Source organism: Diospyros lotus, chromosome 4, assembly GCF_014633365.1.
Source record: "Diospyros lotus cultivar Yz01 chromosome 4, ASM1463336v1, whole genome shotgun sequence".
In the NCBI taxonomy this organism is placed as follows: domain Eukaryota; kingdom Viridiplantae; phylum Streptophyta; class Magnoliopsida; order Ericales; family Ebenaceae; genus Diospyros; species Diospyros lotus.
Window position 1 is genome coordinate 16,087,138 of NC_068341.1, and position 144,179 is coordinate 16,231,316.

The window sequence follows — 144,179 nt, forward strand, 5'->3', positions numbered from 1 at the left end:
ATTTTTAGGATAGTCTTTTCGTCATATATATATTATTAAATTTAAAATAGAAATCTTGTCATATCGTAAGTGGATTGATAATAGGTGTAACCCAAGAAAATGTGGGATTACTAGATAATTTTATGAGGGTGTCGATGAGTTTATTCAATTTGCGTCTATCCAATAAAGTTTCATAAACTTAGAAGAAAAGTTAAAGTGCCCTGGTATGAAATACGAGTGTCTAAGGTTCAAATCAATCAATGAACTAAAAAGAGATATTTGCAAATATGGATTCATGAAGGGTTATTATTACTGGATGCATCATGATGAAGAAGTGCCTGTAGTGCCTCTTTCGATTGTTGAAAATGAATATTATAGAGAAGACAATTTTAGGGATCAGTTTAATTCCTATGAACAAATGGTAATGGATGTGGCTGGGCCATTGAATGCGTCATATATAATGCAAGGTACTGGTAGTGGAAGTGGTTATCAAACTTACAATGTAGATAAAGCACCAAATGAAAATGCATAAATATTTTATGCATGTTGCCTGCTACACAAGTCTATTGTATTCGAACTATGAAGTAAAAAGTGAACTTTCTGCTACAGTTAGAATGCTGAGTATTAAGTCTGATTACAACATTCTGAAAGATGGGTATAATGAAATCATGCAATTTATGCATCAAATAATGCCAACTAGTAATCGTGTGCCCACTGACTTTTATCATACCAAGAAGTTAATTTCCCAGGTTGGTCTTAATTATCAGAAGATTGATTGTTGTTCAAATGGGTGTTTGTTGTATTATAAGGATGAAGAATTCGAGATGAATTGTAAGTTTTGCGGTCATTCTCGTTTCAAATCTGTAAGAAATGGAAAATAAAAATTTAAACAAATTTCTTATAAAAAAAATATGGTATTTGCCTCTCATACCAAGACTACAGAGAATATATGCTTCTATGATTACAGTTGCGAGCATGAGATGACATCATGAAAGTCGGAGGGAGCTCGGTGTATTGTCTCACCCGTTTGACAGGGAAGCATGAAAACATTTTAATCAAAAATATCCTAACTTCTCCTAATTTACCAAAGATTCTTCATATCCATAAATTTTCGTCTTCACTTACCTAGGCCGTGCTACAGGAGCAATGAAAATTAGGTGGATGGATGAGAAAGAGTTTGAAGCAGCCAAATTATGTCTTGTTGAATACTCCGGAGGTTGAACCTTATATCGAGTAAAAATTAAAATTTATATGAATATATTTATAAGTTCATACTTAGTTCATATTATTTGGTTGATACATCATTTTAATTTTTTAGCATGTACACTAATATATTGTGTCAGCTATCTTCAAATATCACAGACACAAAAATGGACAAACAAATCGAGGAACATTTTTCTAAGTAGTTCCATCATCAAGTATGTTACTTCATATTAGATTATTTTTAAATTGAATTTTAGTTATACATTAAGTGATTCAGACGTTTTCTCAGGTTAATTCGAGTACTCAAGTTGTTACAGATCCATTAATTCAAAACATAGGATGGGGACTGACTCCAAACGTACGGTATTGGCCAATGTATTTCGTGAACGGATATTAATTTCATACCGTCGAATGGAGTAATAGTAAATCTACCAAAAATTTTGGTGTTTACGTGCCTGGGACAAGGGTTAGATCCTCAGAGACATATTATTATGAAAAAATTATAGATATTATTGAATTAGAATATGCAGGCCTACCAATCAAAATGGTAGTTCTGTTCAAATGTGAATGAAACGATCCAAGTCCTCGGGTAAAAAAAATCCATGATAAGTATGGTATTATAGAGGTTCGATCGTCAAGAAAATATAGGAAATATGATTCTTTCATATTTACCCAACAAGCTAAACAAGTGTATTACGTGTCGTACCCCGACCTTTGTTATTAAAACAAAGGCACAGACTATAATAACTACTCTTGAAGCTAATATGGAAAAACCTTTCCATGAGGATGAGATACCAGAACTGTCGCAAATTGATCAAAATGATGACCTTAGAGGTATTTTTCAAGATTTAGATGGGATAGTCGAGGAAATAGATGTTTCAAATGTTGTTCAACAAGAACAAAATGATGCAGAAGAAAAATCAATATCAGAAGACGACGAGGAAGAGTTATTATCTGATGACATAGATAGTGATGAATATGTACAAGAAGATTGATTTATTTTTGAATATGTGAATTCACTTATATATATATATGTTATGATATAATATTTTTTATATTTTTTATATTTTTGAATGTCTATGACCTTGTACGTTTTAGCATGTTTTTATGTTTCATGTAATTCTCAAAAACAGATATCAGGACATTCATCCCCGAACCAAGCAGGGGTAGTAGGGGTAGAGGAAGACATCGATCCTATAGGGACACATCTTCCCCCAATCCTAGTAGTACTGGTTCACAGTCTTCTCCTTCTGTCTCCACACATGTTGTCCCGTCTACTCTTTTATATCCTCAGTTTCAACAGCCATTTGCTAAGATGCCATATCCTATGGGTTATACTACAGCCCTACCCACATCCCACCCACCTGAGACTACACCACAATCTGTCCCCTCTTATCGGTCGACCTTTCATCCCCTAGGAGGTCTTTACCCATACTCATTTATACCGACACCATATGCACATCCTTCGTCCTCTTTTCCTACGTAGAATGTTGAGCCGACTCCATCTGAGCCAGTTGATACTGACCGAGTTGATCACTGAGTAGAGTTATCCTATAATCAAAATTGTAATTAGTGAGTATCTTATATATTATTTTTAATTGATTGTTTGTAATTGTTATACACAGAAATGCATGTTCTTATTTTATAAATATTGATTTTACAATTTTTTCTCTAAGGTTGGTCCACCAAGTGTACAATCAAAGATTTGGAAGAAATGATACATTAAAGTTTGGCTTCATTGGGATGACATATCAGAATTAACACAACGGATGTGGCTGGAAGAATTTAGTGTTAGTATAATTGCAATTTTTAATTATTGAAAGTTTCAACTTAAAATTTTATACATATTTATTCATTTTTAACTCATTGTAGAAGGATTTCAAATCTGGTCGTATATGGATCACTTGGAATAAATCTGGTCGGAGAAGTTTCAGAAATAATTTGAACAAAATTAAAGGAGATGTTAATAAGGGTGAGTAGATAGATTCGATGGTGCAACGGGTATTGCAGACAAAGTAGGATGAAGACAAATACAAGAAGAAATCAGAACAAAACAAAAAGAATTGTGCCTCCAAGACTGGTGGGTTAGTCCATACAAGCGGATCCATTCCTTTCATCGAGAGTCGAAGAATGATGGTAATTAGTTTTTCTACTTAAATGTAAATTTTATAAACTTATATAGTGGTTTATATTTTATTTTATTTACTTCTTACATTTGTCATGTAGGCAAAGGAATTAAGCAACGAGCCCAATGAATTTGAGATTTTCAGGAGAACCCACACTTGGAAGGATGATCAATGACAAGAAGTGTGGGTTGATAATAGATCAAATGCCATCGCAATAATTGTATTTATGTACAATTTAATAATTTTTTTTTATTAATTAACAACGTCAATGTTTTAATTTATATAAGAGGCGTTCGAGAGATTAAGTGCAGAGACATCTTCAGCATCAGCCGGCAGTAGCGAGTCGTCCTCTCCACCTATAGTCGACGAGCTACAGTCGACGAGCATCAAACTAGGCAGTCCTACCCAATTGAATCCGATAGCAGCTCTCAAACTAGGCAGTCCTACCCAATTGAATCCGATAGCAGCTCTAGTGGTTCATATGGGTTGTCGTCGAAATTAGAACAAATGAGAGTGAGGGTTACCTAGATGAATGAGGAGTTACATTTTGCTCGGACCTAGGTGACCGAGGTGCAAAATGAGTTGCATTCCACGTGGACCTAAATGAACGAGGAGCTGCATTCCGCTCAGACCTAGGTGATAGAGATGCAAAATGAGAATATGCAGCTGCGTCAGTGGCAGTAACAGATAATGGTATGACAGGAGCAGATGAATAGATAGATGATGGCATTACAACAATCTTGCCTGTCGACTCACCCGTATCAGCAACCTGGATCATCCACTCAACAATATGGCTTGGGGCCTGCCTACTTGAGGCCCAGTGGGTGCCCGACGTAGCCTGCATAAGGCTTGCATGTGGCCTGGAAGTGGTTATGGGCGTCTTCACGAGCCAAGGAGGCGGCCGGGCCGCCCATAGCCCACACGACCAGCCCACGAATGGGCTAGTTGCGGCCTTAAACATAATGGGACTTAGTTCCAAACCCTAATTAAACTAGGGTTTGGCCTCTTCCCCTATAAATAGGCTATTAATGCCTTTGCCTCTTAACGAAAAATGACTTTTGAAAAAAGTTAGAGAAAGAAACTCGATCTTTTTGAAAGATTGGGTTAGATCTTGAGTTCTTGGTGTAAAAAGTCTCAAGAGACGTGCTCGTTCACATTCATAAGCTTTTCTTTGATGTGGATCACTTGTAGAGGGCGGTTGACACCTCACAACACCAAGATTTGATCTTCTCACGTCGTAAAATCAAAAGGTTGGTTTTTATTTTTTATTTTTTATTCTTGAAAAGATTATATATTTGCAAACTAGATCTAGTCTTTTGGGTTTCATGATCGGCCAAAGAGTTTAGTTGATTGAAAAAATTTTAAATTTTCACTGCATTCCGTTCTTTGAAACCCAACATATGGGTGTATGGTCATGTCGTATATGCCACTACTTAATGTTCAACTTTATATATATATATATATATATATAACATTGTTGTCAGTTATAAGATAATTGTAGTGTTCTCTAATATTACTCCAGCAGATACCATTCATTTTTGACATTTCTCCCTTGATTCCCTCAGCCGGGGTCTCCATGGGTGGGGTCGTCATAGTATGCCCTTGCATTTGGTTTGTTGACTCTTGCATTTTTTTTGTTAATATATCTTACTTACAGAATATATATATATATATATAATTCCAGTGAAAAAAAAATCTTGAATTTCAACTTTCATAAATTAGTAAGAATAATTTCAAAAAAAAAAACTATGTTTATAACATTCAACATGAGAGTATATAAGTATACCTTATATATTAGAAGGATAAAACATTTCAATGTATTCAAGATATAAAAGGGATATTTTTGGTTAAATATCAAGAAGAAATATATCTTAATGTACTACAAAATCATTTTATAACTTGAAAAAATTCAAATAATATTTTATAGACATGAAAAAATTACAAAAATGTAACAAAAAATAGTTTTAGGCAAGTGAAGGAAAAACAAAAAAAACAAACAAATGCTACAACTTTGCAACAACAAAACTCACTAGAATGAAAACAAATTATTGGATTTTAAATTTACTATTAATTGGCTCTTATACCATTTGATGAATGTAATGTGTTATACAATACTAAAAATAGAATACAAAGGGCCAGACCTTCCATGAGGCCCATGAGGTGGCTGTCTCAGGGCCCATGGAAATTTCACAACTTAGGGGCCCATAAATTAAAAGTGGCCCATGCAGATTTCACAATTTAGGGGTTCATGGAAATTTCACAACTTAGGGCCCCATGCATTTTCCATCGGTCCCACCCTCTTCTTGCGACCCTTCTCCCTCCCTCTCTTTTGCTCGCTGCCCTAGCCCTACCTTTCTGGCTTCGTCGCGCCTCGCCCTCGTCCTCGCTCTCGCTCTCGCCTCTCGCTGCTGCTCCGTCGCCAGTAACTCGCTGCCTCTCTCTCCTCTTGCTGCTCCTCGCCCTCACTTTCTCGCCTCTCGCTGCTGCTCCGTCGCCAGTAACTCGCTACCTCTCTCTCGTCTTGCTGCTCCTCGCCCTCGCTTTCTCGCCTCTCGTTACTCGATCAGCAATCGCTCGTCCTCATCGACTTGCCTCGCCCTCGTGGCCGATGGCTCGCTGCTCGGGCGATCGTCCAGCAAGCATCGCCTCTCGCTACTCTGCTCGGTCGCTGGCTCACCATTGCCCTTCGTCGCTCGCCCTTATGGGTTGTGGCCGGTGGCTCGCTGCCTCTCGATTGTAGATTGGGTCATCAGATTCAGTCTTTCAGATCTGCTTCTCAGATGCTCTAACTTCAGATCTGCTTCAACTTTCAGCAGTTAGTTGCTCATTCATTTCGTTTCGTTTATGATAGTTTTTAATTGATAATTTTAAAAAAATTAATTTTATTTTTACGGTATAAATATTTATTTATTTTTTATATTTTATTATAAAAAAATAAAATTTGAATGTACTATACAATTCGGGGCCATTTTCACATCTTGCGGCCCCAAAAACTCAGGTCCGATATTGAGAATACACAATCGAGACTGGGTTAAAGAAATACCAAAATCCATAACTATCTAAATCTTCTATGATGCAAGCTATTGGTATAACACATTACCAATGCACAATAATAAGACTTAAAATAATTAGACTTACCAATGCACAATATGTAAGATATAATAAATATATATTATCTAAAAAATAAATGTATTTACCCTTTAACAAGTGACTTACTAATGCACAATAATTGGACTTAAAATACTAACTAGGATTATGTAACTTTGATTTAGTCTTATTGATTTACAATTTTATTCTTAATTTATTTTTATTTTTTAAATGTGATGGAGAGGCCATACAAGGCCACGTGTTGCGCAGGCGGAACGAATTCAGAGAATGTGTGGTCCGTCCCTGAATTGATTAGTAGAGCGCGGCCATGGCCAATAGATCTTCAAATGCCACGAAAACGGAAAATGACAACCGAACGGATGCACCGGCCACGTGGCATTTCCATAATTGCAAGAGAGAAAACGTCGCGATCGCGGTGCCTTTATCTCAGCGTCTGGCAGCAAATAAATAAAGAAGGTGATCCAGCTGTCTGTGTCTGTCTCTTTCCATAGTAGGGATTATATCATTGTTATTCTCTCGCCTTCGAGTTTTTCCCTTTCTCGCACCGGATCAGTCAAGTCGTCAGTTCACTCTTTATATCTATCGAGAGAGAGGGAGAGAAGCAAAACTAATTGCAGATAGAGAACGAAAGAAAATGTCCACTCTCACCGTTCCGGCGCAAGTCCCCTCCGCCACCGAAGACATCGAGCAACTCCACAAAGCCTTCGCAGGTCCCCATTCTACTCTCTCTCTCTCTCTCTCTCGGTGTCTTCTATATATGATTGATTTCATCTGCAGATAATTCACTGATCGCTAATCAGATTGATTTCTGTGCGCTCATTTTCTGCCGATCATCTCCGTTGCGCGTGTGCGCTTGCTTGCTCGCTTGCACGTTTATGTGCGTGTATTGTAGTTTGTTAGATTGGCAAGAGTTCGTGTTTTGGGTAGCCTGTGACTTGACCTAACGCGATTGAGCTTGATATGTGGCACGATCGTGTTCTTTTGCGATGGATCTCGTGATCTGTGAATGATTTTGGCTTTCCTGATGATTTTTGTTGATGTTTTGAATGTTGATCTCTGTGGGAGATCCGCTATCTCTTTTGAGTGACTGTCGCACTGTCGTCGCATAGATCCTTTGATCCGATCTTATGATCTTCGTGTTCTTGACGTTTACAGAAGCGTTATGTAATGTTTGTATTTGTTGATGGATATGCTGCCCCTTTTTGACTACCAATTTTGCTCTGTTTTCCTCTCCTGTTTCTCAAAATGGATTTTGATTATACTAGGATCATCTGGAAGCGGAACTTGGCAAAAGGGCATGGAATCTATTGATAAAGTTTCTGGTTAAATTTTAGCAGAAGGCTGGCCTTCAAAAGTATTTTGTTTGGTGTTGAAAAGAGTCGCGGTTTTGAAATATGCATGTAGCAAAGAAATCTTTGGAGATCAAGTGGGCTTAGATATTCCAAATAAACTTTTTGTATTATCTCTGTCCTTTCAGGATCACATCATCGTACTTCAATTGCGTAAATATTTAGACAATGCCGACCCAGAGGTTAAGGGTAAAAAAAAAAAAAAAGGCATAATCGATAAAATCATGAAACGGGGCATGGTTGACAATATGTCCATATGTACCAAAAGTTTATTTACTCTGTCCAGTGGCTGAATAAGGTGTTCTCAGATCTTAATGTCTTGAACATTATACTCATTCCTGAGATGATATTAATCCCTATCACCACATAGTAGCTCTTTGAATATTCATATGCATGGTCTGTGACATCTTTTTATGCTTCATGATACTGGTTGCAGGATGGGGAACTAATGAAGAATTAATCATATCCATATTGGCACATAGAAATGCTGCTCAGCGCAAGTTGATACGACAAACTTATGCTGAAACTTACAAAGAAGATCTCCTTAAAGCACTTGACAAAGAACTTACAGATGACTTTGAGGTAGGTTCTTGCCCACTCACGCCCATATTTATTGTGCATTAAGAAAGATTACTCCTCAACCAAATTCCAGCATAGTGAGTGATCTTTTTACTAGTCGCTCTCTTTCTTTATCAGAGAAAGTAAACAGATTATCATATTTCTTTCTTTCAGAGGCTGGTAGTGATCTGGACCCTTGATCCTGCTGAACGCGATGCATATTTGGCCAATGAAGCAACAAAGAAGTGGACTGCAAGCAACCAGGTTCTGGTGGAAATAGCTTGTGCAAGGTCTCCACAGGAACTACTTCATGCAAGGCAAGCTTATCATGCTCGCTATAAGAAATCTCTTGAAGAAGATGTTGCACAGCACACAACTGGGGACTTCCGCAAGGTACTTTCTTTGGTCTAACTGCGTATCAATGGTCATGTCATAACTGTACACTCCCCGTGTGAGGAATTTACATACTCTTTGGTACTTGTATACTTTGATTGGTAAGGCTTTTAGCTCATTCTAAAATTAAATGTATTTTATAGTTAATTTTGATAAATTATTCCCAGGCATAGAAAGGAGGTTTGTTTCCCTAGTGACGAACATGCAAGTTGGTTAATAACTTAAATTTGGCTAATAGACAGCCATATGATTGGGAGTGTGAAAACCAGTCTACTGCAGAATTAATGGTTCATGACATGCTTCTCAAAAATAAAGGACCAAGATTGTTATTTAATTGATTGATTTGGATCACATCTTTTGAACAGGAAAAACTATTAGCCCAAACTGAAGGTTATACTTTAAAAGTAAGAGAGATGATGACTGACAATGTTAAGGCCGAAATTAGCTTTGCTTGGGACTTGCCACCACATGGAATTAGGCTTTTTTTCTTTTTAGCATGCTACTCTTTTTATCTTTCGCTTATTTTCTGTGGGGTTGAGATGGCATTTTTCATGGATCTGTATCTTCATAATGAATATTTAGATTCTCCAAACTCAAGACTGGAGATTTTGGTTAACTCATTTGTTTGTTCCACTTCCTATTCTTCTAGCTTTTGTTACCTCTTGTGTGCTCATATCGCTATGGTGGGGAAGAGGTGAACATGACCCTTGCAAAAAATGAGGCCAAGATACTCCATGAGAGCATCTCTAAGAAGGCTTACGGTGATGAGGATCTCATCAGAATTTTGGCTACAAGGAGCAAAGCACAGATCAACGCAACTCTCAACCGCTACAGAGACGCATTTGGGCATGACATAATCAAGGTACGCACGTGAACTGTAAAACCATCATTTTTCAGGCTGGCATTAATTTTCCATTATATCGTATCACATCACTTTCTTTAGTTTTTAACTCTATTCTCTTATTCGGAAGCAAGGTTCTGGTCCAAAATAATTTGTTAGTGTTGTCCACCAACCCAATTGATATATACAACCAGGGGCGGAGCTAGGATTTTTTAATTGGGGGGGCTTCAAAAAATTTTCCCAAGCCCTAGTGGCTTGCTATTATCACATGGGCTTGGTTTTTCTTGGTTCTTCTTAAAAATAAAGCCAAAATGTCAGGTTGTTTAAAAGAAAATGGTCTGCAGCAGAGGGGGCAATAGATTTGAGGTTGGGGTTGGGCTGGTGGGGTGGGGGGGCTTGAAAAAAATTCATCATTTTTTTAGACTAAAAAATCTATTTTTTAAAAAAACTGGGGGGGCTTCAGCCCCCCCTGCCCATGGGCTAGATCCTCCCCCCCTGTATACAATCCTAGTCACTGACTCACTGGTGGCTTCGCGTTCACGTATTGGCCATTCAAATTAATCAAATGTGCCTCTTCATCAACAGTATAAGTCATAAAACGGAGTGTAAGTATTCAGGTTACGATTCTGATGTTCACTTGGAAAAAATGCACGGCACAGGACTTGGAAGGTGATCCCAAAGATGAGTTCCTCTCGATTCTGAGAGCAACAGTGGAGTGCTTGACCTATCCTGAGAAGTACTTTGAGAGGATTCTTCGCCTGGCAATAAACAAGCAAGGAACTGACGAATGGGCTGTCACTAGAGTAGTTGCAACAAGAGCCGAGGTCGACTTGAAGATCATAAAAGACGAGTACTGCAGGAGGAACAGTGTCCCTTTGGATCGTGCCATCGCCAAGGACACCGGTGGAGACTATGAGAAAATGCTCCTTGCCCTGGTAGGACATGGGGATGCTTAAGAAGCAGTTGTGCTGCTTCGTTCAGTTTCCTTGTGATTATTGTGGCTGTCTATTGCTTGAGTGTTATCCTTTTGGTTGTGTGAGTTCTGAGTTGTTCGCCTTTGTTTTTGTTATCCACCTCCTGAATTAAGAACAGTAAGAAGCCATAAATATCATAAATAATGTCAATTTTATATGCTAGAATTCTCTCTTTCCGTATCTCTTTTATTGGACTTCGTAAAAGTTGTTATGAATTAGTTGACCCCATTGGTTCAACCACCTAAATTTAAGTAGAGAATGCTTTCTTTCGTATATGAGAAACCTGTTTCATATTAGCATAGCAGAGCAGTACTACTTACCTTTTATTGGAGAGTATTATCATGCTAATCTTCAACTGTATAGATTTTGTTATATGATGTAATGTCATATAAAATGAGCATTGCACGGTCACATATGTAACTCCTCTAATCACATGTAACTAATTCAAGGGATTGTTTGGAATCAAGCCCAGATCGAGTAATCATGAGCAACATGCATTATCTCTTGAGGTAAAATACTCTTAATTTTTTTAGTGCACGAGTGGGATTTGACAGAATTCTAGGTAATGCTGCAGCCTGTTGGAAAGGCTCTATCAGATACGTCTTACTATGTCATATCAGCTCAGCTATCTGTCTCGCTAAATGGCGAGAAAATATTTGATGCCAACACCAATGGCATGATATCACAATTGCATCGATTATTTTCTCATCGCACCTATGCTCCTCCATAGATGCACATTGCACAGTACAACACCAATGGCATGATATCACAATTGCATTGATTATTTTCTCTTCGCACCTATGCTCCTCCATAGATGTACGGTACCAGTAAGTAAACTTGCAAAAGAGTCGGCCATCAGTAGCATCTCAACTTCAGAAGAAACAACAAAATAGTATATGATAAACAAAGCATCCAGATTTAAAACCAGGTGAAGCAAAAAGCAGCAACACTCGGATCCTCTAGAATCTTCAACATTTGAAGTTTTAGAAAAGCAAAAGCAGAATATTACAACTCATATCCACACTTCAAGCAGGTGGTACCAAAATTTTCTTCTTTACATCATGCGAGAAGGTTCTGAATATCTCGGCGGGTAGATCTGCATCTATTCCTGACAGTACGATAATCTACAACTCGGAGCTCCAAAAAACATAAGCGTGGTTGTTATTTGGGCAGATGGCAGCAGACTTAGGAGAACAACAACACTTCTCTCACAACAGCGAATGAGAAATCACTTCTTCAAGAGGTGGTGCGAGAAAATCTTCTTGCAATATGGACTAGTCCGTAGGATGCCGTGAGGTCGAATTACTTTCACTAGTGAATCACACAGAGTCCCCTGCTTCAACAAAAATTAGAGAAGCAAAATAAAAGTCTTCAACCTTCCAGATTATCCTTCCAAACTCAAGTAAAAATTAGAGAAGCATCAAAATAACAACGCAAAGTGTGTGGGTTGGGTACCTTGCAAAATTTAAGGGCAGATCTGATGACATAGTTTGCATAAGGGTCTCGCAGCAACTGCTCAAAGTGAGGTGCTGAAAGCAATTCATGAATGATTCTTGAATGGCTGTCTTCAAGACATTCAAGGCATTTTTCCACCACATGACTGCTGAATTTTTGCATTGAGAGCTTCACATAATGTCCTTCAAACTGAGATATCAAGCTGGCAGCAGCTGAGGGGATCTTAAGCTCTATAATATATTGCACCACATAGTTACTGGGACACGAAAGGCAAATTCCAAGTCAAAATGCAAATTAGATGGGGTAGAAAGTCCCTAATAACAAGGCAAACATCGCTTGACAGTACTACTTCTCGGGTAGAGATTTTAGATTTAGAGAGATTAATACAATGCAAGAAAATGATAGAATAATAACTAAGCAACATATCCACAACTCATAGCTTCCATAATTTTAAGAATAATATGGATATTGGAGTCATAATGTGAATGGTGAAATAGATTGTGGGTGTACTAGGCAATATGGAGACAATAAAAAGCACATCCCCAGCAGCCAAAGAATAAAGACAGGTGGCAAAGTAACAAATCGATTGATCAATCAGGGTATGGCAAATATCGCAAGGCTCCACCTCAGTTGGCTTATCGTCATCAAAGGGATTTTCCGTTAAAAAAAAAAATCTAATATGGATGATCATTATGAAGATATGAAAAAAACAACAACAATGTAAAGAAAAAAAAGAAAGTGGGGGGGGGGGGGGAAGAGGATGCAAAACAAACATGAGTTTAGCTAGAGCAAAATGTAGAGGCAAAAAAGGGTAAAAATTGCCAGATAAATTAGCTGGGATTAAAGTTGATCGATAATTCTATTCTTTGAGAGACTAAATATTAGGGAAAAAAGGAAAAAGAAACAAAGTGGCTATTCTTCCATCACACACTAATCACATAATTTCCACTTCCAAGTAGTAAAATATGAACTAACAGTAGAAGAAAAGAACCTTCTTCCTTGATGTATTTGATATTGCAATCACTCCAGAAACAAATGAAAGTAGAGGATCAGCAAAATTGGATATACTCATGTGTTACAAGTGAAGGCACAGAAATACACGAAGGCTGAATGCTTTAGCCCAAGCCTCAACCCATATACATAAACCTAATGGGAAATTCCTATTTCAAAGGCTCAAGGTGCTTTAAGACCATATATTATGGTGAAAACTCAATTAACAAATTGCACTGTCAATGAAATTGAAAAATCAAATCAAAGGAGCAAGTAAGATACACCGGCCATGCTGCTGTACCCAGACTCACATACAACATTGTGAATTAAATTGCTTGATATCCAACTTGATCAGTTTTCTGCCAGACACTTTTTGTGGTCCACTTCTCCATTCAGTAAAAAGGGGCTATGGTGGGGCAGGTTTAGCTTGGACTAGCACCAATCACAACATGCATACTCTCAACCTAGATATTTGAGCTGTTTAAGAAATGGATCAGAAGGTCAAAACCGAAACACAACCCTTCTATTCTATTAATAAGCAAACGCCAGATTTGGTGTCACAAAGCCCTGTCTGGTTTTTTGCATCACAAAATGTTCTTTATATATTTTGCATAATATGAAAAACACAACCACCAAATGAGCTGTTTGCTGACTTGAACCTATGATCTCCACATCATAACAGACCAAGAGCAGCCTCACCATTGCACCAAGGTTTATCTTCATTCAAAATCTGCCTAAAAACTAAATTCCAACTGCCAAGTATCACCCTAGAAGGGTACGATTGCAATGCCCTGCCAAGTACCAGATTATGGTTCAAGTTATGAACCCAACCTCTTTGCAAAGGGTGTAGAGAAATGACCCTCCCCTAGCTCTCGCAATCCAAGGAGCCTCATGCATTTGGGACGCCCATTTTTCAAAAGAAAAATAATTGTTGAGTAACATTATCAACATAATTGTAAATCAACATCCTACTCATAAATAAGTTGTAATGTGCTTAACAAGGAAAAGAAAAAAGAATTTATTTGTCAGACCAATCAATGAACAGTTTAATCCCCCTAAACATCATTCCTGATGTACATCAAGAGGGGTCCAAGGATAACAAAAACACTCTTACCACAGATCTATCTCTCTGCATATTACCCTATCTATTTAAGGTGTCTGACCCAACTTAACTCACATGTGTGATTCTATAAGTGTCCATAATGCATAATCACATACCAAATATGGTGCAAAAATCTCTAAAAATAATTACCCATAAGCATCTTGAGCAAGGAAAAACCCCTGGGCAGCAATTTCTGCCACCAACTTTTCTCGATGCTTCCCAGCAGACTGAGCAATGCATCGATTCAGAACACAACATCCATGTTGATGAGTTGCAATATCAACACAGGACTTTGCCGCAGCATCAAATATAAACTGCAAAGCAACAGAAAAGACAACAAAGGTATAAAATCAAGGTAGCAGGAACAAAATAATCAACTGAAAACGTATTCTAGTATTAATAGCTAGCAATCACACTCTAGTATTATTCTTAAAAACATTCAGAAAGACAATCAGATTGCAGGCTTAATGGAACCATATCTGATGGAAGGTTTTCCATAGATTTAGTAGTTCATGGGTTAACGATATAGAGCATTTGACTGAACTGTGTATTAATGCTCATTACCTTGTATGAAATATTCTACTATCAGATGTTATGTTAGGAGAATGTCAAATTTAACATGACCCAAGCATTTGGATCATAATCAGGTAGCAATCATTTTATCCTCATTAGGTACAAAACATAACTTATTTCATTGAGTATCATGTCCACGACGCCAGATTGGAGCCACACTAGCATAACATGGAATGCATCGCTATGGTCAGAACTGACTGGATCAGCAGTTTCTTATTTTCCTCTGTGTGTGTGTGGGTTGCCCCCCAGCGGCAAGGGGGGGGGGGGGGGGGGGGGGGTGTTGAAGATGGTGTTGGCATGGGCTTTAAGTGTATCTGTGTTTGATGCCTGCCAACATGAGACATCCTACAAAACCACCCTTAGAAGCTTTGGAAGCATCATGAATATGCTAGTTCAAGTTAATGCATGTAAAGCTCATACAAGACCCTGCATCATGCAAAATCCAGGAAAGTTTTCTCATATCTCTTAGCGTACTTACTCCAGTAGAATTCCACAAGGGAGAACATCAGGAAAAAATCCAACCAGAGATTTCCTTAAGAAGAAACGAATAATGGATAGCAATAACAAGTAATTCTTACATAACATGTTGACAAGTAGCATGTTGAGGTGATGAACTCAATTTTCTAGGTAAGATGACCACAGAAATAAAATCTGATAGTAGCAATATAGTGAAATGTTATGCAAATTGCTAATCCAGATGTTTGAAGTTCCCTGCAAATAGAAATGAATTAATATGGTACCATAACGAGCCGTAGCAAGCTAGAAGACATGGCCCTTGTTAGCTATGGCTTTTGAAGAAGGAGGTAGCAAAGTAGAATTCTACTCAGTGGCCCTAAACAATTGAAAAATAATGCAAAACAGAATGGTCTATATGAATATTGATTGACCTGCTACTATCACAAGAAATAAAATTGATTACATAATATGTTATATAGCCTTTACCAATTACAGTTCAGAGAAAAATGGTTTACAAGGTTTCATATAGTTAACCACTATAAATTGGGAGTAATCTCCATTCAGTTGAATTGTGTTGATAATATATGTAACACACTGTTGGTGAAGATGCAACACAAAATCAAGTATAGTAATATGAACTAAGGTGGAGCCTCATTATCATCATTACAAACCTTAATCCCACTTGGTGGAGTTGGTTATATATTTTCTACCTCTCCAATTATCCCTATCTGTGCTATATCTTCTGTAAGCCCGTTGTATCTATAGTATACCATTTCATACTCCTCACAAGTGAGTCTATTGGTCTTCTCACATGTAAAAACCATCTTAATTGCATCTTGCATAACATATTTTCAGTAGATGCAGCTCCAACCTTATTATAAATAACTCCTTTCTAAATTAGTTTTTTTTTTCATGGCCTAACATCCACCATAACCTCGTAATCCAGAAATAAAAAGAAATGCAATGAAGAGAATAAAATAATTCATATATTTGTGGTACACTCTATGGTGACTGAACAGTTAAATAGAATGAAAACAAATTTCAGAAAGCATACTTGAGAAGAAATTTACCATCTGGTCACAGACCAAACAGAAAGAAAACCTTTTTACCTCATTATCTTCCTTGCTGAGGTATTCCAGGCAACGCTGTATGACATGATTTCCATTCAAGTCCCTAATAAGATCAAGAAAACCTGGTTGGACAGCTGATACAACCAATAAAATCTGCTGCCTGGTTTTGAGAGTCTCAATCAACTTCTGCACCACGCGAGTGCTGATGCAACCATAATAGTTTAATTCAGAAACAATAGGGACTATGAAAGCATCATAAGTTCACTAAGGAAGAAGAAGAAAAGAATTACCCATGTGTATTTAGAGAAATTCTAACAAGGTTCTCTGGTTCTTCAGTGACCATGAGTATAATCTGAGTTCTCTGTTCTTCATTACATACATCCAATAATTTCTGCATAAGATAATTTCCAAATGGATTCATCATAAGTTCAATAACGTGATTGATAATTCCATGAAATATCATCTGAACATCTTGTTGGTTTCCCTTATCAAACATCTTTTGTAAAAGCCGGCAACCATGCTGATCCTTTGCCATATAGTATACATAGCCCGGTTCCTGAGCCAGTAAACTAAATGCTGGCTGCAAAAGAAATGGAGTATAATTCCTCAGACTTAGATTCTTCATATGAATCCCTTCCAATTGTGATTGACCATGTAGCCATCGTTGTTTCTCTTGCCGGCTTTGCATTAAAATATCATGGTGTAACTTCTTTTGACCTCTGGAATGATCAAATCCTTTGTCAACAAGATATCTCAAACCCTTCCCCTGTATAATGAAACTGTCCTCGCAGCTGAACGCTTCAACATCCCCTTTCTTTGTCATCGACAAAATAGATTGGGGGACTATTCCTCCATTTGAGACTGCTCTAAACTTTTCTTTTAACATTGAACTGTTACACAATGGAGTTCCCTCATTCAAAACCATATTAGGATACACCAACTGGGATGAATTCACAGGATTCAACAGACTCATATCCTCATTAAATTCCATCCCTACTTGATCATTTGGGTAACACATTTCACCATTCAGATAAGGCCAATTGGTAGATGGATTATATAATCGAAAGTCTCTATTGTAAGAGTCATTGTTCTGATGGCTTCTTTGGTCCATAACACAATCTATCCTATTTTTGAAGCAAAAGGGTTCGGAATACAAAGCGTTGGACTGATTAATAGTATGATTTTCCCCCATTAACTTACCTGCATTATAAGGACTCATAGAATTTCCCGGGATTGAACGCCGGAACCCCTCGTAGCCATGAAAATCACTACTAAGAACACGCCTAGCGTCCGAATAATCTTTATTTGCATTTCTGATACTCATTCCACGAAGATTTTCACACAAACCAAGTTCATCACACACATACCCATTCGAGTTCTTCACAGAAGGCGAAAACCCGTCGTCTGAAGAACAAAAGGCGCCAGACGAAGAGCTTGAACTGAAAAGTGGAGAATTCAGGAAAAGATTATGATGATTTTGATCGAAAGATGCCACACGAGGGATCTCACTCAACAACATTTCCAGCTCTGGATCGCCATTCATGTTTCCAACAAAGAAAAATACAGACACAACACAGAGACGCAGTTATATTTATACAAACAGAGAGTTGCAGAGGATTTATGGAGGGAAAAAAAAAAGGTAAGGATCAAAAACCCAAATCAGATATCAATCTGGAGATGCCGGAAGAAGCATTTTATCATCCAGAGATCCCGTCCGGCACGGATGATACGAGATTGCTTCGAAGAAATCCGGGGTTGCATTTGCCTATGCTATATGGTTTGATTCGGTTTTGGGGTTAAACGAGGAAGATGAAAAGCAGAAAGAGAAAGAGGAGATAAATGGGTTTCTGATATTGACGGTTTATTGAGACGGGTTTGTGACTGTTGACGCTCACGCCATTGAAATGAAGAGCAAGTCGCAGCAGTAGGCGAAAGGCACACACACAGGAGAGAGAGCGAGACTGTTAAAAAGAATCATCTTCTTATTTAGAGAATTTATTATTATTTTAATCAATTGTTTTCTATTTAACAATAATAATGGTGAAATAATATTTATAGTTTGAAAAGAAATGCTCTTAAGACCCTTAATGTTTAGAGTAAATGCAAGTAATATCGTTAACTTTTACAAATTATAATAAATACCTTTTATACTTTGATATTATGTTGGGATTTTCTCTTTAACATCTACTAACCATAGTTAAATATTTTCAAGTAACCAAAAATTTCATAGTAATTTTAAAAAAAAATTTCTCTCACATTGCTTTTTCTTTCTTCTTAAATTATATTTTCTCTAACATCTCTTCTTCATATTTTAAATAAATTAATCATACACTTCTTAAACTTTAACATTTTAATTAAGATACCTCTTGAAATTTAAAATTTGTCTTATAACTCTCTAACTTTTTATAATTAGCCACAACACCTTCTATTACTAACAACATTACGCGAGTTGACATAGTAGCTCCTAAACTTTGGGTCTTGTCCTAGATACTCTTGAAATTTTATTTTCTCCAAATTACTTTAAAAAATTTCCTAAAAAGACTACTACACCTTTTATTTAAGCAACAAAGTTCATTAAACATATATATGAGATAATTTTAACTTAATTTAATTTAGTTAATATAATTTTTATTTTTATTTAAACACAACAATAAATTTATTCATATCGAGAAAGTCTATGGATGACTTGCAAGAAAGAAATTGGTTAAGGGAAATGAGTAACCTCCCCTGTGAGCCATCTGATACTTGATTAAGTCGGTCTTTGAATAAAAGTGTAGAATGCAGAGGAAATAGAGCTCTAATTAATGTAAAGTTATGAATGTACCTCAAACGAATGAGTTTTCTTATTTATAAAGAGGATGTACCAAGAAAATCACATTCTTTGACAAATATATCGAACACTCTTTCGAATTTGTAGGCAAACATATCAACAGTAAGTTTGATTCATTCTTTACGGTCTCATGTAAATAATATCTAGAGATTTGGTCTTTCAGAGTCTATAGTCTCTTAAAATGGTCTCTCATATGGTTTAGAAAGAGTCTTCTAACTCTGAATGGCTCATGAAAGTCTCATTGCATATAAATCTTATTATGAGTGAGTGGCCTATGAAACTCTTCCTAGAATGATCCCTCAATGACGTTGAGAGAAGTTTCCAAGATGGATCACTCAAGTCTCTCAATATGAGGTCAATTAGTTTATCAACCATACTGGTTTCTCGATCTTAGTTGACTAACTTCTCAGTCAATCACTCGATTAATCCCTGATCAGTCTTTCAATAGTTTCTTAGTCTTACTTGACTATTTTCTCATATCACTCAACTAACCTTTCGAGTCACTTAAATAACTTCATGGTAAATCACTCACCCAAGTTACTCGATAGGTTGTGGGTTGAAGTCTCAAGATGGGTCGTGGGCTTCTTTTCTTGGGCACAAGCATTATTACTCTTTTTTCGAGTATCTCGAAATAAAGAATTCTTTCCCTTTTTATCATGTTGTCTCCGAGAGACTATAATTTTTATTTTAACTAATTTTCAAGTTGTTAGGTCACATAGTTTAGATTTTTTGACTTTTGACCTCTTGCGATGTTGTATGACACATATTCATCAATCTTTAGGCTTTTGGGGGTCCCACTATAAAAAAAAAAAATTAAGAGCATTTAACCAATAATTTGACATTTGCATGAGTTCTCAAGTAATCACTCACAATATAATCTCTCGATGTCTCTCTCTCAGTTCTTGCTATCACCTAGTAACCTCTCAACTTTGCTACTAACCTTTACCACAATTTCACTTGATGTCATTGGGTATTATCCAACTTGATCATTCTAATCTATTCACCCTAAATCACACCCATTTACCTAATTTCTCCTTGCCACCATGATGGGCTTGGATAATGCCTCAAATCACATTAATTTGTTTGACTTCTCCTTGCACATTTTCAGGCTCTATCTCTTTCTCTCTTCTTTTATTTTTTCTCTAATGTTAACCTTAACTGAACCCAAGATTTTGAGGGTTCCATTGCTAAACCCTAGCAATTTGATTGTCATTATTGAACACTAGTAATTGTTAGGTTCAATCAAACCACAATAATCCTTGATGGTTCAATGGCATCAAGGATGTTTATTTATTTATTTTATTTTTTTGGGTTTGAAATTAAGATGAAATCAACAAAAAAGGAGAGACTAGAGTGAAAAGAGAGAAATAAGGTATATTAGTTATTTTGCATCCTTTTTAGCAACAATTGAGGTCACTTCTATTTTTTTAAAAATGAGTGGCGTCTTTGCAATTAAAGTAAACTTGAAGACATGTGTTGTTATTGCAATATTCTCTTATGGTAAATTTGATAAATTCTTACCGAAATTTAAGTTATCAAACAAACTTGCAACTTTGACGCCAATTAGGTAAGACACTAATTGGACTAGATCAATTGCCTATATTCACCTTAATTTGTTTCAAAAACATTTTCATATGAAAGGCGTTAAAAGTATATTTGATCATTCCCTCATACAAAGTTACATTATAAAGGTCACCCAGCTTAAAATTTTACCATGTGATTCTTTTGCATTAATTTAAGTTGTGAATTTAATTTTTAAAATTCAAGTGACATCATAAATACCATGACAATCAATGAACATAACTTGATAAAATAACGTACATAAACAATTTGATGATAATAATAATGAGACTACCATGTGATCAAGAATGTGCAAACCAATTTGCTATAGAAAGCTAAGATTGTTATTAAATTGAATGATTTAGATCACACCTTTGGCTTTGAAAAGGAAAAACTGTTAGCTCCAACTGAGTGAAGGGGTGATTGAAGCCAATTAATTAGGAGTAAATTAATTAGTTAACTTTAATCAGGATTTCCCACTTCATGGAATTATGTTAGCTTCATGCTGAAGCTAACATACTCCGTCACCCTGTGAACATCTCTAATTGATGTTGGTTGCTTCGTTTCTACATACATGTAAATGTTTTTATGGAAAAAAAAAAGAAAGAAGTAATTTATTAATTTTGGTGCAAATAGAAAAATGATATTCGGATTTAAAATAGATAAGTTATTTTGTATTAATTATTTGGTGTAGAAAAGAAAAGAGTATTTTACATGAATTCAAGGTGGAACCACTCCACAGAAGAGATGCAAATATATATTAATCAAGGTATGTATGCATGCATGTACTCAACGGTTAAAAATTAATCAGTTTTCAGGCTTTGGCTTTAATCACGTCACCCCATCAGTTTCTTAAGTTCTCTAATTACTCCCGGTACAACGTGTACGTGCCCTTATTAGAATAAAACGCATTCTTTCGAATTCCATGTGCCTAATTCAAGGGATTGTTTGGAATGAAGCCGCCATATCGAGTCTCACATTAACAACGTACATGCTTTTAACTCCTGAGCCGAGCCCGAGGTAGAAGAACGCCGCTCAAAATACTATCTAATTCTAGAGTGCTCAAGGAGTGGAACTTAATTGGGGGGCAGAATTCAAGATTATGTGCTATTGTGCTGCTGCAGCCTGTAGGAAAGAAAAAGATCGGATGGCAAGACAGCCAAACAGGCCCCAGTCTCAAGGCCTCCTATCAGATACTGATGTCTCAATCAGATGCGAGAAAATATAAATATTGAATACAACCTATATCGACATAAAAATAGAGTTCATCCTCGTTGCCATGTCTTTCAAATTTATATACATGACTAGCTTAATTATGATTACTACTACATCACCACTAAAATGACATGATATTATAGCTGTATTGAATATTTTCTCATCTCATCTATACTGCTTCATAGATGTACAGTTTCAGTAAGCATACATGGCAAAAGAGTTGGCCACATCAGTAGCATCTCAACTTGAGAAGGAAGAAACAGCAAAGTTGTCTAATAAACAAAGCATCCAGATTTAATCCAAGTGAAGCAAAAGCAGCAACATTTGGATCCTCTACAATCTCCCAACATTTTGAAGTATTAGAACAACAAAAGCAGAATATTACAACTCATATCCACAATTCAAGCAGGTCCAAAACTTTCTTCTTTACATCATGCAAGCAGGTTCTGAACTTCTTGGTAGTAGATCAGCACCAAATCCTGACTACCATAATCTACAAATGGAAGCTCCAAGATACATAAGACTGGTTGTTATTCGTGAAGATGGCAGTAGCCTTGGGATGACAACAACACTTCTCACGACAGCAAATCAGAAATCACTTCTTCAAGAGGTTGCGTGAGAAAATCTTCTTGCAATATGGACTAGTCCGCAGGATGCTGTGAGGCCGAATTACTTTCACTAGTGAATCATACAGAATCCCCTGCTTCAACAAAAACACAAGGAAAAGTGTAAAGGAGAATTATGATGAAATATGCAAGCCAGAAATCCTAAACTAAGGCCAAGTTGGATGAATTACGGGGAGCAGGATTCCTATGTAAATGCGGATTTTAAGACCAAAAAGTCAAATAAGAATTCAGATGATGCTTCCAAATGAAATTAAAAATTATAAAAGTATCATGATAAAATTTAAGTATGAGGGTTTGGCACCTTGCAAAATTTAAGGGCAGATCGGACGACATAGTTTGCAAAAGGGTCTTGCAGCAACTGCTCAAAGCGAGGTACTGAAAGCAATTCATGGATGATTCTTGAATGGCTGTCTTCAAGACATTCAAGGCATTTTTCCACCACATGGCTGCTGAATTTTTGCATTGAGAGCTGCACATAGTGGCCTTCAAACTGAGATATCAAGCTGGCAACAGCTGAGGGGATCTTAAGCTCTATAACATATTGCACCACATAATTACTGGGACACAAGAGGCAAATTTCAAGTCAAAATGCAAATTAGATGTGGTAGAAAGCCCCTGATAAATAAACAGTTGCATGACAGAAATACTTCTTGCGTAGAGATTCTAGATTTAGAGGGATTAATACAATGCAAGAAAATGATGGAATAATAACTAAGTGACGTAACCAACTGATAGCTTCCCCAATTTTAAGAATAATATGGTTATTAGTGTCATAATGTGAATGGTGAAATAGATTGTGCGAGTACTAGGCAATATGGAGATCATAGAAAGCACCAACCCCTGCAGCCTAAGAATAATGAGAGGTGGCAAAGTAAGAAATTGATTGATCAATCCAGGTATGGGACATATTGTAAAGACTCCACCTGCTGAATGGTTGGGTTATCATTGAAGATGAAAGGATTAAGGAACATGGATTTCCCACTTAAAAAAATCAAATATAAATGATGATCATTATGATACTACAAAAACAACAATATGAAAAGAAAGAAGAGGGAAAGAGGATGTGAAACAAACATAGTTTAGCTAGAGCAAATATGTGATGGCATTAAGAGAAGATAAGGCTTAGCTTACAAGAAATGACAAAAATTGCTAGACAAATTAGCTGGGGTTCAAGTTAGTCAGTATCTAAACAATTCTATACTTCGAGACCAAATATTTGGGGAAAAAATGAAAAAGATACACAGTGGCTAGTCTTCCATCACACACTAATTACAGAACTTTCCACCTCTAAACAGCAAAATATGAACAAACAAAAAAAGAAAAGAACCTTCTTCCAGGATATATCAGTCTAGCAACAAATGAAAATAGAGGACTACCAAAATTAGATGCACTCATATGTTTTACAAGTGAAGCACAGAAATATACAAAGGCTACATGCTTTAGCCTGAGCCTCAACTCATCTGCACAAACCTAATGGGAAATTTCCTATTTCAAAGGCACAAGGTCTTTTAAGACCATAATAATATTGTGAAAAATCAATTGGTGAGTTGCACTGCCAGTTGAATTGAAAAATCAAGTCAAAGGTTGTAAGATACACCAGCCATGCTGCTCTACCCAGAATGGCAGAATCACTCACAACACCCTTGCTTAAACTGCTTGATATCCAACTTGCTCGGCTTACTGCTAGATCCTTTTTTGTGGCCCATTTCTCCATTCAGTAACAGGGGTTATGATGGGGTAGGTTTAGGTTGGACTAGCACCAACAACGTGCGTACCCTCAACCAAGATATTTGAGCTGCTTAAGAAATGGATCAGAACCCAGAAGGTCAAAACCAAAACACAACCAATCTATTCCATTATATTAACAAAGACTGATTTGGTGTTACAAAGCCTTGTCAGGTTTTTTATTTCATAAAATGCCTTTAGTATATTTTGTTTAACAGAAAAAACACAAACACCAAAAAAATTGTTTGCTGACATGAACCTATGACCTCTAGATCACAATAGAGCAAGAGCAACCTTATTATTTTGCCAAGGTTCATCTTCATTTAAAATCTGCCTAAAAATGAACAAAACTAAATTGCAACCGCCAAGCACCACCCCTTGAAGGTAAACCTTCATTTGAAATCTTCTATTTTTATACTTGAAGGCACATAGATGGGTTATCCCTCAAGCTTAAAATAAGAATACATGCAACCATGTCCTCCTATTATGGATCATACTACCATCCTTTAAAAAACCAAACACACTGTAAGTTTGCACCATTCTACCTTAATATTCCAAAAGTTACATTGATAACCAATCAAGTTATTATTATGTAATAAAAACATCTTAAATTAATTTACAAATGATAACTGATTGTTGTGTGTGTGTGTGTGTGTGAGAGAGAGAGAGAGAGAGCCTTGGTAGTAACAGTAAAGTGGCTCCTTTGTAATTGGAAGATTATGGGTTCGACATTAGAGTTATGAGCCCAACCTCTTTGCAAAGTTGGGGAAAGATTGCATAGAGAAACAACCTCATGAATTTGGGATGCCCTTCTTTTTTTAGAAAAACAAATAATCGTTGAGAGTAACATTATCAACATAGTTGTTACACAATCAACTTCCCGCTCACAAATAAGTTGTAATGTGCTTAACTAGGAAAAGAAAAAAGAGCTGATTTGCCAGATTAGTCATTGAACAGTTTAATCCACCCCAAACATCATTCCAATGTAAATCTTGAGGGGGCTAAGGATAACAAAAATAATCTTTCCACATATCTATCTCTCTGCATATTATCCTATCAATTTAAGGTGTCTGACCCAAATTAACTCACAGATGCCAGTGCAAGAGTGTCCATAATTCATAATCACATAGCAAATATGGTGCAAAAAATCTCTAAAAATAATTACCCAAAAGCATCTTGAGCAAGGAAAAGCCCATGGGCAGTAATTTCTGCCACCAACTTTTCTCTATGCTTCCCAGCGGACTGAGTAATGCATCGATTTAGAACACAACATCCATGTTGATGAGTTGCAATATCAACACAGAACTTTGCCGCAGCATCAAATATAAACTGCAAAGGTTAAGCAACAGAAAAGATGAAACAGGTATAAAATTATGGTAGCAGGAAAAAAATAATCAACTGAAACCAAATTAATAGCTAGAAATAACACATTATGTATTATTCTTAACAACATTTGGGAAGAGAATCAGATTACAGGCTTAACGGAACAATATTTGATGGAAGGTTTTTCCATAGATTTATATATGTTAATCCACGTACAGTATTTGAATGAACCATGTGTTAATGCTCATTACCTTTGCATGAGATATTCTGTAATCAGATGTTATGTTCTGCAGCAGCAGAATGATGTCAAATTTATAATGATCCAAGCCTTTGGATCATAATCAGGTAATGATCATTTTATCCTCATTAGGTACAAAACAAAACCTATTTTGTTAATTATCATGTCCATTACTCCAGATTGGTGCCAAACTAGTATGGCATGGAATCACTATAATCAGAACTTTCTAATTGAATTGGCAGCGAAACAGTTTTTTTTCTTTTTCCTGTGCCCACAGGTGTGTTGTTGGTTGGGGGGGGATGAGCTTTTAAGGTGTATCTGATGCCTGCCAACATGAGGATATCCTACAGAACTACCCTTCAACATCTTACAAGATTTGAAAGCATTATGGATATGCTAGTTCAAGTTAATGCATGTAGAGCTCATACAAGATCCTGCAAGAAGCAAACTCCAGGAAAGCTTTCTCATATCTGTTAAAAGTCCAACTCCAGTAACGTATTCCACAAGGGAGACAAACTTCAAGAAAGTTGCCAACCAGAGATGTGGTAAAGAATAGATGAGTAATGGATCACAATAATACGCAATTTTTATGTAACATGTTGAGGTGATGAACTGAATGCTATAGGAAAGATGACCATAGATATAAGATCTGATAGTAACAATATAGTGAAATGCAATGCAGTACTAATTGAAACATTCGAAGATCCATGAAAGTAGAGATGAACTCCTATGGTACTATAAGGAGCTGTTGCAAGGTCGAATATATAGCCCTTGGCTATGGCTTTTGATGAATTGGGTAGCAAAGTAGAATTCTACTCAGTGCCCCTAAACAATTGAAAAATAATGCATAACAGAATGTTCTGTGTGAGTATTGATTGAGATTGACCTGTAACTATTACAAGAAAAAAATTTGACAACATAATATGTTGACTGCATACAACCTCAACCTTTTCGGTTCAAAGAAAAATGGCTTACAAGGATTCATGTTAGCTGACTACTATAAATTAGGAGTAATCTCCAATCAATTGAATGTTTGATAATATATGCGTAACACACTGTTGTTTGAGATGGTACACATAATTAAGTTCGTGACCTACGGTGAAGCTGCATTATTGACATCACAACACTTAATCCCACTTGCTGGAGTTGGTTATAGAGATTCAGTCTCTCCAATTGTCACTATCCATGCTAAATCTTCTGTAAGCTGGTTGTATCTTATACCATTCCATACTCTCCTCACAGGTGAGTCTATTGGTCTTGTCACATTTTCAAACTGTTTTAATTGCATCTTGAATGTCTTATTTTCAATAGGTGTGACTCCAACCTTATTATAAATAATCTCATTTCCAATTTAGTATTTTTGTTTCTCATGGCCTCACATCCACCATAACCTCATCTTCCAGAAATAAAAAGAAACATAATGAAGTGGGGAAAAGAACTCCTATTGTGTGGTACAATGTATGGTCATTGATCAATTAAATAGGAAGAAAATAAATTTTAGAAAACATACTAAAGAAACCTGAGAAGAAAAGTACCATATGGTCACAGATCAAACAGAAAGAAAACCTTTACCTCATTATCTTCCTTGCTGAGGTATTCCAAGCAACGCTGTATGACATGATTTCCGTTCAGGTCCCTAATAAGATCAAGAAAACCTGGTTGGACAGCTGATACGACCAATAAAATCTGCTGCCTGGTTTTGAGAGTCTCAATCAACTTCTGCACCACGCGAGTGCTGATGCAACCATAATAGTTTAATTCAGAAACAATAGACTATGAAAGCATCATAAGTTCACTAAGGAAGAAGAAGAAAAAAGGAATTACCCATGTGTATTTAGAGAAATTCTAACAAGGTTTTCTGGTTCTTCGGTGACCATGAGTATAATCTGCGTTCTCTGTTCTTCATTACATACATCCAATAATTTCTGCATAAGATAATTTCCAAATGGATTCATCATAAGTTCAATAACGTGACTGATAATTCCATTAAATATCATCTGAACATCTTGTTGATTTCCCTTGTCAAACATCTTTTGTAAAAGCCGGCAACCATGCTGATCCTTTGCCATACAGCATACATAGCCCGGTTCATGAGCCAGTAAACTAAATGCTGGCTGCAAAAGAAATGGACCATAATTCCTCGGACTTGGATTCTTCACATGAATCCCTTGCAATTGTGATTGACCATGTAGGCCTCTTTGTTTCTCTTGCTGGTTTTGCATTACAATATCATCGTGTAACTTCTTCTTTTGACCTCTGGAATGGTCAACTCCCTTGTCAACAACATATCTCAAACCCTTCCCCTCTATAATGAAACTATCCTCGCAGCTGAAAGCTTCAACATCCCCTTTATTCGTCGTCGACAAAATAGATGGGGTAACTACTCCGCCATTTGAGACTGCTCTAAACCTTTCTTTTAACATTGAACTGTTACACAAAGGATTCCCCTCATTGAAAACTATATTGGGATACACAAATTGGGATGAATTCACAGGATTCAGTAGACTCATATCCCCGTTAATTTCCATCCCTAATCGATGCGAGTAACACATTTCATCATTCAGATAAGGCCTATTGGTGGATGGATTATATACTTGAAGCTCTCTATGGTTTCTTTGGTCCATAACACAATCTATCCTGTCTTTGTACCAAATGGGTTCAGAATACAAAGCGTTGGAGTTATTAATAGTAAGATTTCCCCCCATTAACTTACCTGCATTATAAGGACTCATAGAATTTCCAGGGATTGATCGCTGAAACCCCTCGTAGCCGTGAAAATCACTACTAAGAACCCGCCTAGCGTCCGAATAATCGTTATTTGCATTTCCGATACTCAGTCCACGAAGATTTTCGCACAAACCAAGTTCATCACACACATACCCATTCGAGTTCTTCACAAAAGGCAACCCGTCGTCTGAAGAGCACAACGCGCCAGAGGAAGAGCTTGAACTGAAAAGTGGAGAATTCAGGAAAAGGTGATGATGATTGTGATCAAAAGACGCCACACGAGGGATCTCACTCAACAACATTTCCAACTCTGGATCGCCATTCATGTTTCCAATTCCAACAAAGAAAATACAGACCCACACAACACAGTTATATCTATACAACAGAGAGTTGGAGAGATTTATCAGAAAAATACAAAAGATCCGAAACCCAAATCAGATATCAATCCGGAGATGCATTTTATCATCGAGAGATTCAGCGTGGCAAAGATGGTACGAGATTGTATAGAAGAAGAAATCCGGGGTTGCATTCGACTATGCTACATGGTTTGATTTGGTTTTGGGGTTAACGAGGAAGATGGAGAGCAGAAAGAGAAAAAGAGATAAATGGGGTTTTGATATTGACGGTTTATGGAGACTGGTTTGTGACTGTTGAGGCTCACGCCATTGAAATGAAGAGCAAGTCGCAGTAGGCAAAAGGCACACACAGAGGGGAGAGAGAGAGACAGAGAGACAGAGAGAGACTGTTAGGAGTCTTCTTTCTGTTTTGGAGAGTTCTTTATTATTATTTTAATAAAAAAATGTTGAAATAATATTCGGATACTGATAAAAAGAAAAATAAATAATATTTAAATAATCAATTTTTGATATTTTGTCGATGAATGAAGCAGATTGGTAATCTCTTTCACAGCAGACTCACCTCCATTTTCCTTGAAATCGATATGGTCTGAAAGGACTAAACTACCCCCCCCATAATTTTCCTTCCATACCCTCTTGCTGTCAGTGCAAGTTTTGTGCAGACATTTTTCTTTTTAGAATAGTGTCCTCCTTCATTTTTCTTCTCTTTTTTTCTTCTTTTGGTAAACTTAATTTGTTCCTCCAGCATTTGATATTTTTGGAGAATATAATATCTTCTTTTTTTTTTTTAACTGAAAAATTCACAATTATATCTTATTGTGATTCTAAAAATCTCATTTTCATGTAAATAAATTTCAACTCATCATTATAGGAGAGGTTAGTATTATTATAAACACTAAAAGGAATGATTCCTTCTAAGTGATCATCTTAATGGTAATGATAACAAATGTATTAATGCCAAGTTGTATTCTTATTATTATCCTAAAACCCTTTTTTCTTTCAAATAAGGCAAAATCAGAATTAGCAACCACATTTGTTAATTACCATTTCTTTGGATGGATTAATCTTACTTAAGTGTATGTGGAAGGGATTAATAAAAATTAATCAAGGTAATTGTAAATATGTTGAAACTTCCATGTTAACAAAATAATAATATGCACTACTTTGTTAACTCCACAAAAATTAGCACATAGTACTTACTATTCAAGGCATTAAGAAAAACTCCTAAAGCCCTTTCAACTAATTATTATTTTGTGGGTGGGAAATGTTTAATTGAATAATCACAAATTACAAAACTATTAGGCATTTTATTCAAATATATGTGCAAAATTATTTAAAAGTGCTAATTATGTCAATTGGTCAATGAGACCCCCCCTTAACAGTATTACCAAAGAATCGATTTTCATGTCATAAGAATTAAATAGGATTAGACATATGTGCAGTCTCTCATTTGTACGTACACCTTAATAAGTTATTTCCTGATTTCGAATTCTTCTAAGACCCGAATTGCAATTTTCGGTACTGACACCATGGCACCTTTGGCTTTATTAGTGCAATTAGCACTGCGCCTTGGGTTGCTACTGATGAGACACTTTACCAACTAGGCTACTATTCCCGGACATTTTTATAAATTCATTTATAAAAAATTGTTCTCATGAGCTTTTATAATTCTACGTTACTTTGAATAAATATTCTTAGTTATAATATATACGAGATCATTATCGCAGCAAATTAGATGGGTTACAGAAGAAGCAATTATTAGACTCACACACCGTCCCACTAAAACTGGACCTCCATCGTCTCCTTGCAAGAGCCACAGGCGCTCTTACGCCATGATCAATGTGTTCCTCTTTTGGCAGGCTTTCCCTCTGCAAGCACCATAATGACCCGTTTCTTGTGCCACACCCATGCTGAATTTTGGAATATAACACACATTTTTAGCAACAACTTCACATCTCTTGTAACAACCTAATTCTACATTTTGAAATATATATATCTTAAATATATTGTTTATTTCTTTGAATTCATAAATCACCATTTAACCAATATTCTGTGTAAAAAAAAAATTGGGTAGTTATATAATAATTGACATGAAAACAAAAAACAAGATACCTACAACTGCCCGAGGGTATTCCGGGCAAATGACAAGAAACATGCACTGACAAAGGAGAATCAGAGAAATTGAATTGGAAAGCTAATAGCAGGGAGCTGTTTTCTAAAGATTGTACTTTGGAAACATATGCCATCTCCATCATATTTGTCCGTACTGCAGTGGATGTGCAGGCAGGTTGGTTACGCTTCAGCTGCTGCTGCTTGGTGCCCAAGGAATTGGACCATGATGTCTTTTCATGTTTTTAATTTTCTTTTACATGCTTTTTTAATCTTTTGCCCAGTCGTTGTGGCAACTAATGGGGTGGGGGGGGGGGGGGGGGGGGGGGGGCACGTTCCTTCCCCCTTCGTCTCCTATCCGTGCCCATCTGGTAAGGTCTTCCTTTTCAATTGGCCGGGTCAGACTACATATACATATTTCTTTTACAAAACATAAAACAAAATAAAAAACAAATAATAAAGATGTAAATTGGATCCTTATTTATTGGATCTGGATCCAAAAAATTGAGAGCCCAATAAAATGCAGGCTCTAATATGACTTAACTACATAAGCAAACACATGTAGTAATGGGTTCAGAAAAGACAAGGAAGACATGGAAACATATTTTTCCAACCTCTAGTAGATTCAGTGCATCTTCGATCCAGAAAATCCCACCCTGAGCAAGAAGAGAAACATGCAAGTTCTTAAAACCGCTTTGCATAGTAGGATTATAAACCCAATCAAATAATTGACACGACCAAACCTCGAAAAGGAAGATAATTATCAATGTGTAGCTAGTCCGAATCTGCTACAAGAATGAATACACATGAGATTTCCAAAGCAACAAAACAGAACATGAAACACCCATGCAATTCCTTCAGACAAACACCAGAGGAGGACAAAAGATCATGGACATGAATGAAACCCAACCCAATTAGCCAGTCGTCCACGCTCTCTGGTTGACATGTTAAAACCTATGGCATACTAAAACCCACAACTCTCCTCGGAAATTAATTAAAAACAGACGCAATGTAACCATGTAAAATTATTGAGTCAGACCTAACGTGTTTTACACCAAGGCAATGCTGCTGCCGCCACCAGGAGGCTTACGGACCCCGCCAAAGTAATCTCGAGATTCTACCTTCCCGTCAGCGAAAATATCATTGCCGCTCATTTCTCTCAGCTTTGCAGAACTCAGGGATCTCTCAGCAGATGCTGATTCAGCATCGCCCCTGAAAATATTGTTTCCCGTCAGCTCTGCAAATTTCTGGCTATTGATCTTCTTTGCTGTCTTGACAACTGTTTCCTCACTAACAATATCGTTACTCTGACCTCCAGCAGGCTTTGTTTATTAACAGCATAGAATGGTGTCAGTAAAGCATAGGAAAATACATGCAATTAAACAAGCAAGAAGAACCACGTGAGGCAAAGGCAGACCTTGAGCCATGAACAAACAAATTAATATAACAGTATGCCTGGTAAAATTTCTCCAAGTGAAATTGTAAACTACGGTTATTCAAGCTTCGCACTTCTTCCTAGATAGTACATTTATAAATTTTAGGAATTCCAGTTTGGACGATCAGGTGAATCTATGCTTCAGCATGAATTGTTTCGTTTGTTCAGTGTATCTTTCAAACACAAGCATGCTAGTCTTACAAATTCTCTCAAGGCAAACCTTGTCATAAACATGGCACATACACTAGAAGTTATGAAGCATGTACTTACATTACGAGCTGCAGGTTCTCCAATTTCTATACTCTCTCTCAATGCTAATGCTCGAGTAGCCAAGGGGCGGGGTTGAATTTCGGGAGGCGGGGCAAAAATGTCATGTCCACTAAGTTCCTTGCACTTAGCATCAGAAATTGGCTTCTTCAACTTTGCCTCAGACTCACTTTCCAGCGTCCCACTCAATTCACGCTGTTTCGCCACCTCAGGCAATGTGGCAGGCTTCTTGGGAGAAACGGCTTCTTCTTCACCAAATGAAATGTGGCTGATTCCAGCGACAGCTTGCTGATTACAAAACCAACCATTACAGAGGTATACAAACTGAATGATGACAAATAACACAGCATACATGCTAAAATAACAGAAAACAGAATTTAAGATCCTATATTGATCCATCTAGAAAATAGCAATGATTTGCAACATACCTGGTACATACGCAATCCGGTTTTGCTATTTGGAGAGGCGTTGGCATCAGATTCTAATGTACCGTTTTCTGACTCAGCTTCAAAAATGCCACTACCAGTAATTTCCTTTAATTTATTTGCCGAACAAGGTTTCCTGGAGTATGGATAGCCAATCATTTTCAGCAGTACCATATAAACAAAAAGAACTCAAAATGACGCGTCAACCATATGAGTGAACTACAAAAATGCACTAGCTGTCTACCACTAGCGAGATAGGGAAACTCAATATTTTGTTTTGAGTTAATTGATCTCTCTCACTAGAAATATTTGTTTGCTGCGACTTTTTTCTTTTTCTCCACATGTAAATATGAAAGCAATTGAATGATCCCCAGAAAGTTCAAGATGCCTGGTAAAACATCATTCTATTTCAAAGTTGATGAACAAATCCAATTTTCTGACTTCTTTTTTTCTTTTAAAAAGAAATCCAATTCAGCTAGCCAGTTATAATCTTGAAGTAAATGAATATTGATACTTAGAAACAAAAAATCAAAAGGGAATATTAGAAATACAAACAACAATGATTTGTATTTGAACATCTGACAAACCAATCCTCTAGTTGCAGTATCTTTTCTCATCACTAAACACTCCCTAACTGGTTGAAGAAGGGTTTGGGAGAACAGTAAAAAGATTTGCATAAAAAAAAGCCAAAACTGCAATAATGAAATCACACCTTCCCAGAACATACATTAGACATGATTCACATGAAACCTGAACTACCTGCTAACCATGTCCTAACATAAAATTTAGTGGAAATATATGAACAAAACATAACTGATTTTGAGTACTTGTTGGATCGAGAACTATGTGGTTTAGCATTCTCAAAGAACTAGCGTTCTTACTTAAACCACCCCCCCCCCCCCCCCCCCCCCCAAAAAAAAAAAAAAAAAAAACTAGCTTTCTTCTTCAGATGCTTGAAAGTGAGCCGAAAACATAAGCCATGCCCTTGTTCCTTAACATGGTAGCCCTAATCTTGAACATGCCAGTGAAATTCTGTTATTGTTACATTTTTTTTAATCAGTAAACAACAGGGTCAGTGATGATACTTGATCCATTAAATTTTAGTACCCGTCTGATTCAAACAAACTTTGTCAAAAAATGGAGATTTTTTGGTTTCCTTGCTGTTCAGAAACTAATTTAGCTCTAGTATAATAAACTAGGAGTGTGTGTTTTCAAATCCCCTTTAACAGATCCTCTTGGCTATTTGCAAATTATATATGCGGCACAAGAAACTTTCAGTTACCATAAGCTAATCGGCGAAGCAAAAACAAACAATAGTATTTTTCCTGGAAAACAAGTACAAATTAATCTCATATCAAACACATTGGAGAACAAATATAAGATCTGACAGTCCAAACCAAAAGGATCAAGGTTAGCAGTTAACTGCATCGGGGAGAGTGAGATCAATTGACTAAGGAAAAATTCCAAGGTCAGCAGACGAATATCGTCGAGAGAAAAAAAAAAAGGAAAACAAAAACAAAGGATACAAATGAGAGAAAGAAGCATGAATAGTGTGAAGAACGTCAAGTAAGCAGACAAAAAACAATAAAAGCTCAACGGACAAATTCTCGATGCAGTCTCCACTAGAAACGGACGGCGTTTCTTCAGTGACTCATAAAATTAAGGAAGTCAATAGCAGAAAGAAAAACAATTGCAAAAAGAATTGCGCATATTCATCCACAAGTATATGCAGATATGCTAAGCTTTACTTATTCATCAATTGTTTTAAAGCGTGAGCCAGATCTATTACCTTTTGTTCAAACTCTCAACTTCTTCATCTGTGACCTGACCTCCAAACACCACCTTACTGATCCCATCCGATGGCTGACATTATTCCGCACCGTAACAGGAATAAAATAATTTAAAAAGCACTACATCGCCGAATCCTGAAGTAGAAAATCAAACACAAAATTGAACCAAGGCAGAGAGGAGAGAAGAAACTACCTGATGAGAACGGGGGGCGGAGCGAGGGCCGGAGGCGGTGGAGGAGGCGGCGGCGGGCGGATTTTCCGACCAGGTGAGCAGATCTGCGGTAGACGTGTGAGGCTTCCTCACGGGAGTAGCTCTCTCCATCGTCGATTCCTTGCTTGAGGACACCAAAATGCTCGAATCTGAAGATGAAAAAGGAAAGGGTACCGAGAGTCCAGAAGAGGGTTCTCTTCTTCAGCACTCTGCTGCTAAAAGGTCACTGTGCCGTGCGTGCAGATGCAGTGAGATCCGTCCACCGAAACGACGACGTTTCCCCCCCGGCCCCTTCACAGTCTTTCTCTATATATCTGGAGCTACTGCGGCTACGAGTAGGAGTGATGAACCTCTGGGTGTTTTTTGCCCGTTTAAAAACCGTTGGCGAGGGGTAGTAGAGATTAGATTTATATATCATGGTGATCATGATTAGGATTTAGGACGAATTTTTGAATTTTAATTCCGCCCCCCCTCTCTCTCTCTCTCTCTCGCTAGCAACCACATGCGCCCCTGACAGGGAGGCTCCACCTGCCCTTCTTCTTCCCATTTCCCCAATTGCCCTCCACTCGTCGTATTTCCCAAATTGCCCCTGTGAAGCTTCTCCATATCTTATTTTTTTTAAAAATTCTATAACCACCATTCTTTTTGTCCTCAATACTCACATTAAAAAATATTTAAAAAAATCATTTTTATTCTTACTTACAATCACCCATCATCGCCAATGTCCGCCCATCGTCTCTAACCAACACGAACTTGACCACTATCAACTTTTACTTTTCACTTATCGTTATATCTAATTTTTTCTCTTTTTTTTTTTTTCATTGATAATCGTAATGTGTTTTATATAATTACTAGTGTTGATGGACGATATAGTTGTCGATGGAAACTTTATGATAATAGGTGATGCAATTGCTGATAGAAACTTTACAATAATGGATAATCGGGTTTCTCGTAATTGCTAGTATTAATAAACGATGTAGTTGTCGATGCAAACTTTGTGATAATGGATGATGCGGCTGCTAATAGAAACTTTACAATAATGGGTAATCGGATTCTTGCGATGATGGGCTGCTGTATTCCTCGTAGCAGCCAGCAGGTGGATTGTGGATTGTGAAAATTGTGGTTGGAGGGAAGGAGAGCTTAAAAGCTGAAGCAATATTGAGATTTAGGAATATGTTAATTAATTAATAGAATAGAATGTAATTAAGTGTCTTTATTATTGCGGACAAAGAGAGTACATAATTGCAAGGGCAATTTGGCGACGGGGAAGAGCAGAAGTGGTTATGGGGTTGAGTGTGGAGTGCGGATTGTGGATTGTGGATTGTACGTTACCTGACGTAACGATAAAGCTATCCGTTACGCTGCTTCTCCGCCACTACTGTTACGAAAAATTGACTTCCACATTTTAGAGCTCAATTTCATACATACATACGTACGTATACATTTCCATGGGAATAGAAACAAACAATCAGCTTATAACGTCGTGGGTAGTTCAACAGTTCAGAGTTATTTTTGTGTCTTCTAGGTTTGATTTCCAGCTATGAACTCATTTTATTTATAAGATAATTTAAATTTAAGATATTAAAAAGAGAGGTGATCAATTTTTGTGTACTACAATATTAGAATTGAATTAAAGTAACTAATTTGCCTTCTTAAAAGTAGTTATAGCCCAAATGAGACATTACTTAGCAAGAAAGAAGAACTCTAATGGCTACACCCGGACAAAATTGCTACACTAGTTACTCATCGTCCTCTTTATCTAGCAAAGAAAAAACAATATATATGTATATATATTTATTTTTTTTCTCTAAAACACAAGTTAAGTGATTGGATCATGATAAATTAGGATTTATACCAATAGGTTATGGATTCAACTCATTATTCTGCCCAATGAAATAAAATCTTCACCTTCAATTTATCTTCTTTGTCGAAATTTAGGACATGAGCAGTAGAAAACTGCGTAAGAACGATAATCCCAAGAAATAACATTTTTAGAACATAATTTTTTGTTTTTTCAATTAATTTTTTATTGAATGATTGAATTTTTTTATTACAAAATAAAAAAACTCATTTTTTTATTTTTAACTTTATGCTATGAATTAGAAAATATCTTTCCGATTTTTTTAAAAATAAATGTTATATCTTTTTAAAACATAAAATATTATGATATGTTAAATTATAAAATATTAAAGTTAAAAAAAAAAGTAAAAATACTTTCTAAAACTGTATGGGGTTTCATGTTTTTCCTCTGTTTTGGAGGAAAAGAGAAAGGGTAGGATTTCTAAGATAATAAATTAATTTTAGCTATTTAGGTTTTTGTTTAATTTAAAAATTTATTCAAAAACTCTCTAAACATTTCAAAATTAATTAAGATGTTATAGGTAATTTTGAAAAGTTCATAAATGAATGAATTTTAAAGTTAATAACATATATGAAGACAAAATTAAAATCAAAGTTTGTAGATATGTATTTAATCAAACTCCATCGAAATAGACATGCTACTAGTAGTAATAAGAATAAACATGCTCTGTTTTACAAATTATAAAATTAAATAGAGATTAGAGCGAGAAGAAATTATATATATATTCCTACTAGTACCATGTACATGTCTTTTCTAACTTTAGAGTGAAGACACAAATTATTTCACTTGTAGTTGTACCTAAATTAATTAGTGTGTAAAAAATTATAAAAAGTAAGTTTTGTATAATAATAAAACGATTTGAAATTTGAATGATAAATCTTGATTTGAAGCATTAATAACACGAAAATTGAAACATTACATGTGCAATATTGATTTTGTCAATTAATGCTTAATTTAGATGATGCCTTAGTTGTTACATTTATTTATTTTCTTATCTGACTTGAGAATTCAAGTACGTGCATGTCTTTCCCTGGAAATTCTCCAATTGTGGAAACACGTACAGATAAATATTCCTTGTAAAGGTCCATATATTTATTGTGTGATGTTGATACGTGATTTTGCAAAGAAAATAAAAAAAAAAAAGAGAAAATTATGCCATTTATGTTTTATTATATGTTTTGAAATTTGAGAGCATTTGATTTTTGCTGGAAGAAGTCAAACAAAGTAAAGAAAGTGGAGGGATTGGAACTCGCTTTTAAAAGAATTCACAAAATATATATATATATATCAATTTAAATACATATATTTTTTTATTTAATACATAGGCATACACACAAGCAAGGAGCGGTGCGCCCCGTACTTTACGTTAAAAATAATTAATTATATTTTGACCGTGTTGTTACGTGAAGATGCAAAACAGACTTCAATCCACTTCATTTATATCCAACTCAAAAAGATAATTTATAAATAAAGGGTCAGTGAATTTCTTCAAGGATAAATTACCCAATCAAGATGCTAAAAACAAACAATATCATCTTATACAAGACAATCATATTTTGCTCTGTCAACTTTATTAAGAATTGTAAGTTATAATATGATTGATGTTAATTAATATTTTTTTATTTTATATTTGCATTGCATCCCGAGGGGTTCACTCGTACCAGTCTCAATCATCCCTCAAATCTACTCTACAAATCTGACCTATTTGAGAGAGAAGACTGAAACGACCTATGAATCTAGGAACTAGTCCTCCGCCAGATTTGCTCCTGAATCCGCCTCTAATTACATCATAATAATTGAATTCACTGTTACAATTACAACAATCACATTTAATTTTGTAAATGCTCGAGAAAAATTCCTCTCATTCATGCATATATATATATATATACACATACCTTGTATTTTTTTCTTTTTTCTATGAATATATTCATCTTTTTTTTCAAGACGACGCTTGTTAAAATGAGTAACATAAGACTCTATCAAGATAAATTATTTGTAAAATTCATGATAAGTTATTTGAATGGAAAAAAATAAATTTATTTTAAAAGTTCAAGATAAAAATTATGTGATTTCTTTTTAAAAAAAATTAGCAAAAGCTAGAAAACACTTTTATACGAGATGTTTTCTATATCTCATATTTTTCGATCTATATATTGGTTAAGAAATACTATCTAAGTAATTCAACATTTCCAATTAAGATAAATTTGACCTTTAAGGTTTATTGTGTTCTTTTTATTAAACATTCACTTGTTAAGTTAATAGTCTAAATAAGTTGTTATATTAATAAAAATATTAAACCAAACGGATTGGGCTTTTATTTGGGCTTTTGTCTTATCGAGGGACCTTAAATTCTAAAAAAATACTGTTTGATAGAATTAATTACAAGTCACTAATCAAATAATATTCTATGGTTTATCGTGTTTTGAATTATATAAATAAATATATTATAAAGCTCATATCCTAAAATCACCTCAAGTGACAAGTGGTAGTTATAGAAGTTGGGGTCAGTTCTCGACCATGTTTAGACTTAAAAACTTTTTAAGTTTGAACAGTGCTTATCTTTAACTATTTAGGCGAAGACCATGAAATTAAAGAAAGTAATAATAAGAATCTAATTATAAGCCTACTTTTGAGAGAGAGTGAGAGAGAGAGTGAGTGTGTGTGTTTTTAAATTGTAACTTTACTTAATTTTTTTAATGACAAAAGGCAAGGCAACTTTATCATTTTAAAAATATGAAAGCGAGGATGATGATTTTACTAAACCTCAAAAGCATCAAACACAATTTTCTCAAATAAAAAATCCAATACCTTTCTATTCTTATAATATTCTCTTCATACCCTATCTATTGATACATTTAATTAAGCTGTCACCTAATTATCATTGACCACCTCTAAACATAGGACCCCACCGAGCAGGAGTGCTCCTAGAAAAAGTTATCGACTTTTTAGGTTACAAATATAATCATTTTAATTAAATAGTCATTTATTCTATCCGTTAAATATATTTTATTTTGTTTTTAACTTATAAACATTCAAACATTTTGAAATATTTTATTAACAGTTGAAAATGTCTAAAAACTAAAATAAAATATATTTATTATAATTTATCAAATACTAAGTGGTCAAGATTATGTTTAAAACAATAGGGGAGAGACTGAGAGAGAGGCAAGGCAGAAGGGACATTGAGGAAGCAAGGAAACGTAAGGCAGTGAGGGACGGGAAGGGAAGGGAAATGATGGTCGCTGGGTGAGTAACGTCAACGTGTCGGTGTGGGTGGGTGGGTCGCATAATGGACAAGTCAGTCACCTGCACGCAAATTCACAACAAACTAAACAAGATTCCTTTTACTCATTAGAACCACGGCCACCACCGTCTCCTGCTGCCGCTGCCGGCCCCCTCCGAGGTTTAAGATTTCTCGCCTCCGCGCCCACAGTATCTTTTACTATTATTATTATTACTATTATCGTCGTTGAAAGGGAACGGGATATTATAATTATTTATAAGGGGCATATCATCCCAGGTTACATGTCTCACTAATTACAGCTTCTTATGAAGCCTATTCTCCTTTCTATCATTTGATAGAGAAGTAATTCACATATGAGATATCATGCTTCACAATTTGAAAAATTTGAGAATGATGTTGTCGAAAATCTTGTTTGACAATATTTGAGAATCATCATATTGAGAATCTCGTCCAATTATTATGGGATTCAATTTACATAACGAGTATAGTTTTAATAGTTAATTATTTTTTAATTTTTTTTTTTATTAACACAAACACTTTAATATTCATCTCAACTTATTTTCAAGTACTAACTTGATCGTTAGAAACTATTTTAAGAGACAGAAGCCCTACCCTTACAAAGGTCTAACGCTTGATATATGTGATTATCCTTTTCAGTAATATCAATTGGCTCCCACCATAGGGTCCAATTACTTCATAGTATGCTTATTCATATTGTCAATAATTCTTCCATGATGCCTCATCATGACAAATCCTTAGCTTAGAGCCAACAAAGTCAACAACACCAAGCTCCCTTTAATTTTAATGGAGTTCCTATTCCTTTTTCTCTTCTCGAACAAGTTACTATTAAATGAATTGACAATCTCCAATTGTTGACGCAAATGCTCGGAGACTTTATACAAGATCAACAAAAGTAACAAAAGCACCACATATTCTTGACTCACCACTCTCAACATCAAGAGCAAGAATAGGAATATGAGTAAAAGTAGTAGCACAAGTAAAGAGTGAGTAAAAGTAGTAGCACAAGTAAAGAGCGCTCTGCTCATCGAGAATCTAAGAGAGATTTCAAGGGAAAAGGCTTTCCAAGAATGAAAAGCAAAAAAAGCCTAAGGTGTAACGCCCCGTAAATGCCAATTTAATTTAATTTTGGGGTAATTTAAATTAAAGGAAATATTAAAATAATTTGTTGTGATTTAATAAAATTTACTTATGTGATTTTAAGGAAATAAGAAATTAAAATAATTAATTAATTTGTTTTAGGAATTTCTGGAATTACAGGAAAATTAAAAGAAATTCAATAATGGGATTTTCAGAAATTTCGGGAGTTAATGTAATTAATTAAGTGGGCGTTAGTGCAATTAATGAAAAGTTTTGGGTGCTGGCGTGTATTGCAGAAAAGAGCTCAAATCACCTTAAATATATCATAATGCATATATAGGTTGAAGATGCATGCGAGCGCGAGCGGTCGCGCGCGAGGCGGCCAGGCGGTGGACGCGGCTTCGAATCCGCGGGCAGGCGCGCGAGGGGGGGGATTTTTGGCTGATTTAATTCAGCCTCTAGACGTCGAAACGACGTCGTTTCGTCAATGGCGGTGGCTCCCAGTGGCTGGCCCGCGCGCTGCCACGTGGCCGCGCCTCAGCCGCTCGTTTTTGGCCGATTTAAGCCCGATTTCGGGCGTTCTTTTTGCATGCGAACAGTAAGGAAATTACAGAAAAGAGCAGCAGCGCGCACGGGAGAAATTGTGAGATTTTGGGGCTGAAAAATTCAGATTAAATTGCGTTTAATTCCAGATTTAATTATCCAGGTATGTAGAGCAGCTAGTAATTAATATTCTGTACGGTCAGAATTTCGTTTTGCGTCCAATTTTATTAATTTTGGCAAATAATTGGGATATTGCAGTTTGTATAATTTTTACTACTTTTGGACCCAACGAGCCTAAGGATATCTCTGATAAGGCAAGTTCTTCTTACCTATCTCGTCGTTTCTTTCGTTGGCGATTTATTGGGCCTCTCTTCATTTGTTTTGGCTATTAATTAATTATGAAGTTTTTAAACGATTAGTTTAAGATTTAATTTATTAAATGGATCTCGTGGGTTTTATTCGTTGGTTGCCTATGGGGGTTTGTGCCACCCCCCTGCCTGTTGGGAATGATGCCGTACTCACCCGGGGCTAGGTTCTTAGCGGTTCGGGTATTAATTGGATTTTTGGTCATTTTCTGGCTGGAGCGGTTGTGCAGTGGGGGCTAGGATCGATGGTTCGGTGACGGAGTGACTGTCGTACGGTCTACCTTAGGCCGCCGGCGAGTCTCTCCTACCCACTGACCGTTGACCGGTGCCAGGCACTGCTAACTTGCTTAGCCGTTATGTGATTATAGCATGCCTGCTTATATTTTATTCTCGTTGCATGGCTTGATGTGCACATGGGTACGGGCTGCATGTTGGGATTAACATGATTTGGTTATGCTTGGTCACGGGCATTTTAGCTTGATTATGATGCATCCAGCACGGGCATATGCATCGTGTGTGGCTTACTATATGGGCGGAGCATGGCCTGATGCTTGGATGTATGGGCGCCTGGTATCACGTTGATGCTCACTACGCCATTGCATTTTATGTGCATTGCATGGCTACTGATAGTATTTAGTTCTCGGACGGGAGTACCGTTCCGAGGGAGCCTATGGCTCGGTTGTCGGGAGTACCGACGTGGATACGGGTGACGGGAGTACCGCCCCGGGACAGTGCGCACAGGTTTGTTGAGGATATTGTTGCCTTCCAGGGCAGCGGCAGGTTGGTATGGGACTTGGGTGCCAGGTGTCTTGTGTGGGCCCCAAGGACCGGTATGTGCTTTCACTATACTGCACTGTTGTGTTGTAGCGTCTCATGACTTGTGTGTACTTGTGGGGCTGTGTTTGGGATGGTCTCTTCTTTTATTTATAGCCTTTCATTTCTTATAAACTTGCTGAGTCTTGCGACTCACCTTGCTTTCCATCATTCCAGGTAAGGGTAAAGCAAAGGCCGAGGGCGAGGATCGTTCCATTTAGCAGCCGGCCGCGTTGGTAAGGTGTATAGTTAGCTGCCCCCGTCATCTCTGATGTTTTGCTAGAGTCGCTGTCTTTTATTTTTGACTGTGCCAGGTTATCATTTGTACCTCCTATTGTTGGCACAGGGTCTGTATGTATTTTTATATACTCCATGACCGCTGTATCAGCGGGGTGCTTGTGGGCATGCATGTTTACCGTTTTTCTTCCGCTGTTAAATTTCTTATTTATGCATGCCAGGGCATTTCTGTCTTTTGTCTATTCCTCTTCCCTTCTGTGAGCGCACTCGTTCGGATAGACCGGGTGGTTGGGATATCCGGGCGGGGGTGCTTACAATGTTGGTATCAGAGCGTCATTAAGTCTATTTGGGGGACAAGTAACTGTACACCAAGGCTGTTAGGTAGAGTTAGAGTGTTAGGACGTGTCTGTTATTTCGAAATGCGTTCTAATTAAATTTGGTTGTCTAGGTATCATGGACGCACGACGTGGGCGAGGTCGTGGTAGACCGTCGGCACGAGGTAGAGGACACCTTGTCCCTACTCCGGAGGTTCAGGCTACAGGTGCGGGAGAGCAGAGACAGCCAGGGCCACCAGATATGCAGGAGACATTAGCGGGTATTTTACGAGCTGTAGATGTACTGGCAGCATCTCAGTTGCGACAGGAGCGCAGACATGATGATAGGACCGCTACGGCCCAGGCGTCGCATTCAGGTACGTCGGGAACAGGGGACGGTTCAGGTGCTACAGTGCTTAGAGATTTTATGGCCTTGCGACCACCAGAGTTTAGTGGAGGCGCTGATGCGACGGTGGCTGAGGATTGGTTACTAGCGGTGGAGAAGCATTTGAGATCCATAGACTGTGCAGAGGCCCACAGAGTTCGGCTGGGGACTTTCTTGTTACGAGGTGACGCCGAGCGGTGGTGGGAGACCACCAGACAGAGATATGGCGATGGAGGTCCGTCATGGGCACAGTTCGTCGAGGCGTTCAATGAGACCTATGTACCAGCTTGGATCAGAGAGCAGAAGGTGTTTGAGTTCATTGAGTTACAACAGGGCAGTAAGACAGTTACACAGTACGAGACTGAGTTCGTGGCATTGTCTCGTTATGCTCCTGAGTTAGTGACCCCTGAGTCGCGTCGAGTTAGCAAGTTTCAGAGGGGGTTACGACCAGAGATCCGTCATGCCATGGCTGGTATTGAGGCCCCTGACTTCCCTACGGCTGTTCAGCGAGCCCACGCGGTGGAGAGGGATCAATTGGAGGCCCGAGCAGAGCAGTTAGTCTTGAAGGGTGCAGGGAGCAGCAGTAAGAAGAGGAAGTGGGATGCAGGCAGCCAGAGTTCGGGATTTCCACAGTGCCGGCAGTGCGGGCAGAGACACCAGGGGCAGTGTCGGGAGGTACGTCGAGATGTATGTTATCGCTGTGGTCAGCCGGGGCATTTGAAGAGAGACTGTCCACAGGCGCCTAGACCGACTACACCAGCCCCACCAGCTACACCGGCCACAGGGCAGGAGATTATTTGTTTTCGCTGTGGACAGAGGGGCCACCGAGCGAACAGGTGCACCCAACCAGCACAGAGTGGAGGGCCACGGACTGGAGGTGTGGGGCCCAGACTAGTTCAGAGACAGTCTGCACCTAGGACGCAGGGTGCAGGAGCACCATTACCTCTTCCAGCAGCACAGCGCCCAGGACCTACAGAGAGAGTTCAGATGCAGGGACAGGCATTTGCAGTGTCAGCGGCCGAGGCAGCTGAGAGCAGTGATATAGTGCAAGGTATACTTACTCTCTATGGCCATGACGCACGTGCCCTATTTGATACAGGTTCCACCCACTCTTTCATAGCACCCCATTTGTTGCATAAGATCCCAATCCCGTGTAACCCCTTACCATATGATTTATCTATTTCGACACCGGGAGGGACGGTGTTGTTGGGGAGTGAGATGGTCAGGGATTGCGAGATAGGGATTTACGACCAGGTATTTGTGGGGGATCTTGTTGTTTTGGCGATCCAGGATTTTGACTTACTGTTGGGTGTGGATTGGCTCTCTCGGCACTATGCTCGGGTTGATTGTCGTCGGAAGGTAATATCATTTGAGCATCCGGGGAGACCAGTTGTTACATACCGGGGTGTGAAGCCAGTGGTGACTACACCGATGATATCGGTTATGCACGCCGAGAGACTTATTCGACGTGGGTGTGAAGCCTACTTTGCGTTCGTGACCGTGATAGCGGGGGAGAAGAAGGAGTTGGCTGCCTATCCTGTGGTGCGAGACTTTCCAGATGTGTTCCCAGATGAGTTGCCGGGACTACCACCACACCGAGAGATTGATTTTGCGGTCGATCTGATGCCAGGTACGCAGCCTATTTCCAAGACTCCTTACCGTATGGCTGCCAATGAACTGAAAGAACTCAAGGTGCAATTGCAAGATCTTTTGGAGAAAGGTTTTATTCGGCCGAGCACATCGCCATGGGGGGCCCCAGTATTATTTGTGCGCAAGAAGGACGGGTCTATGCGACTTTGTATAGATTACCGACAGCTTAATCAGGTAACAATCAAGAATAAGTACCCCCTACCCCGTGTGGATGATTTACTGGATCAGTTGCGTGGTGCATCGATGTTTTCCAAGATAGATTTGCGGTCAGGTTATCATCAGGTGCGAGTCAGAGATGAGGATATTGCAAAGACCGCATTTCGCACGCGTTACGGCCATTATGAATTTGTGGTCATGCCGTTTGGGCTGACCAATGCACCTGCAGTATTTATGGATCTGATGAATAGGGTATTCAAGGAATATTTGGATTCTTTTGTCATAGTTTTCATTGACGACATCCTAATTTACTCACCGAGCCCTGAGACACACGAGGCGCATCTGAGCGTGGTTCTGCAGAAGCTCAGAGAGGAGCAGTTATATGCCAAGTTTTCGAAATGTGAGTTTTGGCAGACCCGAGTGGTATTCTTAGGACACGTGGTCTCAGGAGAGGGTATCTCAGTAGACCCAGAGAAGACTAGAGCCGTGATGGATTGGCCGAGACCGATGACAGTGACAGAGATTCGGAGTTTTCTTGGCCTTGCCGGATATTATCGACGGTTCATAGAGGGTTTTGCACGGCTTGCATCTCCCCTGACGAAGCTGACAAGGAAGGGCACCAGATTTATTTGGGATGAGTCTTGCGAGAGATCATTCCAGGAGTTGAAGCGGCGGTTGACTTCGGCGCCAGTACTGACGATACCCAGGAGTGGTGAGTTATTTACTGTATATAGTGATGCCTCGTATGCAGGGTTGGGATGTGTTTTGATGCAGGACGGCCGAGTGAATGCTTATGCATCCAGACAGTTGAAGAGGCACGAAGAGAATTATCCCACACATGATCTGGAGTTGGCGGCTGTCGTGTTTGCCTTGAAGATTTGGAGGCATTATCTTTATGGTGAGAGAGTCCAGATATATACAGATCACAAGAGTCTCAAGTATTTATTTTCTCAAAAGGAACTTAATATGAGACAACGACGTTGGTTGGAGCTGCTTAAGGACTATGATTGCGAGATCCTCTATCACCCAGGTAAAGCCAATGTGGTAGCAGATGCACTGAGTCGCCGTGGAGCATCAGTTGCAGCTATGATGGTGCAGGAGTGGTTCTTACTGGAGCAGATGAGCGATCTTACTATCTCTGTGGCACCAGACAATCCTACACTTTATTGTGCTGCCATGAGTATCCATTCGGATCTAGAGGGTCAGATTCGCGATCGACAGCGACAGGATGTGGAGCTTGGCGAGATTATGGCTGATATGGAGAGATTTGGGTCATTGGGGTACAGTCAGAGGGACAATGGTTTGCTATTGTTTCGTGGACGGATCTGTGTGCCGAGGGACAGTGATATCAGGCAGAGGATCCTAGAGGAAGCTCATCGTTCTCCCTATACTATCCATCCTGGAGCGACGAAGATGTACCAGGGCTTACGACGTCAGTATTGGTGGAGCGGCATGAAGAGGAGCGTAGCAGAATTTGTATCGCGATGTTTAGTGTGCCAGCAGGTTAAGGCTGAGCACCAGAGGCCTGCAGGATTGTTACGACCTTTATCTGTGCCGGAGTGGAAGTGGGAACGCATAGCTATGGATTTTGTCTCAGGATTGCCACGATCCAGCCGGGGGTATGATTCGATATGGGTGATTATCGATCGGTTGACTAAATCAGCGCACTTCTTACCTGTCAAGAAGACCTATCCGATTCATCGACTGGCCAAGCTTTACATTGATGAGGTGGTGAGACTGCACGGAGTCCCAGCTAGTATTGTGTCAGACAGGGATCCTCGGTTTACCTCACGATTTTGGGAGGCGTTGCAGAGTGCTATGGGGACCCAGCTGACTTTCAGTACAGCCTTCCATCCTCAGACTGACGGGCAGTCGGAGCGGACCATTCGGACTTTGGAGGATATGCTCCGCGCCTGTGTACTGGACTTTCATGGGAGCTGGGATGACCATTTGTCGTTGGTGGAGTTTGCTTACAATAATAGCTTCCAGGCCAGCATTGGGATGGCACCATTTGAGGCATTATATGGGCGGCCGTGTAGGTCACCGCTTTGCTGGACCGAGACTGGGGAGCGAGCGTTACTTGGACCGGAGTTGGTGGAGCAGACGACAGAAAAGATCCAGTTGATTCGGGCTAGGATGAAGGCAGCTCAGGATCGTCAGAAGAGTTATGCTGATAGACGACGCCGAGATTTAGAGTTTGATGTGGGTGATCATGTTTTCCTTCGAGTTATGCCGATGAGGGGTGTTCGACGCTTCGGAGTATCTGGCAAGTTGAGTCCTCGCTATGTGGGACCGTTCGAGATATTGGAGCGAGTCGGATCGTTGGCATACCGGTTAGCTTTACCCCCTCAGTTAGCCCATGTACATGATGTCTTTCATGTTTCTATGCTCCGCAAGTACGTGGCAGATCCCGGGCATGTCATTGATTATCATCCGCTCGTGGTGCAAGAGGATTCGTCGTACATCGAGTTGCCTACCAATATCGTGGATCGAAAAGAAAAAGTGCTTCGTAGCCGCACGATTCCCTATGTGAAAGTCCAGTGGCAGCGACATACCCCTGAGGAGGCTACTTGGGAGCTAGAGGAGGACATGAGGCAACTTCATCCTCAGTTGTTTGCCTAGCCAGGTACGAATTTCGGGGACGAAATTCTTTTAAGGGGGGGAGGATTTGTAACGCCCCGTAAATGCCAATTTAATTTAATTTTGGGGTAATTTAAATTAAAGGAAATATTAAAATAATTTGTTGTGATTTAATAAAATTTACTTATGTGATTTTAAGGAAATAAGAAATTAAAATAATTAATTAATTTGTTTTAGGAATTTCTGGAATTACAGGAAAATTAAAAGAAATTCAATAATGGGATTTTCAGAAATTTCGGGAGTTAATGTAATTAATTAAGTGGGCGTTAGTGCAATTAATGAAAAGTTTTGGGTGCTGGCGTGTATTGCAGAAAAGAGCTCAAATCACCTTAAATATATCATAATGCATATATAGGTTGAAGATGCATGCGAGCGCGAGCGGTCGCGCGCGAGGCGGCCAGGCGGTGGACGCGGCTTCGAATCCGCGGGCAGGCGCGCGAGGGGGGGGATTTTTGGCTGATTTAATTCAGCCTCTAGACGTCGAAACGACGTCGTTTCGTCAATGGCGGTGGCTCCCAGTGGCTGGCCCGCGCGCTGCCACGTGGCCGCGCCTCAGCCGCTCGTTTTTGGCCGATTTAAGCCCGATTTCGGGCGTTCTTTTTGCATGCGAACAGTAAGGAAATTACAGAAAAGAGCAGCAGCGCGCACGGGAGAAATTGTGAGATTTTGGGGCTGAAAAATTCAGATTAAATTGCGTTTAATTCCAGATTTAATTATCCAGGTATGTAGAGCAGCTAGTAATTAATATTCTGTACGGTCAGAATTTCGTTTTGCGTCCAATTTTATTAATTTTGGCAAATAATTGGGATATTGCAGTTTGTATAATTTTTACTACTTTTGGACCCAACGAGCCTAAGGATATCTCTGATAAGGCAAGTTCTTCTTACCTATCTCGTCGTTTCTTTCGTTGGCGATTTATTGGGCCTCTCTTCATTTGTTTTGGCTATTAATTAATTATGAAGTTTTTAAACGATTAGTTTAAGATTTAATTTATTAAATGGATCTCGTGGGTTTTATTCGTTGGTTGCCTATGGGGGTTTGTGCCACCCCCCTGCCTGTTGGGAATGATGCCGTACTCACCCGGGGCTAGGTTCTTAGCGGTTCGGGTATTAATTGGATTTTTGGTCATTTTCTGGCTGGAGCGGTTGTGCAGTGGGGGCTAGGATCGATGGTTCGGTGACGGAGTGACTGTCGTACGGTCTACCTTAGGCCGCCGGCGAGTCTCTCCTACCCACTGACCGTTGACCGGTGCCAGGCACTGCTAACTTGCTTAGCCGTTATGTGATTATAGCATGCCTGCTTATATTTTATTCTCGTTGCATGGCTTGATGTGCACATGGGTACGGGCTGCATGTTGGGATTAACATGATTTGGTTATGCTTGGTCACGGGCATTTTAGCTTGATTATGATGCATCCAGCACGGGCATATGCATCGTGTGTGGCTTACTATATGGGCGGAGCATGGCCTGATGCTTGGATGTATGGGCGCCTGGTATCACGTTGATGCTCACTACGCCATTGCATTTTATGTGCATTGCATGGCTACTGATAGTATTTAGTTCTCGGACGGGAGTACCGTTCCGAGGGAGCCTATGGCTCGGTTGTCGGGAGTACCGACGTGGATACGGGTGACGGGAGTACCGCCCCGGGACAGTGCGCACAGGTTTGTTGAGGATATTGTTGCCTTCCAGGGCAGCGGCAGGTTGGTATGGGACTTGGGTGCCAGGTGTCTTGTGTGGGCCCCAAGGACCGGTATGTGCTTTCACTATACTGCACTGTTGTGTTGTAGCGTCTCATGACTTGTGTGTACTTGTGGGGCTGTGTTTGGGATGGTCTCTTCTTTTATTTATAGCCTTTCATTTCTTATAAACTTGCTGAGTCTTGCGACTCACCTTGCTTTCCATCATTCCAGGTAAGGGTAAAGCAAAGGCCGAGGGCGAGGATCGTTCCATTTAGCAGCCGGCCGCGTTGGTAAGGTGTATAGTTAGCTGCCCCCGTCATCTCTGATGTTTTGCTAGAGTCGCTGTCTTTTATTTTTGACTGTGCCAGGTTATCATTTGTACCTCCTATTGTTGGCACAGGGTCTGTATGTATTTTTATATACTCCATGACCGCTGTATCAGCGGGGTGCTTGTGGGCATGCATGTTTACCGTTTTTCTTCCGCTGTTAAATTTCTTATTTATGCATGCCAGGGCATTTCTGTCTTTTGTCTATTCCTCTTCCCTTCTGTGAGCGCACTCGTTCGGATAGACCGGGTGGTTGGGATATCCGGGCGGGGGTGCTTACATAAGGTCTCTACCTCCTGAGTTGAATAGGTTGAGCAAAAGTAGAAGATTCAACTTTAGGAGAAAAAGATCCAATCCTTAAAGAAAGGAAATGAAGCCCCCAATACAAAGCTCCAACTTAAAAGAAATAGATATATGAGTTATGACATGGAGAAGATAAACTCAAATAATCGACATATTACATTATAAATAGAAAAATCATCTTGAGTTGGCAAATGATTGAAATGCCCCTAAATTACTAACATAATATAAAACCCTATCAAATAATCAAATTTAATATTACACATTCTCTTTTCCCTTACTACATTCAAGAGTATTTGATAATGTTGAACATGCCAAGTTAAATATTAAATCATTTAGTAAGGGTTCAAAAGAAAAGGTTGATGCATGAGAGATGCAACATGTATCTATATACATGATCATATAAAGATAGGTAACACCAAAAGTTAAATTATTTTTTTCAATCTTTAATATCTCGGTCGAACGAAATGAATAACACAAAATCCATCCAAATGAAATGAGAAACAACCTTATATGTCACTCACCATTAAATGCATGCAAAGGGGTCATGTCAACATGGATAACTGCTACATCACAATGTCATGTATGTAGATTTCATATCATGAGAATATCAACACATATGTTAGAAACATGGAAGAATTTAAGTATTTGAGGGAAAATCACTCACCTATTTTTGAGATATATTTTTATTTGTGCATAGGTTTAGATATTTTAGATCTGAGTATCACAAAAGTCCTTGTTTTATTATTGAGAAATAAGAATTGACCTATATTAATATTTTATGTATTATTATGGAAGAAATTTTTCTCTCTTTAAGGGTTTTTTAGACTTCTCTCACGTCTCCTACCTTCTATTGTTTGTCATTCGGTCACTAAAAAATCTCATTTTTTTCTTGTTTAGCTATTTTCCCTTTTTTTTCCTTGTCCTCTACTTCCTCTACCTTATCCTACCTTTAATGTGTTGTAAAAATATGGTCGAAGCTCTATAGATCGCCTTTTTAAATTCTTGATTAAGTCGAACTAGAACTTTTTCAATGATGTGATATCTCCCTAAATTTCACTCCAAATTCAATTTTTTCTGGTACCAAACAACTACCCAAAACTCCTAGAACGAAAGTCCTATCACAAATCTGTCCAAAACACTCAAAAATTTGTCCAATTTCACCTCAAGGTTTCACGACCCTTTGACCATGGCGGTTCCGATTGCCCAACCCCCCAAATTGGCAAATGGAAGGCTAGGGACCTAGTGGAGGTCATAAGGTACTTAAGTATTCTCGCCCTAACTTGCCATGAGAGGATGTGCCATCAAATGATCAGTGTGCAGAGAATCCACCATTTGAGATTTTTGAATTCTTACTTTGACCATTAGGTTTTCTCTTGAGAAATCTTCTACTTAAACCAACACACAATCAAGAATTATGACAGTATCAACGATCCAAGAAATCTAAACAAAACAAAAATTAAAGTAAATGCAACACACATAATACAATAGAAACTGAAACAATAAACACCACATGTATATGTTCGGATAAAAAAATCCTACTCACGGTAGATACTCCGTCTCTAGTCAATCCACTATAATGATAATCAAGGAATTTACAGCAATATACGCACAAGATCATCACAACCTTCACAAATCATAAACCAAACAAGAAAAATACAAAATAACTATACAGAGTACAACGCTTAAAATCCCTGAGCAATCCCAGCACTTTACCTTCAATCACTCCCACAAAGAAACACCCCAAGTGATACACACTTACTGTGAGACGAGATCAAAAAACGCCTTGCAGTCTTCGTTCTTTTTGATCGTCGAGCGCCTTCCTCAGATCTTGCTGCGACCTAGCTCTTCGCGTGCACTGTTTTTCTTGCCTGATTAGGGCTTCTGATCGAGTATGTGTGTGTCAAAGTGTTTCTCATCTGATTTCCTCAAATTCATCCATATATATATATATGTGGGTCAAGGACATGAATGGGATAAGTGGGTTTGACACAATAAGTTTGGACTTGGGCAACGACCGCAGATACCAATGGCCCTACCCATCTTATTTATATATAACCAAATTTAATTATTTGATTCAAATAAAACGTATATAAAATTAGCATAAACTTTGTTAATATATTTAATATCAAAATATAATACCATATGCCATATGCTACGTACATGAATTAATCAAATAACATATATCATATAAATCTATTTTGAATCACAATATTAACATTTTCTCTATAATTTTCACATAGACACTACATAGTTTTTTCTTTTCTGAACTTTGCTGGAGCCTATATCCTTCTTTCAATTATTCAATTAGTGCCCTTATGAATTTTGATCAAGCCCCTATCCTTCTTTCTTTTACTTTCCATATCTTCATCATTAGTCAAAAATACACATCAAAAATACCGTTTCACCGTCTTACTTGTCATTTGTAAGGTTCCTCAAACTATTTGGTCTACCTCTAAATCATTTTTTTGGGATTCAATTATAAAGTCACCTTCCTAAATTAATTCTCGTGTCACGTCATTCGTTTTTTGTAATTTTTTAGGCTTAATTATTTTGATCCAACTGTAAATATCAAAATTCAAAGTCACATTATGTTCTTGATTTTGTCTACTTTGATACTTGTCTTTCAATTTATCTTAACTAGGCCCAATCAGATTTTCTGCACGTCCAAAATAGGCTACTTGATCTATGTTTTGACCAACTTTAGATTCGAATAATTTTTAATATGCTTGACAATTTTTTACGAAATTGGGTCCATAGGCATATCATTAGCCCTTTAGAAAACCAAATACTAGATTTGGCCCAATTTAATTTGAATTAATTAAATTTGAGCTCTAAATTAACTTTTCAGGGTTAGCAAAATTGGCATATTTATGATCTTTAACAAATTATACTTTAAGACTTTATTTCTACTTAGCTTCTTACTAGGTCCTCTTAGTTTTCTCTTAAGGCCTAATAATTTATCAAATTATCGTTGAACCCCTGTTTTGATTTAATTTTAATGAATTCAAATTAAAAAAAATTAATATCTTAAAAACCTAATTTTTTAAATACTACATCTAATACTCATCAGAGAAATTTTATCTTCATTTTTTTTTAAGTTACGTTTCAAAACTGAATCTTTTGTGCAAAGTCTTTGCATTATTCTATAACTCTTTTTTCTTTAAGTTTATTGAATAATTTCTCATAAGTCTTTATATCTTTCCCTTTTATCTTTTTCTATCTTTTAGTTGAATATTATGGTGTGTTTGATAGCATTTAGGTAGAAAGGAAATCATTTTCCAACTTACATGGAAAACAAAAATCATCTCCCCTAAATGAAATTTTTCATAGAAAATAGGCAAAAACATGCTTTAATGATTGTATCATGAAATTTAATTTTATGAAAAATATAGTGTCAAACACTAAATATAGAATTTAATTTATTGGATGTGACATTTTTCATGTATTTTTCATACTATCAAACACACCCTTAGAATACAAAATTTATTCTCGTTTGATTTATGATCTTTTGCCATAGCATCACAAGGTACCAACAGAAAACCTTTTCAACCCTCTTTAAATACTCAAAGAAATTATCATTGGACTTCATTAAACCGTGTTCTTCTAAATCCTTTTCCTAATAGTTCATTAGATGGATTTTGAAGAGTGCAAATCTCCTTTCATTTTGGGCCATGGTCATATCATTAGCCAAAACAATATACATTAAAGCTACATTCTCATTACTTTTCAAATTTCAGTTTTGATTTTTGAATTCATTTTTAATTTTCTATTTTGATAATTTTTTTTTAGAAAATTGAAAACGCGTTTTCTTTATCATTTTGAAAAACTATTTCTTAAAACAGAAAATTGAAAAAAACACTCTCTTTGAAATTTTAAAAATAATTTTTAAATGATATTTTATTCAATAAATTAAATTATTCAATAAATTATAAATATTTAATATTAATATATTATTAAAAATATATATACATTTTAAAGTTAATGAATTTTGTAATATTTTGTTTCCATTACAATAGTAAAATATGAATAAATAAATAAATAAATATGTTTTAAGTTTAGAGTTTGTTTTTAATGAAAACGCTCAAAACAACTTTTTGTTGTTTTAAGTTTTTTTTTTATTTTCAAAAATACATTTTAAAAATAGTAAAGAGAACGAAATTTCATTATTTTAGAAAATCAAAAACTAAAAATGACTTGAAAATAATAGCAAGATCGCAAGCTAAAAGTTTCATAAAAAATTACAAAATCTCTAAAACAATTCCCTTTGAACTTTAATACCTTCAAGGTTATCTTACTTATTTAGCAAACTTTTATTAAAGTTTGATGTGATACCAATTATAATGCCTTATCATTTCGAGTATGTTATCATCTTGAAAATTTCGTAAACTAACATTTTTTTAATCTTTTTTCCTATTTACGCTAATTATTTCTTTGAATTCCATTCTCAACATGTTAACTAACATTAAGGTAGCAAATCAAAGTTTGGCATGGACTGCGATATAGCTAGAACCTATAAATCATGCATATAGAGAAAATGTTCTATTGAAGGAAAATTTTTACATGAAATTCATTACATTCCCCAAAAATAGGGTCCATTTAACTTTAAAGAAAGTTAGCTTGAAAAATTTCAAGATTATAGTTCATAGATTTAAAATAAATTTCCATACATCATTTTTTTATCCAACAATCTTCTTCTCTATTTTTTATGTGCTTGAATCAACTGTTGGTATGTGAGAATATATTGATTAAGTGATGACCCATCTAGTGACATCTCCAAAATATTTTTTTATATACATGAACAAGAAATATGATGTGTATTATTATATTATACCTATTATGATTAATGAGGTGATAATAGTCATTTATGATTTAGCAAGCGAACTTATGTCTTGGTTTAGAAGAAAATGTCAATCATCTCCTTTCTAACCAATCTATTACCTTATTATCCGTTAAGCCATAAGAGTAATGATATGACCATATATGCACACATGTAATGACATTTCGATTTTCAAGTAATAAATAATAGTTTATACATCATATGATAATATGCATGATTCTCATGTCACAAGTACAATTTATGCAATTTAAATAGGCATAATCACATAAAAAAAAAAAACTTGCAATGTACTCAAGAAAATTGAACAAAACAGAAAGAATATGAATAATTTTCAAAAATTATTGTGCCTAAGTGAAATAATCCAAGATTTTAGGGTAGAGGTGTCACTTGGCAAGAGTTTTAACTTTTCAGAAATGCCAGCTGTGTCTTTCCTTCTTCTCCAACACTGCACTACACCGCCAAGAGTGTTCCAGCCACGCCCTACCACTGCAAATACCACCAGTGACTGCGTTTGCCCACCCTGAAGTCACCGCCGACCACCACCGTTCTTCTTCCTTCACTGGAAGATGTTGAACCTGTCAGAAACCACCCCGAGCTGTCACTGCCTCGCTGTTGCGTCGCTGGAAATTAAACACCCCTTTGGCCAACAAATCTCCAACTTTCTCTCAGTCTCACCCTCCAGCTTGTTTGGTCTCATTTATGCCTTGAAACCGAAAAGAAGGCAGGCTTTTCATAGCCGAAAATTCCATTCTCGATTCAGTCGGTATATATCAATATACACGTATATACCATCTTCATTTCGTCAATTCCTTCTGAATTCCAGCCCCAATTTATTCATACTGTGATAAAATCTTGCGCTCTATTGATTCCAATTACTGATCCTGCCATTTTTTCGATTATTTGAAACTGGACAGGTTTCAGAGATTGTCGCAAGTGAGTTTCGCTTCAATCACTGATCCTGCCATTTTTTTTTCCCTTTCTTTTACTTTTCGTATACTGGTGTTTAAGAGTCCGAAATACACACAGAAAGTATTCTCTCCCTCCCGCGTGTTGTCTATAACTATAAGGTTTGTTAAATGGTTTGCTCCGGTTCGGCGTCCTTTGTCCAAAATTTGAGTCCAAATCCGTCTTAATTTCTAAATTGTTCCTCATGTGTGGTCATTTGATTTTTGCAATTTTTCGAGCTCAATTATTTTTTATCAGACCATCGGTATCAAAATCTGAAGTCATCACTATGTTTCGGATTCTGCCTATTTTGATACTTACCTTTCAGTTCATCTTTAACTTACCTGAGTTAGGCTTTATGTATATCTATTATAGGTTACTCGACGTACCTAGTCTATATTTTTATTAACTTTGAGATTGAATAACTTTTAATCCACAATTAGGTCTCGCAAGCTCATAATTAGGTTATTAACTTGGAGATTCAAACTCCAAGTTAACTTCCCTAATTTAGCAAAACTGGTTTATTTTACAATTTTTAAGAAATTATACTTTAGACCTACTTTTTTCTTAGTTTTTATTAGATCCTGTTAGGCCTAATAATTTACCAAATTATTGTTAAACCCCCATTTTAATTTTAATTCAACGTTTCACACCCATGTCAAGATGAATAACATCAAATCCATTCAAATGAGATGATAATCAACCCTATATGTCATTCACCATCGGATGCATGCAAAGGAATTACGTGAACATGGATAATTATTACATCAAAATGTCATGCATGCATATTTTCACACATCATGAGCATGTCAGCACATATTTAAGAAACATGAAGAAAATTATGTGTTTTAGAAAAAATGATATTAAGGAGATCGTCCTTTAGTTCTCTTTAGGCGATCCCTCTACTTACCATTTGGTGCTCAAGCTCTCGACACCTCAAGGAATGAGTGAAGTTTGGAGGGATTAGCAGGTTGCTAGATAAAAAAAATTCATGTACTCTTAATGAAGAACTATAGGAAACTTTTGTTCCAAGAATGCTATATGGCCTCTCTTAGGAGGTAGAATACCCAACGAGGCATTACAACCTCCATTAGTTACCACCTAGAGAGTCCAAAAAATTGCAAACTACTGAGTTCATGGATGATCATCAACATATCACTAAGGCAAGAATGCTCAAATGGGGTGATCAAGATTAGCCACTACAACAAAAATAGGCATTAACAACCAAAAATTAGTGACGACATTAATTTTGGTCGTTAATATAGTACTATTAACGACTAAATATAAATCCTATCGTTATAAGATAACTTTTAACGACAGACAAAATAAATCATTTTTAATATACTATTTTTTCATCGTTAATGACTAAAATTTTTAATTCCACTCGCAAAATAATAAAAAAAATTATTAAAATTTAACTAACACTTATATAAGCAATTCTTAATATAATTATATTTTTCTATAAATGCACAAATATAATTGTTAAACTATGATAATTGAGCATTAGTTATTTATTGATAATATAATATATTAAAAATATATGAAACTATTAAAAAGAATATAATTTATCAAACTAATTTATTAGATTTATTTATAATATAATTATATTTTCAAATAAATATTAATTTAATGTAATAATTTAAATTATTTTATCAATTATTATAATCTTAAACTATTTTATTTTTATCAATTCAATAATTATTAATATTAATTTCATAAATTATTTTATTTTTATTAATTAACAAATAAATATTTTAAAAAATAAAAAAAATAAAACTAAAAGCAAAAGTCCCCGCCTCTTTCCCCTCGATTCCCAAATCCCCTAATTCTCAAATCCTCTAATTTTCAAATCCCTCCCAAATCCCTTAATTCCCAAACTTTCTTGCTGAATCCCGACCATCTCTCATCCAACGCCTCAACGTCGCCACCAACTCCAACTCCATCACCACCTCCTCGTCGTCGTCTTTCATCCATCGCCTCCAGCTCTATCTAGTCTATGAGCGGTATGTTTGGAATTAGGATCTCTCAAAAATGAGAAAATGGACGAACTGTTACATATATTTTTGTGGTTAATCGAAGGAGAAATGATTTTCTTTTATGGATATCTATTTCTTCGCTTCTCATTTTGGTTGTGAGAGTGAACAGAGAAACAACCTTTAGCTAGGATGAGTTTTTTTTCTTTATGTTTATGTCCATAAATCCTAAAACTATGATTAGTGCAAATGTCTTGAAATGGTGGAGGCCTTCAGCCTCTCCAGAATTATGATCATCTCGCCTAGAACCCCTGGAAGTCTGTCCTTTAGACTAAAAATACGAGGTTTCGGAGGCCGCCATTTTTGGGCTTCGTTTGCGTCAGCAGCTGCTTTTCACTAGCTATTTTGACTGATTATTTCTTTTTTCCACACTTCTTTGAGAGTTTTGGTAAAAGGTGTCCCTAAGGCTTCTAGCTTCTTGCTTTACGAGAATTATGGTGGGTTATTTTGGTAGGCAATCTTACCCTTGCTTTACAAAAGAAGTTGTTTGAACAACTGGGACATGTCTATGTGAAAGCCAAATAATCTATTCTGTATTTTATTTCTTGTCCATACTATTGTTTTAATGAACCATCAAATGATGCCAAAAAGATGGGAGGTCACTTAGCAACCGTGGGCTTCCCTTTGGGCGCCCACTGGATAGCCACTTTGGCAACCTCTTTTTGGCCCAAGTCTAAGCCTTTTAATTTTGTCTCTTAGCCTGTTGCAGATAGTGTTGCACGATGACATCCAAGCCGTTGCTGTTGCCTTTATACTTTGCCATTGTAGCCATCCAGTTGTCTTATTTATCGCGTGGCCTCGAAATTAGTGAAGGCATCGGGAGACGAAGAAAGAGAAGGGGTGGTTGAGAATTGTTCATTTTGTTAGGGTTTATTCTCTCTTTCTCTGTAAATGCTCTGTATAGTCTTCATCCTCCTTACATACTCTTGTGTTCTCTGGTTCATTTAAGGTAAGCTCTTAACTTGTATTAAGTGGTTTTTGAGCGTTGTTTAGAGAACCAGGGTTGTCCAGATTTTTCTAGTTTGTATGGGTGTAATAGGATTTATTCATATAGTGTAGTAAGCTTTTCTCACTGGAGCTCAAGTGGACATAGCCCCTATTTGGGGTGAACCACTATGAATTTCTTGCCTCTTGTTGCATTTTTGTTTTTGATATATGTTGTGTTTGGTTTATATGTTTTTATACTCTCAATCGTCTTTGTTTATTCAGCAGTGTGTGATTTTGGCTTGAGCGAGTGTTTGCTATCCCTTGTTATTTGTAACAGTGGTATTAGAGCTCAGTGTTCGTGTCCTAGGGTTTTCTAAGTCAAAATCGTGTTTGATATTTTTCCTGAAATCTAGGGTTTCCTTTCATTTCTCTATGAAGGTGTTGTTTTAAATCCTATGGTTTTTCTGAGGGGCCTTTTGTCAACGGGTGTTTGTTGTGCAAGTCTTAGTCAGTAATCTAGGTTTTTCAGGACATTTCTGTGCAACACAAAAATGACATCAACCCGATTTGAAATCAATACATTCGATGGAAAGGGTGATTTCAGAAGTTGAAAAAAGAAGATGAAAGTTTTTCTCTCTCATCATAAAGTGCTTATAGCACTTGAGGCAGATGACCGTAAATGGTCACTTGAGCAGCTAGCTCGAACTGATGAAATCAGAGATGAGACTTTCAACTTGATATTCCTCCACCTCGGTGATTCTTTAATCCGTAAGGTTAACAGTATGACTAATCCCATTGATCTTTGGAATAGATTAGAATCATTGTATTCTGTAATGTCTGCTCTTAATTTGGTTTATTTAAAAGGCATGTTATTTAATTTTAAGATGAATACCTCTAAGTCTATGGATGAAAACATTGATGAATTTACTAGACTTACTTTGTTATTAAGAGGTACTGATTAGGCATTAGGTGATACTAGTGAAGCTATGATTCTATTAAACTCATTACCTGATGACTATGATGTTGTAAAGCATGCTTTGCGTTATACTGGTATAGTCCCTAGTATGGAACTTGTTATTTCTGGTATTAAGGCTAGGGAATTGGAACTTAGCACATCTAGGAAAACGGGCAATAACTTGTTTGTAAAAGGAAATGTTGATAAAAGAAATAATACAAGGAATACTAAACAATTTAATGGGTTATGGCAGAAGGGAAATAAGAAAGACAAAAAGGGAAAACAAAAATAAAAGAAATGGAAGTGTTACCACTATGGGAAAGAGGGACATATAAAGAAATATTGCTATGGTTATTTAAGAAAACAGGAACAAAGGGGGTAATGTAACTGTAGCAGCTAGTAGTTCTAACTGTTTAGCTGAAATGCTTAATGTATCTAATTGTTCTGTTAAAAATGAATGGATTATGGACTCTGGCTATTCTTTCCATATGTGCCCTAATATTAACTGGTTTCATAACTTTAATAACAGGGAAAGTGGAATAGTTTATATGGGTAACAACCATTCATGTAGTGTTCAAGGTATAGCTGATATTACTCTTAAGTTGCATGACAACAAAGTAAGAACACTCACCGATGTAAGATATGTACCTGGTCTTAAAAGAAATTTGATTTCTCTCGGTACACTTGATGAGTTAGGATTTTCTTACAAAGCTGAAAATGGTTCTATGAATGTTTTTAAAGGAAAAGATTTAATCCTAACTGGTGGTAAGAAAAATGGTTTATACGTATTGTTGTTTTCACTCATTTGTTAAATCAAACTCTGCATGCTATGTTAATACTGATAAGACAGAACTATGCCACTTGAGACTTGGTCACATGAGCCTGAAAGGTTTGCAGGCACTGTCAAATCAAGGATACATTGGTTCAGTGTCTGCTAAGTCCCTCGATTTTTGTGAACCATGTGTGCTAGGCAAGCAACACAGGATGAGTTTCCATAAGGGAACTCACCTGGTGAAGGCATGCCTTGAGTACTTACATGCAGACTTGTGGGGACCTTCCCAGCAGGTTCCCACCCATGGTGGTAACAGGTATTTTCTCTCTATTGTAGATGACTTTACTAGGAAGGTGTGGATATTTCTACTAAAAACAAAAGATCAAACGTTAAAGAAATTCAAAACGTGGAAGATCTTAGTAGAAAATCAAGCTGATAGTAGAAAATCAAGCTGATAGGAAAATCAAAACTCTTAGAACAGATAATGGGTTAGAATTCTGTAACAAAGAGTTTGATGAATTTTGCAATTCCCAGGGTATACTTAGGCACAAAACTATTAGAAACACACCCCAACAAAATGGGATAGCTGAAAGAATGAACCGAACCCTCATTGAAAAAGTGAGGTGCCTCTTGTTCACTTCTAGTATGCCTAAATCCTTCTGGGGAGAGGCATTGGCAACAGCTTCACACCTAGTAAACCGAAGTCCTTCTGCTGCCCTTAAGTTTAAATGCCCTGAAGAAAAATGGACCGGAAGAAAATTAAATTTAAAATACCTAAGAATTTTTTGTTGTGAAGCCTATGCTCACCAATCTGAAGGTAAGCTAGAACCAAGATCCATAAAGTGTGTATTTGTTAGGCTATGGGAAAGGCAATCTAAGGGTGTTAAAATTATTATTAGCCATAATTTTATATTTAATGAAGCTATTTTCCCTTGTAAATTATCTAAAACAGAAGAAACAAACCAACATAGTACCACAGATAATTTTATCAGCTTAAGAGGAACTCAAATTGAGGTAGAGCACTCGGCTATAAATGATAACCCACTTGGTGCTCCAGTTATACTAGAACCTCAACAAGAACGTGATCCCTCTCCTATATCAAACTTAGACCAGACCTTTGATCATGAGACTGATCATGATGAACAAAATGGTGAAACTGAGATTCAGGTGGAGCAGCATGACTCCCTTCAACATGATCTTGGTGATTACCAACTTGCTCGAGATAGAAGCAGGAGGATTGTAAGACCTCCTGCTAGGTATGCTTATTCAGACTTAATATATTGTGCCTTGATAGCAGGTGTTGAAATGAGAAGCAGTGAGTATTTCTCTTATGAAGAGGCTATCAGCTCTAAGGACAGTAAAAAATGACAGCAAGCCATGGACGAAGAAATGGCCTCCTTGATGGCTAACAGAACTTGGATTCTTGTCCCTCGTCTAGCAAATCAAAAGTTAATCCAGTGTAAGTGGCTGTTCAAACTAAAAGAGAAGGTATGTCTTCTAATGACCCTATTAGATATAAGGCAAGACTAGTAGCTAAAGGGATTACTCAAATAGAGGGAATAGACTATACTAAAATTTTTTCTCCTGTGGTTAAATTTAAGACAATCCGCATGATACTTGCAGTTGTAGTTCAATTTGATTTAGAACTTGAACAGTTAGATGTTAAAACTGCATTTTTGCATGGTGACCTTGATGAACACATTTTATGGTTCAACCTACTGGTTATGTTGTTTCATATAAATATGATCATGTCTGTTTGTTGAAAAAATCTTTGTATGGCTTAAAACAGGCCCCAAGACAATGGTATAAAAAATTTGACAATTCTGTTCTAGGGGTTAGTTTTGTTAGAAGTCAATATGACAATTGCTTTTACTTTATGCTCTCTGATATTCTTATTTATCTACTGTTGTATGTAGATGATATCCTGCTAATTAGGAAGTCTAAGTCAAAAATTAAGGAGTTAAAATCAATGCTAAACACAATCTTTGATATGAAAGACTTAGGCCCTGCTAAGAAAAATATTAGGAATGAAAATTGAGAGGAATAGAAGCAATAATAGCCTCAAAATACATCAGCATGATTATTTGGTAAAGGCTGTTTATAAATTTGGAATGCAAAATTGTAAAACTGTTACAGTTCCCTTTGTTGGACATTTTATTTTATCTAAATCTCAGTGTCCCACATCCAATTCTGAAATTGTAGAAATGGAAAATGTCCCTAATGCAAATGTAATTGGAACAATTATGTACTCAATGATAAGTATCAGGCCCGACCTTGCATATTCAATTTCCTTACTCAATCGATTCATGTCAAATCCTGGGAAACTTCATTGGGATGCTTTAAAACATTTGCTTAGGTACATAAATGGTTCTACAGGTATTGGTTTAAATTTTAAGAAAAGGTTTGATACTCTTAATATTGTTGGGTATGTTGACTCTAATTTTGCAGGGGATAGAGATTCCAGAAAATCCACCACTGCCTTTTGATTAGTGGTTAACTTTGTAAAAATTCTGTTATAATTTCACCCTTCTTTTGATCTTAAAATTGGTTTAAATTAGATATTAATACATATTTTATGGTTATATGTAAGTTTAAATTGAAAAATGAATGAAATGAAGATCTAAAGTAAAATTTAATAATAATAATACATATATAAATATATATAATACATATACATCAATACATGCGTGCATGTAATATATATATAATATAATCTAATATATATGTGCCATGCGTAATACATATATATATCATATATAATCTATTAATAACACTCAATTTCTTGCTTGCAGGCATGAAGAAGGTGGGCATGGAGATTTAAATTGGATTGAAGAATGAAGAATTCAAACTCAGTCCATGAAGAATTAAATCCCAGCGCATGCCCATTAAATTGAAAGCCCAAGGGTCAACGCATGTTTAAGGCCCAACTTAAGCAACCCATGGAAGACATCATTTGGAGAATGCCCAAGTATTTTTTTTTCCTAATAAAGGCCCAAGCATTTTTAATCCTAATAAAGATCAAAAACCCAATTGTAGAAATTTATTTTTTTTATTTTTAAATATTTATTTTATGAGTGCTTTATTAGGTGTATTTTTTAGCTAAAATTCATTTAACTTTAGGTGTCTATTATAGCTAAAATACATTTAACTTTAAGTGTGTGAGTGCCCATTAGATATAATTATGTCTAGTTGAATAATTGAAATTGTGTGGTTTGTATTGCATCTTGTGGGCTATAAATAGCTCACTTGATTACACTTGTAAGGGGATTATTATTCTTGAATTAAAATTTAGTTATTTTCTTAGAATTCTCTATTTGAGAATTGTTTTTGTTCTCTCTTATTTTTTCTATTGTTTTCTCTTATGATCTTACTTTCTTTCTTTCTTCTCTTGAATTCTTATGTCATTTATTGTTACTTTATTATCCACCGCCTAAATGGCCAGTTAATTTCTGCCTTTAAATTTATACAATTTTAATTCCTATCATTTAAATTATCCACCACCTAAATGACCGATTAATTTTTTCTATTTTAATTCATGTCATTTAAATTCTATTATTTAAATTACGCTATTTAAATTCTTGTTAATTAACTTTCAAAAGGAGATGAGTAGCTAAATCCAATCTTGGGTTAAGGTAAGGACAGTGTCCAACGCCAATGATTCCCAAATAAAACTGTGCTTTAAATGAGTGACATTAATTTAAATTTCAGTATGAGTATGTATTAATTATTGAGAAATCACTAAGTTTGGATTAGAGCTTAAGCCAAACTTAGAGCTTTCATACCATGCATGGGAGTTACTAGAACTGGAAACGCTATCATACTAAAACCCGGATGATTAATTTAGTTGTTTTGTGTATTAATTACAATTGAATTTATGATAGTTGCTTAAATTAGAATCTCGCATATCATGTATGCAGATTGCTTAAACTAGAACTATCATCATCTCTAATTACATTTAATAACAAACCCTCATATCTGAAATTAAATTAATGTTGTTAATCTTATATGCTAAAAATTGGGAATCAACGGGTTGGTGATGAAATTGTCTTAACTTAAGTGTTATCCAATTTCATATCCTCACATTTAGCGTTTATTTCAACTTCTGCCTTACTCTATTTTCTAGTATCTATTATCTAAAAATCCATAAAAAAATCTTGTTACCAATTCATCTAAATGCATGTGCATGTGTGTGACATTCTTTTTTTCTTTTGCCATAAATAAATTTCTCAGTGGACGACCTGGACTCATCCAGAAAATATAAATTTAAATTTGGACTACAACTGCACTCATACACTGATGAGTATAAACCTTTCACCAAAGTAAAAAATATATATATAAAAGTTTTACTGTGTTTTTTTTTATTGCGTTTTAATTGCAGGGTGAGAGTGCAGCTAAATTTTGGCACCGTTGCTGGGGAGATTGAGGAAAAAATAAAAAGAAAAAATTTTGTAATTAAAACACAAAATTTATGGTTATATGCAATTAAATTCCCTGGTAACGGCGCCAAAATTTGGCTGCACTCTCACCCTACAATTAAAACTCAATAAAAAAATACAGTAAAATGTTTATATATATTTTTTTTATTTTGGTGAGAGGTTTATACTCTTCAGTGTATGAGTGCAGTTGTAGTCCAAATTTAAATTTATATTTTCTGGATGAGTCCAGGTCGTCCACTGAGAGATTTATTTATGGCAAAAGAAAAAGAATAAGAATGTCACATACTCGCACACGCATTTGGATAAATTGGCAACAAGATTTTTTTATTGATTTTTTAGATAACAGATACTTGGAAATAAAGCAAGACATAAGTTGAAATAAACGCTATATGTGAAGATATGAAATTGGATAACACTTGAGTTAAGACAATTTCAACACCAACCCGTTGATTCCCAATTTTTAGCAAAAAAGATTAGCAACATTAATTTAATTTCAGATATGAGGGTTTGTTATTAAATGCAATTAAAGATGATGATCATTCTAGTTTAAGCAATCCACATACATGATATACGGGATTCTAGTTTAAGCAACTACTATAAATTCGATTGCAATTAATACACAAAATAATTAAATTAATCATTTGGGTTTGGGTATGATAGCGTTTCCAATTCTAGTAACTCTCATATATGGCATGGAAGCTCTAAGTTAAGCTTACGTTCAAATCCAAACCTAGTGATTTTTCAATAATTAATACACACTCATACTTAAAATTAAATTAATGTCACTCATTTAAAGTGCAACTTTCTTTGGGAATCATTGGCGTTGGACATTGTCCCTGCCTTAACCCAAGATTGGATTTAGCTGCTCATCTCTATTTGAAAGTTAATTAATAAGAATTTAAATGGTGTAATTTAAATAATAGAATTTAAATGACAGGAATTAAAATAGCAAAAATTAACCAGCCATTTAGGCAGTGGATAATTTAAATGACAGGATAAATTACAGAAATTTAAAGGCATAAATTAACCGACCATTTAGGCAGTGGATAATAAAGTAACAATAAATGACATAAGAATTCAAGAGAAGAAAGAAAGAAAGTAAGTAAGATCACAAGAAAAAACAATAAAGAAAAGAAGAGAGAATAAGAGCAATTCTCAAAGAGAAAATTTAAGAAAACAACTAAGTTTTGATTCAAGAATAATAATTCTCTTACAAATGCAACCAAGTGAGCTATTTATAGCCCACAAGATGCAATACAAACCACACAATTTCAATTATTCAACTAGACATAATTATATCTAATGGGCATTCACAAACTAAAAGTTAAATGGATTTTAGCTAAAAAATACACATAATAAAGCACTCATAAAATAAATATTTAAAAATAAAAAAAATAATTGGGTTTTTGACCTTCATTAGGATTAAAAATGCTTGGGACTTTATTCGAAAAAAAAAATGCTTGGGCCTTCTCCAAATGATGTCTTCCATGGGTTGCTCAAGTTGAGCCTTAAACATGCGCTGGCCCTTGGGCCTTCAATTTAATGGGCATACATTGGGCTTTAATTCTTTATGGGCTGGGTTTGAATTCTTCATTCTTCAATCCAATTTGAGTCTCCAAGCCCACCTTTTTCATGCCTGTAAGCAAGCAATTGAGTGTTATTAATAGATTATATATTATATATATATGTATTACGCATGGCACATATATATATATTAGATTATATTATATATATATTACATGCACGCATGTATTGATGTATATGTATTATATATATTTATATATGTATTATTATTATATTATTATTATTATTATTATTATTTTTAAATTTCACTTTAGAACTTCATTTCATTCATTTTTCAATTTAAACTTGCATATAACCATAAAATATGTATTAATATCTAATTTAAGCCAATTTTAAGATCAAAAGAATGGTGTAATTATAACAGAATTTTTACAAAATTAACCACTAATCACTTTTTATTTTACCTTGGGTGGAAATTGTATCAACTGGAAATCTCAGCTACAGCCACTTGTTGCCATGTCCTCTACTAAGGCGGAGTACGTGGCTGTAACTAATGCCTTCAGGGAAGCCATATGGTTTCAAGGTATTCTTAAGGAAATTCACTTGCTTCAAAGCAAAGTGGTGGTTTTCTCGGATAGCCAAAATGCCATCCATTTGTCCAAAAATTCAGTGTATCATGATCGAACCAAACATGTGGATGTGAAATATCATTATGTAAGGGAAATGATAGCCAATGGAACTATGGGTATCTAGAAAGTTTTTACAGCCAACAATTCTACTGACATGGGCACCAAGGTATTGACTACAACCAAGTTCAAGCATTGCTTGAACATGTTGCATATCAATAATGGCTAATTCCTCAGCCATCCTAAGCAGTGAGGGTGAGAATTGTAGCATGCTGCACTCATATGACAGATCTGGTTTCCTAGTTATTTGATGCTTCAAGGTGGAGTTTGTTGTTTTAATGAACCATCAAATGATGCCAAAAAGATGGGGGGTCACTTGGCAACTGTGGGCTTCCCTTTGGGCGCCCACTGGATAGCCACTTTGTCAGCCTCTTTTTGGCCTAAGCCCAAGCCCTTTAATTTTGTCTCTTAGCCTGATGCAGATCGGGTTGCATGATGACATCTGAGCCGTTGTTGTTGCCTTTATACTTTGCCATCACAACCGTCTAGTTGCCTTATTTATCGCACGGCCTCAAGGTTGGTGAAGGCATCGGGAGTCAAAGAAATAGAGGGGGTGGCCGAGACTTGTTCATTTTGTTAGGGTTTATTCTCTCTCTCTCTGTAAATGCTCTATACAGTCTTCATCCTCCTTTCATACTTTTGTGTTCTCTGGTTCGTTTAAGGTAAGTTCTTAACCTGTATTAAGTTGTTTTTGAGCGTTGTTTAGAGAACCAGGGTTGTCCAGATTGTTCTAGTTTGTATGGGTGTAATCGAATTTATTCATATAATGCTGTGAACTCTTCTTATCGGATCTCAAGTGGACGTAGCCCCTATTTGGGGTGAACCACTATAAATCTCTTACCTTTTGTTGCGTTTTTGTTTTTAATATCTGTTGTGTTTGGTTTATATGTTTTTATACTCTCGGTCGTCTTTGTTTATTCAGTAGTGTGTGATTTTGGCTTGAGTGAGTGTTTGCTATTCCTTGTTATTTGTAACACATACTTTCTTGGATAACCCAGATCTACTAGAGAAAATAAAAGAAAATGAGTTTGATATAAATTTTGCCTCTTTTTTGTATAAACCATCATCACTTTTTTAAATCAAAGAGGTTTCTATTCTTTAGCAACATTTCATCGATTTGATTCACAGCTTAGGAAACTTTTAGAACCCATAAATTTCTGGATGTGTTCAATTTGACCGATCACTGGTTCACTGTGAATTTGTAATGTAAAATAAGTTGAAGTTGGTTTAATTTTTTGCTTGATGGATCTGATGCATATCCATTGTCGATGTTGAAAATTTTCATGTAAATCGTGTACTTCCCTCATTAATTTATGTAATTATAACATCTTTTTCTTTGTGATTTTCTATGTGCAAAAATCTGCACTCAGTTATATTCTTCAAGACAAGTGTGTGAGAAGAAATCTGGTTGGTTTTCTTTACAAGCCCCTGTTTGCTAGATTTCGGGAAACTATAACTTTGTTTTCAAGTTGTGGGCTCCTACACCTCCATGGTTTCAATTAAAGCTGATTATCTACTTTTGTTTGTTTTTTAAGGATTCGCAATACTTATATTGTACTGCTCTACTATTTTTAGATCATTAACTAGAGATATGGATGAGAACATGTTCAAGTACTAGTTATCTCATTTATTAGAAGCCTCATTTATTAGAGCATTCACGTTAACTGAGATGTTTGTTTTTTGAAGGATTAATTTTAATAAAGTTGAGTCTTTATTAAAATGAGAACATGCGTTCCTTGTGGAATAATTGGAGGTCCTTATTGAATAGAAAATATATCAAGTCGCTACAATAGTGTACAAGACATTCTAAAAAAAAAAAAAAAACCATTGAGATCCAAGATCAAGAAGATTGGGAATGGCTTGTAAGAAATCATTTTCAAGCTTCATCCTTTAAGGTAAACAGTCTCAATTTTTTTTTGTAATTCTACTTCTAATTTTTTAAGGAGTAGCATTTCTATATCATTGATATACTTTATGTTGTTATTAAATTCTCTAAATTTGGATAGGAAAAAAGTGAAAGAAATTCAAAAAATAGAAAGTAGCCATGCATGCCCCATAGGACCGAAAGCTAACCAATGCGAGAGATTGCATACCAAATGATACTATAACATATACCTTTAACAATTTTCTTACTTTATACATATCAATAGTTTTGTTAGATAGCGGTTACTCTAAACTTTTCATTTTATTTAGGGAGGCAAAAATGATCATGAATCCAATTTAGCAGAAATGTGCTTTTCAACTAGGAAGAAAGGTGAGAAGTTGGTGGAGCCGGAAGAACAATAAACATATGTAAGTTAAATAGTTAGTGACACTTGCTTTAATTTTCTTGTTCAATTTTTCACACCCAATTATATTTAATGTGTATTAAATTATACCATGACCATGTTTTGTAGGATCAACTTGTTCAAACCATCCAATCGAATCCTGAAATGTCAAATCTTGAAATCATTGAGACTTGTTTTGGCCCCCAAGTCCAGAATCATGTTCTTTTGTATGGTGGCAAGGTGAGACCTAAAGAATTAAAACTTGCGTCTTCAAGCAAGAATGAACTGGAAGAAGAGAACAATATGCTTAAAGACCGAGTGAAAGCTCTAGAAGATGCATTTAAGGAATTTATGCAATTTAGGAGTCAAGATCAACCTTCTACATCTTAATTTACTCAGGTAATATATAATTCTTTATTACTAAATTTGGACATGGCTTTTTTTTTTTTACCCAATTTGGTGAATATTAATGTTGGCCATAGTTTCTTACTATGGCCAACATTATCTTTATCCATGATCGTCTTAGTTTCTACATCTTAGATATCTAAATTAATAGTTTATTGGAATGACTTTACTTTCAAGTCTCACCATAATATCATTGATAGGTCTATTTTCACTAAACTTATATTTCATATATTCGGCTTTCTACTGTCCCAACTTGAGGTCTTTAAATTCTTAGTTTAGATTGTTGATGTAATCCACTTATAATTGATAAAAGTTTCAAATTCATCTTCATAAATCCTAACACAAATTGTTGTCCAATGATTAAATATTACATAGGGTATGTCTTTAATAAACAACTGTTAGGAAATTAAATTATAGGATTCCTTTAAAGATTTTGTTGTAGGTTTTTTTTTCATGCCTATAAACATCATATATAAATAATTCTGTTTACCCCCCGACCTTTTTTTAGATTTTTGCAAGTATAGCTTCTGTTGTTGACTTATCGGGCATGAAATTAAATTAGTGGAGTAGAAATCTTTATTTTCCTTTTTAAACTAAGAGAAATTTAGAATTGCCATGAATGCAAAAAATGGGTGGTTGTATAAAGTAGAAAACCAGAAGCAACAAATTTCTAACATATGCATAAAGTAGAATGCACATTTGACATACATATAGTTATTTGACATACATGCATAAAGTAGAAAATCATACTTTATGCATAAAGTAAACGGGAACTATATGCATAAAGTAGAAAACTAGAAGCAGTGTAAAGACAACAAAATTGCACATTTGACATACATATAGTTATTCACACATAGAGAATAGGAAAATGCCATCTTCATGAAAAAGCCTTCACTTGTAGAATTCAAAGACAATAAGACATATTGGAGTGGCTCACCATCATGGAATTTTAGATGCTCGTAAGCTCAATCTAGTTCTTCAGAAGTACATAATATTGTTCATAGTGTGTTCTTTGAGGTTGTTGTAGCCTGTGAATGTGATTCTCGTTCAGATGCCAACATTGTATTCATACTTTTGCTGGCGGGCATTTCATGGTTGTGCTTTCCCTCATATGTTGTGATAAATGTTGTTGGATCATTCGAGGCACTTTCAACATGCATGCACGCATTGGATGTCGCATTTGCGCATATATCGTAGATTCTACATGGCCATGGTTATCAAATTCTCTATTTAATGGCATGCATACATGCCATAAGAAAGAATAAGAAACATAGTGAGTTTAAATGAAACAAAAATACTATTCGATTTCAACTTCTTAATAATTGTAGTGTTAGTAGTCCTATATATAAAGACAAGAATAATGATGCTATATACAATGTTAGCTTGTGCTTGTAGGATGCATATTTAGCATGTCACATAGGCATACGTGTTGAATACATTTACAGCATCTATTTTGGAATGTCCATGCTTAATGGCTATTGGTTGCAGAAATGGCAGTTGAGGAATTTTTCTTCACTGTGCCTCCCTTATTGCTGTAAAATTACGGCTGGAAGACTCTCATTCTTCTATGCACCGGCCTTTTTTATATATAAAAATAACCACTTCAAATTGCCCTTCAATTTGTTGCAAATTACTAGCCAGGGGACCGTATTTTTCATTGTACGCGAATTTCCCTAGGCTAGGCCTTTAATTTTTTCATTCAATTTGGGGTTGCACATGTGGGCTTGATTAAAAAATTGATTTCGGTCTCCAAGACTATTGCTTCCCTGCATATTCAATTCCAATCTTTAATTACATGTGGGACTCCAAGTTCACTTCCTTTGATTTGGACTTCACGCATGGCTGCCAAAATTGAGTATATGTATTTTAATGTATTATATGTATATGTGTGTCATGCATGAATATATGTGTTGAATATATATGTATCATAATATATATTATATTTATTTTTTATTATTTTATGTTGGGTCATAGGACTAATGATCTTATAGAAGATATGGTTATGGATAAAGATAATTCACAAATTATAATTCTTATAGGTGGCCCATTCCATAGAACTAAGGCTTAGTGTTTTTGTTAATCTACATCTCAATCAACTCTATATTTAAGGGTTTCTATGTTTTGGTACATTTTAGTGATTGTATGTTATGTAGTTTGTGATGGAGATGTTTTGGGATTTGTTAATTCTATTTCTAACATTTTATAAAGAAAACATGAACACTTCTTTGACTCTAATTTCATGTTTTATTTCTTTTTTTGTAGATCAATAAGACAACAAGACTCTAAAGGATGTAACTGTTGTCTTAGAGTACATGAATAGATTTATGACTATATATAGTGTTTTGTTGTACATTTTTGAATAGTATATATGATTGTTAAAGTGTTACTTTTAGTTGAATATCTTTTTTGGTGTACATTTTTTAATAGTATATACAATTGTCAAAGTGTTATTTTTAGTTGAACATATTTTTTGGTGTAATTTGTTGGCAATTAACACTTATATATATACTACTTTTGGTGTGTAAATGTTAATGGATAATGATTACTTTGGTGTTATTTGAATGACATGTTTAATTTTATGAGTTTTATTCTAATTTGATATGGATAATGATATATAGGTTTGGTGATTTATATCAAAACAGGATGTTTTTGTCATTGATGACTAGCAATTGTTTTCACATATACTATTAAGAACAATAAAAAAAAAATTAACAATAGGAATCATACCGTCGCTAATTGTTCACATTATTAACGAGATGAAATATTGTCGTTATCGGTTTGTGTTTTGATAACTAAAAAGTCATTTTTAATGATAGGAATCATACGGTCACTAATTATTTAGACTATTAACGACGGAAAATATTATCTTTATTGGGTTATAATTTGGTAGTTAATAATTATTTTTAATGATAGGAATCATACGATCACTAATACAATTAACGACGGGTTTATCATTCCCGTCGTTAAAGACTTTTATCCTCGGAGGTAATAACGACGACAGGAAAATTCCCATCGTTACAACTTTTTAATGACTGGAAATCAACTTTCAACAACTGATTTTTCCGTCGTTAAAACCCATTTTTCTTGTAGTGAGTGTTGAGCTACATGACCCAATTAGAGGCAAACTTGTAGCATTGCTTTGTGAGTTTGCTAATTTGTTTGCATGGTTATCCCAAGACATGCTAAGAATCTATCCATGCATTATCACACATATGTTAAGTGTCAATCAAGCACACTGCCTAGTGAAGCTAAAGAAGAAGTAGTTTACTCTTAAACGAGGAAAGGCCATAAAGGCAAAAGTGAATAATTTACTTGTTGCTCGGTACATTGACTCCACAAATCTCTATAAGGCATGCCCAAAGATTACCTACTACTGATGATTGATAAGATGATGGCATGCAAACTTATGAGCTTTTTGGATGTTTTTCAATGATATCATATCCTACTACATTTTAAGGACTAAGAAAAAACATCATTTGTAATGAACAAAACCACTTATCATCGCTAATAAACCTTTGACAAGTTGAAGCATTACTCAATTCTCTACTAGTCCTTAGTAAATCGTATCTGGATAAGCCACTCTTCATCTACCTTATAATAGATAACAAGGCTATTAGCTCCATATTAGTGATAGAAGAATACCAATAACAAAAACCTGTTTACTATGCAAGTAAGGTATTGATTGACTAACGTTGAAACCAAATACTCACTCTTGGGGAAACTAGCATATGCCCTCGTGATCATGTTAGCTAGGAAGTTGAAGCACTATCTCCAGACGAACTCCAACATCATTGTTTAATAGCTATTTGGCTAGTATGAAGTAAGAGAGGTAAGTATTGCTCGTTATCTAAGCCTCATAATAGAGCTTGAAATGGATTTAGCTCATCCGACATCATGTATATTCTCACTCTAAGAACATGCTTGTCGATGCCTTGTCGAATGTGGCATCCTTATCCTATCTAACTACATCTAAGGCAATCCTTATTGAGTTCTTACCTAAAAAAAGCATTGAAAAGGCAACTGAGGTGTAATGACCCAAATTCAGTTATGCAATGTTTTATCATGCCTTGAGGTTGAGTTGGTTATCCTTCATGTGTAGTATGTTATTTTTGGTGATTATTCTCTAAGTGTTATGTCTAATCTTGGAGTATCCGAATGTATATAATGTTATATTTGAATAAGAGCAAGGATATCCGGATGTGAGTGAGGTATTCAAATATAGGAGTGAGATATCCAAATATGGCTTGTGGTATTTGGATATGGTGTAAGTTTTGTGCCATGGTATCTGAATATGTGTGATATATTCGGATGGGGTGTTTCTTTGGTGAGGTATCCGAATAAGCATGGGGTTATTGGGATATCCTCTTGGGAAGAAGGCATGGTATCCGAATACCAGGTATTCGGATACCCTTAAGCATATTTGTGTCTCATATTCGGATAGCCATGTTAAGGTATTCGGATACTCCTCCATTGGAATGGCATGTATCCGAATACAAGGTCATGTATTCGGATACCCTATGCTTCATATATTCGGTTGCCCCTTTGCTAATTTGTGCAATGTATTATACCCCCTTGAGCATGCTTGTGTCATATATTCGAATAGGAAGCACGGTATTCGGATATCCCTCTTGGTTTTTGCTTTCTTGTATTCGAATGGTTGTCCATATATCCGGATTTGCTCTTTCATTTTCGGATAGCGCCTAGTGTATTTGGATAAACTTTTTTGTAAACGAGTTCCCAAGACATTTTCTTGACCTAGATTCTAATTTTCAGGTAGTGGTGGATGACTTTTCATCCAATCTTGCCATGTGTCCATACCCACTCTTTTTTGTCTCTTATCTATATAATTAGAGGGAATATTGAGAAATGAGGTATTGACAGAGAGTTCGGCTGAGAGCAGGAAGGAGAAGAAGAAAGCAAGAGAAGAAAAGGAAGAAGAATGAGAGGTTCGACTAGGTAGCTTCTAAGTTTTGGTTATTTTTCATTTCAGGCAAGCTCCTTACCCTTCGTATTTCTATAACACTCGATATTCAGTTTGTGAGAGATTCTGCGACTCTTAAGAACAGTTTATTTTCCTTATTATTGAGCTACAGATGGTATATTTTGAGGATTAGAGGCATGTTATTATTAGTATCCTTCATTTTTTGTTGAATCCTTGCCAGTTGGTGGGTTTTTTCTTATGAACGTGGAATGGCTCGTTTTCCTCTTCTATTTGTTGTTGGAATGAAGCTAGGATATTGTATGGGCTAGATCTCTTGGGTAATGTAGGCTTGTGGTTGGGGCCGAGAGTATGCATGTGGTCTTTATAATTTATTTTTAGTATTTTTATCATGTCAAATGCATGTGGGGGCTTGGTGTAATGCCCCGCCTCTTCAGGGCGTAATATTTATATATGCTAGGATTTTTTTTTTATACATAATCCATATCAAAATCCTCAACATAATCATATAAGAAGAACACTCCCAAAATAGAACTAAGGAAATGAAATACTTAAACATAAGTAGAAGCAAGATCAGAACCTTATGAAATCTCGAAAATCATAACATACATGAGTTCGTACATATTGTTCGTCCAACATAATATTATAATGACAGTTAAAACCATATGACAACAGATATAAACTAAATACAAAATCATCTAATTATCTAGTCTTGGCCCTGGCATAGGACCCACAAAACCTCCATCATACTCATGCCTCGACCACCCATTTGCCCTTCCGACTGCTAGTCTCGCTTGGAACGTGGAATATTCTAGGGATAGATGTCCAATATTAGAAGATAAATCTTCTAAAAGAGGGTTAAAATAATAATGAATGAGTGATGCATGGACATGAACAAACATATGCCCTAGTGTAACTTCCTTGTCCCACCAGCCCAGCATGGAACCCTAGGCAGTAATCTCGACCTGCTTACGGGATACGCCTAACGTTATTCCATCAATTTTTTTTGGAGAATTTCGGCTACACTATCAGGGCAACATTCCATCCCAACACAAGTATCGATATGTCAATAATATCATGTCGAATAAAATATCACGAATAATGATGCAACAACACATGCATAGATATGATAAAATGCTTATATAACTTAGTTACTTTCGTGACTATCATGCTCAACATAGGCAATCATATCATATATAAGCTTTTGGAAAAAAATCACTCACATTTTAAACTAGATTTGTAACACTTTGAAAAGCATGCACTGTCTCGGTTTGCATGCTAAGCCTCAAAAGTCACACAATCACTCAATCTTGAGCCACAAAGCACCCTATTCATTATATTTATTTAAATAAATATCAAACCCTATTTTTTTCACAATTTCTTTCTATTTGTCTCTAATTTTTCTTCTCTAATATTCTAGAATAAATATCTACTCAATTATTTTCTCAAATATTTTTTCACTAAAAACCTAAAATATTTTTCTAAGAATTTTTAAAAAAATTTCAAAAATTACCTGTGCCCCACGCGTTTCGCGTGAAAATGAGAGTGAGACTGGTGCGTAAGCTTCACTCGCCGGTAGTCTTCTCTGGCACCGGTACACTGGTGATGCTAGTTCTTCTTCCCATCTTTCTCTACACACTCAGTCGATCCTAGTGGCATGATTTGCTGCTTGAAAGAAGCACCGGAAGTACCCCAACCAGGGATTTGAAGGCTCAGCCGACACACTTGCCTTATTTTCTGGCGACCCCTCGAATCCCACTCAAACTTACACCATTGCTCACCAAAACTTCTAAAATCCCTCTACAACTCTCAAGGATCAAAATCCCCTTAATCTCTGCGTTTAATTAAACCCAAAATGAGAGAATTTTGATCTTGAAAAATAAGAAACCCTTGACCTCTTCGGTCTTCTTTTATACTCAAAATCAACTCTCCAAACGATCACTCTTGTGCAAACCAAGGTCATTAACACATTTACCTACCCCATATCTATCTAAAACCCTCAAAAACAACCCCCAAAACCCGGTTATAGTGGCCCAATTTTTTGACCACTTTTTGGCCAAGTTTTCAGCCATGTTCCCAATGATATGGTCGGTTTATCGGCCAAGAAAGGGTCTAAGCCTGGCCCTAAGGCCCCTCAGACCATTCCCTCCACCAATCTTGGCTGAAATCAAGGATGGGCGACAACTTGGTCGACCATGGCTATCAAGCTTTTGCAAAAATTCCACTACAGCCCCCTCTCAATTTTTGAAATTTCATTTGGCACCCCTCTAAGTAACCCCTTGAGTTTCCAAAAATTTCATGATGACCTATATATTCTAAACTTATCATTTGACCCCCGAAGATTCAGAAATGACGTCATTTCGACCTCCCTCAAGCAATTTTAAGAAATTACACTTTGACCCAAAATTATGCTTTGATTGCGAAACCCCCTTGTTTCATCTCGAAACTACTTAAGGGTTATTCTTTATGTACTATTTGACTTCGTTGAAGGTTTCCTTGACTTTTTGGGAGCCTCTTACGTTAATTCGATTTTTCAGCCTGAACCGAAATTATACCGAAAACTATTTATGATCTGATTTCTTCCAATGTTAAAAATAATTCCTCAAGATGTTCGTCGACCCCATACCATTTTTCCTAGGTATCTAAGCCCTAGAGTATACCCTGCAGTCAATTCGGTTAATGGCTTTTTAGATACTAATCTTTCATGAAACTTATGTTTTTTCTCAAATTAACCATTCCTGAGGCAACCCAAACTTTCTGGGTGTTACACCTAGGAATTATGTATTTGGGGGTTGCATGTGACTTGCGTGCTTGACCACAAGCATACTAGGCTATTTTAATACCTAGGTTAGCTAGACACGAGCACTACATCATATGTAATTTCCTATATGGGCAAGTAGAGCTTGATACATGGTTTTATGGGGGTTATGTATCAAATTTATGTTCATTATCCCACTGCATCCTATATGTGCATTTGCATGGTTTCTGGTGCTGTGTAGGTGTGTGCAATTGTTTTTCGGATGGTTATATCATACCGAGATTTTCGGACGTGGTTAGCATGCTGAGATTTTTGGACTGATATTTTGTGTCGAAGTTTGATTTTTAGGTTTCGGATGTTACTTATATTGCCTTTCAGAGCAATGACAGGTTTGTGATAAGGACTTGGGTGCCGTGTCTCTTATGTGGGCCTCAAGGACCAGTATGTGCATATTTTATTATGCGGCGTTTTTATATATCTGTAATGTGATTCATGGACATGTGAAGAATGATTATTGCACGTGGGGTGCAGATTAGTCTTTTGCTTCCATACTCTTGTCAGTCTTTCATTTCTTATATGCTTACTAAGTCTTAAGACTTACTCTTACTTCTCTTCATTCCAGGTAAAGGCAAATCTAAGTATGGGGGTGAGGCTAACAGTCCTTGAGTTATCCCGATAGGTGGTGTACAGGGCAGTCTTAGCATATCCTATTTGGTTTGAATCTTGTGGTGTTCTACCATGGATGTTTAGCTTTTGGAGTGCTTGGCACGATTTTGAGTGTGTGTGTATATATATATATACCAAGTAACTTTGTGGACCGGTTATTTTTGGTATGCATGCCTAGGATGTGTGTTACGCTTCCATTGTCGTTTCTTCTGTATGAGTACATGCAATCCTAGTTGAGCATGCATGGCAGGTCAATGTGGCTCATTTTCTATTTCTTTTCCCTTCTGGGCTCTTGCTCGGGTTCTTCATCTTGGCTGGGGTATCCGAGTAGGAGTTCCACATGAGACTTTATGGGTAATATTATTTCACATCTCACTTATGGGCAATTGCTTGAAAATTTGTAAAAGGCTTAGGCTACGTTCTCTTTGTTTTTCAATTTTCAGTTTTGAGTTTTGAATTCATTTTCAGTTTTCTGTTTTGATAGTCTATTTTTAGAAAATTGAAAATGCATTCTCTTTGTCATTTTGAAAAACTATTTCTCAAAACAAAAAATTATAAAACGCGTTCTCTTTGAAATTTTGAAAATAATTTTTTAATAATATTTTATTCAATAAATTTGATTATTCAATAAATTAGAAATATTTAATGTTAATATATTATTAAAAAAATATATACATTTTAAAGTTAATGAATTTTGTAATATTTTTTTCCATTCCAATAATAAAATATGAATAAATAAATAAATAAATGTGTTTTGACTTTAGACTTTGTTTTAAATGAAAACACTCAAAATAATTTTTTATTGTTTTGAGTTTTCTTTATAAATTTTTTTTTCAAAAATGCATATTTAAAAACAGTAAAAAGAATGCGTTTTCATTATTTTAGAAAATCAAAAAGTAAAATGACTTGAAAACAACAAAGAGAACGCAACATTAGGCTTTGAAGCAACAAGCAATGAAGTTTGTTTTTTGGGCCCAACTTGTATAAGAAATCATTCATCTAGGATCTACATTGGTGCGCTCGCTCTTTTAAGACTAACTATTTCCTAAGAAAGATTCGCAAAGGTATTTGCAGTAGCAATATAGGGGTTCGATCATTCTCTTAGAAGACCTTTAGGCAAGGGTATTATCGGTCTACTATGCATTAGGATATTAAGCAGTTGTTACAAACTTGTTAAGAAATTGTTGCGAACTTGTGAGAGATGTCAAAAGACAACTAACCTCTTGCATGATCCAACAACTACCATGACCTAGCTTGCTCATCTTTGTCTTTTTGCCTACTAAGGGATCAACGTACTTAGGCTTTTTTAGTAATATGTCAATGTAAGTCCATCATTTCAACCCTTGAGCACTTCACTAAGTGGGTTGAAGTTGAACATATGGCAATTATTACTACTCGAAAAGTCAAGCATTTTTTTGTGAAAAACATTTGGTATGTCGATACCATGTCCCCCAATCTTGATATCAGATAATGGTGAGTACTTTTGTGATCACTCAATATGAGACTGATGCGCCAAGCTTAATATCACACAACATTTCACCTTGATTAGCCACCCTAAGCTAATAGTCAAATAGAGATAATAAATCACATGTTGCTGCAAGGTTTGTTAGATTGGGTCAAAGGTGTATGGGGTAATTGGGTTGATGAATTACCCAGCATTTTATGATCGTATTGTATGACCCTTTGAATGACAATGAGGAAACCCCTTTCAACTTATACTATGGATTAAAAGTTATTACATCAATGGAGATTGTGATCCCTATTTTTCGAGCAGAGCACCTGTTTGGGAAGGTAATTAAGTAGAAGTAAACGATTTATAATCAGTTAATTGCTTAGTACTATAATTCTCATGTCCAAGCTTGTTGTTTTCTAGCTAGAGATCTTGTTTTGTGTCAAGTAATATTAGCAACCCTGAGGGACTAAGCAGAGTTAAACCCAAACTAAGAATAACCCTACTAGTTGAAGCACGCAACCTAGGGGTGTATAAATTTGAAGACTTGGAAGGTCAACCTATCATTCGCACTTGGAATGTACAAAATCTAAGAAAATTTTACTAGTAGTCTGATGTACTCAGATGCTATTTTTTGATGCTATGCTCAACATGCTTTTGATTCATTGTTTTGTATTCTTTATATTTCATCTTATCTACTTAGAAGATAAAGGGACCTCCTTTAATCGATTAACCCAAAAATTCTATTAAGTAGGGTGTTCATAAAGTTAACAAGACAATTTACTTAATCGATCAAACTCATAAATTTGAGCCATCCAAAAAGAGTTGTTGAAGAAATTATGTTTTCTACATTGGATGATCTTCCAAGTAGAGCAAATGGAAATTCTCGATTGCATGGGTGCTTAAAGACTTGAGAAGGCAGTTTGATCAACTAGTCAAACTCAACACTTCTAAGTCATCTAAAAGGGTTGTTGGAATTCCTAAGTTTCCCCCTTTGGTTGATCATTGAGAAAGAGGAAATTGAAAATCTATATAGCTATAAAGTATTTTACCGAGTAACAAAAACTTAAAAGGTAGAAACATTGTAAGTGATAAAGTAAGCAAAGACAAGTACCAAATTAAATATATGTAAAAAAAGTCTTTATTCGATTCATTCAATGAGGAAAAGTTTTATAAAATGAGGAGATCAACTAAGAAAACAAGAAATCCTATATCTATAAAGTCTTCTCTACATGTTAGCTCCATCTTTTTCTCACTCCTCCCCATACCCCACAAGGGCCCCTTTCTCTATGAGGGTCCCAACCTCCTCGGTGACTTAGTCATGGCCAAGCTTCTCCTTGGTTGCTGATGTAGCTTTTATAGCATATTGTTGCATCTCTCGAGCTACATTTTTTACCAAGCACAACTTGTTGAGATCAAAGTCCAATAAGGTTTTGGAGACCCCTTCCCTTTGTTCGGTGAACCCCATTTTCCAAACCAATTACAACTTGGCTTGAGGAAAATCTTGAGCTTCTCTTATAGCTCAGCTCGTTCTTTCTTAAGGGTAAGGACCCTGCTAGCCTCAGACTTGCCTCATAGCTAGACCTCGTTTTGTTCCATCTCTTTCATCTTCAAATATTGTTGTGAGTCAAGCTTAATTACCTTTTAGGAATTTAGCACAAGCTTGTTGAAGTGAATAGGCAAAAAAGAAAGTGATGCCTTGTAATGAAAAAATAGTGTCTAGACATTAATTATCTAGCCTAATCAATAATGGAGGCCGAGAAGATTTCACTTAAAAAACATACCTGAGTAAAATTATTACACAATATGGCCTTGATGGTCTTTAGGGTTAGGTTAATAGCAGTTTATTGGTCAATAGTGTTAGACAACCTTTGCTTGCACGACACTACACACCCAACAAGGGGATGAAATAGGTGTTTAAAGAATATTTTTATGAAGAGTGTTTTTGAAAAACAATGAGTAGTATGAATGTTGGAAATTTTGTATTTGAATTGCAATGTAATGAAAAGTTTTGAGAAAATGTAAAAGCACAAGAGACAAAGATAATTTTAGAGTGGTTCAGCTATCCCAGTCTACATCTATTATTCTAGCTTTCAACTAAAGATTTTCAAATTCACTATAAATGATTTGAATAAATACAACCACAAACAATCCATGCTAGCCTTCTAGCACACCTGCTAGGAAACTACAAGATACAGGATTAAAGAAATAAGATATGCAACTCATAACAACATAAACCTTTCTGAAATTTTTTCAACACCAAGACTGAAAAAAAATACAAAGAATAAACCAAGCCTTGTGACAGAGAAAAGTAATATAAACAATGTAAGCCAAATGAAATAATGAGTTTTTGAAAACTGAAATTTTCAACACATTTTCCTTCTCAAATATCTTGTTCTCTCTTATTGAACTTCAAACAATTTGGTATTTATAGATTTTGACCTCTCTTCATTTAATATAATTGTTGGAAGTCAAACTTGCAATTTTCAAACTGCAAAAAAGTAGTTGTTAATGATTTTTTTAACAGAAATAGTTAAAAGTTTTAGTAGACAATTGACAATTTATTTCAAAATTTTAAAACATCAATCAATAATTTTTTTTCTGGTTTAAAAATCCGTTGACTATTTAGTCATGAAATATTGATCCAAAAGGTATGCACTAAATCAATTGACTTATTTTAGAAAATAGTCGACAGTTCTAAAAGACCAGTTAACAGACTCAAAAGAAGTTGACAATTCTAAAAAGCTAGTCGATAGACATATATAAAATAAGTCAATAGTTTTTTATTGGATTCAAAATTTAAATTACTTTTCTTCTATTTTAGAGCATTAACAATATTTCATAATCCCCATCATTTAATTGATTTAAAGTGCAAGATCATAACCATTTTTACAAATTCAAAATTGTAAATAGTTCAATAGTTTAAAACCTTAAAGTCCAAAACCTTTAACTTCAAAACACTTAAGTGTGTTTGATTGCACACATTTACCATGAAAAATATATAATTATTACACATTTTCTATGGAAAACAATCAAATACTCTTAATTTTTCTATAAAAAAATATGTATGGTACAAGCATTTAAAGCTTCTTTCCATGGAATTCATTTTTCAAGGGGGTGGGGTGGTTTTTGTTTTCTAGGCAATATTACCTAGAATTAAATTCTAGGTAATGCAATCAAACACACCTTTATTTTAAAGTCATTTAAGCAACACTTATTAAAGTTTTGTGTTAAAATACTCATAATCAAAATTAATCAAACCAAGAAGTAAGGGTTGGTAGCTATAAACTTGTCATTGATCACATTGTCCTCTTGTATACTTCAGCATGAGACATGGATGAGCGCCAGGGTTTGCTAAGGTTTAGAGGTGTTCGAGCCCCAAAAAAGTATCTCAACTTAGATGTTGACAATACTTTATGAAAGGTTGGTGAGTCCAAGCAAGTTTGACTTTGGATTTGCAAAGGGTACATTTTTTTTTTAAGGGGAGTTATCTTGGAAGTTGAACATGTGGGAGTAGTCTTTTTCTTTGGAAAAGTCACTATTCCCTCATCTATCCCCCTTTCTATCAAGCACACCAACAATCATTATTAGAATTTTCCTGTTAAGCCTTTGAAGTATCCTATATCCACACCTTGTGTACCATTTCTTTTGAAGAAAGCAAATGGCATTATAGAAAGTTAGTACCAAGTAAAAATAACTTCATAAAATAAAAGAAGGAAAAAGGTTAACAAACCTTCTAATCTCTTTTTGAGGTCAGATCAAGGACCCAGTGTGAGGAAACCTAGGGTCAAGGCTCGTTCAAAATCACTCTAAGGGCACTAACATGCTCTAGCTTGATTAGGGTCACCATGCTCTTCATTTTAGACTTGGTTAGCCTAATTTTTGGAGCACAAATCTTTCTCACAAACCACTTGATCAAAAAGGGAAACCACTTCCCTTTTCGTCCACTTGTTGTATGAAGAAGTACATTTCCTTCCACTTCTTGATTGAAGAAGGGTTATCAACGATGAACTTCTTCTGAAGTATAACCATAAAAGTGTACCAGTCTCGCTCTTATCAAAAGTCGACACCCTAAACATTCTTAAGAATAATTGAGTATGAGGAATAATGGATTTTACTAGGCAACATTGGTGGAAAGTGATCGATTTTTCCACCCATGTGGTTCAACATGGGAGGGGCTCAAAACAAAGAATTTGAAAGTGGTGGTGAAAAGTAGGTTAAAAGAAAATGCAAGCCCACCTCCAAGGCATGCTTGTATATAACGTAACTATTGGTTGGCACTTAGTAAGCTAAGGAATGAGGTATTTGAAACCTTTGATAGGGAGATTAAACTTCCTAACTAGAGATTCAATTTCTTCACTATCAAGTATCGAGTAGTCCTCAATCATATCATTAGGAAAGTCCTCAAACTCATCCACCTCCTTAAGCTTTTTAGCCCCATGCTTGACAAGATGAGAAGAAACCTTAGGCCATGTTCTTTTTATTGTTTTCAGATCATTTTTAGTTTTTAGTTTTTTAAAATAATGAAAACATGTTTACTTTAATATTTTTGAAAACAAGAAAAAAAATTGTAAAGAAAACTCAAAATAACAAAAAGTCGTTTTGACTATTTTCATTACAAATATGCTCAATTTTCAAAACGCGAAAAAAGTTACAGACAAAAAGAACGAGTTTTTAGCAATTTCAAAACAAACACTCAAAATACAAAAATGAAAATAAATTCAAAAGTAAAAATTAAAAACGGAAATACGAAAAGAACAGCCCCTTAGTTTCCTCCATGATTTCTACTTGAGGCCTTTTTAAAGGCCTATCACTTGTTGACTCTCTGCTACTATTATTAGAACTGTTTCTTGAGTTTAACCTCTCAAATGCTCGAATCTCTTTTGAGCCTACATTAACACTAAACTCTCAGTATTGGGAATTTGTAGAAGAAAAAATATCTATATAAAAAGAGATGTGATGCTAGTTGGATAACCAGACACAATGAATCAAGCATTGACTACCGAGAAGGAGGCATCGAACATTAGCTCTTTCTTTTAACAATGGATTTACAAGCAAATAAAATGAAGTAAGGAAGAGGATATGAGAATTTATAATCTGAGAAAGAATGCCAATCAATGCATATCTCACTCGTCTTTCCCTAGATTGATGACAAGGCACAATCTAGATGTTCATCTTAATCTCCTTTGGGAAGAAAACACAAGTTATAGGAAGAGAAATAGGCAAAAGAACTTATACTTGTAGCACCCCACCACTTGATCTCTAGTAGTCTAGCTTAAAAAGTGGGGGCAAGTGATGAATTATTTATAAATCCACCTTATACTATAATTATTTATAAATCCACCTTTGATACTCTTTTCCTCCAAAGGAGTAGATCATCACATGCCACGTGTCTCATTAATCACAACATGCCACTTGCCTTATTTGTCTTTTATGTCACCTAAAGAAGCAATTTACACCCAAAATATCCTATTTTATAACTTGAAAATCTCGAAAATGATAACTATAAAGGATTTAACTCGACAATTTTGAGAAATGATTGTGTCAAGAATCTTGCTGAATCATTGGAGGTTCAACCTGTTGAGAAATCACCTGTGTAAACCAACACACAACCAACACCTACGGCAGTACCAACGATCCAAGAAATCTGAATGGAACGAAACATAAACGCAAACACAACGCACGCACACAAGAACAGAAAATAAACAACGCATATACATGTTCGAATTCGAATAAATCCTACTCACAACAAAGGCTCCGTCTCTAGTCAATCCACTAGAAATATATATGCATATTTACATAGGATTACAACGAGAGAAACAAGACAATAGAAACAAGAACTTCCTCTCGATCTCACGATCACTCAAGAACAATATACATCAATCAGAATACAACACTCACAATACATTAAACAAATCTCACTCATTCAACCTTACCGAATGACGTGTCTCAAATCTGATTCAATTGCTGCGATCTTCTTCACCGATCGACCGCCTTCATGCGTTTTGTTCTTCTCGAGTTCTTCTTCGTTCTTGCTAGATCTCTCCCTCTCTCTGCGTTGCGCTATTAGAGTTTCTGGAGTGCGTTGGTGTGCAAGAGAAAAGCCAACCCCCTTGAACAAATTTCCCCCAATCTCATTCATATATATATGCGGGCCAAGGGACAAGGCTGGGATTAAAGGGTTTCACAATAAACTTAGGCTTGGGCTTAAAACACCACTGGCCCAACCCAACTCTTGATCACAAACCCAACACAACCTATATAAAGGTAATGTCTTGGCTCTCTTAACACTTTTCTAACCTACACAAAAGTATTTGTCTTTAACTCCTTATTGAGTACTAATTTAACCGTAAAAGGCTATTCCGAGGGGTAAAAATCTCGCCAATTGTAAAAATTTGACACTTACCGTGCTTGATGATACTTCCTATCAACCCGTTTGGAAATGGAAGTGAAACTTGATTACATAATGCTATGCTCTCTCGACCATGTATAGGAAGGATTATTGGCCGCCGCTTGTGAAGTGTATGTTTTTTACCTTCGTTTTAAAAGTTCTGGTGATTTTTTTTTTTTTTTTTTTTTTTTTTTGGGGGGGGGGGTTATGTGGCTTACGGGTTGGGGTTGTTTCAAAGTCTCTCTCACATTAATGGCGAGCAGATTATAAGATGCATTGTAATTGATAGGTTGAGAGAGTAAATATTGAAATTGAAGTGCCCACCTAGTCTACAAATCAATTTGGTAAAGCTGTAAATGGATGGATGGTGGTGCGGAGGCAGCGTTTGCTGGGGGTGGTGGTTACTGCTTAATGATTGAGTGGCTCTCCGTCTGTTTATTCGCAAAATATAAGGGGGATGGGGGGGAAAGTGACGAGGCTGTTTGCAGCTACCGACTACCGTAACACCCTTTAAAAGAGACAAAATCCAGCTTTCCTCACTGGATAAACACAGCTGGCCAAAAATATTAAAAATAATGACAAAACCTACCACGCCCACCGTGGGGCTCGAACCCACGACCACAAGGTTAAGAGCCTTGCGCTCTACCAACTGAGCTAGACGGGCTATGTCTATCTCCTTTCATATTAAATATATGGAGGTTTTCTATTGTTTGATCTCAACGGACTCTTTTTTCATTAACCAACACCACCACCAGGAACGGGTTTTGATCTTTGCCCGACGCAGACGTGGTCCTGCCACATTAGACCAACAGTGCCCCTGCCCTCACCATTCCCCCCCAATTTGGCCCACTCACTTATATGAAATTTTTTTGGGTACATATTGCTATAATATATTTTAATATCATAATTTTATTTAATAAGCAATATTGTAAATAAATTATAATTTAAAAATATTTTATAAAGGAATATATATTTAAATAATAATTTATAAATTAATACTATTATATATAAATTAAATATTGTATATAATTGTTGTAGATTAATTATAATTATCTCGATTATAATTATAATTATTTTTTAATAATTATAATGTAACTATAATTAATAATTTATTTATTTTTTTAACGATAATAAAATTTAAACCCATTTCATGTTTTTCTAACCGTGTTTGTTAGACAGGGATGTGAAATGTGACTGAATTGACTAAATTATTTAAATCGAATAAATAATATTTTTTTTTTTAAATTGAACTGAACCAATCAAATAATTACTCAAACCATATAGACCCAAAAAAATTTTAAAAAAATGAAAAATCATTTTTTTTTTTTTTTTTTAATTTTTCAATCTATCTAATTTGAGCATTTATTCAATCAGATTGATTCTATTTTAGAAAAAAATCAATTTATTGAGTTTGAATAATTGAATTGATTCAAAACATGAAATGGGTACAAATTATATTATTACAATTAAAAAAGTAAATAATTGGTTAGTTATAATTATAATTATAATTATTAAAAAATAACTATAAAATTGAACTATAACTATAATCCAGGTAAACATAATCAATCTACAATAATTACATATAATATTTAATTTTTATATATATAATAGTATTAATTTATAAATTATTATTTAAATATATATTCTTTTATAAAATATTTTTAAATTATAATTTATTTACAACATTGCTCAATAAATAAAATTATAATATTAAAATATATTATAACAATATTTATCAAAAAAACTTCATAAGGGAGTAGGGTAATTTAGGAGGTTGTTGCCGATAATGCCGCATCAACATCGACCAACATAATTGTTGTTTGACACAAACAAGAGATCTCCACGACCACCAACAATCAATGTAATGTATATTTATTTATTTGGACAAAAATTGGGGGGCCTCATCTTCAACCGCCTCCTTGGTAATACTCTCAAGCATAGGAGTGATTTTCATGCCATGCTTTGCTTCCTTTGGGTTCAAGCAAAGCATGACTTCAAGCAACAATGATCCAGATTTTTGGAATTACTGTCTTTGCGTGATTTTTTGCTACTCGTGTCCTCAATTTCGATAGAGAAGAAAAATTACAAGTGAAAACTTTGTTTTATTGCGCAGAACAAAAAATCGAACTCACAACTTACATTCTTCGTTATGGAAGGTGCAACAATGTATTTGATCACCAAAAAAAAAATAGAGGTGAACTAGAAGCCAAGCACTTGGATTAATTACCCATCTTTTCACTTCATATATTCTTTCTGAACACTTGATACAAACTTACAAATACATTCCTCAAGCCCCGCATGCCATAATGCAGAGTGAGGGTTGGAAAAAATTTACAGGTATGGATGGATGTTTGTATGCCTTAAAGAAAGAATGTAAGGATCTTCTAATGCATACTGGTAGCTATGATGACAAAAACTAAATTCACTTGCTCAAAAGAATCTTAATGCCTCTGCAATTGGCGCTGGTTACCTGCATTCTGTGCCTCCTCCTGGGTGATCTCCCAGCTCAGTAGCAGTAACATCAGAAATGGTGGGTTGGTATCCAATTCCGGCACATCTTCAAGTAATTTATATCGTAAACGATCTATATTAACCAAAAGGCAGTCTTTTAGGATTTCTGATGCCTCGGGCAGCTTCAGTGGATGACAGTTTCAAGATAGATCAGCCAGGCTTCTCCTTGTCAGGCATCGGATTACCCATATTGGAGAAGGACAACTGGGGGTAAAGTAACACATTTACATCGCTATCATCAAATTCGAGACTCTCTCTCCCTTCATAGCCTACTTCAAAGTCCATTTGTTTGTCCATATAAAGCTCATTTGATCCAGAGTACTGAACTTGGGAATATTGCCCTCTTCCAGGCCAACCATCCAAATCTATTTGTTGCATCTCTGATTCTACTAAGGCCACCATTCGAGCTCGTTCCCTGTCTCTTGGGTAGGTACAGTAGAGAAAATAATAGATGAGGCAACAAAGTGCCATCGGAATCCCTATTGCTGTATACAGTGCCCTAGCAAGCGACACAGCGTTCCCTCTGTCTGTTGCAATGTCTTCTGATCCTTCAGGAACCGGTTTGTAACCATAGATGTGCTGAGCCAACATCCCAACTACAGGGGGCGCAAATGATGATAATACAGACTCAAGCGATCTATCCAAAGCATATATACTGGTTCGTGATTTCTCAGGGACAATCTCTGCAAAAATAGGACTGTCTACACCATATCATCAAAATTCTCAACTTGCCTAATCCTGTGGAGTTGAATAAAATGACAGGAAAAAAAAAAAAACACAAGACAGGATAGAAAGAAAGACGGGGAAAGTTGAGTCTTTACTTGTTTGTAGCAGGACCATTCCAAGATATGCAGAAACCTGTAAGGAACAAGATCAAAGCATGCAATGCCATTGCAGAAGGATTCTTGGGCAAGGCGAGTAGGAGTATTGCTGCAAGAGGAATAGCTGATGCTGAGCTTATCTGTGACAGAAGAATCCGGCCAGTATTTGGCAAGACCTTGGACAATTTATCCCCCATCCAACCTCCAAACAGTCCCCCAAGCGAACTACCAACTACAAAGGTGCCTATCAGGAATGCTGTTCTCTCATGAGAGAAGCCGGCAAGTTCCAACCACATCGGGGCAAATGACAAAGCTGACCAGGGAAATGAACCAGTGACACCCTGAGCCACAATAATCTGGAAGGATGGGATCTTCACAACTGAATTTGCTTCCCGAACAAGGTCTTTCACTTCAGATTGGAAGGACTTTTTAGGATTCCTAAATTTAGCACCACCCTCTGAGAAGTGAGGATCATTGGCAAAAAGGTAAACTAATACGCCCACAAAAACACTGATTATTCCAACAAGATGAAAGGATATTCGCCAACCAGGAATTCCATAGAACGTCACTGGAGCTATCAACAATGAGAAGAGTCCACCGATAATTGATCCAAGATTGCTGGTTAGCTGTAACCACCCAAAAGCCATACCACGGCTGTTGTCATCTGTCGAGTCAGCTACAAGGGACTGAATTGCAGGCGCAACTATTGCAAGCCCAATCCCATTCAAGGCTCTTGACACTGCCACCTGATTAACAAAAGCTGAACAAGTGATGGTGGAACACGATGATTTATAAGTGTTTAGCACCAAATATAGAATAAAAAAACATTTTTTCTACATTAATCTAAGGTATCAAATCTGAGGCTTCAGAATCCTTTGATTATTATTATTTTCCGTGAATTTACATATTTGGGCTTAGAATTTAGAAGTCATTAGAAGAACCAATGTCTATAGCTGTAGGCACAATAGCTATTGGGAAGATGGAAAATGGAAAACTTTTGCTCATTCCATGCCCAATCAATTCTCTTCTAATTAGAATTGTTGGGAGCTATGTTAGACAATGTGTTCATAAATTATTAACACAAGGGAGTCATTTTCAGGATTTTAAATATGTCATAGCTATATGTCTGTCCTAATATATAATGTTCTACTTGACATATGTACATATATCACAAATAAGCTCTAAATCCAAATCCATGCATCCAGCCGGTCGAGGCATTGTCATCTTACTAGCCCTCATTTCTAATATAACTAACAAATATCCTACGTGTATTTGCTGTATTGGTTTATTAGTTTGTACAATTAGGGTGGTTAGGTTAGTAGTAATAGTTAGAGCAGGTGCAGGCCATTCCATTGTCTCAGTGTATTTAAACTCTACATTTTAGCCTTTTTCATTTTAATAAAAGCATTCAAGGTATTCTTTTTCACCTTTGTTCATTATGGTATCAGAGCAATCTCAAAACCCTTGGATTCTCCATCAATCTCCAATGTTGTGAACCCTAGCTTGTTTCCGCTTGCTTCTCTTTCATTGATTCTGACGCTATGTTACGATTCGTTTCCGACAATCATGAGTCTTACGAGTCTCCTTTGTTTGGAGATATGCAAAAAAATATTTTTGCTTGTGAATCTCCTTTGTCCGGAGCTCTGCAATCGATTATCTCATCTGGCAATTGTGAATCTTGCAATCTCCTCTGTTCTGCATCTTTCTATCATTTTCGTTTCTTTTGCACAAATTGTTTGTCAATATTTGTTCTATGGCGATGGAGAATCATGATTTGTCCTCTTCCTCGTCAAGACTCAATTCTACCATTGACAATAGATCTAGTTCGTATTATCTTCATCATTCCGATAGTCTTGGACTTCTTTTGGTCTCTCAACCATTAACAGGGGAAAATTATGTTTCATGGAGCCGCGCGATGACGATAGCTCTATCCATAAAGAACGAACTAGGGTTTGTAAATGATTTCATTTGGCGACCTCCAGGTGATGATCCTAACCTTCTTAATGCTTGGATTCAGAATAACAACATGGTTATGTCTTGGATTTTGAATTCATTATCTAAGGAAATATCTGCAAGTCTAATTTTCTCTAAATCTGCCTATGATATCTGGATTGATCTTAAGGAAAGATATCAACAAAGTAAATGGACCTCAGATTTTTCAACTTAGAAGGGAATTGATGAACTTAACCTAGGGGCAACTCTCTATGAGTGCATATTTTACAAAACTTAAAACCATCTGGGATGAACTTAGCAATTATAGGCCTAGGTGTTCTTGTGGAAAATGTACTTGTGGCGGAACTAGGGCTTTTGCAGATCATTGCCAGACAGATTATGTCATGTCATTTTTTATGGGATTACATGAATCTTATGCTCAGGTTAGAGGCCAAATACTTCTTATGGATCCAATTCCCCCTATAAACAAAGTGTTTGCTCTTATTACTCAAGAGGAGAATCAGAGGAATGTAGTAAACTCTATTGGTGGAAATGATCCAATTTTGTTCTCTGTTAGGGCTACTCATGGGAAAAAAAAAAGAGGCCTATATGTACACATTGTGGATTAAATGGACACACCATTGATAAATGTTATAAGCATGGGTATCCCCCAGGGTATAAACCTAAACAGAGACATAATCCTAATCAAGTGAATACTAATCAAGTAAACTCTGTTGTGGTTAGTCAGATTTCTGAGGCTGGTCCTAGTCAGTCCAAGAATCCAAACATTGGGAGCTTTATGGAGTCTCTGAATCCTGTACAGTACTAGCAGTTGTTGAGTGTGATAAGTTCTCACCTCTCATCCATTAAAACAAGTGTAGAACCTGATGTTCCTGATCAGTCAGTGTGGAAAAAACTGTGTATAGCTAGCCATTTTAGGAAGGATTCTATATTAGCTATTTTAGGAAGGATTTTATGATCAATTAGGCTGATTTAGTTGGTTTCCTATTCTATTAGGAGATTCCACAAATTATGGGATCTAATATAGCTTTCTCTTATTGTTAGAAATTTATGTATATATAACTAACCTCTATGTATCATTGAAAATGTGAAGAAATACAATGATTCCTCTATTTTTCACATGGTATTAGAGCAGGTTTTCTAGGATTTGTTGGCCCTAATTGCCTTCATCACCTAGGTTTTTTTTTTACCATCACCTCTAGCAATTTCTTTCTACCCTTACTAGCCTTCATCGCCAGTTCATAAAAGGCCCGGATCGAGAAGTCCGTCATCATCTCTGCCCAGATTGAGTGGTCCGCCTTCACCGTTGTGGTCAATGCCTGTGCTGCCATCCTCGTTGTCACTGTTCGATACTTCCGACGGCTGCCTTCTAGGTCGCAGCTACCTCTGCTCGAGTTTTCCGCTGTTGGATCTAAGGTATTCTGATTGCAGAAGTGCTGCTACTGCGGCTAGCGATCATTATTGACACTACCACCAAATCCAGCTCCTTCGTGAAACAACCTTAGTCGCATAGGAGGCTGGTTGAGGAAGATGTCAGACGTTGGGGAAACTACACTTGGGACAGCAACTGTTACAGCCCAATCAAAAGAGGAAGTCCGGTCTCAACAATCTGGAGAATTGCAGAGTATTCATGCTGCCTACAGGTTAGATGGAAAGAACTATCTTAAGTGGTCTCAACTCATCCGGACTGTGCTGAAAGGAAAGGGAAAAATTGCTCATCTTACTGGTATAGGCCCTAAACCCACAGATCCCAAGTTTGAAGCATGGGATGAAGAGGACTCCATGATCATGGCATGGTTATGGAATTCTATGATACCTGAAATCAGTGATACATGTATGTTCCTAGCCACTGCCAAGGATATATGGGATGCAATGCAACAAACTTACTCCAAGGCTAGGGATGCAGCTCAAGTATATGAAGTCAAGGTGAAAACTATGGCTGCTAAACAAGGTAACAGAACAGTCGCTGAATATGCAAATCAACTGAAAGCCTCGTGGCAGGAATTGGACCACTACCGAGTGAAGTGTTCTCAAGATGCAGTGGTCTTAAAGAACTTCATTGAACAAGATAGGGTTTATGATTTTCTGGTTGGACTTAATCCAGAATTTGACTAGGTTAAGGATACAAATCCTTGGAAAGCTGGAGGTCCCATGTTTTAATGAAGTTGTAGCTCTAGTCCGAGGAGAAGAAAGTAGAAGAGGGGTCAAGCTTGAACCACAAACCACTGACAGTTCGGCTATGGTGGCTAGTGGTAAAGGATCAGCCATAAACACGGAGAAAGGAACAGCCTTTGAAGGAAGAAAGAATGGTCAATTGAAAGCCTAAAACCGTAATGGATTGTGGTGCACTTACTGCAAGAAACCTCGGCATACACGAGAAAGGTGCTGGAAACTTCATGGTAAGCCTTCAAACTGTGAATGGGGACTAAAAGGAGGGGATCAACCTCGGAACAATGGACAAGCTCACATGGCTGCAGTACCACAAGGTGAATCAGCATCACAGGAGCCAAGTAGTCTCAACCAAGCGGAGATTGAGAGGGTGAGATCCCTTATTAGAATTCTTGAAAAGCCTTCTAAGTACTTGCTCTTTGACATATTCAGGTGAGTTTCCATTTTCCTTTGGATTAAATGCCTTGAGTGTAGTCTTTACCAACTCTTGGGTTATGGACTCAGGAGCTACCAATCATATGACCCACTCATCCCAATGTTTCTCCACCTATACTCCTTGTCCAAGCAATCAGAAAATAGCCACGGCCAATGGCTCCTTGCCACTATAGCTGGAGTAGGGGATGTCAAAATAAGCCCAGTAGTAACCTTGAGAAATGTCCTACATGTTCCTAAATTGTTTACTAATCTTGTCTCTATACAAAAACTCACCCAAGATTTATGTTGTAATGTTGTTTTTCACAGCAGTTACTGTGTATTTCAGGACAAGGATTCAAGGAGGATGATTGAATGTGCTAGGGAACGGAATGGCCTCTACTATCTTGAGACACCTAGTCAATTGAACATGACCAAGGGCAGTTTATCCCATTCCTTCATATCAGAATGTGTTCCCTCTAATAGATAAAGAATTCAGCTTCTCCATTCTTGACTAGGACATCCATCATTTAGGATTATTGCTCTTATGTTTCCTTCCTTGTTTACCAATTTAGCTGCTGAAAATTTTCATTGTGAGGTGTGTGAATTTGCCAAACACAGACGTGTTCCTTTTCCAATTAGCAATAAAAGAAGTCCTATTCTTTTCTACCTGATTCACAGTGATATTTGGGGTCCATCTACCATTTCTAATATGTCTGGAGCACCATGGTTTGTTTCTTTCATTAATGATTATACTCGAGTCACTTGAATTTTTCTACTCAAACATAAGTCTGATGTTAGTATAGTTCTTCCCAATTTTTGCTCCATGATTCAAACTCAATTTGGGATTACTATCAAAAGGTTCCGGTCATATAATGCTATGGATTATTTCAACCACATTCTTACTCCCTATTTTTAGAAAGAAGGAATCATTCACGAATCCTCTTGTGTGAATACCCCACAACAAAATGAAGTTGCAGAGAGGAAGAATGGTCACCTCCTTGAAAAAACTAGAGCTCTATTGTTTTAGACCAATATGCCTAAGGTTTTTTGGGGGGAAGCAGTTCTTGCAGCCACTCATCTCATTAATCACCTTCTCGGGTCTTGGGTTTCAAGAGTCCTATGGATGTCCTTTCCACATTTTATCCAACCCTCACCACTACCTCTCACCTTGTTCCTTGTGTTTTTGGGTGTGTGTCCTTTGTCCATGTGCATAGTCCAAACAAGGGAAAATTAGATCCTAGGGCTCTCAAATGTGTCTTTGTGGGCTATTCTTCTACTTAGAAAGGGTATAAGTGTTATCACCCTCCATCCAAACAGTTCTATGTCTCTATGGATGTCACATGCAATGAACATGCATCATATTTCTCTCATCCTTCTCTTCCGGGGGAGAATTCAATTAGGGAAGACAAGGAAAGTTTTTTGCTCGATTCGATTCCTTCTAGTTCATCATCTCCCCACCATATGCCCAGGAACTCATCTGACTCTATGCCTGAACAGCCTGTTCCTGAACCTATGCCAGAAATACCACAAGAACAACTTGATTCTGCTCCTGGAGATGCTGCTCCTGAAGATATGAGATTTGGCAAGGTGTTTGTGAGAAAGAAGGCGGTTATTCCTGAACTTATGCAGATCCAAGAGTCCAACCCAGATTCCTTGAATGAGGTAACAATTTCCGACTTTGTATTACAACTTGAAACTGAAGTTCAGGAGAATGGTAATGACCAGGACCTTCCAATTGCCATCAGAAAAGGAACTAGAGAGTGTACAAAGCGACCTCTATACCCCCTTGCACACTTCTTATCATTTAAAAACTTCTCACCGCATCACCAAGCCTTCCTTGTAAGTCTTAATACTATCACCATTCCTACTACCTTGTCCGAGGCATTGTCTAATGAAAAATGGAAACAAGCTATGAATGTGGACATGGAGGCATTGGAAAAGAACAAAACTTGGGAACTGGTGAGATTACCAGCGGGAAAGAAACCAGTGGGTGTGTATACGGTGAAGTACAAGGCAGATGGGTCAATTGAAAGATACAAGGCACGGTTGGTAGCCAAAGAATACACTCAGACTTATGGAATTGATTATCTAGAGACTTTTGCCCCAATCGCGAAAATGAACACTGTTAGGGTATTGTTGTCACTTGCTACTAATTATGGCTGGGAATTGCAACAATTTGACGTCAAGAATGCATTCCTACATGGAGAGCTAGAAGAAGAGATTTATATGGAAGTTCCATCAGGTTATGGGAAGAACTTGGCTGATCATACAGTGTGCAAATTGAAAAAGGCTAAGTACGGTCTTAAACAATCACCACGGGCATGGTTTGGAAGATTTGCAAGAGTTATGTTGGCTATGGGATACAAACAAACCCAAGGAGATCACACACTATTCTTTAAACACTCTCCATCAAGGGAGTTATAGCTCTCCTTGTGTATGTTGATGACAAAATAGTGACTGGGGATGATAATAGAGAGAAGCAGTTGTTAGGTCAATGTTTGGCCAAGGAATTTGAGATCAAAGCATTAGGAAGGTTGAAGTACTTTCTTGGAATTGAAGTTGCACACTTGAGGCAAGGAATCTTTATCTCACAAAAGAAGTATGTTATAGATCTTCTCAAGGAAACGGGTAAAACTGCATGCAAACCAGCAAGCACTCCCATGGATCCAAATCTTAAGCTTGGGAAAGCAGAGGAGGATGCAGCAGTTAACAGGGAAATGTATCAACGGTTGGTAGGAATACTCATTTATCTATCTCGCACACGGCCAGATATAGCATATGCAGTGAGTATAGTTAGTCAGTTTATGCACAATCCAAAGACAATTCATTTGCAAGCTGTTCACCGGATTCTACAGTACCTTAAGGGGACACCAGGAAAAGGGATTCTGTTCAAAAGAAATGGAGGTTTAGTCCTTGAGGTTTACACCGATACTGATTATGCTGGGTCAATCGTTGACAAAAGATCAATTTCTGGATATTGCACTTTCCTTGGAGGAAACCTTGTGACCTGGAGGAGTAAGAAACAAAATGTAGTAGCACTGTCTAGTGCTGAGGCTGAATTTCAAGCAATGGCTCAAGGAACATGTGAACTACTTTAGTTGAAGATCATCTTAGAAGACTTGAGAATTAAATGGGATGGACCGATGAGACTCTATTGTGACAATAAGTCTACAATCAGCATTGCTCACAATCCAGTTCAGCATGACCGAACGAAGCATATTGAAGTTGACAGACACTTTATCAAAGAGAAGTTGGAAAGTGGTTTGATTTGCACACCTTACGTTCCTACAAATGGTCAACTAGCCGATGTACTTACCAAAGGGTTGAGTAGCTCAATGTTCGAGAATATTGTATTCAAGCTGGGAATAGAGAATACCTATTCACCAGCTTGAGGGGGAGTGTGGAAAAAACTGTGTATAGCTAGCCATTTTAGGAAGGATTCTATATTAGCTATTTTAGGAAGGATTTTATGATCAATTAGGCTGATTTAGTTGGTTTCCTATTCTATTAGGAGATTCCACAAATTATGGGATCTAATATAGCTTTATCTTATTGTTAGAAATTTATGTATATATAGCTAACCTCTATGTATCAATGAAAATGTGAAGAAATACAATGATTCCTCTATTTTTCATAGTCAGGTATTTGTTTTTCAATTTCGATCAGTCCCTTACTCAGTTGCCCTAGTTATTGGATAGTTGATTCTGGTGCCACAAGTCACATATGCTTTAACAAATCATCTTTTTTTCAGTTAAGTCCTATTCAAGATGTGTATGTTACACTACCAAATAATAGTCAGCTATTGGTGTCTTTTATTAGGACTGTGAAGCTTAATTCTAATTGTGTACTTGAGAATGTATTATACGTGCCTTAGTTCAAGTTTAATCTACTATTAGTGAGTGCGTTAACTAAGAACAATTCCATGAGTCTTAGTTTCTTCTCCCATACCTGTGTTATACAGGATGTACTACACTCGAGGATGATTGGTAGGGTTAGACTTCTTAAAGGTCTGTACATACTATAAGCTGGTGAATCTGTGTCTAATAAGCAAATAGTAGATAAAACATATACTTCCATTACTACGTTTCCTAGCAAAACAGATAAGAATACATGGCATAAGAGACTTAGACATCTGTCTTTTGACAAGTTGAATAAATTGAATGGTGTATTGAAATTTGCCCCTGATTGTAAAGCCACAGATTGTGTTCCCTGGTCAATGTGTCCCTTGGCTAAACAGAGACGATTGTCTTTTGTTTCAAACAATCATCCGTCTAAATGTGCTTTTTATCTACTTCATTGTGACATTTGGGGTCCCTATCATCTCCCTACTTATGCTGGTCATTGGTATTTTCTCACATTGATTGATGATTGCACATGTTTCACTTGGGTTTTTCTCATGAGGCACAAATCAGATGTTAAAAATATTATCCCCAAATTCTTTTCTCTGGTTGAGACATAATTTAATACGATGGTCAAGAGGTTTCGATCTAATAATGCCCCTGAATTGTTGTTTAAGGATTACTTTACCTCAAAAGGAGTGATTCACCAATTTTCCTATGTTGAAAGGCCTGAACAAAACTCAATAGTTGAGCGAAAACACCAACATCTTCTTAATGTGGCTAGGGCTTTGTTATTCCAATCTCGAGTTCCTCTAAAATTTTGGGGAGAATGTGTTCTCACGGTTGCATATTTGATAAATAGGACTCCAGCACTTATATTACAACATCAATCCCCTTATCATCTATTATATCGTGCCCCTGTTGATTACAATTGCTTAAGAGTGTTTGGGAGTTAATGTTTTGCTTCAACTTTACATGCTCATAGAACAAAGTTCCAACCTAGAGCCACTCCCTATGTGTTTATTGGATATCCTCCCGGTATGAAAGGGTACAAGTTGTATGACATTACAAATAAGACCATTTTTGTTTCTCAGGATGTTGTGTTTCATGAGGATGTGTTTCCCTTCCATTCTATTACTACCTCTAGTGAAGTGATAGATCCATTCCCAGACTTGGTTTTGCCTAAGTCAGCCTCTGATATTTCTTGCCATCATTTTCCTTCTCTTGACTTGCCTATTGAATCTTGTGGTTTAATTCATGTACCTACGGATTCTTTGTCCAATCCTAGCACTTATACATCTAATATACCTTTGATTTCTGTCCGCAGGTCTACTAGAGTCATCAGACCACCATCTTATCTTAGAGATTTTCATTGCAATCTATTATTCAATTTGCCTTCACCTATTGCGCAGACAAAGTATCCTTTACATGATTTCCTTACCTATGATCATCTCTCTTCTTGTCATAAGAATTTTCTTATGCAAGTATCCTCCATGTTTGAACCTCAATATTACCATCAAGCTGTCCAATATCCTCATTGGAAGGATGTTGTGGCTACCGAGTTAGATGCCATGCAGCAAAACAATACCTGGTATGTTACTTTCCTTTCTCATGAAAAACATTTCATTGGGTGTAAATGGGTTTACAAGGTGAAATATAAGTCTAACGGTACTATAGAGCGATACAAAGCTCGTTTGATGGCAAAAGGGTACACACAACAAAAAGGCCTAGATTTTCTTGATACTTTCTCCCCAATTGCAAAATTGGTTATTGTCAAGGTATTACTAGCGCCCTAGCTTCAGTTCATTCTTGGTCTCTTGTCCAACTTAATGTCACTAACGTTTTCCTTAATGGTGATCTTTTTGAGGAGGTGTATATGGATCTTTCGCTTGGTTATCAACCCCAATGTCGTGCTCTTGGTCAGGGGGAGAGGTTAGTTTGTAAACTTCATAAATCCATCTATGGATTAAAACAAGCATTGAGACAATGGTTTTCTAAATTTTCTGTTGTTCTTATTCAGCATGGTTTTCTTCAGTTAAGGTCAGATTATTCACTATTTACTAAAGGGACTGGTAATAATTTTGTGGCACTTCTTGTTTATGTCGATGACATCATTATTACGAGACCTAATGTTGTTATTACTGCCTCACTTAAGGCTTTTCTTCACAATCAACTTAAGTTGAAATATCTTGGCCGATTACAATACTTTCTTGGTCTAGAGATAGCACAATCTTCCAAAGGCATTTTTTTTTTTCCCAAAGGCACTATAATTTACAATTACTTGAAAATGCTAGGTTTTTGGCTTGTAAGCTTGTTTTTGTGCCAATGATACCTAATTCCAAGTAATTCCAAGTTAAGCTCCTCTGAGGGAGACTTACTTGAAGATCCATCTATCTATAAGAGGTTGGTTGGTCGACTCTTAACTATTTCTCAGCCTGACATCACCTTTGCCATTCACAAGTTGAGTCAATTTGTTTCTCAACCACAACAACCTCACCTTGATGCAGCTCACCATCTTTTGCAATACCTTAAAGATGCTCCTAGTCAAGGTTTGTTTTTCATCCTCCTCTTCTCTTCACCTTCAAGCATTTTCTTATGCTAATAGGGGATCCTGTTTGGACTCACGAAAATCAACTACTGGCTTCTGTATTTTGCTTGGAGACTCTTTGGTATCATGGAAGGCTAAGAGGCAAAGCACAGTCTCACATTCTTCGGCTAAAGCTGAGTATAGAGCCCTTACGTCTATTGCTAGTGAGTTGGTTTGGATCACTTAGCTATTATCAAATTTCAAGCTTGTTTCTTCATCCCTTGCTCTATTATTTTGTGATAATCAAGCTGCTTGTTAAGTTATATGGTTATAGTCTAGGGTTAATCCTATGTTAGAGCCCATGGCCCATTGTATTTGTATATATATATAGGTGTAAAGTCTATGAATTTAATTAAGTGGTATATACATATTAAAAGTTAGATTTTCTTCCTAAGTTTCACATGGTATCAGAGCCAAAATACAAACCCTAGCTTTTAATACAAACACTAGCAGCCACCATACAAACCCTAGCCACCGTCGCCACCCACATCACCGACGACCACCATCGGTCACGTCACCACTGACCGCCGCAGCGTGCCGTGCCACCGTCGTCGCCGCCCACTACATTTCTACCGCACGCGCGCTACTGGTTAGCAGCGGGTCTTCACCGTCCGATCACGCACACCACCACCGCCGTTGCATTCGTCGGCCTCCGATCTGTTGACCCCCAGAGGACAGTCGCCGTTGCCGCCGCCACATGCTGCCTCTCTCGCACTGTTCACGGAGACGTTTTTACTCCGATCTCTCTCACCAGTGCTCTAATCGCAACGTCGTCTTCACCATTGGACTCGCCTCTTTCAATCCATCCCAGCCCCGGTAGTTTCGTCGCCATCCGCTACCATCAGCAGCCGTTGATCACTGGCATCCGCCATCTGCCGTCGCTCCAACGCACCTGTTCTCTGTGCTGGATCATCCAGCCTTTATTTTTTGGCTTATTTAACCCTTTTGTTTTAGATCTGTTGATCTTGTAGGGCTCATTTTTGTCCAACATGGCTGGGACTAGTAAATCTGGCTCATTCTCTGGTATTTTGTCTCCCTCTTCAGCCATTGCTACTGAGAAGTTGATAGACAGTTCCAATTATATCTCTTGGTCCAAGGCGGTTGAACTATGGTGTATGGGTCAAGGTTTACAAGATCATCTAACTACCAAAGCCGAGAATGTGATCACAAAAAAACCTGAGTGACAAAGAGCTGATGCTCTGTTGTACAGTCTCCTGTGGCGGTCAATTGATCCCTCTCTTCATTCGATCTATACTAACTATACCACGTGTTGTGAATTGTGGGCTCAGGCCAAGGCATTATACACTAATGACATTCAACGCTTGTATTCAGTGGTGTCTAATCTGCTCAGTTTACGACAGCAAGGTTTGACTCTTCCTAATTTTCTTGGTCGGATGGCCTCTATTAAAGTTGAATTTAACTCCTTGTTATCTGCTGGTAAGACTGATACAGAGGATCTAACTCAGCGGGATAAGTTCTTCATGGTGTGTACTCTTGCAACCATTGGTCCTAAACTTACTCTTGTTCGTGATCAGATTCTTACTATTCCTACTGTACCTACTATGAATGAAGTGCATTCTCGTCTTCTTCGGGTTTCATCTGTTCCTACAGTGCCTCCCTCTTCTGCAGGTGATCATTCAGTCATCGCTTCACAGGTTCAGAGTAGTGGCGAACAGGGAAGAGATCGTGGCAATCAGGCAAACGCCCCAAGTGTAACTACTGTCACAAGTGGGGACATACTAAGGAACAGTGTTATAAGTTGCATGGCCACCCTCCTCATGTTAATGTTACTCATGCTGATGGTTCTCGATCTGAGTCCTTTGATGATCATCCACCACAATCTGTCATTCTCACTGGGACTCACTATGATGAGTATCTCAAGTATAAGACGTCCCAGCAAACCTCATCCACAGTTGCTTTTGTCGTCCACTCTGCTGATTCCACTGCCTATCTCGCTCAGTCATCCTCTTTGGGACCATGGGTCCTGGACTCAAGTGCTTCTAACCATATCTCTGGTAATCCCCATTTGTTCTCTCATTTTACTAATTCTATTTCTTTACCTTCTATAACGTTAGTCAATGGGTCCAAAGCAGTTGCTAAAACTATTGGCATTGCCAAACCCTTACCTTCTCTGCCTTTAGATTCTGTCCTTTATCTTCCTCATTGTCCCTTTAATCTTGTCTCTGTTTGTAAACTTACGCGTGCCTTAAATTGTTCTATCACCTTTGATGATCATTCTGTTACTATCCAAGATCGCGGTACGGGACAGATGATTGGCGTCGGATGTGAGTTGCAGGGTCTCTATCATCTCAACATTCCCGCATCGCCTATTGCTTGCTCGGTGACTGAGTCTCCTACTCTTCTCCACAATCGTTTGGGACATCCTAGTTTGGCTAAGTTTCAGAAGATGGTCCCTAGTTTATCTAGTTTGTCGTCTTTTCATTGTGAGTCTTGTCAACTTGGAAAACAGTCTCGCACTTCTTTTTCAAAGCGTGTCAATAATCGGGTTGTGTCCCTGTTTGCTTTAGTTTATTCCGAAGTCTGGGGTCCTAGTTGTGTTGTGTCTATTTTGGATTTTCAATATTTTGTAACATTTATCGACGATTATTCTCATTACACATGGTTATATTTAATGAAAAATCGTTTTGAGTTATTCTCAATTTTTGAATCCTTTTGTGCTGAAATCAAAATGCAATTTCATACCTCTGTCCAAGTATTGCGCAGTGACAATACCCCTATGTATTTTTCTATTCCCTTTACTACCTTTATGTCTTCTCAGGGTATCTTACATCAGTCATCTTGTGCATATACACCACAGTAGAATGGGGTTGATAAGCGTAAAAACAAACATTTGATTGAAATTGCTCGCACTCTTATTCTATATCATCATGTCCTCTTTCGCTTTTGGGCTGAAGCTGTCCTTGCTGCTTGCTATCTCATTAACAGGATGCCCTCCTCAGTTCTTCAGCACCAGATTCCTCACTCTCTTGTTTCCTGATCAACCATTATATATTATTCCTCCTCGTGTCTTTGGTTGCACCTGTTTTGTCCATAACCTGTCTCCCAGTCAAGATAAATTGTCTGCCCGGTCCATCAAATGCATTTTTCTTGGTTACTCTAGCCTTCAGAAGGGTTATTAGTGTTATTCTCCTGACACCCGCCGCTATTTTCTTTCGGCAGATGTTACCTTCTTTGAGTCGTCTCTTTTCTACTCTTCGCCTCATTCCGAGTGTCAACCCATTTCTGAGGCAATCCCTCTTCCCCCGAGCCCTCCTGCTCCTATTCTCCCTGTTCCTTCTTCTACCCCATTGCAGGTTTATCATCGGCGTCATCAGCCTCGGTCTCCTCCCAGTGGAGATGTTGTTCCTGCGCCTTCTCCCGTATCTCCTACTACTTCAGCAACTCTTGCTGCCTCACATCCTGCTCCAGTCTCTCCACCTACCGCAGTCCTGCCTTCTAAGGATCTACTTCCTATTGCCCTACGAAAAGGTACCCGTTCTTCTCACAATCCTCACCCCATTTATAATTTTATTAGCTAACATCATCTCTCATCTCCTTTTTTGTGCTTTTGTGTCTTCCTTATCCTCTGTTTCAGTACCTAAGACTGTTAGTAAGGCACTTTCTGATCCGGGGTGGCGACAAGCAATGGTGGATGAGATGACTACTTTGCATTCCACCCACTGCATTTCCGCCGCACACGCACTATTGGTCAGCAGCGGGTCTTCACCGTCCGGCCACCTATCATGCACACCACCACCGTCGTTGTATCAACTGGACATTAAGAATGCCTTCTTACATGGTGAGCTTCAGGAGGAGATTTATATGGAGCAACCTCCTAGGTTTGTTGCTCAGGGGGAGTCTGGGCAGGTTTGTAAACTCCGTCACTCACTATATGGGTTGAAGCATCCTCAAGTTTGGTTTGGTCATTTCAGTGCTGTCATTCAAGACTTTGGTAGCACTTGTAGTGAGTCTGATCATTCGATTTTTTATAAACGCACATCACATGGCAGGTGTATATACTTGGTTGTTTATGTGAATGATATTGTTATTACAGGTGATGATCAGGATGGTATTATTTAGAGATGGCAAACGGGCCGACCCGGCCCGGCCCGCCACCAAGTGGCCCGCGGGCCAAGCGGGCCGGGCCAAATCGGCCCGCTTAAAAATGGGCCAACAGATTGCTGGCCCTAGCCCGGCCCGCCACGGGCCTGCGGGCCAAACGGGCCTGCCTAATTTTTATTTTTATTTTTTTGTTTTGTTTGATACCATAATTTCTGGAGGGCGAGAGCGAGGGGCGCAGGCGAGGGCGAGGGACGCGGGCCAGGGCCAGGGGCGCAGGCGAGGGCCAGGGCGCGGGTCAGGGCTAGGGCGAGGGCGAGACAGAGGGCAAGTGAGGGCGCGAGCCAGGGCGAGGGCGAGCGAGGGAGAGAGCGAGGGGCGCAGGCACAGGCAAGGGCGAGGATGACAGAGGGCGAGGGCGAGGGCAACAGAGGGCGAGGATGACAGAGGGCGAGACGAGGGTAAGGGCGAGGGCGAGGGCGACAAAGGGCGAGGATGACAGAGGGCGAGACGAGGGTGAGGGCGAGGGCGAGGGCAAGGCAGAGGGTTAGGGCCAGGGCGAGAGGCGAGGCTGAGGGTGGGGGGTTTTGTGGGCGATTAACGGGCCGGCGAGCCAAGCGGGCCAGCCCGGCCCGCCACCATTTAGCCCGCCGAGCCGAGCCAAATCGGCCCGGCCTTAAATGGGCCAGCAAACTGCTGGCCCTAGCCCGGTCCCGGGCCGGGCCCCAACGGGCCAGCCCGTCGGGCCAGGCCCATTTTGCCATCTTTAGTATTATTCAGTTGAAGAAACATATTTTCCATCATTTTCAGACTAAAGACTTGGGGTTACTTAAATACTTCCTTGGCATAGAAGTTGCTCAGTCCAGTTCTGGTATTGTTATCTCTCAACGAAAGTATGTGTTAAACATTCTGGAAGAAACTGTGATGCTTGATTGTAAACCTATAGATTCTCCTATGGACCCTAATGTAAAACTCTTACCAGGATAGGGGGAGCCTCTTTCTGATCCTGGAAGATATCACAGGCTAGTCGAAAAACTTAATTATCTCACTATCACTCACCCAAATATTTCTTTCTCAATCAGTGTTGTCAGTTAGTTTTTACAGTCTCCTTGCGATAGCCACTGGGATGCGGTAGTCTGGATTCTCAGGTATATTAAGGGAGCTCCAGGTAGAGGACTATTGTATGAGGACAGAGATCATACTCAAGTAGTCGGATATTCTGATGCTGATTGGGCAAGTTCCCCTTCTAATAAACGGTCTACTTCAGGATATTGTATTCTGGTTGGAGGAAACCTAGTATCTTGGAAAAGTAAAAAGCAGGAGGTTGTTACTAGGTCGAGTGCAAAAGCAGAATATCGTGCTATGGCCTTGGCAACGTGTGAATTTATCTAGTTAAAACAATTGCTTCAGGAGCTCAAGTTTGGGGAGATATCATTGATGAGATTAATTTGCGACAATCAAGTTGCATTACATATTGCTTCCAATCCAGTCTTTCATGAGAGAACCAAACATATCGAGATAGATTGTCACTTCATCCGAGAGAAGATTTTATTTGGCTATGTTACCACAAATTTTGTCAGTTCTAATGACCAGTTAGTAGATGTCTTCACTAAATCTCTCAAGGGTCCTCAAATTGAGTATATTTGTAGCAAGCTTGATGCATATGATATATATACTCCACCTTGAGGGGGAGTGTTGAGTTATATGATTATAGTCTAGAGTTAATCATATGTTAGAGCCCATAGCCCATTGTATTTGTGTATATATATATAGGTATATAGTCTATGAATTTAATTAAGTGGTATATACATATTAAAAGCTAGGTTTTCTTCCTAAGTTTCACACTTCTGTTCATATTGCTACTAACCCCGTGTTCCATGAACGAATGAAGCACATTGAGCTAGATTGCTATTTTGTTCAGGACAAGATTGCTTATGGTTTTATTAAACTTCTTCCCACACGAACACAGCATCAGTTGGCAAATATATTCACTAAGCCTCCGCCGGCAACAAGGTTATCTCTTTTGTTATCCAAAATGGCTGTACTTGATATCCACAGTCCATCTTGAGGGGGACTAACAAATATCCTACATGTATTTGCCGTATTGGTTTATTAGTTTGTACAATTAGTGTGGTTAGGTTAGTAATAATAGTTAGAGCAGGCGCAAGCCGTTCCATTGTCTCATTGTATTTAAACTCTACATGTTAGCCTTTTACATTTTAATAAAAACATTCGAGGTATTCTTTTTCACCTTCATTCAATAATAACAATGTCGTTGATCTCTAATTGCAGCCCCGGTAGCAAACACTAGGTGGCCTAACTGATGCTTTTCTCTTTCTTCTTTCACCTAGTCAGGTAACATCTATAGCTGGAAGTTTAACTGCCAAATGTACTTGAATTATGAGAGTTAAAACACTCCAGTAGCCAGCAGGGATCACCTTTTCACCCATAATTACCTAGTCCAAATATAATAAAAAATTACTTGAACGACGATTACATGAAAGGTATTCTTGTTTCCATGGAAAAACAAAATCCTCTTTCACATACACATGTAAGACAACAAAAACCACATCCTTAACTATATTGTACTGAACAGAGCCTTGAAAGAAATATTAGATGCCCAGTTAAGCAACAGTTTGCTTCTTTTAGAAGACACCATCTGTCATGGCATGCCCCGGGCAATGGCAAAATTCAATCCAGCAAACTCAATAGATTGAGTGTATGTTACCACCCAATCTCACATCGGTAATCCATTGAGTACATTACTTGACTCCACGAACCCAATAGTCATCCTTTTAGCTAACACCACGTCGGAGTTTGTAATTGAGTAAATGAATTGAAATTTCAAGAAGAAAAGAAGAAAGCAGAACAAAAACAAGAACAGAGAAAATAAAAAGGGACCTGGTAGAAGGTGGAGGAGAAGGCGACGAAAAAAGTGGCGGCGGCCCATAGGAAGGCGCCGTAGGCGATGATGTGAACACGGTTGTGGCGCGCCGCCAGGTAGGCGGCGAGAGGGTAGCACGATGCCTGCACTATGGAACGGAAGAGGGTCAAGGATCCGAGACCCGTCGGGTCGGCGTGGAGGTCCGAGCCCACCTCTTTGTAAACGCCGGGGAGGAGTGACTCGTCGGCTTTCTCCATTATTCCGGCTAGGTTTACCAGTATCAGCGTTACGGTCTCCGATCCCATTCCTGAATTCCTAGCGGAAAGAACAAGGGATTATTGGGAAAAACAACCTCAAAAACCCTATCTCATCCTGCTCGGTTTTCGGAAACCCTAGTTTTTGGTTCCCGTTGGCCGGTGCGGCGGAAGAAGCAGCAAGCGGAGCGAGTCAAGAAGATTTGGGGAAGATGAAGTTTGGATATTGACAAATGGCGATCTGTTGAGGCCTCCCTCCATCTCTTTCCCTCTCTTTTTAAATTAAATTAACATTAATAATTTTTTGTTCTTTTAAGTTATAATTAATTCATCCATTCAAATTATCCAATCGTAGATTAATAGTTTGTGCAATTTATACGATTTTAAATGTAATAATTAATAAAAAAGAGAAAATATATCAATAATAATATTTTTTATTTTATAAAAAAAATATAAACAAAACTCACCAAAATTACTAATTTACATAATTGGGAGTGAGAGAAAAAAGTTAAAGACATTTAAACTATTTATCAAAAGTCTTACCCTATTATATACAACAACAACAACATATCCAGTCTTTATCCCATTATGTGGGGTCAGCTACATGAATTCTAGACTTCCATGTATTTTTGTCTTTTGTCATATCCTCATTTAGATCCATATATTTCATATCAAATTTTAATGTCTCTCCCAAAGTCTTCTTAGGTCTACCTCTACCTCTTTTTGTGACTAATTGTTCCATTTCATCAACTCTCCTCACAGGAGCGTCTCTTAGTCTCTTTCTCACATGACCAAACCATCTTAGTCTAGTCTCTCTCATCTTCTCATCGATTGGCACTACTCCAACTTTATTACGAATAACTTCATTTCTAATTTTATCAATTCTTGTATGTCCGCACATCCATCTTAACATCCTCATCTCCGCTACACTCGTCTTTTGCTCATGCTGGTATTTGATTGCTCAACATTCTGAACCATATAGCAAGATTGGTCTTATAGCTGTCCTATAAAATTTTCCTTTCAATTTTAATAGGATTTTACCATCACATAACACCCCCGATGCATTTCTCCATTTTAGCCAACCTGCCTTAATTCTATGTGCGACATTCTCGTGGATTTCTCCATCTTTTTGAATCACTGATCCCAAATATCGAAAATGGTATTTTCTTTGTAAGATATGGTCTTCTAATTTTATTATAACATCATCCACTCTTGCATTTTTACTAAATTTGCATTCCATATATTCTATTTTCTTTCTACTTAATTTAAATCCCTTATATTCTAAATTGTTTCTCCACAACTCAAGCTTAATGTTCACTCCTTCTTTTGTTTCATCCACCAACACTATGTCGTCTGCAAATAGCATACACCATGGCACATCTGTCTGAATATCTTTAGTGAGTTCATCCATTATTAGGGCAAATAATTATGGGCTTAGTGCAGAACCTTGATGCAGTCTTATTGTAGTTGTAAATGGTTCAGTATCCCCTCCGCATGTTCTGACCCTTGTCTCTACACCATGATACATGTCCTTAAGGGCTTGTATATAGGCTATTTTGACTCGTTTCTTCTCTAAAACCCTCCATAATACTTCTCTAGGGACCCTATCATAGACCTTTTCTAGATCTATAAACACCATATATAGGTCATTCTGATGATCTCGATACATTTCTATTAGACGCCTTAGTAAATATATAGCTTCCATTGTTAACCTACCAGGCATGAAACCAAACTGATTTTCTGACACCTTTGTTTCCTTTCTAAGCCTCTGCTCTATTACTCTCTCCTAGAGTTTCATGGTATGATTCATTAACTTAATTCCTCTATAATTTTCACAGTTTTGAACATCTCATTTGTTCTTATATATAGGAACCAAAGTACTTTTCCTCCACTCATCTGGCATCTTTTTTGATTTAAGGATGGCGTTAAATAGTTGCGTTAGTCAGGAGATACCCTCTTCTCCCATGCATTTCCATGTTTCTATTAGTATATTATCTGGTCCCACTGCCTTATGATTTTTCATATTTTTTAATGCTTGCCTTATTTCATTTGAACTTATGCGTCGATATAATGTCTAGCTCACATTCCTTTCGGAGTTACTAAGATGTCCCACCCTATTATATAATTAAATCAAAATTTATGAAATTATTATGTACTTATCAATCAATTAAAATTAAATAAAAAATTAATTTTTATTTGAGATTTGACATATAGACGTTTTAACGATCTAAAACTTAAAACTAAATCATAATCAATCATTTCTCTCATTATTTGATAATTTGATAGTTTAAATTAATTTTGTTTAACTGATTTGAGTGATTTAATTTTATTTTTTTTTTTTGCTCACCCATAAATTCAGCCATTTCAAATTTCAATGAAAAGTTGAAAACAGTTAATTTGGTATTAAGCAATTTTAATTTGATTTATTATGTTCATACAAAAAATAAATTAATTTAATATTGATCACCCATTTCTTTTTATTTTTTCTTTGAATTAAAAGAGTATTCACCTCTAACCTCTGCATGCAGTTTGGTTGGGGGAAGAAAATTTGATCCCTAATTTGACTAATCAATTTAGAAAAGAAAAGAAAGAAAAAAAATTGAGTGTTGACACTTTGAATAATTGAATTTCAGACAAAGTTGTGGCATTTTGGTAGCCAAGTTAGTCCAAGACAATACAAAATTTAATTGGACCCTTATCACTTTGTATTTTATTGGTAGATTTTTTGGACTAATATCTATATTTTAATGTTGGAAATTACAATAGCTCTGGAAACTTCTGCTGTGCTTGACCTCGTGGATGGACAGTTCTCTCGTTGTATTGCAGGTTACAAAGAGCGTCTTCTCTTCTAGGCTCCTTGAACTTTGAAAGAGTCTAAAAACTTTACAAATGGAATATGCTACGAGGATCCCACATCCCAATGCACATGTACAAGTTGACTCTCGCTATTGACAGCTGACTAGGAAAAAGAAAAAAAAAATGGGAAAATGCGTGGAGGTTGGTTGGGCCTAGTTCGAAAGCATTCACGATTGGATGCAACGAGATTTATGAATTAGGTGACAATTGGATGAAACTTTTTGGGCTTGAGCCCAACTGAGGTCGCGGTACCAATTATTGTTCCCTGACCTCTCAATTTTAAAAAATTGGTACAATTAACCACCCTCTGCATAAAATAAATAACTGCCTGCCTTAAGATTGTTTTACTTCTTTTGGGGGGGGGGGGGGGGGGGGGGGGGGATTTATCCATATATAAAAATCTTGTGTGAAGAAGGATCACAAATATTATTCCACACCCATTTCATCAATAATTATGCCGTAAAATGGGATGGCTATGGCTTAGGCCAGACAAAGACGGCTGGATAAGTGATTGATTCATTGTTGAGATAAGTATTTAAAACACTTCCCCCCCCCCTTTTTTTTAATTATTATAAAGGGGGGTGGGGATCACTTCAATTTGTCAAAACATATCAATATTAAATAGGATATTTATCCTCTCCGGAAATCTTGCCACTGCCATTTATCTATCGTAAAAAACAAAAAACAAAAGAAAAAAAAAAGAAAAAAAAAAAACTTCCAATCAAAGTAAAAAGAATTTGTGAATCTCATCATATGAGCATCACATGCCACACCACATTTCCCATTCCATCACATCTCTTTGCTCCAGAGTTGCTGCAGTGTTTCAATTTGGCTATGATGATGCCCCCATGGCCCCTGTCCCATCACAATTATCTCATCAACTTATCCAAACAAAAAATAAAATAAAAAATAAAATCACCCTAGATTATAATTTGACTTAGAAATAAGATAAGATGGCCTTTTAAAAGTTAATTATCTCATTAATGATTTAAAACTAGGTTACGAGAGCAGAGCAAAGCAATCCTATGCCATCCTCCTTGATCCGTCTGTAACGGGTTGGTTTCACTTTCATCTAATTGGTTTGATAAATAATAATGAATTAATAAAGAGGGTTGAGATTTAATTTATTAGATGAGGGAGTAGGCAAAATTGAGCACAATATTGTGCTTAAATTTTGATTTTTTTTTTTTTACATGTTGAAATTAGAATCAAAGGTGAATAAGAGATAATAAAAATAAAATAACAAATTCACACTACTACTAGCATACCCGTTAAGTGTTTAGACTTTACATTACTTTAACTAATAAACGATATTACAATGATCATAAATTATTGTTTGAAAAAAATAAAAAATAAGTGCATAAATTACATCAAAATAAAACAAACAAATGTATGGTCATTTGAGTTTTTTTTTTTAATGAAAGAAGCATCTCATTGGGACATGAGATCACCAACAGCAATAACCCGAGTTGGCATTGGAAAATCAACTATCAAAACTCGTTATTGGGTCATCCACCATCAAATTGGGTAATCCAATGTACCAATTGGTTGTCACTCTTCCTAACATGCAAATTTCTTTTGGAAACAATCAAAAATAGAAGAGAGAAAAAGATCATATATGGCCATTAGTGTGCTATCAAAGTTAATCTTGAAACAACTTGAGGGGGCTGCTAATGTTCCTCTCTAAGAGGAGAGGAGAAATAGAATCGTGATTCACATTCCCCATCATTAATTTAGAGACATGCCTATGAGTAAACATTGCAATACTATCAATCACCGAAATTGGGATCAAATGAATTTTGAAGTTTCCCATACCACAGATTCTCCATTGATGAGGTTTAGAGGATGGATTACCACTTGATTTATAAAATGTTTCGTGTTTTTTTGAGATAGTTTGCAGTTTTGAGACTGTTTTGATAATTTTTAAGTTCAAATATATTTTGAAATAACTTTTTCTGTAAGCATTGAGAGCGAGGTCTAATTTTTCGATGGATCTCCTAATTTTTAAATTAGCCACTATATTTATAAATGACATAATAATAATGATGTAATAAATATATAATAAATATTGTACTTAAACCCCTTTAGATATCGTGTTTTTATATAGGAGAATTGTTTAATTCACGTGATCAAGATAAAATTATGTGGACAATCGAATATAATTCTCAAAATGAATTAGTTATGGGTCGAACCTTACACTTTAGTCCGTTCTGTTATAAATTTAAATTATCTAATATCTATTTTGTTACAAATTTAAATTATCTCACATGAAAGTGTTGAGATATGCTTAACTTTTTGAACCTACTTTGACTTGAGACATAATTTTAAAATTTAAACTATTCAGAACTTTTTAATAGTGGAGATCATCACCAATGAACAGTAAATAAAAGTGATTCAAGTTAAGAGGTGCCCAAATGGAAGGCTGAAAACAACAAAATTTATCAAAAAAATCACGAGGGAAAGGGCCGTCAATCCTGGCGAAGTGCATCTCCGGCTTTGGCTTCGGCTTTGGCTTCGGCTTCGGCTTTGGCTTCGGCTTCGGGTTGCAACCCAACCCCACAATGTGACAATACCACTGGAAAACGTGAAAAGTGGTGTCCCATAATACAACATACATTTCTTTCTTTTATTTCCAATAATAATAATAATAATTGTTGGTGCAGTGTTAAAATTATTAATAAATTTATTATAATTTATAACAGATGTTACGAGTTTAAATTTTATTATTATCTGATTTTGCTATCACTGTTTGATTTTTGTTTTTGTATTCCAATTTTTAATATAATTCTCATATGGTATTTTGATTTTTATAAAAACAATACTCCTAATGTAATACATTAATATAATTAATTATCAATATATTATTTCAATGAATACATTATTATCTTATAATATACTATATTGATGAGAATTAGTAATTGTATTCTTTTAAGATAATTTTATCAATATTTTAATTCATTAATATTGATAATTTTAGTACTGATATATACTTAAAATACTTATCAATTATTTTACTTGTTAATAATAAATATTAAGAATTTTTATAAAATATAATAAAAATAAAATTATCATTTCATAATAACATTAAAAATAAGAACAATGGACAGCGTGGGATGACCCTTTCGTATCATTTAACATTATTTTGTAAATAGATGTTCTCAAGCGTTCTTGTAATTTGGTCACCTTTCCAATTTATGTTTCTATTTTTTTTTCAATAAATTAAATTTAAAAATATTTTTAATTTTTGTATTCAAAATTTTGAGAGTCGGAACATTAATTAAAAAATTAATTAATGCAAAACCATAAGGGGTGGTAATAATTTTATGAGTCCAAATGTATATGCAGGTTTGTCCTTATTTATAGATAAGTCAATTATTTTAAGTTCAAATTTTATGAATCTTAGTTACTCTCTTATTGAGTTTTGAACGGTATAATCTTATCTATTTATTAAAATTATATATTTGTCAAAATTTTACTTAATTATAAAACTAAATAACTTGCAATTTTCAATTCCTATCAAATAGATCTTTATTTTAAATCTTATTTAATTATTTATTTTGAATAAAAACAAAATAGATAATCAATTTCCTCTTGCATAAACATGAATGGGAGGGTGATGCCTCAATAGTGTATCCCTGAGTTACATATGTATAAAATAATAATAATAATATTATTATATATTATAAATATAATCATGATGCATAATATGAGACTGATCTTTTATAACATGATAAGAGTGCATATAAGGTGATCTTAATCTTAACATAAAAAATAACTTTTCAAGAATTATTGTTGGATGAGTAAAAGTAGATAAGTCACGTTAAAAATAGTTCACACTTTAAGATAAAGTAGATAAGACTTTTCTAACACAAATTTATTAAAATTTAAGTAAAAAAAAAAAGAAAAGCGTGTTAATCGCAATGGGAACATTGGGAGTGAGTTTACATGGAGGAGAAGATCATGGCTTGACTCTCCCCATCATTCAAATTGGAGGAGAAGATCATGGCTTGACTCTCCCCATCAATCAAATTTATATGGATTGTTGATATATATTGGTTTTGGTTGTGATATAAATAGACTTTGTTATCAAAATATTTATTTATGATGAAGATTACTTATTTTTTAAAAAGTTAATAAAACAAATATGCCTAACTTCTAATTTAATCACAACACTCACATGAATTTTTTTTTTTTTTTGAAAAAATTCAATACAACTATAATATAAATCATAAGGCTAATAATTTTATAACGAATTTATATCTCGTTATATATAACATATATAATTTTAAAAAACATGACAATGGTAAACTTTTGATATATTTAAATTAAAAATAAAGTTTATATAAAATTTCTATATAAGATTCGATAAAAGTAGATTGTGCAAAGCTAATATTTTTGACATTTCATGATTAGCTTGTGATATATTTTAATATTATAAGGCGATGTTATGATTATATTACATACATTTCTTATAAACAGGGCCCACGTGCCCGCCGTACATGTGGACCCATCCCCCCCCCGGCCCCCCTTCTTGAATTGCGCTTCGTGCCTCGCGGGCTGCCTTTCGCCCACCGTCAGCTTACCGTGCAGTGACGTCATACGCTGCGTCACCAATTTGTCATTTACTGCTTTTTCCTTTTCCTTGTATTTCAATTTACCTCTCTCCGAATATATTGAGCAGTAATATTAGATTTGCAAGTGTTGATACTTGAATTTTTTTAAGAATTTAATAATTTTTTCCTTAAATTATTAATTATTTTTAAAATTATAAATATTTTTATTACGTGTAAAAAATATTTTTAAAAAATAATTAATAATTTATAAAAAAATATTATTAATTTTGTGATGGTCAAAATTAAATATTTAAACTAAATATGGTATGGCCTCATCATGAACACGTAATATAATAATAATATATTATATATTAATGATTTTAACATATTTTAGTTAGTAAAACTTTTAAAATTTAAAATTTAAAATACAGTTTATGTTCAGGGACTATGCTGTAGTGAGATCATTAACGCATAATTTAATTATTAAATTTAATAATATGCCACCACAGGGAGATAATATTACTGATGTGCAGAATATATTTTATTCTAACATGTGCATTGGTTTTGACTAAAAAATAATTATAAAAATAGAATAATTATAACTTAATTCACAACATACAGAGTTAATCATTTCAAAACGTTTTTCTAAAAAAATAGTAGTGCATATTTTAGAAATTAAATTGTTTTAATGTAAAAACTAAAAAATATAAGAAAAATGTTTTTCTAATTTTTTAACTCTAATTACAATTAAAAATGTCTTAATATTTCATGTTTCAAGAAATAATAATATTTATTTTAAAAACAAATATATTTTTAATGTTTTCTAATTCATAATATAAAGTTTAAAAGTTTAATTTCTTGACTTGTAATTGAAGATTCAATTAATTAATAAAAAAAATAAAACTAAAAAATATTTTCTCCAACTAAATATAAGTCCTAATTCTGTTTATGTTTTCCTGTGTTTATGTACTTATTACAATAATACAAAATATTATAAGTAAAGTCTTTATACGTCTCTCTGATTTGTACCCATTTATACATGCAATTTTCACCTTTTATTTTTCATGGGTCTTTATATTTTTTTTTTCAAAATAATTAATCTATTGCGTTAAAAGTGTATTTATCTTGTAATTAAATGTGTTTAAAGAATTAAAACATAGACAGACTTAAACCACTAAAAGCAAAACATAGAAGATTTAAGTGGAATCTACCTTAAAGATTATTTTTAAGCCAAAAAATTCAAGCAACTTAATTTTTAATAAAAAAAATTAAAAACAATGGGAGTGTGATAACTTGGTTTCAACTGATAAATTAAGTAAAGTCATATTTGGTTAGACGGAATATATATAGGTTATAAGAATGAGAATATTCTCACCAAATGTTATTTAATTCCTGCAAAGAATTAAATGATTAATTCTCTTAAATTTATGAAAAAGTGTTTTTTTTTTTAATTTCAAAATAGATAAAAAAAAACCCTTACATTCTATTAAATGGGTGTTATAATTATCATTTTATGTTTAAATTTTTTAGAATTATATATTACGACATATATAAGTCCATCATTGTCTACTCATCACCAATATTAGTCGAAAATTGTTGTCATATTAATTGAAATTTATTTATGTATATTATACATTTAATTAATTTTTATTAATTATATATAATTATATTTTTTTAACTATTAAAGATGTAAAAATTTAATTTCATAAGCTATAGTCTATTAATACATCTATATTTTGAATCAGTATTTGTTATATTTTAAATGTTATTTGAATATTATTTTATGTACTCACCATTAAATATTTTTTGACAATTAAATAAAATGATATTTTATTTAATATTTTGAGCTAAAAATAAAAATAAATTTTTAACATGTATTTCATAATTATATGATTTTATAAAATTAAATATGAAATATATATAATTTTTAAATTTTATAATATTAAAAGATATTTTTGTTAACTGATTAGTTTTACCATTTTATTTTATCAAAATTAAGGTGTATAAAACATAACAAAAGAATGGAATTGTCCTTCCATACTTGCCCTTACTAAATATATAATAATGTTAAAATGGAATAGCCATTTCATTTCCTTCCTATTCCTTTTTTTTTTTTTTTCCTTTTTCGTTTAAAATCATTATGTCCAACTAAAAATGATTTGGGAGTTTTTTTTTTTTTTTTGGATTTCCCAATTTCAAAAATAAAAAAAGTATTTTTTATTCAAAAACAGCTTTGGTTTAAAAATTTGAAGAAAAAGGTTTACAATTTGGTTTGCAATTTGCGTCACAAATAATAACAAACCAAACCATAAATTACTTTACATAATTTTATATATTTATTCTATTACTATTACTGTTAGTGGAACTCTTTTTAGTTCTCATATCAGTGGTTCTTGAGCACCTTAATATCTTTTATTTTGAAAAAATTAAGGAAATTCGAAGATTCAAAATGAGCAGACACAACATATATATTTATAGTTTGTTGTTTAGTGAAAGTATAATGGTTATCTAAAAAAAATATTAAAAAATCATTTAAAGTAACTTTATTAACTCTTTAAATTCTAAATATGTTTTAGTCGAAACAAAATTGTTTAATTTTAAATTTATAAATTATGTAAGGAGGGGAGCACATGGGACATGGCCGAGCAAGTCAGAGGCATCGAATTGAAACAAAAGAGATAAAAGCAATTGTACAACTAATACAAGCTGAGAAAAAAAAATTAAAAATAAAAGGAATTAGTGGGAGACATGTGGGGCTAAAGAAAATCATTCTAGAGCCGCTCAATCAGTCATGTATAAATATAATTTTAATTCATTTAATTTCTTAAGATTTTCACTTTTTCTATTTTTAGTTGCCTTTCTAATACTAATACTAATACTAATACTGATACTAATGGCAGCAAGGAGAGGTTTAAACATATAAATTAAGATAATAATTACTTTTGTAATTCATTTTTATTTTTGGGAACGGTCAACGAATTGCAGCTTCTAGCAAATTCAATTATGAAGAGAATCCTTTGGTCAAAATATTCTTAATAAAAAAATTGGATTGAATCGTCTTTTAATCTCACATGGAAAAAAATGGAAGCTGGGTCGGTTCAAAGCTGACCAACGAAAAGTAGTACGTAGCTGCCTGCATTATATATATATATATATAATTCTGAAATTAAAAAAATTATCACAAGAAAATAGTTTTTATTTTATTAATCGAAATAAAAAATATTATAGAGGACCCAAAGCTTATACTATAAATTAAAAAGCTAAAGATGGACCACAACTGGTGTCCTGGTACTTGAAAAAATTGATCAGTACTAGAAATAAAAGAGAAAGGCTAGCTAATCATATTGCTGAATAAATCAACCCGCCTAGGGGGTTATAGATATACAAGAAGGAGCCAACTTGGACCACAGCACATCCATATACAATACATATACGTACATATATGCATATGCATGTTCATCTTGATTAATATTGACCCACCAAAATAATGGATAAAAAATTATTATTTTTTATATAAACGTATTATAGTAAAAATTAACATAAATAATTTATTAATTTAGTAAATTTTATAATATAATAGAAATTTATATATATATATATAATTATGTAGCAGTGTTGCGAATGATGGACTTTTCCCTGGTGTCTGGTGTGCTACCTAACTATATGTTTATGGGATGGAGACACATCCAAGGATCAAATCATAATATTAATATTCGGTGGTTGGTCATAAGCCACCCCCCTCCTAATCTTGCAAGGCGCGTTGGTTGGTGTAATTTGTATTAGACAATTAGGCTTAAGGCCGCCTTTAATTTTGTCGTCCCTTTAATTTAGCGAGCAAAATGGGGCAGCCTCTATTTTAGGTTTTGGCCTCCAACTCTAATTGGGTGATGCAAGTAATTCTATCTGCTGCCCAGATCATGGGTTGATTCCTTGTGAGGTATGCTCTTGGAAAGGGACTTCAATTTGATCCCAAAAAACAGAATTTTGTCCTTTCTTCATTCTATTGGAGAAAGTAAAATTTTTTTTACTCATTAAAATGAAAACAATTTAGGAATATGGTTAACTACTAAAGTTTTTAAATTGTTACATGTGACTTGCACTTTGTCTTTAAGTAGGATCTTAATTGTTTGTAGTAACATATATAGCGCTGTACTTAAAAATCAAATGGTTAGAGCACGTACAGTAATCCGAGTGCTACCCACCCCCACCTCCTTCCCCCAAGAATCGAAGCCCCAATTTTAAAAATTTTACTACCCACAGTTGACAACTTGGACTACCAGTACTTACTGGTAATGAACAAATAATTAAAAATTTTAATAGAGATATTGTTGTTATTTTTAGCTAGGTAAATATAATCTACTTATCGAGAAAGATATATAGTTATGGGAGTTAGGATTTATGGTTTAGTTAATTTTATTAAATCCACTTCAATCATAAATTTAAACCAAGATATTTTTACTGTCCGCAATATATTAATAATCCCAACAAAGTGGAAAATCTACTATACCTATTAAATAAGAGACACAGCTTTATTTTCTCGAGATTTAAGAGTATTTTTTTTATTTAATTTCAAATTTGTATTTATATATGATAAACTCGTTGTTGACCTCGATCACCTCATCTAGATCTAGTGAGACAAAAAATGGGTCGAAAGAATAATGCTATCTGTGTTGTCATGAACCAAAACAAAATGGTCAAGCAAGGAACCAGAAAGTCAAGCACGACGTAAAGTCACATAATGCCTGTTTTATTACCTAGCAAAAAAACGAAAAAAAAAAAAAAAGTTACATAACGCCTAATAATATTTTATAGGATTCACTTGTGTTTAACTAATTGACCTTCATTAACTACAGGAAACAATATGTTTTTTTTTATAGAATATTTATGTAATATAAATGTTATCATAATCATGTGATGTTAAGGAATGAAATCAAAAGTATATTTTATTTTTTAATGAGTAATTTAAAAAAATAGTGGTACCAAATAATAATATAGAAAGTAAAATTAAAATCAACTCTTCTTAATGATATATTTTCTCTGAATGTGTAATTAAGATTATAGCATTTAAAATTTAATAAAAAATAAATATAATTCGTAAGACTACGTACTCAAATTAAAAATCTCAAAGCATGGAGTCCCACAGGAAGCTGAAGCTGAATCTGGGGTCGGAGCTGCGGGAGGGAGTAGTGAGATGGACGTGGATAGATGAAAAGATGCAGAGAAAGGAGCATCATTGCTGAAAACCAGCTATTTCCCTGGCAAAGGGGCCACTATGATTCCAAGACTGTCACTTGTCACTCCATCTTCATCTTGAAAGAGCCCCTCTATCTATCTCTCTCCCAAAATCTCACGGATCATTATGATCATCATCGCTAACTTTTTTTTTTATCTATTTCTTTTCACCAATTTATCATGATATATATATATATATATTTTCTTTCTGGATTAAGTGATATTAATTAATAATACATTGGAGTTCCAACGAATTCAAGGAACGTGCTGGCCAGGGGTGAATATCCTTGTCATTAATTAATATCATTTTCCACTCTCTGGCCAGGGATCATAATAGTCTCACCCTCTCTATATATACTATATTCTCCTCAAAATCTAGTCAAGATTCCATAATTTAACAGTCAATTTAAATTTCTAAGTTAAATATATAAGAAACAATGACACTTAAATATATATATGTAAGATTGATGTGTAATATAATCTATAACATTATAAATTGAAAGCCACCTCTTATTTACTCACAAGAACAAATTAAGGAATCATATCCTTACAAATATGAACTTTGTCATTATCGTAATATCCTAATAACATATAATTTTAAGTTAATAATATAAATAAATATGTATCTTTTGTCAAATATGTACGTGTGTGTATATATATATATGTATGTATATATATAGTAGTTGTCTCTCAGTGTGGCGAATATGGAAGCCAGCCCACGCCTATCAAAGTATTGCATAAATAAATTCACAGGCGTTTGCAAATTAATATGAAAACCCTTTTATTTAGCCGCGTTTTTTTTTTTTTTTTTTACTAAGTGACAAGAACTTGGTTGTCTGTCTAACCAAGCATGATAGCACCAACCTGTTGAATCCCCTAGGTAAGGGGAAAAGGATGAGATTTGGCTGTGAAATTCAGTGAATCTTTATGCAATTATAGTTCCCACAATCATCTAAAGCTTAATAATAATAATTATGCACCCAAAAAAAAAAAAATAATGTAGAACAAAAGTTCTTTCATGATTCTATATATGAGTGTTTAATCAAGATTACAAAAAGAAGAAAAGATGCTATAGATATATACATAATATGATGCCCGAATCTTAAACTGAAAAGTGATGATTCGGGTGTTATTAATTAACCAAGAACTAAAACTAGCAGATATGATCAATATCATCATGCACCACCGTAATCTTGTGATCTCTTCCATTTCCTAAACTTCCTCGATCATATATATGAATCCTATAAATATTCTTTATTACTGCAATAAATCCTAATTAGAAGGACAAATCCATGGATTCACAGTACCTTCACTCCTTGAGGAAGCATTTTCCAAACCCTTTTCAGGGTGGAATTCTGAAGTAGATGCTGAGCAGTTGAGCTTAAAATTTTCTGTGTCACCACCTCCATTATGGCCATACCCAAACTGTTGCTGATGTTGAGCTCTTTCCGAACTTCCATGGCTGGAAAACCCACCGAGATTTGGGCCCACATGTTCATGGCTCATTCCCAGTACATCTAGGGAAGGGATAATTGATGAGTTTTCTTGAGGCTTGGAGTTGAAAATGGGAGGATTTGTTAGTGGGTACTTCAGATTCTGGAATGATAGAGTTGGGTTTTGCAAGTTTAGCAGATTTTGAGGTTGCTTGGAAAGGAAACCTAGATGATCTGAAGCTGCTTGAAGTTGGTAGGTATTTGAAGCATTTGACGGTCCAGCCATGGACGTGGCAATAGTAGTATTGTTAATATTGGGGTTAGCAATATTGCTTGGATCAACCAAGGAAGAGTTCAACAATGAAGAAGGAGACGGAGATTGAACCTTGTGAGCCGATGGCCTGAAAGGGAAAAGAGATCCGAGTGTTTCCAGGTGACTTGCAGATTTCAGGCCCGACCCGCCGCCGAACAGATCAAAACGGTGGCCGTACGGCGAGGACGCGAAGGGCGGCGCCGGAATACCGGTGAACTCCTGCACCATTTGCCGGAAATTCGACGTGTCGGTGGTGAGAACGGTGGTAGGGGCCCGCCGTGAGGCTCTGGTCCGCTTCCTATTGGTCTTGGCCACGTGGGTTTGGTCGGACCTCTGCGCCGCTTTTGTGCCATTTCCATCTCCATGCGGAGGCGGCGCCGTGGACGATGAGCTTGGAATTAATGAGCCTTGACCGGGGGCTAAGAGAGCTTGGCTTGACGATGAGAAGCCGGTGAAGTTCTCAAGGTTGGTGTAATTGGATTCGGATCTTGGTTCTGATCTAGACCAAATAAAATCAAGATTGTAGGGGGAATTTGCATTTGGGAAGGGACCAAGATTTGGCGGGGAAGGTTCGAACATGGTAGTTGGGGGGAGAAGCCGGTGCTGCTGCGGCTGCGCCGGCTGGGGGCGTGGTGGTGGGTGGTTGGAGATGGAGGGAAAGTTGAGTGAAGGGTTGAAGAAAGGCGAGAGGGTCTCCGTTGGCGGCGGCGGCCTTGAATCAAACTCGTCGTCACCGCCGCTTGAAGATTGGGTGCTGCCACTGTTGCCAGAATCCATGGCTTTAATTTGAGCTTAAAAAGGTGAAGTGAAAGATCAGAAGGAAAAGGGCCTAAACCTGCAAAGAGATGGTGATAGTTCCAAAGTTGGAAGATTGAAAAAGAGATGAGAGAAGCAAAGGAGAATCTGAAGTACCCAGAGAGAGAGAGAGAGAGGAGCTTCTATATCAGCCTTCCGAAAGCATCCATTCCCATTTCTCTTGCTAGCAGAAGTTTCTTCTCTTTCCTGTGGAATGATCTGAATCTGCCGAGAGGGAGAGAGAGGCAAAGCTAGGGAGGTGGAAAGAGAAGTGTAAATTTAGGGTTTTGGAGAAGCCAAAGGAAGAAAAGAAAGGAAAGAAGTGGATTATATATTTAAGCTTTTTTAATTGTGGCTGCTATCTACAGAGAGAGAGGAAATGGGAAAGATCCTTCTCACTAGGGAGAGATTACTGGTGGGACCGCCATGTGAGAGAAGGTGAAGAGCTGTGATGGTAGGTGGCAACGGGTCAAACTCAAACACAGAGAGAGAGAGAGAGAGAGAGAGAGAGAGAGAGAGAGAATGGTTGGCAAGCTTTGCTTTCTTGATGCCACAATGTGAAAACGAGAAAGGAAACAAGAAAAAAGGGTTCCCCACAAACAAATTAAAGAAAAAAAGAAAGAAAGAAAGAAAGAGAGATTAATTTCGAAAAGGAGAGAGGAGAATAAAGGTGCAAGTTGAGTAGACAACTTTATACATTGCCTTAGCTTCAGGTGGCCGTGAAATAGACAGAACGCTATGCCGCCGCCGCCGCCACCGTCCTCTCAACCACCATCGCCACCGCTACCACGAACATCCAATATATATGTATTAAAAAATTTACTATATATTCTATCTCAATATTTTCACCAATTATTATTATTTTTGTTGTATATATGTATATATATGCTTGTTTGTTTGTCTTGATGGGTTTGGTGTAGGGAAGACAAGGTTGGTGACAGAGTGGTTCTCCAACGTTTATCTCCGGAATTAATTGCTTGCCCTTTCAAGACTCCCTTAGAAGAAAAGAACATGTAAATTAATCTAAAAAGGATTAATAAATCCAATGCCTTGACCAAGTCTTGGTTGCACGCATACGTGGGTTATTATTAAACTTAGGTTTAACAAATAATATTTGATTCTGTAGTCTTGGCAAACGTCATGTTTTATTCATCCGTTTGAAAATGAAAATTTATATATAAATTAATATAAAATAATAATTATAAAACTTAATAATACTCTTATGTCACTCTTATGATATTATTATATATCCATTTAAACATTCTCTAAAAGACTACAAACAACATCATTTCCCCTCCGCAATTAATTACTTTTTAATTTCTTCTTGTAAATATGTCACGTACGTACGTGTAAGTTAAAAAAAAAAAAAACAAATTTAGTTTATTAATTTTTTTATAAAAATATTTATGTAAAGATAAGTTCTATGCATTAATAAAATTAATTAATTTTATAGTAACTATATATATATATATGAGAGGTCTTAGGTTCATATAATAAATTTTTATTTTTTAAATAAAAATAGTTTAAGAAATCAATTGATTAACAAGATGTCAAAATAAAAAAATGACAAAAAGTTAGGTTCAAGATGTTTAATTTATATATCTACACAATGTTCACATGATGTTTCGCTCGCATATTTAATTAGACTTTGCTAACTGGTTGAGTTTAAACATAAAATATAAAATAATTAAAAGAGTTTCCAAAATAACCTTTTATTTTCCATGGAAGTGCGTGCATGGATAGATTAGTTCAACCACATTCTAGTTCGCTGCAACCATATCGCGTAATGAGGGGATTAATTTAAATATTTTCAGACACCCACTTTTTATAATTCTAAATCCACCCAACTTTAAACAAAGCACTATATATGATGCGTCTTATGAAGAAGAAGAAGAAGAAGAAGAAGAAGAAGAAGAAGAAGAAGAAGAGGGATGGAACTGGTCTCATCTCACAAATATTATTATTTTGCTGAGAAGGGTCAAATTAATATATATATTTAGAAAACGACACAAAACTACTGACTCATATATACAGCAGATCAGAGATACACTATAGCACAAAACTCCACGACCAATTCGGATGAGTTAGAATAAACACCATATATATATAATTAGATTTAGGAAACAATATTGACAAATTAAAGCATCCCGCGGGTCGAAGACACAAAAACATAGTTCCTGAGCTGATAATAATATCATGAAACATGCAATCAATCCCACACAATGCATCCGTAAATCAAAGCATATGCATGTAGTAAATAGCAGCAATTGTTCTAATCAATTAATCAAAGACCAATTAAATTACCAACTGCCAATGGAACGACTGACACCATCCCTCAGAAAGGTCTGTGCAACGGCCACCTTTAAAAAACATAGTTCAAACACACACACACACACACACACATATATATATATATATATCAAACATTTGGATACAAATTAAAAGAGCTGCATACCATCACTTGAAGAGCTGCAATAACCAGTTCAACTCTAAAACATTTCATGTAAGTTCAACACAAAATCAGCCCAAAATTAACATTTACTGATGCTAGAAAAAATAACTGTTAAGATATTATTAATCAGATTTTGTATGAGTTTGAATATGATTGGATTTATTTCTTAGACAAGATTGAGTTAATTTGTCTCTATTGTTACGTTTTAGTTTGAGCTAAACTCTTGATTGAGTTGGTTAAAGTCATCAGCATCATAACAACCTAAAGTTGCCTATAAATATTCTTCATGCAATTCAATAGATTTTATTCATTGTATTTCTTTTAACAATAACAAGCATATATATATATATATATATATAGAACAATCAACTGACTGCATCCCGGCCCCTTAATTCTTTTCTTTTTCTGTATTCTCTTTCTGAGTTTGAATAATGGCTGATCTTTGCTCGCTACTTGTGCTAGCTATTGAGTCTCCATTGCTTCCCCCTCACTTGCTCCTCATATATAGCGAGTTGTTTTCGTGCGTGATCTAAACATGGGACCTTGGGGAGATTGTCTAAAGGATTTTCCTCTCTTGGTCGCGTGAAAAGGCCAAAAGTGGCCCTTGCTAGCTAGCTAGTTAACGTTGCTCCATCTGGGTTGTTTGGATTCTTGTTTGGGTGACTGCGTGCCGCCGGAGATGACGAAGAGAAAGGGCGATCCCCATACCAATTGCCAAATGCTTGTCCCTAGCTACTTCTCTCTAGTATTTTGCTTTTGTATCATCTTGATCTGGGGGACTGGAAGCCAGAGCCATACTTGTGATTTTTTCCTTTCTTCTGCTTTGCCTAAAATTCTTGATATATATATATATATATATATAAAGCCAATACAGACTAACAAAACAAATTGCGGTCCGAACTGATCAAAATGACGTTGTTTTGATCCTTCTCCTCTCCTCTTCTCCTGTCCCAATCATTAGTTACGTACGTACCTTGCACCACAAACTTCCAGCTTGGCATTTTGAACAGCGACGGCGGCCGGGGGGAGGGTGGTAGCCTTAGCTTCTTCTTCTTCTTCTTGCCCTAGTGGTAGAGAACCGGAAGAGAAGAGAGGAGAGGAGAGGAGAAGGATCAAACCAATGGCCTTTTTTTATCATTCTAAGACTGCAATTTGTTTTGCAGTGCAAGACTGATTTTATGTATTATGTGTGTGTGTTTATATATAGAAAAGCAATCAAACATCCATACAGGAGATTAAGAGAAACCTGACTTGGGCTCTAAGGTATTAGTCGATGGGGTTGGATATGTAATATGTGGGTCTTAATTTAATGAATTGTAAATTTGATTATCGTCCTTTATAAGGGTTAAAGGTCCAACCTGCGATTTATCTTCCTTGATATAATCGAGGGTATAAGTATCGAGAATCGTACAAAAATGATCATGTCAAAAGTAACTTAACTTGGTACAAGATGATATTAATAATAATATGAAAATTGGTGAATTTTTTTGAAAAATATTAATACTTGAATGATGTGATAGTCTTATTTTTAAATTTGTGAGTAAATTTAATAAATTTACTTTTCATAAATAGTTATTTATTGTTCATACTAGTTTATAAAAAGAAAACGTATAAAATATCTACTTATATATGATTACATGCATCCATATCATAGCATGCACAAATAATTGAATCTTATTGTAGCTTAAAGGGTTATATTCTACAAATAGTGTAAAAGCTAATTAAATTGACTTGGAAAAAAATCCAAAATAAAAGCAAAATTTCTAATTTAAGTGATGGTTACTTTGAGAGCAGAGGGTGGGTGCTTCACAGTTGATAGCCAGGCCAACTGGAAGTTACAAGAGAGCATAATTTAGTGGTCCCCAAAGCCCAAAATAATAAGGATTTATATACATGTAGTCCCAGCCTGACCCATGGGCTGATTTCTGATCCAGAGGATAACGTTAGCTTAATATAGGGCTGACAGCCCATTAAATTAAAGAGTCAACCCAACATTAAGAATATGAGCTTGCCACGCGAGCATCACCCTAACCACTGCTCTCTTCATAAGGTTACGTCCCTTGACTTGAGAGACCTCAAACTCCAAACAATGTTAATCAGTAATTTTTTAAACTAGACATGAGCCCAATTAATAAAAAAAAAAAAAAAAAAATGAACCAAATTAGTTGATTTAATTACTTTCGTTTGAGTAGTTGGTGCTTAATTGAGTAGTACTCCATCCAAATCCATAAGCACACCATGACCATCTACTTAGCATCACTTTCTTCTTAGAAATTCTAGTGAGTAGATGCAAAGAAGTGAAGGACTATACATGAATGGCGGAGACGAGCGAAAGATGCAAATTTAATTTAGTTTTAAAATGTTCTAAATTCCTAACACACATTAAATCTTAGCAATAAATAGAAAACGAACATGTTGACCTGACCTATATTATATATGGTCCTAGAGGCTTTCTTGAATTATTGAACATCCATAAAATAACATTAATTACAAGAACATCTTAATGTTATAATAATTGCATACATTTATAAAAGAGTGATCACATTAATTGCTGAAAGGGGAGAAAAAAAGGCAAAGCATCAGCTGCAACTTGGGTTAATTCCTTGAGAATGGAAAATCACCACCACCACCACCACCACCACCACCAACCCATGTTTCCTTTGCAATTTCAGTTGAAATTTTGCAGAATTCTTGTATTCCATCAAATCTCATCAACAGTTCCAAGCTCTTATTACCACTATTTCCCTTCTCTTCTTCCGTTGCCAACATGCTGCTGGGTATCTCTTCTTCATCTTCTTCTAATTCTCTGCTTTCAGCTGGGGCAGATCTGCAGCGCATGAGTAGTAGAGCGTTTGGGGGTGGAGCTCCTGTTTTATCTATTTCTCGATGAAGAGGCTCTTCTTCCTCGCCAGCTTTCTCACTCTTTCCGTAATTCTCGCCATTGGCGAGTGTATGGTTTAGTTCATCATCTTCTTGCAGAAGCATGAGCCATTTGGAGAAGACGGCTCTTGAAGAATCGTCATTTCCATCGTAAACTTGACGATTGTCATCACCATCATCTCCAATACCAACTTCCTCTCCGTCATCAGAAGCCACGTCCGCCTCAGAAAAGGATCCGAAGCATCGGAAATCAAGTCTTACCTATTTAGAAAAACACAAACACACAGGTGTGACTCGAAACAATGAATTCTTATATTATCATAGATCATTAGGTCTGGTCCGTCTGGACAGAGAGGCTGAATTCATTGGCCCATTAGGATCGAATATGACTGTGTGATCATGTAATCAATCAAGAGTTTGAACTCAATAATACATCTCAAGAGATATAAACCCACTCGATCGAATTCAAATTTCGAATCTTAAGAATAATATATATTACCTACCCTCTCCAAACAAGCCAAGAACTGGGCTGTATCTCTCTTGAATCCGAGAGATTCAACCCAAGTGGGTCGCTTCTTGGATTTGGTGTGATTATCGTGTAGCCTTTCAATCTCTTCCATGACAGACTGCCAGGTCTTGCATGAAGGGGGTTTACGCCGGGCTACTTTGATCTGGCCGGCGCAGGTGACTCTAGGCGACGTCGGCTCGTCGGCGATGTCGTCGGAGCCTATGATAGAGCCGTTGCTTCTTAGTTTCTTGAGGAAGTGGTGGCGCTTGGCAATGGCGGGTTGAGAGGGCCGCACAGGGCTGCGGATGGGCTTCGGCATAAGAGTGAAGTGGGCTTTGGGAGGGAAACAGACCAATAGATCCGCCGGGGCTGGAGGAGGAAGCGGAGCTTTGCTTTCTCTTCCTCTCATGGCTGTCTCTCTCTCCTCTGCTTTCTGTTTCTGAACTGTAATGCCTGAGGAGAAGAAGGCTGAGAGCTGTGTGGTCTACTTAAATTAAGGAAGGAATTGGAGGCAAATGGCATCTTCTTCAACGTTAATTACTAAAACTGTTCATCTTTTACCATCTGAAATGGAATCACAAGGGAGCTAATGATGGTCTGCGTCCGGATTTCTCTTTTTGTTTTCATACTTTGCAATTTTGTTTAAATTTTTATCTCACGGTAACTTATATTCAATGAGTATTTGTGTACCTAATAAAAAAATCTTTTAAAAATTTATTATTGGGGTAAATTCACCCATATAATTCATCTAAATCGTGCTTATTAATTTTTTTTATATTTTAAAAAATACATTGATCTCTCTATAATTAACATATTAGAAAAATTGACTATTCTACTTTAAAGGGGCGTTTGTTAAAATGAGCAAAATAAAGAAGTATCAAGATAAGATTGGGATGCTTTTCGGACCAAGATATGGAATGGTCAAGATAAGACCGAGAAGCATTTTAAGATTTCTATAAGACTTTTTGTTAAATTTTTTAGAATCCACTAGTAACTGTACTTTTTTTTCCCATGTGTTTGTTAATACATATTATAAGCATTAAGATAAGGGTTTTTTTTACCAAAATATCCCTATTATCAAATTTATGATTAAAATAATATTTTATGATTAATATGAATTGTCAAAAAAATTAAGATTAAAATTAAAAATAGTATTTTATTTTCTAAATTCATGTTCAAAAATAAATTTAAAAAGAGTTGAAAGGTATAAATAATAATTGTTAGAATTACAATAATTCCATCTAGATAATTAAAAATGGAAAAAACATATTTTCATAATAGATAATAAAATATAAAATTAAATAAAATAATTTAAAAATTAATGAAAGGAATTATATTAGTTAATAAAATATAGATAGAGAGAGAAATTTAAATTTTAAAAATCAATGAAATAAATAATGTTATTTAAATTTTAAAAATTGTCAAAACATATAATAATTTAAAAATATATTAAATAATACTAATTATAAGAGTTAAATAAATAAGTTTTTTTTAATAAATTTAAATCTTTTAAATGCATTAAATGGTATTAACTATTTTACAAGGGGCAAATAAGTAATTGAATCTTATCTTGAAAGAGGCAGATAAATTTATCTGAGATGAGAGGTCGGATAAATTTATCTTAAAAGGGGGAGATAAGAGGTCACATGAAACCTTTTTCGAAAATGGTCAGATAAACTTAACAAATACGTTGAAAAGACCAAACATTCGGAATGCTTTTCATATCTGACATTTTCTCCCTCTTATCTTAATTAACAAACACCCTCTAAGTATAAAGAACTTTCTCTCTCTCCTATCTAAATCAAGATTTGGGTTATGTTTTTTCAAACCTTTTGAGTTCAAAATCTAAGTTCAAAGAAATCGAACCCATATCTAGATTTTGTTTATTCAAACCTAGATTTAAAGCCTATTTATGAGTATAAAAGGTTTTTTTTAAATATTTTTAGTTTAATTTGGATAATCGTTTCTCTCACTTTTTTTCTGAGGAAAAAATCCATCATTAGTACAACAAGCTTTGCCAAAGAAATGGTTTCTCCTTGAGATCCCATCAATTGACCATAAATTTTTTTTTTTTTTTTTTTGTATAACCGCAATAGAAAGTTTTGTAGAGGGGTATTTTGAGAATTTGAATAAAAATAAAAATCACTATTTAGGGTACATAATTTGGTGGACTAGTAACTAATCATTTTGAGAGTTTTGTAAAAGATGAGAAGTAGTGATTAATTTGTTATGGTTAGTGGTTCTATCATATTACCAGACTCATCATTGATCCATGAAAAATGATTCATTGTAGTCCAAATAGCACACCAAACACTTTAGGACTTGGGATTCAAATTTTTGGTGTAGTTAATAGTTATGGTCCCATCCCATGCCAGTTATGGTTTTCATGAGTTACTACTCTGCTGAGCCTAGAGTCATCCACATGCCACACCACAAGCCTGTGTTTCTGTAATAAAATTTGAAAATAAATAATAATTATAAATATTAAGAGGTCATTGTTAGGTATTTAGATATTTAAAAAAAAATAATTTATATTATTTTGAGAAAATAAGAAATTAAGAGTAATTAATTAAAGTATATGTGAATAATTAATGATAATTATTAATTATTGTATTTGTGGTGGTTATTGAGTATTGGTAGGCTTAAAGGAAATATTAATTTATTTTGTGTTAAAGTGATGGGTAATTAATTATACGAAATTGGGGTATAAGAGTATTTAATAAGTGTGGTGCATGTGGTAATTTCTGAAAATTTGGGGTGTAGTGGAATAAGTGGAAATGGAAGTTTGGGTGTGTGTAATTAATGAAAATTATGAGTGCTAGAATGTGATTTGCAAAAGTGGTTGAGAGTTACTTTAAAATTAATGTAGTGCATATATATGTTGAAGGCGTGTGGTAGCGTGCGAGAGTTTCCGGGCAAGGGGCGTGGGTTTGAATCGCGGAGGCGCGTGAACGAGGCTGGGAGGAAAATTGTTGATTTTTCAGCAAACCCAGCCCCAAAACAGCGTCGTTTTGGGGTTAGGCGGTGGCACCAGCTAACTGCCACGCGATAACTTCTGATGGCCCGTTTCTTTTCATTTTTAAACACCGATTTCAATATCTTTGGGATTCATTTTGAGTAGCGAGCAACAAGGAAAATTTGGAGAAGAAGAAGTAGTACGCAATGGAGGAAATTTGGGAGAAATTTAAGATTAAACACGGTTTAATCAAGATTTAAGTAGCCAAGTGAGTAGAGAAATATGTGTTAATTATTCTATACGGTTGAAATTTAATTTTGGGTTCAATTTTATTAATTTTGGGAGTTTATAATAATTTGTAGTGTGTATTAATTTGATAGCATGCGAGCGTGAAAATACTAAAATCTGCTAAAATGAGGCAAGCTCCCTTCTACCTTTGCGATCTTCTTCCATTTTATGAACTCTACGCCTTCCCTTAATTCGTTTTGACTTCACGTATTAATTATACGAATTGAGGATTTTATGAGTATGAATTAATTTAATTTAAATTAAATATGAGACTCGTTGGGGTTTTATTTGTTAAGTGCCTACGAGGATTTGTACCACTCCCATTCCTTTCGAAATGATGTCGAACCTATTTTGGGGACTAGGTTTCTAGATGTGCAAGTTTATTTCTGGATTTCTCGGGTGTGGGTCGACTAGGGCTATCGAGCAGTGGGACAAGGGTCGGCTATTGGATGACAATGGAGTAGACTATTGTACGGCCTTTGAGTAGACCGTCGGGTGGACACTCCTAGTCACTGACCATTGACCGGTACTGGACACTACTAATTAGCTCTGTCATTATGTGTTTTACTGCATGATTTGATATGTTGTATTACCGTTCATGGTTTGATATGCACATGAGTACGGGATGCATGTTGGGATATTCATTTATTGAGTATGCTTGAACACGAACATTCTAGCATGGTTAGATTACATCTGAAACAGACATATGCATCGCGTGTAATTTACTATGTGGGCGGAGCATGCCATGATGTCTAGATGTACGGGCGTCGGTGTATCACATTAATGCTCACTACACCATTGCATTTTTATGTGCATTGCATGGTTACCGACAATTCACAGATTTCGAACGGGATGACCGTTCCGAGAGAGCCTTCGGCTCGGCTATTCTATAGCTCGGGTGTTGGGAGGACTGATGTGAGCATTCGGGTGTCAAGAGCACCGACCCGGGATGATGCGCACATGTTTGTTGGAGATATGTGTTGCCTTTCAGGGCAGCGATATGTTGGTATGAGACTTGGGTGCCGTGTGTCTTGTGTGGGCTCCAATGACTAATACGTGCTTTTATTTTCACTTTTATACTGTGTTGGGCATCTCATGGGTTATGTGTACTTGGAGTTCGTGTTCTGGGAAGCATTTATTGGATATGTTCAGCCTTCTATTTTCATTTCTCTGTGCTTATTGAGTCTTTCGGCTCATTTTGCTTTCCATCATTTCAGGTAATGGCAGCGTGAGTTAAGAGTAAGGGAGATAACATCTAGCGACAGACTCGGTATGGTATATAGGCAGTTCCATCAATCTCTGTCATTCCCCCATCAGCCCTAGTTGACTTTGATGTTTGAAAGGGATTGACTCTCTATTATTTCCGACTATTGGGATATCCAGGGGGAGTGGTTACAATTTCTTTGTAATTAATTAAGAATTGGAACAATGGATAAAGATGTTTTTAATGCATCACGATCTTTTTAGAGTAATTTACAAAAATTATATGTATTTCAGATTTAATTTAATTGCAAAAACACTTTTTAGATTTTGAAAATAGTAATGAGTACCCTAGCTCCATTTAGTTAATAAAGTGAAATGATAAAAATGCCCCTAAATTTAAGATTGTTAATTTTATAAATAAAAGACAATTGACCCATAATTATCAGTGGCCATCAAAACCTCATCAATCGATGAATTTTGGTCGAACCATAACAATAACAAGAGTTTTATCACAGAAGCCCATAAAATATCATTGGGGTTTTGTATTGTTGGAACCCCATATCCGAGACAAAAGGGAAAAGATTCACACAGACAAGCAAACAATTATTAAACTATATATATATACACTCATCATTTACTTTTGTTTTGAAATTAATAAATAAATAAATACAACACTACACCCAATTATTAAATATTATTATTTTATCAATATTCCTTTCATACCACAACAGTACCAAATATACTTGGGAAAACAGAAGAAAAAAGAGAAGAAAAGAAAAGAAAAGAAAAGAAAAGGGCACGCCGAAAGTTTTCAAAGTGGCATTTGAGTTGGGGGATTTTGATTAATACAAAGTGACTGAGTACTGAGTGTTTGGCATTGAGGAAGGAAGGAGAAGGAGGAGGTTCGTGCGCCATCCAAATCCCCCGGCCACGGCTGAGTCGAGCAAATTTATATATATATTATTAAAAGAGAATTGCTAATTACATCTTTTAAATACTTTCTCTTTTTTTTAACATTAATTTTATATTGTTACTTTATCACTAAATGAGGTTATTCTTTTTTGTTAAAAATTTTAAAAGACAAAGATAACCTCATTTGATATAGAGTGAGATAAGATAGAGCATAAAATTAGAAGTGTTAAAAAGAAAGATGATTATTATGAGTTAGTGAGTACTTAATTAGCATTTCTGATTTCTCTCATCCAAAATAAATTAAAACTTTCATTTCTCTGTTTAATTTTTTTTTTATACCAAACTTTTAATTTCTTAACGCAAAAGGAGACTAATAATAATAATAATAAATTGGCGATATGAGCCGCCACAATCATTAATCGATAGTGACTTAGAAAACAAGCAAATAATAATAATAATAATAATAATGCCCAAATTAAACTAAAACTAAAACCAAAAGAGAAGATTCGAATACGTACCTCTCCTCGATCTCCCTTTCGATCGATCTGCGATTGATTGCATAACTAGTTTATCGTATTTAATTATTATATTGCTTATATTAAACTAATTATTATTAGTGGAATATGCATTCATTGCATCTACTGATGACATGACATGATGAGCAAGATTAAACAATGTAACCCCACCTTCATCTTCAAATTAAATTTGCTCTGATGATTCTATTCTTTTACACACACTTATATATAAATATAATATATTAAGGAGTGATCGGTGGTGCATGTTTTGTAAGTATAAAGAAAATTAAGTAAAAGTTTATGGGGGTGATATATTTGATATATAATTATAGTATATATTTTTTAATTTATTTAGATAAGACTTTAAATAAAATGACATTTGGTATTTGAAAAAATAAAATGCAATTTAAGAATTATGAATTTAAATCTTATTAATATAATTATTTTTTATCAATAAAAATAAAAATAATTATAATTTAAAGGTTATAAATTCAAAATTTATTAATATAAAGTTTATTTTTTTTTTAAACAAAACAAATTGCTCTCTTTGCTTATATAATCGAATTGATAAATATATTGTACTTTAATTTGGTTCCTTTACGGCTGATTGATGATTCTTATTTTTTTTAAATCATGCTATATATATATATATATATTACGTTTAATATCTAACCTTCCTTTGTCATAACTCAATCAAAATGAATCATTGAAACTATATATATAATTCCAACGCTACACTATGGCTCTCTTAAAAAAAAGTCGTTATAAATTAAATTTATCCTCTCAAAGTTAATAGTATTTGTCAAGTCATTATATAGTATATAATATATAATCATTCAACATACTAGTTCTTTATGAGATTTGTTATAAAAGACATATCTTTAAAGATAAAAAAGTTGACCATAAAACTATTAATTAAGATTGTTGATGATTTGGGTAACACAATATTTGAGTTGAGATTGAACTAAGAGTGTGTTTGATTGTATTTAGTTAGAAAAAAATATTTTTTAATTTTTGTAAAAAATAAAAATCACTACCTCCTTAGAATCAATTTTTTCATAGAAAATAAGTCAAAACATACTTTAAAGGGTTGTATTATGGAATTCAATTCCATAAAAAATACAATATGTCAAATAGTAAAGATAAAATTCAATTCTTCGAATGTGATATTTTTTATGAAATTTTCATACTATTTGATTACACAAGGTGAAAAAGAAAATATTTTTTAATTTCCCTAGAAAATCAAAACCAGCCCCTAAGAATTGATTTTCCTTGTTTTTGGGAAAATATGGCACTTTTGCACTTTGGTGGAAAACAAATTCTAAGAAAAAAAGTTGTCAATCAAACACTTAAAGTTGAGATTTAGCTAGATTTTTGTTTTTTTTTCATATTTTTCATGCCAATCAAACACACCCTATATTCATTTTTTAATCCTTGTTTGTTTTGGGGAGGGAAAATAGTTTTCGAAGGAAATAATTTTCTAAAGAATATTTTCCTAAAGATATCTTTTCTATTGTTTGCATATAACCTAAATTTTTTGTTAAAAAAAGTATTTTTAGTATTTGGCTAGCAGTTAAAAAATTATAATATATTTTTCTTATCATCAAATCTATAACATAAAGATAAAAAAGAATAATAAACATATAGAACAATAAAAATCAAAATATAATAACATCATATATCATTCAAACAAATTTGACGATAATCATAAATTCTACAATTATAAGTTTTGTATATAATCTTATGGTGTGTTTGATTGTACACATTTTTCATGAAAAATGACTATTTTTCATGAAAAATAATTTTCATTTTTCGATCACATGATGGCTAATTCCCACTTTTATTAGAAAACAAATTCTCAAGGGGAAGGAAGGGGTTGGAAAAACTTTTCCAGGCAATTGAAAATTGAGAAGCAACCCACCGTGGATGAAGAATAAGATTCCTTTAGCCCACCGCACACTGTAAGGTTTCTAGCCGACCTCTAAGATCCCCTTCCAGACCACTGCAATCTTCTTCTTTGTCCACAACAAGGTTTCTGGCCACGTTTCGCTATCTCTGTTGACTGCTGTTCATGTTCATTTCTAGCCTCAATCTTTTTTTTTGTCCACGGTCCGCTTCCAGTTCGTTGCCATCTCTACTGACCACCATTCCAGATCACCGTCCAAACTGTCGTTCTTGGTTTTTGGCCCTCTTCTGAGCTCGCCTACATTGATGGCGGATGCTTGTTTTGGAATTTTTAATTTTGCTTTATTCTATGTTTTCATTTTCCAGCCACATTATTTATTTATGTGAGTTTTTGTTCAATTTTTTTTTTGTTAAATTTTTTTTGGGTTTTTTGTTTATTTTCCAATCACATTATTTATTTTGAAACAAATGACTAATTCTTTGGAAAAGAGTTAGCAATCAAATACCAAAAACTAGAAAAGTACAACAAATTTTAAGTAGAAAATTAAGCCAATCAAACACCCTTAATTGATAATTTTCATGCAAATCATTTCTAGGTAATTCAATTGCCTAGAGCTTAGACCCCGTTTGATTGCCACATTTTCCAAGCAAAAGACATTTTTTCCACCCAATTTTTTACTTGTTTAGTGTTTGACAACCATTTTTTCCCAAGCAACTCATTTTCCCATTTATGGTCACGTGATTGGTTTTTCTTCAAATCACGGAAACGAAATTCCTTAGGGAGGAGGGGGGAGGAGCTGCGATTTTCCAATCAATTGAAGCAGCCAACCCATTGTGCTTGGCATCTTCATCCTCTTCAACTTCAACCTCAAGTTCTTTTTTCCATTCGGTGCGGCTCTACCCCTTGTTCGTTGCCATCTTCGTGAAGATGAGCTTTGGGGGTTCATCTTTATTAGGGATGGCAATTGCAATCGAAACCGTGGGGAACCGAATTGAAATCGAACCAGTCAACGCGGTTAAAAATCTTTTGACTGGGTAATGGTTTGGTTTGGGGGAAAAATTGAATATTATTTTAATGGGTATGGTTTGATTATGGTTTTCACTAAATCTAAAACAAAACCTGAACCGAAACCGAATCAAATGTGTGGATAACCGAATCAAATCGAACCGAATATACATATATATAATAGATATTTATTTGTTTAATATATTATATATACACATAATATATGTATTGACTAATGCATTTTTTTACAAGTATTTTAATTAATGCATTGCAAATATATAAAATATTTAACATTTATAAAGTAATTAACAAATAATAATAAAATCTAATCTTAAATTATTTTATTTTTATTAATCAAATAATTATATTCAAGAAGTTTGAAGTTAATTTGTAACTTTATGCAAGAAGAAAATAACTTTATTAGAGTTTGTTTTTGTTTATTGTGAAGTTATCAAAATTTTTTATGAATGTTATTTGTAAGAGTTTGTCTTTATTTGTTAGCATGGATCAAATTAAAAAAATCATGATTAAAACCGAAATCGAAGCGAAACCGAATGATTTAGTTATGATTTTTAATTTTTAAAACCAATGGGTAATGGTTTGATTTGTTTTACTAGTTTAAGTTTGGTTTGATTATAGTTTTGGCAAAAACCAAAACCAAACCGAACTGTTGCCAACTCTAATCTTCATCTGGTTTAAGGTAAGCTTTCTAGCCATCTTATGTTTTCATTTTTAATTTCCCTTTCCCCTAGAAGTAGATCTACAGCGAGAGAGGGACAGATAATGAACGAGAGGAAGGGTGAGTGAGCGAGAGAGAGGGTGAGCAGTGGGTGGCCGAGGGGTGGGTGAGGGACAGGTGGCTGAAGGGAAAGTGAGTGTGTAGCATCCGAAATTTTAGAGGTAAATAATAATTACTAATTTCGACGTTTTAGAGTGATTGGTGACTTATGGAATACTTGTGTGTTAAAGAAATTTAAATAAGGATATTAAATTTATTGTATTCTTAAATGGGAAAGTGATCGAAAATTTTTAAAATTTTTAGGATTTAGATTATTAAGTGATTAAGATAAATAAAATATTATAACAATTAATATGTTTATATATAATATAAAATAATTAAATAATTGACTAAAAGAAAAGATTACAAATGGGTGCAAGATGCTGTGCGTGATGTGTTCCCAATATGGATAAGTACATTATATATATATATTAATATAACCTTATATTCTCACCAATTTCAATTCAATTTTGGACCAAGCAATTATTCTCCAATTTTAATGTAATTTCAGCCATAAACGTGGAAGCTCAAATTAGCATTGGAATGTGTATAATGATGAAAGAGATATGTTTGTAGAAAAGTCAAAAGTTAAAGAAATAAAATTGTGAAACAATGGGGAAGGCATGAGCGTCTCTCGAGTCAGTTAAAGGAGGATAATTAAGGGAACAAAAATTTGGAAGAGAAGATTGGCAAAGGAGAACAGCGAGCGGCAGCGAAGAGGTGGGAGGAAATCTGATTTAATTCATGGTAAAGATAATTAGGTATGTAGATAAAATTAGTGTAAGTGCTCTATATTTAGATTCATGGTCAAATTATGCATTTTATACGGTTAGATTTGATTAATATAGGCCGTAGACTTATTATTTTCTTTTAAATATTTTACTTCGCAGTGGAAGGGTGTAAAAGTCAAGAATCAACCATTTTTAGGCAAGCTCCTAACTCTCTCCTCGTGTTATTCATTTCTCGCGAAAGTCTTCGAGGTTTCTTCTACTCTAAACCCTCCCTCATCTTAACTCGGCTCCACGCATCAATAACAATAATCCGTGTGGTAACCATTTAATGACTTTTATTTTATTAATGGGTTTATTGTTAATGGAATGAGCTAAGCAATGGCGTCATGGTGTCTTTTATTTTAACCGTCACGGAGCTTCGTATCGCTCCGCTTTTCTTAGGAATGATGCCGTACCCGTTGGGCTAGGTTCTTAGAAAAGTTGTTTATGGTTTAGTGGGGTTTTATTAATAATTTATTATGTATGTTGAGATGGCTTTATGTGAATGAAAAGTAACGAGAATGGTATCACGATGTTATGAGGTTATGTATATGAAGAGTTATAAGTATGGAGAAATGTTATGTAAGGTTAAGTTAGGAAGATATAAAGTTAATAGTGTCAGTAAATGTGTCTAAGGGTATGGGTACAAAGTCACTGACTGTTGACCGTGGGTCGTGGCAGTTGATGGCTGGATGTATGGGCGCCAGTCATCGGTTGTTACGATAAGCGCTAGACGGCCAGAAGAGCTGGTACTCCAGATTCCCGCCTTGGTTTGTGCATTTCATTATGTGTGTGCTACAAAGGGCTGGGTTGCATTCACGTGGGGACATGCTTTGTGTGTGATGGGATATATGAGCATTTGCATGACCCAGTTGGTCTAAGAGCCAATTTGGGTATCCTAGGTGAGCATATGCATTTAGAGCATGCTGCATGTGTGTATTCCTATGTGAGGCGTAGCAGGGCCTGATGCTTGGTTTATGGGGGCCTTGTCATCATGTTTATGCTACAACGGCCATTGCATTTCTTATGTGTTACATTGCATGTTTTATTGTTATTGTTATTCTGGGCGGGAGTATTGTGCCAGGTGTCGGGAGTATCGACTCATGTCAGGATGTAACAAGTATCAGGAAAAGTTAAATGTTGAATGTCATGAAAAGCCGACCATGTCAGGAAAAGGCGGGTCTTTATGGATAATGAAATGGTAGCCTATGTTAGGCTATAACAGGTTTGTATGTGGGATCCGGGTGTCAATGTGTGACTTATGTGGGCCCCTGGTTCCCTATGTGCAGTTAACTTTATATTATGCATATAGAAGTAAGATACGTATGGATCATGACATGGTGTGGCTGCATTGACATAAATTGCATGGGGTATCATGGGAAGAGTCCTATCCTAAACCCTTAGGCTTTCTTTTTAGAGCTTGCTGAGTCTCGCGACTCATGTTGTTTTACATCATTCCAGGTACATTCATCGGGGTTTGGGTCCAGACCAGCATGTTATGGTAGCAAGTGCAGAGCTCTCCCAAACCTAGATCCTGGGTGTCGTGTGTCTGGATGAAAGTAATGCTTTATGTTTGTGAGATAGAGGTATGTTATGTAAGCCCAGGTGGGCCCAAGTGATGAAAGGTTTGTAAAGACGATTATGAGATGTATAATTAAAGAAAAATTATGATTTCTAAAAGGGTTGTGAGTGCGTTGTAGTTGTGTCATTGTTTGATATCATTTAAATAATGACCCTCTCACGGATCCTCTATGCTAGCGGGGGCTCTGGGAGGCGGGCTGTTACAGAGTGACAGGTGGCCGAGGGGTCGGTAAGTGACAGGTGGCCGAGGGGTGAGTAAGGGCGAGCAAGCGAGTGGGTGAGCGACGATCTTCTCCCATATCGCCTCCATCATCGGGCTGGGCCTTTTTGCCCTTCATTCTCGCTCGGGTACACAAACTAGTCTAGACTCTGTCACTTTTTCTCTATTACTGAATTTCTTCTTCTGGTTTTGATTGCTTGCATAGATAATTTGGTTTTGTGAGCATGACAAGTATTCTTCTTTGTTTGTGAATTCCTTTGGAACGTGATGAGTATTCTTTGCTATTAGTGGTAATCTGTAGGCAAATAGAAAAATTTTCATTTTGATGATTAATGAGCACAACTTTTGTTCGTTAAACTCATTTCTACAGCAAGAGGTGCCTCAAGGTCCCTGACTAGACTTGATTTTCCATATTTTCAGGCATTTGAATGCTTATTAGTTGTTACTTATAGAGTATGTTGATTTCAGTTTTTGTCTTGGTTCATTGCCTAATTAACCAATATTAATTTGTGGAGCACGAAATTTTCAGTTGTAGTCAAGTTCCTATTGAAAATTTCTCTATATTTCTTATTGGTAATGATATTAATTTTAGGACATGATGGTTGGTAATAATACTTGTTTGTTGTTTGCATTTTGGAACAAATTAGTGTACTTCAATTTTTATTATTACAATTATTAAACTTTAATTTTTGCTAAAATTTAATCTTTCTTTTATTTTTTTATTTGATTCTGTTGACGAAAATTAAAGTAACCCACATTAACATCATGATAAAATTACATAGGAAGCGTCATTGCGTCATTGAAAATTAGTTAAACTATGTGTATAGAATTTACCCATAATATATAAACATCAAAATTACTTTTGCTGAGTTTAGGTTACTTTTGCTATGTTTGTTTTGATCAAATAATAGAGAATATGAGTTTGTATGGGATCAATAATAGAAAATATGGGTTTGTTTGTCTATAATGGCTCCATCAAGAAATGTACGTCGATGCCAACAACAACAGTTGGGGTTATTTTGGATGATGGACATGCAGACGTTTGTTATATATGACCATAGTAGGTGTCGTGACCGATATCTCCCTAGGGCTCCTTGTATAAATTGGAATTCTGAAAGAGAAATGACCTTAACACGAATGTTTGGGATGAATGACACAATTTGTCATAACCTATTTAGGATGAAAATAGGTCCCTTCCAAATATTGTGTGCTCGTTTAAGAACGTTTGGATTGGATGATAATAGATCTATCCATGTTGAGGATCAAGTAGCTATGTTTTTGCATACGGTTGGGCATGGTGAATGTAATAAATTTGAAAGCTTCACCTTCTTTAGATCCAATCACACAATTAGTCATTACTTTCATGAAGTGTTGTGTGCTTGCCTTGGATTATATAGAGAAGTTGTTGTTAATGCCACCACTCATAACTCACATCACGAGAAGACAAATGTGAAGCCTTGGTATTCATACTTTCAGGTTAGATTTTTAAATTCCATCACATTTCTAATTACATTGAGTACTCGTATTTCATTATCAATAACTACAAAAATGTTTCCCAAAAGATGCTATGGGGGCCATAGATGGTACACACATTGCCGCGAATGTTCGACTAGAGGAACAAGCTAGGTACCGCAATAGAAAACAAGTCGTTTCTCAAAATATATTTAGTAGCTTGCATTTTTGACATGAAATTTACATACGTGCTTGCCTAAAAATTGTTGCTGATGAAAGTGTTAACGAGGTTGTTAAGCTCAAGGGTAAGTAAATACGATTTTGATGATAACAAAAATATTTTTATAATATAAATATGTTTCTTTCTCATATAAAAGGTAAATTTATTTTGAACTAAAAGTGGGTACAAAGAGTAAATTTATTTTAAATTAAAGGTGATTGTCTTTAGACATGTTTCTTGTTTTGATCATTTATGTCTCAAAAGTTTATATTTGAATTTTCATTTATTGATAAATGCATTTTTTACTTATGCAAAAAGTATATTTATTTTGAATTAAAGGAAAATTACTTTTAGACATGTTTTCTCTTTTTCATATAAAAAGTAAATTTATGTTGAATTAAAGATAATTAGTTTTAGACATGTTTTCTCTTACTCATGTAAAAAGTAAATTTATTTTGAATTAAAGGAGAATTGTTTTTAGACATGTTTTATTGTTTTAATCATTTATGTCTTAAAAACTTATATTTGAATTTTCAAATCTTGAATTAAAGGAGAATTATTTTTAGATATGTTTTCTCTTACTCATGCAAAAAGTAAATTTATTTTGAATTAAAGGAGAATTGCTTTTAGACATGTTTTCCTTTTTTTAATCATATATGTCTCAAAAACTTATATTTAAATTTTCAAATCTTGATTTCTCATGCAAAAAGTAAATTTATTTTGAATTAAATGTGAGACATGTTTTCTAATTGTTTGAGAAAGCCTAAATATTTTTTGAATTTCAAATTTCATATTAATCTTTTCTTTAATGGCTAATGTGTTTGGAAGATGTATATATATAAGGTAAGTATGAAGACTCAAGGTAGAACAAACTCGATAGAGCATTCAAACAAGAGTGAGAAGGTTCAAAGTGCTGGAAGTGTGCTGGCTGGTGGAATTCTCAACCGTTGATGACTTGTTTGTTATTATCTTTGATTGTAAGTTTGTTATTTTTACTTACTTGTTGTGTGAGTGGATTGTATTTACTAGTGGTTCTTGTTTAGATAAGGGATTGTATGTTGGTTCTAGCTCAAATTAAAAGGTAGTGTTCATTTTCCCTGGTGGAACCTCAAACTAAGTATTAAGAAAGAGGAGTAGGCTCTTTAGAGCCGAACCTCTATAAATTTCTCTTGTTCTGTGTGGTTGTGTGATTTTACTGTTTTCAATTCTACTACAATCATCACATATTAAGATCACAA

General features: G+C 35.8%; 7 protein-coding genes and 1 non-coding gene across 18 annotated transcripts; 2 read left to right on the top strand and 6 right to left on the bottom strand.

Annotated features, from left to right (window-relative positions):
- The first annotated feature begins 6,925 nt into the window (after positions 1–6,925).
- Positions 6,926–10,711, top strand: LOC127800551 (annexin Gh1-like). Its single transcript, XM_052335230.1, has 5 exons — positions 6,926–7,126; positions 8,202–8,347; positions 8,498–8,716; positions 9,366–9,578; positions 10,217–10,711. Exons 1-5 carry the CDS (start codon positions 7,051–7,053, stop codon positions 10,511–10,513), a joined length of 951 nt encoding a protein of 316 aa, XP_052191190.1. The 5' UTR covers positions 6,926–7,050; the 3' UTR covers positions 10,514–10,711.
- A 675-nt stretch (positions 10,712–11,386) lies between these two features.
- On the bottom strand, positions 11,387–30,661 carry LOC127799897 (putative pumilio homolog 8, chloroplastic). Of its 4 annotated transcripts, XM_052334161.1 has the most exons (6): positions 30,550–30,661; positions 27,519–28,643; positions 27,267–27,429; positions 25,299–25,462; positions 22,710–22,965; positions 21,856–22,482 (listed from the first exon to the last, which is right to left on the bottom strand). In XM_052334161.1, exons 2-6 carry the CDS (start codon positions 28,424–28,426, stop codon positions 22,378–22,380), a joined length of 1,596 nt encoding a protein of 531 aa, XP_052190121.1. In that variant the 5' UTR covers positions 28,427–28,643; positions 30,550–30,661; the 3' UTR covers positions 21,856–22,377. The 4 variants fall into 4 exon arrangements, with proteins under 4 accessions (XP_052190118.1, XP_052190120.1, XP_052190121.1 ...); XM_052334158.1 differs by lacking the exons at positions 21,856–22,482; positions 22,710–22,965; positions 25,299–25,462; ... (1 more) ...; positions 27,519–28,643; positions 30,550–30,661 and adding exons at positions 11,387–11,864; positions 11,987–12,242; positions 14,229–14,392; positions 16,217–16,379; positions 16,468–18,108; XM_052334160.1 differs by lacking the exons at positions 21,856–22,482; positions 22,710–22,965; positions 25,299–25,462; positions 27,267–27,429; positions 30,550–30,661 and adding exons at positions 11,395–11,864; positions 11,987–12,242; positions 14,229–14,392; positions 16,217–16,379 and having other exon boundaries at positions 27,519–29,185.
- On the bottom strand, positions 30,601–35,407 carry LOC127799899 (uncharacterized). Of its 6 annotated transcripts, none has more exons than XR_008022668.1 (7): positions 34,997–35,407; positions 34,803–34,876; positions 33,017–33,149; positions 32,592–32,876; positions 31,926–32,208; positions 31,501–31,542; positions 30,601–30,687 (listed from the first exon to the last, which is right to left on the bottom strand). XR_008022668.1 is itself a non-coding variant. In XM_052334164.1 (6 exons), exons 1-5 carry the CDS (start codon positions 35,123–35,125, stop codon positions 31,936–31,938), a joined length of 894 nt encoding a protein of 297 aa, XP_052190124.1. In that variant the 5' UTR covers positions 35,126–35,407; the 3' UTR covers positions 31,346–31,542; positions 31,926–31,935. The 6 variants fall into 6 exon arrangements, 3 of the variants coding, with proteins under 3 accessions (XP_052190124.1, XP_052190125.1, XP_052190122.1); XR_008022667.1 differs by lacking the exon at positions 30,601–30,687 and adding an exon at positions 31,630–31,671 and having other exon boundaries at positions 31,346–31,542; XR_008022666.1 differs by lacking the exon at positions 30,601–30,687 and having other exon boundaries at positions 31,346–31,542; positions 31,630–32,208; positions 34,997–35,405.
- Positions 35,408–42,386: 6,979 nt separating this feature from the next.
- Positions 42,387–62,468, top strand: LOC127799697 (uncharacterized). Its single transcript, XM_052333920.1, has 6 exons — positions 42,387–43,174; positions 43,624–44,549; positions 44,691–44,884; positions 46,967–48,182; positions 60,336–60,456; positions 62,053–62,468. The coding sequence occupies exons 2-6, from the start codon at positions 43,629–43,631 to the stop codon at positions 62,466–62,468; spliced, it is 2,868 nt and encodes a 955-aa protein (XP_052189880.1). The 5' UTR covers positions 42,387–43,174; positions 43,624–43,628.
- Positions 62,469–87,213: 24,745 nt separating this feature from the next.
- Positions 87,214–87,286, bottom strand: TRNAK-CUU (transfer RNA lysine (anticodon CUU)). Its single transcript has one exon. It is a non-coding gene; the product is annotated as a tRNA-Lys (tRNA).
- Positions 87,287–88,739: 1,453 nt separating this feature from the next.
- On the bottom strand, positions 88,740–108,367 carry LOC127799872 (uncharacterized). 3 transcript variants are annotated; one of them, XM_052334089.1, is made up of 3 exons: positions 107,877–108,367; positions 89,955–90,700; positions 88,740–89,830 (listed from the first exon to the last, which is right to left on the bottom strand). In XM_052334089.1, the coding sequence occupies exons 1-3, from the start codon at positions 108,162–108,164 to the stop codon at positions 89,284–89,286; spliced, it is 1,581 nt and encodes a 526-aa protein (XP_052190049.1). In that variant the 5' UTR covers positions 108,165–108,367; the 3' UTR covers positions 88,740–89,283. The 3 variants fall into 3 exon arrangements, with proteins under 3 accessions (XP_052190049.1, XP_052190051.1, XP_052190050.1); XM_052334091.1 differs by having other exon boundaries at positions 89,653–89,816; XM_052334090.1 differs by having other exon boundaries at positions 89,653–89,834.
- A 13,387-nt stretch (positions 108,368–121,754) lies between these two features.
- Positions 121,755–123,664, bottom strand: LOC127798784 (uncharacterized). Its single transcript, XM_052332385.1, has one exon. It carries the CDS (start codon positions 123,275–123,277, stop codon positions 122,027–122,029), a length of 1,251 nt encoding a protein of 416 aa, XP_052188345.1. The 5' UTR covers positions 123,278–123,664; the 3' UTR covers positions 121,755–122,026.
- Positions 123,665–128,342: 4,678 nt separating this feature from the next.
- On the bottom strand, positions 128,343–129,571 carry LOC127799698 (uncharacterized). The gene is made up of 2 exons (XM_052333921.1): positions 129,131–129,571; positions 128,343–128,888 (listed from the first exon to the last, which is right to left on the bottom strand). The coding sequence occupies exons 1-2, from the start codon at positions 129,542–129,544 to the stop codon at positions 128,343–128,345; spliced, it is 960 nt and encodes a 319-aa protein (XP_052189881.1). The 5' UTR covers positions 129,545–129,571.
- Positions 129,572–144,179: the final 14,608 nt, after the last annotated feature.

Excerpts from the sequence above, each read along its gene's own strand:
- LOC127799697 (XM_052333920.1), top strand. The coding sequence starts at position 43,629 with ATGGACGCACGACGTGGGCGAGGTCGTGGTAGACCGTCGGCACGAGGT. Across the intron at positions 44,550-44,690 it reads ACCAGGGGCAGTGTCGGGAG|AGGGGCCACCGAGCGAACAG; the intron begins GTACGTCGAGAT and ends CGCTGTGGACAG. Across the intron at positions 60,457-62,052 it reads TATGGAACTTGTTATTTCTG|AAGAAACAAACCAACATAGT; the intron begins GTATTAAGGCTA and ends TATCTAAAACAG.
- LOC127798784 (XM_052332385.1), bottom strand. The coding sequence starts at position 123,277 with ATGGATTCTGGCAACAGTGGCAGCACCCAATCTTCAAGCGGCGGTGAC.
- LOC127800551 (XM_052335230.1), top strand. The coding sequence starts at position 7,051 with ATGTCCACTCTCACCGTTCCGGCGCAAGTCCCCTCCGCCACCGAAGAC. Across the intron at positions 7,127-8,201 it reads ACTCCACAAAGCCTTCGCAG|GATGGGGAACTAATGAAGAA; the intron begins GTCCCCATTCTA and ends TACTGGTTGCAG. Across the intron at positions 9,579-10,216 it reads TTGGGCATGACATAATCAAG|GACTTGGAAGGTGATCCCAA; the intron begins GTACGCACGTGA and ends TGCACGGCACAG.
- LOC127799899 (XM_052334164.1), bottom strand. The coding sequence starts at position 35,125 with ATGGAGAGAGCTACTCCCGTGAGGAAGCCTCACACGTCTACCGCAGAT. Across the intron at positions 32,877-33,016 it reads CCGGATTGCGTATGTACCAG|CAAGCTGTCGCTGGAATCAG; the intron begins GTATGTTGCAAA and ends TTTTGTAATCAG. Across the intron at positions 32,209-32,591 it reads GAGAACCTGCAGCTCGTAAT|CCTGCTGGAGGTCAGAGTAA; the intron begins GTAAGTACATGC and ends TAATAAACAAAG.
- LOC127799897 (XM_052334158.1), bottom strand. The coding sequence starts at position 17,720 with ATGAATGGCGATCCAGAGCTGGAAATGTTGTTGAGTGAGATCCCTCGT. Across the intron at positions 14,393-16,216 it reads TCAGCAAGGAAGATAATGAG|TTTATATTTGATGCTGCGGC; the intron begins GTAAAAAGGTTT and ends GTTGCTTTGCAG. Across the intron at positions 12,243-14,228 it reads CTTGCTCAAGATGCTTATGG|TAACTATGTGGTGCAATATA; the intron begins GTAATTATTTTT and ends TTCGTGTCCCAG.
- LOC127799872 (XM_052334089.1), bottom strand. The coding sequence starts at position 108,164 with ATGGGATCGGAGACCGTAACGCTGATACTGGTAAACCTAGCCGGAATA. Across the intron at positions 90,701-107,876 it reads TCTCCTCCACCTTCTACCAG|GTGGCAGTGTCAAGAGCCTT; the intron begins GTCCCTTTTTAT and ends TTTGTTAATCAG. Across the intron at positions 89,831-89,954 it reads AATGGTCCTGCTACAAACAA|TCCTATTTTTGCAGAGATTG; the intron begins GTAAAGACTCAA and ends TGGTGTAGACAG.
- LOC127799698 (XM_052333921.1), bottom strand. The coding sequence starts at position 129,544 with ATGAGAGGAAGAGAAAGCAAAGCTCCGCTTCCTCCTCCAGCCCCGGCG. Across the intron at positions 128,889-129,130 it reads TCTTGGCTTGTTTGGAGAGG|GTAAGACTTGATTTCCGATG; the intron begins GTAGGTAATATA and ends TTTTCTAAATAG.